At 29.2% G+C, this 144,179-nt stretch overlaps 5 protein-coding genes across 5 annotated transcripts; 3 read left to right on the top strand and 2 right to left on the bottom strand.

The window, feature by feature from the left end:
* Window positions 1-36,922: 36,922 nt before the first annotated feature.
* Window positions 36,923-37,237, top strand: LOC129619391 (uncharacterized). The gene has a single exon (XM_055534644.1). It carries the CDS (start codon window positions 36,923-36,925, stop codon window positions 37,235-37,237), a length of 315 nt encoding a protein of 104 aa, XP_055390619.1.
* A 4,602-nt stretch (window positions 37,238-41,839) lies between these two features.
* On the top strand, window positions 41,840-42,429 carry LOC129619388 (inverted formin-2-like). Its single transcript, XM_055534641.1, has 2 exons — window positions 41,840-41,900; window positions 41,966-42,429. The coding sequence occupies exons 1-2, from the start codon at window positions 41,840-41,842 to the stop codon at window positions 42,427-42,429; spliced, it is 525 nt and encodes a 174-aa protein (XP_055390616.1).
* An 81-nt stretch (window positions 42,430-42,510) lies between these two features.
* On the top strand, window positions 42,511-54,205 carry LOC129619387 (uncharacterized). Its single transcript, XM_055534640.1, has 4 exons — window positions 42,511-42,554; window positions 42,628-42,791; window positions 45,880-46,211; window positions 53,132-54,205. The coding sequence occupies exons 1-4, from the start codon at window positions 42,511-42,513 to the stop codon at window positions 54,203-54,205; spliced, it is 1,614 nt and encodes a 537-aa protein (XP_055390615.1).
* An 8,484-nt stretch (window positions 54,206-62,689) lies between these two features.
* On the bottom strand, window positions 62,690-78,077 carry LOC129619386 (uncharacterized). Its single transcript, XM_055534638.1, has 3 exons — window positions 78,059-78,077; window positions 69,535-69,840; window positions 62,690-63,417 (listed from the first exon to the last, which is right to left on the bottom strand). The coding sequence occupies exons 1-3, from the start codon at window positions 78,075-78,077 to the stop codon at window positions 62,690-62,692; spliced, it is 1,053 nt and encodes a 350-aa protein (XP_055390613.1).
* Window positions 78,078-116,924: 38,847 nt separating this feature from the next.
* Window positions 116,925-117,629, bottom strand: LOC129619384 (uncharacterized). The gene has a single exon (XM_055534635.1). The coding sequence runs from the start codon at window positions 117,627-117,629 to the stop codon at window positions 116,925-116,927; it is 705 nt and encodes a 234-aa protein (XP_055390610.1).
* Window positions 117,630-144,179: the final 26,550 nt, after the last annotated feature.

Raw genomic sequence — 144,179 nt, 5'->3', positions numbered from 1 at the left:
TTTTTTTTTTTTTTTGATTTGGATTTAATGATGAGCGAATAAAACCGTTGAACCATTATACTAATTATCTATTTCGAATGATACATCCGTTGTATCTATAATAACACAGTTGTTCTATATCTTTCTCTTTCATTCCTACAATATACTTTTATTCCTAATATTTTTTAGATATAAATCTTAACAGATATGATTATTATAATTTTATATAAAAATAGATAATATAACTATTTTAAGAAAAAATATAGTAAAGTTAGAAAGAAGAAGAAAAGTGAGAGACTAAGGAAAATTAAATGTGTTGCTTTTCGAGAATAAAAACCAATGTTGAATACTCCGTGGCGATCAGTTAATATAAAGTTTTGATTATCAGAGGAACTAAAGAGGAGCCGGCTACGAATTGTTTAATTTTAAGGAATTTATAGGGAAAAAAACGGAAAATTTTGAAAAGCCAAAATTTACTTACTATTATTTTAAAAATAATTAAAAAAAAAAAAATAAAATAACAATTAAAAAATCGCTATTCAAAGATTCTAAAAAGAAATTTAAAATTGAATTTTTTTTATTTGAAAAAAAAAAGGAAAATTTCAATTCAAAAAATTTCCACTTTATTCTAAGAATAATAAGAAATTATTTTCGTTCTGAAGAAATGCAATTTTAAATTAAATATAAATAACAGTAGTTACGGGAAAACTAAAATCAAAATGATTAAAAATAGGTTATTTTTAGCGTTAACAATATTAGTAGTGTGTGAATTAGCTAGTGCAAATGAGAATAATAATAATAACAATAAAGGTAAATAAAATATTAAGTAATTTTAAAATTAAATGAAATTGTTAATATTTATGCAACTAAGTTTATACCAAATGGAGATTCAAAAAGGATAAAACATAAGAATGATCGAGTTCATAAAAGTTATTTTGCATAGTATTCAAAAGTTAATTTTCATAGCATGTTTGAAACATACATGAACCTTATCGTTTTCGTTACAGTATAAACTCAGTTATTACTAATCGAATTGAAAGTGAGATAAATATGTAATTACCGATTTCGAAGAAATCCTCCCACAGGATTGAAACTTAAAATTCAAATAAATTCAAACCAGTCAATTTCATATATTAAACCAAAAATATTTTTGATTTATAAGAGATTACCTTAGAAATTAAGGATTAAATTTTGTTTCCGTTTTCAAAAATATCACATTCAGGTTTTGGAGAAATTCGCCTAAAACGTGAGCTTTGATAAAAGGAACAAGTCGCGGAGTTTTCGTTCCTTTTCTTATTCTTAAATTCTGCATTGAATGTAATTGTTGGGAGAGAATAGAACTTCAACTTTTAAAAAATTTTTAGTTTACATATAAATAAAAAAAAAAAAATTTAGCTTTGTTTTCACACTATCCTTTTTTTTTTTTAAATTTCAGCTGCACCAGAGAAAAAGAATCCAATAATAAATTTATTTGAAGCTCCATTGAAAGCATTTCAAACGAAACCTGGTGAAGCAATCGCAGTATTTCAACCAGAAATTGTTCGACAAACCGAAGGAAATGAAAATCAAACAAGTTCATGGTTTCAAGCAGGCCAGTCATTAGGTTCACAAGTAAGTTCATTAACTGGATGGTTAACAAATCGATTAACTAACAACCAACAAAGCTCAACAACGCCAAAACCAGATTCTGAAGATCCTGATATTTTAGTTCAAGTTCAACAGATTAAACCAAATCAGAACAATGATATTAGAGAAAATAACAGACAACCTCCTAAAATAAAAGTTATACGAATGGGACAAAACAAAAATATGGTAAGACTTAATAGAGCACCAGTAAAGAATGCTCCTCCACCCCTTTCACATCAAGAATTTGTTGAAGCTTTAGAAGATATAGCAGAACAACAGAGACTTGAGAATGAGCAATTTGATGATGCCGAAGACGATTATGATGATGAATTAGAACATATTGAAACTGAAGAAGAAAATATTCCAATTGTTATTAATAGTATTTTGGCAAATAATAAACCCCGGCCAAATACAAATCGTTTACGACAAAGCATGCGTGTTAATAGCAATGTCGACCGTCGGCCAAGTAGTGGAATGCGTCAACAAAATGAAAAAAGAAGAAGAACAGTGCAGATCAGACGCAAAAGTAACCCGAATCGTAGACTAATTTTCCACACACAATCTGTTCAACCTGTCAGTAAAAAACAGAATTTCAAACGAATAAATATGGTTTCCAGTTCGAAACGTGGCTTTAATGATAATAATAGTTTTAGTGATGAAGATGATTATAATGATAACGAAACTGATGAGGAAGATTATAATGATGAAGATGATAATAATGATAGCGATAATAATGAGAACGAAAATAGTGATGACTCAGAACATGAGGAAGAATCAGAAGATTATAACGAAGAAGATGGGGATGAAAATGATCAATCCGATTCCAGTGACTCAAAAAACAAAAAAGGACAAGAATATTACGAAGATGACGACAGTTTCATAGATCTTCAAGATTTCGAGCCATTAGAAATCCGACCACAGTCTGGGCTCCATCCAGTTGTAGGCTTCAGACCAATTGAACACGTAACGATCACCGGAAATGGCCATATAGATCGTATCACTCAAATGAATCAACAATTTCCAACTAATGCTATAAAACGTAGACAACAATTAATTCAATTGCAGCAAAAAAGAAAACGTGAGCGGGAACGTGAACAACAAAAACTACAACAAGCTCTTCTGAGTAATCAACACATTGTAATTCCTATACATTTTATTCCGGATTCCATTCCATATTCAGAAATTGTTCCTCAAGTTCAACCACAAGCTCAAATTCAGGTTGTTGCTCAACACCACCATACTGTTGAAAATACAGGTCCCATAACAAGTATTTTAGACGATGACGACGATGTACCTAATCGTAATCCCAACAGGAACAGAAACAAAAATAACAGAAGACCAGTAAATAATCGTAATAGAGTTACAATATTGAATCAAAGCAGTAATCAACAGAGACGAAAAAATCAAAACCAAAGAATTTCCAGAACAACAACTCAAAAACCCAATCGAAATGATGACGTTTTTTATAGCGTGAACTTAATTGCTCCAGGCCCAGCTACTTCAGGTCGTGGAAGTACAACAACAACCAGGGCCACACGTCGGCCAGCCACAAGAAGAAGCACTCCACGTTCCAGTACCACTCCTAAAAGACAATCCGCTATGGACGGCTTCCGTGGTGAAAGTACAATAGCAGGAGCAAAATTAGATAAAAATCGACCAGACGCAACTCCACAATCTTCTGACAGCGACGAAGTTCAGGAAACTCCAGCACAATATGTTGCACCGGCCCCATCACTATCAGAAGATGAGGATGATGATGACGATGTTAAACCTCAAGCAAGAACCCAATTTTACTTGCCTCAAAATTTTTATCAAATTTTGGGATCTGATAAATATTTGTCCGTAGGAAATAATGGCCGCTTTTTATTAAAATCAGCCCGTAGTTTAGATTTACAAAACCCAGTTTCAGAAATTGAACATGTTGCTAAAGTAGTTGAAACATCTGATAACAAATCAGAAGAAAAATCAGGTGCTTCGATAGCTAAGGAGATTGAAGACATTAATCTAAAGCAATCAGACCCCATAGTAGCTTCCAAAGAGGCAGTAGAAATTCCAACAGAAAAAGTTGAAAAATCAGAAAGTTTAGAAAATTTAAAATCGGTTGAAAGTGAATTAGTGGAAAACCCTAAAATAACGGCACCATCTGAAAAAGAAATTGATGATGGAAGTGTTTCTACAACCACAGAACGTCCCTTTGTTGTACATGAACAAAATGAAGAACAAAAAAGTTCAACAGTAGCCCCACCAGTAAATAAAGTTGCGAAAGTACTTTTAAGATCAGAGATAGTTCAGGAAAAACAAAATGGTGGTCGATTTCTAGTTAAATCAGAGGAAGTGAAAATTTAATTACCATTTTATTCTGAAATGCAATTCAAACAATAGAAATCAGACTATATATGACTGTGTAAAATTATTTATATAAAATTTAAACTAAGTATTAAAATGATGAACAAACAATTTAAAAATTTGTTAGTTGCGTTTTAATATAGATTTTAGAATTATTTCAATTTAGTAAAGCTAGAGAATCACCCACAGCCACAAATCCTTAAATCTTCTTCTTTTGATTTGGTCTCACTTATCTTTAATTTATATAAATTTATTAACATATTCTTTTCATAGTCATTCACACATTGGAACTCTGTACATATTGAATTTATTTAGTTCCATTCTTACGTAACGTTTCAGAAAGTTTAAACAAAAAAATTTAGAGCACCCCTTGATTTTCACTATGCGGCAATACAATTTTTACGTTCAATTCAAAAATTTATACATAAGTTTATTTCAGTAATTCTTGTCAATAATACGTTGGATTTAAAAACATTATTGTGGACCTGTACTGTCAATCTTATATTAAAATTATAATTATGATGCACTTGTAACTACATCAAAGAATGATGGTTTTTTAAAAAATTAAAAATTTAATTAGAAATTTTTTGTCAGTGTACCAACATCGACGTAAACTTTTAATTAACAACGAATACAGGCAAAAACGAATATTTCTGTCCTTATTTTAATGCAATGTACTTGTTCTTTAACATAACTTCTTCATAAGATTCATCAAATTTTATATACTCTTAGATATACCAAATTAATTTTGATGGCTAATGTAATAAAATATCAATAGTCCTATAAGTCAAGCTGAAATTGAGCTCATAAGAATTATTAATAAATTGAGCTCATAAGAATTACGATAGAAAGAAAATGCCTACTTTAAACTAAAATATTCATTTTTTTTAAAAGAACAACCATAAATATTTGTAATAACAATTAAACTTCCTTTTAAAGGATTAAAAGGATTTCTTGCAATTTTACTGTAAGTTAAATTCAAATTATTTTCCAAAACAGAATATGTTTTTTATCTAGCGTCTTATAATTACTACATATCTCATTCTGGTGTACATACCAATTTTCTAAAAGTCAAGTACTCCTAATGAAATTAATAAGGTGCTGATATACTCTTCGGGGAAAGGAATTTCTACAAAATATAAGGAGATGTTAGACAATTTCTAAGAAATTCGTAGATAAGGAATTGTAATATAGGTTTACTAATGTTCCAATTAATTAGATCTAGTAAAAGAGACCAAAATTAAAACCGGCTATTCCGGATAAAACTGCATAGGAATTTGGTAAAATTATATTGGATTCTAAAAATTTTAAATAACAGTTACATTATTTTCGAAATAATGTCATTTTTTGTATTAAATTTGATTTCTAAATTCAACTAAATCACCATGATAACTTAAACTAAAATTTGAAGGAAATTTTCTTGCAAAAAATTATAGGAGTTCTTAAAACGGTCAATCATACGGTCAACCATATGCTTTCAATGGTATTTCAAATGTTTTCTCTTCAACTCTGAATTTATTAATGTGGAATAAAAACAAGCATAATCTATGGTTCAGTCAACTTTCCAGGATGATTAAAAATTCTTATGAATGGCATATTTTTTTTGTTCATTTTATGATTTTTTTTTTTTGCCTATTTTAACAATGATTTTATGCAGAAATACACACAGAGAAATCGAAATATTATTAATTAATTTAAATTAAAAAAAAAAGACAAATTTTTTTTTTTCTTATGGCTTAATAACGGTTTCCAGTAGTAGATTAGATGTAAGATTTTAGGCATTTTTAGGTACCACTTAATGTTGAAATGAGTCTTTTCACCCTTCCATTAGATTGTTTTCATTTTTTTTTTGTTAGCATTTAGGAAAGTTTCTTGGTTTTCAAAACTATTTTTACATCGATTTGCAATTTGTAAAAATTAAATTAGCAAAAAAATGTTAACAACCTTTTAATTAAATCTGAAAAAAAAAAAACAAAAAAAAAAAAAAGTCGAATATCATCTTCTGGAATTAATTTCTTTAATTTATAAGATTGACATGAATATTTAAGTTCGAATTATGAAAAATATTTTTGTCATTCGAGAAATTCTTTTATTCAAAATCGAAATGATCTTAACTAGTAGAATAAGTTTTCAGATTACGTTACGATTATGGAAATTTTTTAGCGGTTATTTTGCGTAAAATTTCAATTTTAGATTTAACTTAAAATTAATAAAGTTTGCGAATTAAAAATAGGAGTTAAGTGATTATTATAAATAGTTGAAACCACCGCCACATGAGAAAGTAATAGTCTTGTGCCATTGAACAATTCAAACTTTTGCAAATGGTTTCATTAATGGAAACAATATTGAAAAAAACAGAGTTCATAACTTTATCTGGAATTACTACAAGGAATACTGACCAAAGCACTTAAAATTTAATCCTCCTATCGTGAAGCGGATTCAATAGCGTAGGCCATAAGGCATCTAATATCGTTAATTTGAAGAAACACACGCGATTTCGTTTTGTAGAAAAAAGTAAGTAACATTGAATTTTTAAAAATTTTTATTAAACTCTAGTTACAAAAATCTTACTAGACTTTTCCAGTGATGCCAATATTTTTAAAAAAAATTGTACGAATTGTCTTATCACAATCTTGAGACTCCTCCAATTACTGGTGATGTAACCATATCACTAAATACTATGTTGGCCTCAATAAATAATTTCGATATTTCAATTGAATTGGCTAATAAAAAAATATTTGATAAAAAATTTTTTAATAAAATTTTTAGTGTTTTTCATACTTCAGTTTTCTAATAAAAAAATTTTATGAATGATAATCTCTTTATATAGAAAACAAAGAGTTAAAACAAGATTTTATATTCCAATTATGCAAAATAATATGGGAGAATTTTATTGTTATGACAGTTACTGACGTCAATTTATTAAAATTTTTTTGCATATTATCTTGGTATTGACTAAAATTTAAATTCTCACATTATAATAAAATTTCATCGTAAAGAATTGAAAAAATACACGGATTAATAAATTTACACAGTTAACTAAGACTGTACACATGATGAATAATTGGAATTGGAGAGTTGCGGTTGATAGCATTTCATTAAATTATTATACTTTCCATGATGTAGATTAGTGAGACTTTCACATACTTTATCACAGTTATTGATATCTAGTTGTTTTATAATTATATTGAAGTTTCTACAGTATTGAGCCTTAAATCAATATTAAATATATCTTAAATTAAATATATTTTCAGCATCTCCAAACCATTACACCCTCCGTTCTTATTAAATCGCCGGGTTTTCTTCGATTCATTAAAACGTCCTTCGTCGACGTAAAGCTTGAATTTCGATTCGTCTGAGAAGATTATTTTACCCCATATTTCATAAGACCTACAGCTCGTTCTGAACTGCAAGCACTTCCATATTTTTTTTAATAAATGGGCAATAATATTCTTGTATATTTTTTAATGACTTTCTCAATTGCGCGTATTGACAGTCCTGCTTTATGCAATGCAAGAATAACTGATATTTCTTTCGATTTTAAATTTTGAAATTTTTCTATTTTGGCTTTTATTTTATGAAAATTAAAGAATTTAATCCATTTTATTTTCTTCAGTCATAGTTTAGCTAAAACTGCATTATTTGATTAATTGAAATTTTTTCAATACTATTGTGACTCTCAAATGTTGCGTTAGAACAAATTAGAAAACTTTATTTTCTAAATCAATTTTTTTTTGATAATCTTGAATAAAATTCTATATTCAATGAACACAATTAAATCAGTTTATGCTTTTATTACAATTTTTCATAATTTATGTGCTAAAGAAGAAAATAAAAAGGCCTAATAAAATAAATGCTACCGCAGATACGCTTACCATAATCTAAAAATATTTGTTTTTTAAATTGAAGTAAAAATGTCTCCTAAAATTCAATTCACAATAGTTTTAATTGATTGACAAAAATTCAAAATATCTAAATTAGGTTATTTAATTTATTTACTAGTTTTAACCAAATTAGATCAAATTGATTTACAAAATTTATGAATGAACATTTTTTTTTTCAAAATACTCAACTTGTTTTCGTTCAAATGATAACGAGACAACAACAATCAAACAAATACAACAAAATGCAGACAATAAGAAAATTTAAAAAATTTCCTAATGTTTCGGTGAAAGGTATTTGATGTTTTCCTATACCTGTATTAAAGCTTTTACCTGAATCATCTACACTACCTAGAAAAAATATTATTAATAATAATTTTTTTTTCTTTTCCAAAAATACTGGCGTGCGTTTCTATGAATATGAATGAATCGGCAGTATTTTACCTGCAACATAGTAACAATAAAACTGGTGATATTCAAATGGCCTATCAATTTATAAAAAGATGCATAGTAATCTTTGGAAATTGATAAAAGGTTTTTTATGCACGCAACAATATTGTGTACTCTAGTTGAAAAGGTTATAACATTTTTTGTTTTCCATTAATAATGTTATTCAAAATTTATTAATAAAATTTCTATTAATAAAAATTATTTTTAAAATGTTCAAGTTTTTCATAAGCTCACGAAAAAATTTCTTACTGGATTTTTCCTAATTTTCTGCCGCAACTCTTTTTCTACTTCAGTGATCATCAACTCTCTGAAAACCCCCGTTGACCATTCTAATTTTCCACAATGATGATCGTTTAGGTGTTACATGCATCATTTCTTGATTTTAAGGAGCTGTATTCACATTTTGCTGACGAAACTAAACACGGTTAACCCATTGTGATTCTAATTTACCAAAATTGCCACAATTTTTAGCATCGTAAAATGTAACCAATAATGTTTTTGCCTTAAATGAAAATTTTTACAATCTTTACCCTAAAGTTGGAACAACTTCATTTTTTCCCAAATTTTTATACAAGATAGTGAAAAAAAAACACATTCCGTTTTAAATTGTTTTCTGTTACGAAATCACAATCCTATAATAAAATGCATTTTGAAGATACTATCCATCAGTTTCGTTGAAGTTCAAGTTCAAGTTTATTTAAAAAATTGATAATGACATTGAAAGGTTTATAAAAAAAATTCTTAAAAATTTATTAATGCACTGTAAACTACTGACCTTTTATTTTGAAAAGTATAGTATTTTTTTTTTCTTAGATAGAACGTTGAAAAGCTTGACTACTCTTATGCTTCTACGAATCATCAAAACAACACTTTGAATAAGGTTCAAAACTGCCCAAAACTTAAAAAAAACACGTAGCTTAAAACATAATTTCACTGACAGGTAACACATCAACGAATTACGGTCAAAACTGTACATATATTATCTATAAGGCAGATTATATTCTAGTGGCGTCATTTCATCTTGTAGATTTTGTAGATTTGTACAACGGGGGCAACAGTGCGCCACGACCACGCTTAAGGATCTATTGTGCGCCCCCATCCGAGTGCGGGGCATGCCCTACAACACATCATTTCATCTTACTCAGTTTTTTAATCATTAGGATGGCGTTACGTACCATCGAATCCTCTGAATCAAATTTCGGTGACAAATTGATTTCGAGAATTCGTTAAACAAAGTTCATACGATATGACCCCTCCAAAATAATTTTACTTGTAAACAAAGAACAATATAGTCACGTTGGACATTGTTCATAACATGGTGATAACAAAGGTCCCAACTCGAAAAAATGTTAAAAATGGCCTTATTTGACGCTTATGTTTATGTGTTCTTTTCTCCACTATGACGAACAACGATTCTATTTTTGAAAAGCATAAAATTTTATGAGCATTTTCTGACGCAATTATAGCCTAATATGGTACAAGTTAATTTTACATTGATCCGATAATTTAGTGTAAATACCAGCTAATAAAAATTGAAAAAGCTAGAAACTTAATAATTTGTTTTTGTTTTTTTTTTTGCAAGCAACGTTTATAAAATATGTCAGTAATTTGTTTAATCATAAATTAACAAAAGAAAGAAAACTATTAAGTGATTAGTTGCTCTAAGTAACCGTAAGGTTATTGTGAAAAACTTAAATGGTTTCGTCAAAATGTTCTCAACCATCTATTTGGCTAACGAGAGCTTTAATTAAATTACTTTTTTCGAAGCTATCTCAAAAAAATTAATTGAGCGCCAATGTCATAAAAAACAGCTTAAAAATGTTATGTTTCATTTCTGTACTAATTAAGGCTGCTGAACATAGGTTGATAACAAACAGGTAAAAAAAGGTGCAATAGGCAAAAAATATTTTATTATAAGCAAACTCCAGGAGAAAATGATGGGAAGGAAATCATTTATTTTTTTAGAAAACATAAAATTTAAAAAAAAATATTGAAAACTTAAACTCTCAGTCAACAAGCTGTTGAAGAAGAAAACTAACTAAATCAAAGGTGATTCATCAAAATAAGAAAATTTATTCTTTCTGCTGTTATGGCAGGAAAACCAAATTCTGCATAGCATATCGAGTAACAATTTTATAGGCGGGTATAAAAAGAAGTTGAAATCGCTAAAAATTAAATCATTGATTAATGATTTGAAATAAAATAACAAAAGTTTGATGAATAGCCTAGTCAACTTATATATAAGGAGTAGAAATATTCTTTTAGATTTTATTGGTTAAGAATCTTCAACAATAATAGTTGTATAAAACATAACAATAAAGAGAGACTAAGAGTAAAGAAAATATGCAACAATAATAAAAAGAGAGATAGTAAATAGAGCGACAAGACGGAAATTAGATCTTTAAAGCAAATATTTGCTTTCCGTATAAAAAGCACAAGTATGTAAATTTAAATGAACCTTATTCAACATGAATCTCATTTTGGTATATCTTGTTTCTCTTTAATGTAACGTAGAAAAACTAGGCTCTCCAAGTATAAAAAACTTCTTCTCTCCTGAACATTTTATAAAATGTATAATTTTCCCAGACTATTAACGAACGGTCAATAAACTTTGCATATGTGTTCAGTCCAAAAATTCTATTCTAAAATTTTTAAATTCTTTACTAATTTTGTTTTCGTTTTTCTTCTGTTTTGTTTTTTCTTGAGAAAAACTATCTGCCTTCTTCTTCTTTAATTCAATTTTACCATTTAAAATGTAAGCACTAAGAACAAATCTTTACAAATTTTTTTTCAATTTCGTAAATAAAAGCGATTGTCGGTAACAAAATCTTAACTAGTTACTATTAAGATTTTGAATAAGAAAGAACCAAATGAATTCTAATATAGAAATCATTTGGTGATGGTTTTTAAAGTATTATTTCTTTTAGCCACACTAGTGGCTATCTCTCTAGCCGGTAAGAATAAAAATGTTCAAGAAATTCAAATTTTAAATTTCTTAAAAAAACTTAAAACACAAATCTTCAACAGTACTCACAATTTAATATTTCAGAGAGACGATCAGATACAAATATTCATTTTGTTAATGGTAACAAAATCGATGGATCAAAAATAATTAATATACTTGGCAATTCTGATGATGGTGAAAATAATAAAATTAGAATACAAATAAAGAGGGATAATACAAAATTAGATTCTGATAAATTAGTTGGTTTTGTACCAGTTAAAAATTCAAAGGGCGATACATACTTAATACCAAAAGAAGCAATACAAGCAATACAAAAACAATATGATGCAGCTGGTAATAATGATGGTGCAATATTAGTACCAGAGAGTATTATTGAATTAGATGGTGGTGCATTAAGTAGTGTAAGAGAGGATGAAAGAGATAATGATTCAAATGTTATCGAAAAAGTACAAGAAATTAGTAAAATAAAAGATGATGATATTATTGCTGTAATTCAAGATCCTGAATTATTAGGAAGACAATATAGAAGGCGCCGGCGACCATATAGAAGACGTAATGGTGGCCAACGTAGACGACGTCGACGAGGTGGTAATAGACAAAGAGTACGTCGACGACGTCGTCGTGGTAATGTTAGACGACGCAATGGTCAAAGACGTGTTGTAAGACGTGGAAACAATAATGTTAATGTTATAAGACGTATAAATACTGCTAATGTAAGACGTGGTAATAGAAGACGTATAAATGGTAATAATGTAAGACGAAGAAATAACAATGTAAGGCGCGTTGTTGCTCGTCCAAATGGTGCTGCAGCTTCAGCTACATCTGGTAATAGTGGAATTCGTGTCTATAGACTTCAAAATGGTAATCAGATTCCAGTAAATTTTAGACAAGGTTAATAATTTTATTATGTAAATTATGATTAGTTGAAAAGAAAATATTTTTTAAGAATGAAAATGTAGCGAAAATATGGAAAAAAAAAAAGAAGATATAAGATAAAACAAAAAATAAATTTTAAAATATTTGAAAGTTTAATTTAATTTATTTATGATAATTGAGCTAGGTTTGTCCATCTTTTTCCTATATTTCTGTTTTTCTTTTTTCTTTTTGTGTCACACTTTTCTTATTTAATTTAATATGATAATTGAGTCAAAGATGACCGAGGATTTTTTTTTTCACTTTCGAAAAGTTGGTCAAATTTTTCAAATAAAAGCTATTCGCTATTGTAGAATTTAGCAGTTCTAATAAAGATTTTGTTGAAGAAAGGTCTAATTAATCATTTGTTTCTGGTTGCAGTTTTATTTTATCAAAGGATAACGCACTGTTTAGTGGGCTATTACAGCAACATTTTCATTGTCATGGTAAAAATTATAAATATATTGTATTATTACTAAACCAAGTTCATATTCATAATCACATTAAAATTTAATATGAAGTGCAATACTTTTTAATCAAACATATGATAGCAGTTTGTCGCTTATGAGTGCACTACTTTTGATACTTCTAATACTGTTTTCAATTTCATTATTCAACGTTCATTTGTTAAAATGTTGAGAGTTAAAAAAAACTATTCTGCTAAAATGCTTAATATTTTTCTCTAAATGTACTTTATTTGCTGGAATATACTGTACCGGGACAAGCATAGATTGCAAACTTACTATTAAATAGAATGCCTGTTAGCTCGTAGCTGTCAATCGTTTCATATCTAATCTTCTATAAAAATTCATCATTCATATTCATAATTTTTGTAATTGACGTGATGCTAATGGGAGTCTACTTTCACAATTTCAATTACGAAGGAGCTCTAATAAAATATGATAACCGTACTTATTATGTCCAAACAGAATACTTCTTATTCAAATGCTCAAATTTTGTTAACTTCGTACTAAAATCTAAACTGAAACTGAATTCAAATTTCTACTTATTTTTCAAACAATTTCTAAATTTCTTCAACTATTTACAGAGAATTAATTATTACCGCGTCTTATTTAATTAGAAAAAGAAAACTAAAAGGTTTTAGAACAAAAATTTTTTGAAATAGTCTTAGTAAACATGAAAATCCAACGTTTACTAATTTGTTGTGTAATTTTGTTATTAGCAGTTGCTGTTTTTGCAGGTAAATATTAAAATATCCTTTATTCATCAAAGTAAATTTATTTATATTAATATGTAGAACTTTTCTTTTTTGAATATTGTTCATTTTATGAAATTTAGACGAACAACACCATAAATTTGTAAATCCAATCAGTTTTGTTAATGAAAAAGATGAAATTCCTCTTGAAAATATTAAAATTAGAAGCCTTATAAATGAAGCAAATCATTTGAATTCTCAAGAAGCAATTGATGTAAGTTCGTCGCAAAATGAAGAATCTGGCGAAAAAAATAATCCAGTTGTTCCGAAAGGAAAAAGTCTTTTTATTTTATCACCTAATCAAAATAATTTTAAGCAAGGAAAAAAATTAATACCAGTTAATTTTCCCAATACAATTACAAAAGATGATACAGAAGAAATAGATAAAATTGCCCTTGGAAGACAGGCAGTTTTTAATGTACCAGGAGCTAGTATAAGAATAAGAAATGTATCTTCACAAGATAAATTACGGAGTGATACGGGCGGGCGACGTCGTCGTGTTGTTAGACGTAAAAGTAGTAAACGAGTTAGTAATAAAAGAAATAGGCAACGTAGCACGAAACGAAGAAATAATAAAAGAACTGGTAGCAGACGAAGATCAACTAAAGTTAAACGTAGACGTATAACTACTAAGCGCGGCGCTAAGAGACGAACAAGGCGCAAAAATGAAAAACGAAAAGTAATCAGACGTAAAAATAGAAGACGTTCTAGTAGTAAACGAAAAACTAGCAAGGATGAAAATGGAAATGTTATAAAAGAATCACATATCATTATACGACAAATAAGAATTTAACAACAAGGACAAGGAAATTTTAAATCAAATAGAGGGAATTGAACTTCTATCTTCAATCAGTTTGATGTCTCACGTGTATTTTATTATCTAATAAATTTTTTTTAATGATTTTGATACTATTCAAAAAAAACAAATTTTTAATTTAATTTAGTAATATTACAATTTTACTCCCAGTACTCTAAGAACGTTGATGATAATACATCTATGTACAAAATTTTTCACGTTGAAGCAAATAATTTAGAAGACCATTCAAATTTTTACTTTTAAATTCAAATTATAGAGTGACAAAATTAATTTGGTCTTCTTGGTTTGAATGAACAAAAGATCAATTTCACTTTTGTTTTGATTTTCTTAAAATCAGAGAGGAAAGCTGAAAAATACTACTTTCTAATGACTTTCTTTTCATATATTGGTCTAAAAAAAACCAATACAACACTTCTAAATTGTAACAAATTAGTGCGCATAAATTATCAAAACAGCTCATTAATAAAAATGGTAATACGTAAATTCACGTTCCGCGTGAAATATGTGAAAAGTCTAGAAATTATTATGCTTATCATTGTCTACAAATTAAAAAAGACACAAAGACAATTAATATACTTCATTGTAACTTTTAACTGAATGTGATAAATGAAGCACTCGCTTTATAAGGAGCTTTTTAACCATATTTTTCCATTATGCTCTGTTTTTACGCTTTATGACGTAAGAGTTATAGACTTGATCTAAGCAATTTGTTCGATACGTTCCATTTGAAAAAATTGACATTATTATTTTACAACTTTTACTACGTTTCTCTATTGTTTAGATCAGATCAGATTCATCAGATAGTACGTACCTTAGCAAAAACCAACCATCAGAGATTTTTTTTTAATTCAATTTCTCATTTTTGCTCCAATCATATTTACTCTCATTTAAAGAAAAAGTGTGATACTTAATTCGAAAATTTTCTTCTCACTCATTCTTCGTGACAAATTATAAGGCGGGAATTCCTAAATTGTGTTTTGAAACCGCTATTAATTTTATATATAAAAAAAAAGTGAAACCCTGATGATAGATGGATTAACTTTATTTTCAGAAATTTCAATAAAATGACAAAAAAGAAATTTCTACCACCAAAAAATTGTCCAGAATCATTTCTTTGCAAACTAATATAAACTGTAGATTACTAAATAAATTTTATCATTAGCGTTAGTTAAGTGAAAACGTTGGCAGCACAATATCAAAAAATATTAAAATGAATAAACTGCACATTGCAGTTTTATTGCTACAATTTTTCGCTATCTGCTTATCTCTAATTGGCAAGTATTTAATTATTTTCAATTTATTTAATTATTCTTGAATTAATTCTACTTTTAAAAAATTTTCATTTTAGAGGGAAAAAAATTTTTTGCGGACAATCTTTCACCAATAAAATTTGTCAAAGTAAATAATATAAAAGAATTGTTAAATGGTGGACCATTAAATTTGAACAAAGCGAAACTTATTAAGGATTATGTCAGTGAAGAACCAAAAACAATACAAGTTAATAAAACCGATGTAAACGAATTATCAAACAATAAAACAAAAAATATTCCTAATGATGAAGAGAACAATAAGCTTATATTTGCAGTAGGTTCACAATTATCTAATTTAGCTGTATTGGTACCCGCTAATCTCTCTGTTTTACAGCAATCTAATATACATCCACAGCATATTATCGGTTATATTCCATTACATTCACCAAATGGACAACCTTTAGTTTTACCAGCTGGAGCTGTAAGAGTTTTTGATCTTAATAGTAATAAACCGTTAAATTTGCAAGTTGGTGCTAAAAATTCAAAAGAATTTCAAAAAATTAGAAGTAAATTTAATGAAAATTTGAAATATTTACGAAATAGAAATTATTTATCGAAATTAAATTATGAAAATTCAGTTAAACGTAAAAGTAATCTTAAAAGACGTAATTCAGTAAATAATCGTTTAAAATCCCGCCGTCATAAAAGACGTAAACGTTATAATAATATATTGCAAGAAATAAATAAAAATTTTCAAATTTTACAAAAAAGAAGGAATACAAAACGTGATATTGGAAAAATTTTAGATGTCCCCATTTTAAATGAACAAAAATCAGATTTCAAGAAAAATAAGTCTACGTTATAAGAATATAGGCGTAGCATTACAAATATTTTCATTCAATATTTATTTATAAATAATTTATTATTTTCATTTACTCATTTATTATAAATAAAGAATATATTTAATGTATAATTTAAAATTTTGTATAAATTTGTATAAACTGTAGTTGGATGCAAAGTTTTATGGTAAGTTCACAAGGGGTATTCAATTGTCTTCGTTTGCTCTTAACTCAGTTTAATCACTTAGTTTGCTCACTTTTTCTTACGGTTACTATATTTCAGCTATTTCAATAGATTTCAAATGCAACAATTTGATTCCACTAACACACCACACACTACAATCACACTCAAAATAAACCACATGTACACCAAAACCTGGATTTGCGTCATTTAAATTTGCGTCGTTTTCGAAATTGAGTCGTTCTAAAATTTTAGTCACTTCGAAGTTGTGTTGCTGAATATTCCGATTTGCGTTGCTAACTTTTATACAAAAAATGGGATTTTCTCCTTATTTTAGAAGGCAACTTAAAAAACCAAGCTAGTTGCCAAATTTTATATAAAGGCAATTTACCTTTTTCTTTACCATACTTCACCATAGCTAACAATTTTTAATATAAACAAGTTAGTTTTGTGTAGTTAATCATAACTGCAGTGTGGTTGAAAAATTTTTTTATTATTTTAAATTTGAGAAATAAAAAAAAAAATTATTTTGATTTCAATTCTTTTTCTTGCAAAAAGTAAAATGAGTCTAAAACGAAAACGGAACATTAGTTTAGAACTAAAATTAGAAGTTTTAAAACGTTTTGATTCTGGGGAAAAAGCGGTTCAAATCGCAAAAAAACTTGGTGTAGCTACTACCACAATGAGAACAATTTGCAAAAGAGATGCTGATCAAATAAAAGAGTTGCAAAAACTGCTACCCCAATACAAGCAATATCATTTTGAAATAAAGTTTTTGTTATTTATATAATTTTAGTTAATTTTATTATAAACATTTACCATTCTGGAACCAATTAACAAAAATATGGTATAAATATATGGGAAAAATAATTTCGATCTGCGTCGTTTCGACGTGCGTTGTCTTTTTTAAGTCCCAATTACCGACGCAAATCGAGGTTTTGGTGTATTTTATTTGACTAAGAATTTTCTTATGAGGCAGAAGAAGCACAAGTTTAAAATATGTTCACTACATAAAAGGAAGCCAATATTTAATGGAATCACAGTTTTTAAAGGCACTACTCTTATACTCGTATGTACATAATAAAGGCGCTATTTGGTTTATCAATTAATTATTGAATTAAATTAACCGACAGTCCAATCGATGTTATTTTCTGGAACGGATCTTAACTCTTAAGTTAAAAATAGATTTCCACTTTTATGCAAGTTTTTAAAAATTATTTTGGGTTAAAGACTTTTAATTTTAATTTAACCTACTTTCTTATTACCTGCCCTATATTATATACGTTATGCTCCCACCAGATGTCAATGAATTATATAAACTTAAAATTATTAGACAATTTTTTTTTTTTTATAACAGTATTGTCAGTAAATCTGACAAATATCAAAAAGAACAAAACTAATACAAACACAAACCTTCTGTCATTTATCATTATGACATCACAAAATAAGAGAAAAAAATGTTTTCACGTTATTATTTATAACGGGATAAAACTATTAAAATATGAAATCAAAAAAATGGCTAATTTTCGCCTAATATTTCATTAAAACAATACTGAAAAATGCGAAAAACACAATAAAAATTCAAATTAGTTGATTTCGAATATGTTTTGTTTTTTATTTCTCTTTCTCTCTTTTTCTCTTTTTGCAGACAGCATTGCATACAATAAGGGGGGTTATGTGATGGCACCAAATTTTGGATGTCGGATTTTCGGTGGGAACGCATTTCTCAATAGTAGGGAAGCGTAAATAACCTATTTTTTAGAGAGACGTCGATCTGTTTGTCAGTCTGCGTGTGGAAGCGTTTATCTCAAGTTCGGCTGAATGATGAAATTTTATATGTGAGTTCGTTTTAGCTTGTAAGGATTGATCAACTTTTGGGATATATCAGACCTCGGGAACTAAGCTTTTTTGTGGGGTAATTTCAAAATTTGGGTTATAAAAGCAATGAACCTACAAATTTTTTTGATATATCAAGGCACGAAAACCAAACTAGGAACCGATTGCCTATATTTTTCCATATTTGCGAAACTAATTGCTGGAATTTTTTGTAATTGAATATTTGAGTCTGGTAATATTTGAGTTCGCACAAAGCGAAACTCGACTAAGAGCCAAATTTGCACTTTTCTTGGTATATTCTCTAAAAGTTTAATAATGTCCTTAAAATTGTAAAGAAGTGCTTAAAACGAATTTTTATAATCTTCTTTAACACTTTCACTTAACTAAATAATATATATTGGGGCCGGTTATGTGCTGTTCACATCATTTTTTTCCTTCTTATTTTTGTCTCTTGTTAAATCCATATAAAATTTTAATATTTTAACATACTAACATAATATAATGATGTTTTCTTCTATTGTAATGTGCAAATTTTTAATATCACTGGGTTATTTAAAGAAAAAAAATGCCAAACTAAAAAAAAAATAAATAAAAACATAATCAAGTCAAAATAAAAGTTCAAAAATCTTTTAAATTTTTTTTGTCGTCTATACAGTTTACAATTTATTTTTTATTCACTGTTTATTTATGTATAGGTTAAATGAACCCCCCAGATTTCATATTTATAGAAAATCAATAGACTAAAATATAAAATTTTTAATAAATATATAAAAGGTATTTGAACCCTAGCGGGATTTTTTTTAATTAATTAATTATTCACTATACTAAAAACACTGAATTTTTAATAATCACATAAAAACCTTAATATTGTTATAAATTGTACCCATTTTCATAAATGAAATTTTAACATTTTTATGTTAAAATGAAATATTTTAAATCTAATATTAGCAAACTGGTTTTTGTTACAGACGTAAACATGAATTGCGCATTTTTTTTATAGTTGAAATATTTGTGCTTAATCGTTTTAAGTTTTATAGATCTATTTGTATTATAATTTTATAAATTTGTAATAGAAAACTTGAAAATATTGTAATAATTTTATATTACTGATGAGCATAGAGGACCATAATTAATGTTAGACATGTGAGAGCGCAATTAGAATCCTCGTTCCAACGCGACGCACCTTCACGTTATTTGTAAAAAAAGCCGCAGACGCTTTGAAATGGTAGGAAAGCAAATATTTTAGTTCTAACCTCTTACAAAAGAAATTACTTTCTAACATCATAAAATAACACCAATTTAATATAACAAGGTGAAGTGATTACGATTGGGCTAAACATGTGGTTTTTCGAAATAAGTTCAAATTAACAGCATCTGAAGAAAATTTCGAACCTAACGAAATATGAGCCTTCACTGAATAAAGATCCTGAAAAATATTATTAATAATAAATTTTTTAAAAAGATATTAGTCTCTATGCAAGCAGATTATATTGGATAAATTTTTTTGCATGTCCTTCAGAATCTTTCCTGTGGCCCAGGAATCCAAAAATGTTAGATCTCATCAGTATCTCGAAATCGATTGAAATATTTGTGTATGATGTCCTTTTCACCTTTATCCCATATAAATGTATTTATTCGAGTATGACCAAAAATAGTTTGAGTTCCCAATCAGGATCCAGATCCAAGAACTTTCCTTGACTATGTTCGTTTGAGCTCTCTTTGCCAAATTCTACTGGATGCCCTTTCTTCCACATCTCTAATTCGATTGCAATTGCTTCAAATTTATATACGAGAGATAAATTTTGTTCATAATCCGAGAGAAACGGAGGAAACAGAAAGTAAGACGATCGTGCTTCGTCGTAAAATAAGCGATAGATTCGTTGAATAGCTTTAAATAGGATTTAAAAACAAAAGGATCTTTTGCCCCGTCTTTTAATTTACTGGCTACTGGTCCAGTTTTACAGGAGGTTAATTTTTTATAAGATATTACATGTGCAATAATTTCAACTTAATAAAATATAAGATTGATTTTGGCCTGATATCAGCTTAGGTTATAAACTATGATATTAAATGAAAAAACCAGGAGATTAGGCAAGAAAAGCACAAGATAAAAGGGAAAAAATCTTAGAAAAATTAATTAATGTAGGAATTTTAGTTTTTAAATTTTGCTGATATTCAAATTAATTCTTAATAAAGTTTATAAAAACTATTCATGCTACGAAGACTTAGATTTATGCTAAATATAACAACTATTAATTTTGCAGACGTCATTCTTCAATCATAAATGATCATTTAATGCGAAATGCAAAAAAAAACGAGAGAAAATAGAGTTGACCTTGTCAACTCTGTGATACCCGTACGAACTTGTTATCCTATGTGCGAATAAATATGCCATAACTGACTATGGGACAGACTATGACTTTGAGTTGCCGTATTACCATATTAGCAAAATTTCAGTACTGTTTTTTTCAAAATACTGTGTGTGCCAAAATACTATTGAAGTTGTCTGGCAGCTAACAGAAAGATTCAAGCAATTTTAAGGAATTTGATCAAACACATCGGCCATACTAATATATTCGCTTGTGTCAAATATCCATATTACAGCTTTTATAGTTTCTGAGATATAGCCAAATAACTTTTAAAGTTGTATGGCAGGTACCAGAAGCAGTCAAGCTATTGCAACGACTTTTATCAGGCACATTGGCCCTACTAATGTATTTGCTTGTGTGAAATTTAAATACCATAGCTTTTATAGTTTCTCAGATATAGCTAAATAAATTTTGAAGTTGTAGGACAGCTACCCGAACCAGTACCCTGATCATGTCCAAATAAAATATGGCACTTACTACAATAAATCATTTGTGAAAATTTGACGAACTTTGCTTAATTAGTTTTTGAGCTACCGCTGGGACGAACGGACGGGCGGACAAACAAAGCTAATTAAACTCCGAATTCGACGCTGATCAAAAACATACACTTAAGTCTATATCTCAGAGCATTATTTCTTAGTGTTACAAACGGTAAGGCAAATTTAGTATATAGTTCGAACATACGTTCGTACGGGTATAAAAATGTCAACAATCATTCAATAGAATGTTTTAGAAAGAAGCACCTTTCCTACATACTTTATTTTTTTTTATTGTAAGAATATTTTAATAAAGTTGAAAGTGCGAAATCTCGTGTTAAACTATGAAAAACTAACATTGAACAAAATTTGATTGACCAACCCAGTTTTTTTGTTGTTTTCCCAATTTTTATTTTTATCTATATTGTGTATTATTATAAACGGCTGTCTTGCATTAAAATAATAAGAGAAGTATTGTTATGGTACGAAATTTTATACCTCAAGCTTTTAGGGAAGGTTAATTTTTTCATGATACAGAATAAACTTAACTACTACTAAACTATTTTTAAAAGTCATCGACCTAGCCGTACATTTGTGTATCCCAATTTCGATTAACTGATTTTAATTAAAATTTGTATGTGCGTTTTACATTGATCAAATAACGAATGATCAAGTGTTGAAGTTGCATTAGGTTTTAGAAAATGGCATTGACTTTCCCGATAAGTTCGAAATTTGACAAATATTTTCAAGGATTAAAGGTAATTGACATGAAACACAAATTTGGCAAGACTGTCAGTTTTCCATCTAAAGTTCTTTCGAATTACGAGATTATTCGAATGCTTTAAATTAGGTTTGATGATCAATTGTTGCGAAGCCTTAATTTTTATTATGCTAAAATAATAAAATTTCGTTTAGGCACGGAACAGGAACTTAGATTGCTAGGTGCTGACCAGTACCACTAAAATCCACTTTTGTAAAGTTCTTAAAACATTTTGCTCATACTTCACTTATCTGAAACGATGAATTCACAATTTTATTGCATAATTTATTGCTACAAAAACGACAAACAATTATTTTTGCTATTTTTTCAAATTCTTTATTTGTTGCGTTTTTTCTATAAATCGAAAACTTAAACTTTATATTTATTAGATTATAGAACTTTACGCAAATTTTCTATCTTTGTGTGTTACAAAATTATAACGGCTTATTAGCTTTTTATTTTAGAATTTATGATTTTTTTAATACTCACACACTATTCAAATATTAAATATGTATAGGAATTTTTAGAACTTAGAACACAAACTATTAAGTAGATTAGAATGTAAATTTATAAGCAGTCGTTAGCTTTTCATTGATTAATTTTTTTTGCTCCTTGATTCATGTAAATTTTGAATTCCGTAAAAATTTTCGAATACTTGTAAGAGAGGAAAAAAAATGTTAATGTGACTTTTGTTTTTGCTTCCTATTTCTCGTAAATGTATTATCAATGTTAGAATTTCGAACACTCGATGTTAATCAGCATCTATATGAAAAAAATGGAAAACAAGAATAAAAATTAAGAAAATTTTTGGATATAAAAGACGCTTTGAGATAAAACTTAATCAGTATAAACAACATATCATTCATAGTAATCATCACAAATTTCATTTCAGAAGAAGCCATGAAATAAATTGGATTCTTAAGTATGAGAATTCAATATATTTGTCTTCTACTACTGCTGGTTACAACAGCTGCAGTACATGGACTAGAAGAGGGTGAATCGGGGCGACAAATATTTAATATATTATCTGGTCCATCAAGTGATGAACCAATAATAACTGTAACAAATAATGACGATGACGTTGATGAATTCAATGATGTCGATCGAGATGGTAGACACAAAGGAAATAGATTTGGAGATTTAGACATTAATGAGGATGATCTTGAATTTCAAATAGATCTTGATGATGAAGAGGATAGAAAACAGAGGAGAAATCGAAATGATTTGGAAAACAATTTAGATTTTGTTACTGCCATAACACCTGAAAATATAGATTTCGAGAATGATGCGATATCCAACAATAGGAACTCCGCGCGCCAGCTTAGTAGAAGCGATAGACGCCAGTTGCTGAAAGCGCAAAGAGAAGCAAATTTATTACGCCGACAAATATTATTAGAAAGGCGTCGCCAAAATAAGATTATCCGTGAAGAGCAAGAAAAACAAAAAGAAAATGTTCGAAAGCAACAGCTACAAAGACGTAGAACTTTCCAAAGGAATCGTTATAATTTAAGAAGAACAAACCAGAGACGCAGACTTTCCCAACGAAATACGAGACGATTTAAAAGACTTCAATCTCGTCACCGACAATATATACGGAATCAACTAAGACGAAGACAGAGATTATCCAAGACAAGACGTAACCGTCAACAAGCTGCAAGGAGACGACGTCGTTATCATCGTCAAGTTCGTAGGAGGAATCGAAGCAAAATCAGAAGACTTTTAAAAGCTCGCAGACGTGGTATAGCTAAACGCCGTAGACAAATGCAAAGAAGAAATAGCAAATTACGTGCTAGAATTGAAAGAAGAAGGCGTAGGGTATTAAGGAGAGCTGCAAGACGTAGAAGAAGAAATCGCCGACGTGCTGCACGTTTACGTAGAAGATTGAGACGTAGAGCAGCAGCTCGTCGTCGTATACAAAGACGTCGTCGTCGTCGTCGTCGTCGCTGGCGTCGCCGAAACTATCCAAGAAGACGAAGATCAAGACGTCGTCGCCGTCGTCGTCGTCGTCGCTTCCGTGGTTGAACTGATCATGACCCTTAACGAAAAGGTAAACGAACAATTAATATGATAAAAAATATACATTTTAAATGGAAAATAAATTAAATTCGACAAATAATTTGAAAAAACAAAAGAAATGCTTTATTTATTTGTACAAAATTTTGTAAGTAACATCTTGAAAGTTAAGAATATAATGTAAAAAAGCTTTCTATGGTATCATATTTAATACCCATTCTTGGCCAACAACAGTAACTTATACAGACTGGAAAACCAGATTACTTATGAGACCGTATAATAGCCATTCATACAACTCTCTCAAATTCTTTCGAGAATTGAATGAAAGATAAAATATTCGAACGGGAAAGTTACGATAATTTGTAGTTTCATTTTCAATCATTTTTTCCAATTACATCTCGCTTAGCTAATTACTGTTCATCAATTCACACTCTTTGCGTTTAATTTAGAATTTTGGACGTACATACATAATAAATTATTATTTGTTTTCATCTAATAATTGTAATGAAGCTTATCCTCTTTGCCAATATTTCGCATTCTATCAAAAATTTTATTTTATTGTCAATCATAATTCAGTTTTACACTTAGAACAGGGTTACCAACAGAAAAGTTTTATTACTAAAAAAAAAAGTGTTTTTTAAAATTGGAAATGATTAACTCTGGTTGTAAAATTGGAAATAGTTTTTTTATAGTTGATGATTATTATAAGAAGTTTTAGGCTCAATCATACTTTGTCTTTCAGCTAATCAGTTAATACAAAATAAATTTATGGTTTTGATTTATAAATTAAGTGTAAATTACAAATGAAATGGAATATTTTTGAAATATTTCTCGTTACAGAAGAATTACCGAATGATAGTGGATTATGAAGAATATTAGTGGGACAAGGATGTTCAATTGAACTTGTATTTAAGGAGTTCCAAAAGATCCAGATTGCCCTCTTTATATGTATTTCTCACGCATTCCAGTTTTAACATCAACTGCGGTTTTAACATCAACTGTATTTCAAATGATTTCACATGATCAAAATTCCATAATTTTTAAAATTAAATTTTGGAAGATTAAATTGGAACACTTCGAAAGATTAATTTTGTAATATCTGTATAGTACTAAAATATTGTTTCCTATTTAAGCTTGAATTACGCTTTGTCTTATAAATTCGATCATTCTTTTATATTTTAAAACAACAACCCTCCCTACAATGTCTTACAATCCAATATAATTTTGATAATTTTTTTCTTTATTCCACTGTAGTTATCATACCAGATGGTAATCCTTGTACCATAAAAGTGAAAATTTTTCATGATTCTAAGAAATGATTTCTCTCAAATTTGTTTTGTCTTTCTGAAAACTTACAAGAAACTGCTTTAAAATCAATAGAGTGTGTTAAAGTCTTTTATAAAAACATAATTTATCGATTGCATTTATCGCTTAATAAAAAATTACCATTGTACTTATAATCTTATTTTAAAGAAAACAAAAAAAAACTTCACTTATCAATATAATTGAATTTCAAATTCACGAATGTGCTATATTTTCATTTTCTTTTACTATATAGGAAACTTTTAATAAAAAAAAAATCACTTATTGTTGAATATCACGACAATACACTATGACGAATCCAAGCCCAACTTCAAACAATCAATGTTTCTTTTAACAATAAATTGATAATATCTAAGGTGTAAAAAAGTAAACATTTTATTATGACTTACCATACAAAATAATTGTTTTAATAAATTTTTATATAAAGGCAAAATTTTTTCAATTTTTCATCAGTTACAATAAAATATTCTACCGAAATATTACAATTAAATACGAGGATACAAGCTTACCATTTTTATAAATATGAAAAAAATAGACCTAATAATTTTCGTAATATTTTTTATAAGTTCAACTTATTCTCTATCAGGTATTCATAATAAATTTCTTAATTATTAAATTACTTCTAATCAAAAATTAAAAATTTTTAGTTAAAAATTATAAGACGAACGGCCAATACAACACGTTCCGTAATAAAATGCATAAAAATAAAATAGAAGGACGTTTTTTTTCATCACATTTCAATAATAAATTTACAACAGCTGCACCAGTAGTACCGCCAACAATAATTGTTCCAACAACACCAACATTTGTACCAACAACACCGGCAACATTATTTCCACCATCAACTCCTGGTTCTTTTCAAAATACACCAATTAGAACAAGGACACAATTAAATCTTCGTCAACAAGTTCAAAATAAACCGATTATATATCGGCAAAGTCGACAACCTTTATATTATAGACAACAACCAAGACGTCGTGCTTTTAATCGACAACCATTAAAAAATATACGACGACGACATATTATACAAAATGTTCAAAAGAATTTCAATGGTGTTCTTTATGTTCCAGTTGTATATACACCTGAAATAATTTACAATGGTTAAAATAATGGTTTCAAGAATGAAAGATGCACAAGCTAAAAGTGCCATATGCAGTGAAATCTCTATTATAACGAACACTCAAAACTCTATCAATCGAATGCTATAACTTTCTTTTGTTTAAGAGAGTCTTTAAACGAAAAACGGAATGCCATGGCCAAGAGTATTTGTCGTATAGAAATTCTTAAACCTTACTCAGTTCCTAATTTAGACTGAATTGCACCAAATTATTCGCACTACATACTATATTATATAAATTATTAAATTATTATAAAAAGAATAAATGAAAATTTTAAACAGCTGAATTTGGATACGAGGAATTCGAGCACATCGAGATAATATTTTCAACTTTTAGAATTGCCTAGTACACCTAAATATGTTACTTAGTATTCAATTCAAGTTAAATAGTTGAATTTAATTTTAGTTTTGGCGGTTTCACTCATTTAATTTTCAATAAATTCAGCTTACCCATATATTCAGAATTACTATAAAAGTTGAACGCATTCAAAATATTGGTCTAATTTATTAAGGACGAAACTAAGATTCCGTCAATTAAATAAAAATCAAATGATTTCGAAAATGATATTATTAATTAGGATCTTCCTCTCATCCGGATGCTGGTTATCTAGATTTAATTGTGATTTAAAAGACAACATAATGTATTAAATTAAGAGACCACTTAATAATTATTAATTATTTAAAAAACGATTATGCACTTTAAATTATTATCAACTGTAATTATATCAACTAGAATCATATTAATGAGATATTGAATATTGGTATTGAAGACATTATTGGCTGTTCTTTAAAATATTTTAATAAAGACACACACGTATATTTCGAAAGGAACATGGAGAATTGAATTGTTTCAATTATTTTAGTACCCTTAACTTTGGTTACATAGACTTATAAGCAAATAATTTATTATCTACATCTACTATAACTATTTTTGTTTTCACGAGATTTCGCCTAACAGTATGCAAAAAGTTTTTTATGCGATCAATTCATCTGAATTTTTTAATTATCTGAAAAAAACAAAAGAATAAAAAGAAATGAATCTAAACTTCAGAATCATTAAAATCTTAAATTTCACATAGTTATAGGCAAAAATGCCTACAAAAAGCACATTTCGCAAAAAAAAACTATAGATTAATTTGTTTTAAATGTGTGTTAATCGGAAATAGCGATTCATTTATTATGTGTATGCTTTTTATTTGCGATCCTCAATAAAAATCAATACTTTGCAATAATGTGTCCTGCATTCTACATTTTAGAATTTTAAGGTCAATCACAAAGGTGAGAATTTTTACTAGAAAGTAAGTGTTTTTTTTTCAGTAACGAAATGTAAAGCCATACCACGCTTTTGTGAATGAAAATTTTTACATAATGTTAAGAGCAGTAGAATAATAACATTAATTTGTTGACATCAAGTACTTCTATAATAAAATTCTTTAATTTAATGCTGTTAATCTAAGTTTATTCAGCCTTATGATTCTTTATTTTATACGAACATTAAGGAATTTTTCTGTTTTAATTTCACTGTCCACAGATTTTTTTTCGTGACAGAATAATAATAATTCTTCATTTGCTTAAAAAAGCTCTCTACCTCTCTTATTCTTAAAAAATTGAAAATGCCATTCTTATTCTAAGTAAGTATGTTGAGATCAGTTCTACTCTAATATTGCTAAAGAACTCCAAAAAGGAGCCTTTTATTCGAATCATCCGGATAATTAAATTTCGTCCGGACCTTGGAACTGTCAGTGTAAATACTAATTGGCGATTACAAGAACCTACATTTTTGAGCATTTGAATGGAATAATTAATTTAAAATAGATAAAACTCATTCTAATGCTCTACTGTGTGTATTCTTGTCTAGAAACATGTGTGCACTACTCTAGGTTACGAGGTAAGGTTATAAGACCTTATGTTGTGTTTATTTTAATATTTCATTTTCATATTCTGAATTTCTTCTTAAATTTCGGGATTATACTGATACCGTATTGCCAATTTACTGATAAAGCTTATAAAAGAAAAGCTGATAAAGAATGACGGTATTGGCTTTTAACCAGATAACATTGTGATAACAGTAATTCATGCTGATAAAATACTTGACCTGAGCAATCCTTAAATAAAAACAGGTTTTTATTTATTTATTCACTGAATTTAACACAGTATTGCCGAACTGACCTATTTAGAAGATATTACGAAGTGTATTCGCATCTTAAACAAAAAAAAAAAATTTTATCCCACCAAACAACATTTCATCTTAAAGTAGTTACTAACAAATTGATCTGTAAAAATATTTTGTTTATGATATTCAAGATTTTTATACTGTTAGATTAACCTTTTTTACATAAAATAAATAAATTAATTTTTTTTTCATAATATTTTTATATTAATTCTATGGAATTACAATAACATTAAAGTTTTGCCAACGTTTACCACAAAAAATATTCTACTGAAATACAATAAAATTCTAGATAAATGAATAAGTTTGAATATATTTTAGGAATTGAATGAACTCTTTATGATTTTACCGTTTAAAAATATGTTTTAAATTAAATTATTCTCAAAGGTTCTAATAACAGAACTTTTATATTTGTATGTTATACATATGCTTTTTTTTTGTTATTAAAGATTCAAAATTTAAGGTTTCTGTAAGCTATTTATGCCGATGACTTCTCAAAAGCTTTACACATCAAAATTATATTACGATAAAAAAAAAAATTTATTACCCATATCACTAGTAAATTTAAAAGGAATCAATTCAAAAATAAAACAATTCTCAAAATTTTATACTTACATACTAAATTTGTGTTAGCGTTTTAAATACATTGAAATATAAATGCGGTTGTATAATACAACTCAGCTGCCATTATTTTTATACAAGATATTTGTTCAATAATTTTTGGTTATATGAAAAATTCAAGAATTATAATGGAATTCTTCATAAATTTGCTTTGAGAATTAAGAAAACGGCGCTTTCGATAGTAAACATTGAAAAAAAAATTTTTATAAACGAACATGTTCGATCCATGTTTGAAATTATAATAATATTTTTCTAATTGATAAATTTTAAAAAATCGAACAATTAAATAAAACAGCTTAGAAATAGCTGTTTGAAATAAACCAACTTCACGATTGAAAATTCCAAATTAATTTCAAATTATGATTATCATTCAAAAGTCTTCAACAAACGAACATGTTTGATTCAAAAAGAAACTGTAAATTCAGACCACATCGAATAAAATGAGGTTGATGCTTTGATATTTGTTTAATATTTTTAAATAGTCAAGATATGGAAGCAAAATTATTGACATATTTCCTGTTTGAAATCGAATTTTCACACATTTTTTTTAATAAAATAGGCTACGAATTATCCAAATGAATATTGGTGACCTACTATACATAATAATATTATTTAATTGTCAAGTAAAATTTCGAAAAAAATGTACTTTCTCTGTCGTATACCTTAAGACTTCTATCCTTTATTTCTTCGCATTAGTAATCATCTTCGTTATTTAATGATCTAACACACATTTATTTACAAATATTATTTAATAGCTAATTTGAATAAGAATGTTCGGAATAATAAAAATATTTAATTTAGAAAAATCAATAATTTCATTTTGTTTTCTTTCGTTAAAAAAAAATTTTTATGTTTTTAGGACCTCTGGTTTTTAGTGATTGGCAAATATTTTTTACTTTTTTAAACTAAATCAGTTTTTGTATAAACTTTTAGCAAAGCAGACGCTTTTTTTTTTATTAAAATTGTTAAGTCAAAACAAAGTCTATTAGAAAAAAATATTTTTCAAATAAAAGGCAAAAGCCTTAATTTAACAATAATGAAAAAAATAAATTTTATAATCTGTTTACTAATTTTTATTAAAACTGTGAATTGCATTTCTGGTAAAAACAAAATAATTATCAGTTTATAATAAGTGCTTCATTTGGAAATGTTTTTATTTTTTAGTTAAAAATCATAAAAATGATGGACGCTATAGCAAATTTCGTAAAATCGTGCATTTAATAGATGATGATGATGATAATTTTCAGGGGCGTTTCATACCAATGATAATGGATAAATTTACAACAACAACAGGTGCACCACAAACAATTACTGTTCCAATTCCAACAACACCAACAACAATTACTTTACCACCGATAACGCCAACTACAACTCCTGTTAAACCACCACTATTTCCACCACCACCAACTACACCACCAGTTGAACCTCCACCACCTCCTCCACCACCGCCACCACCACCACCAAACCCACCACCACCACCACCACCAATTCCAACTTTTCCACCAACGACTCCAGGAACTGCAGGATAAATAATTATAAATTTTTCCATTTTTATAAAACATGAATGATTAAAAAAAAAGCAATAAATTTGTTGTAAAAAATTTAATTTAAGACCCAGTTGTATTTCAAATTTTAAAATGATGTCTCAAGCATGATTATAAGCATCTTGAAAATTTATATGTATGACTCAAATAAAATTATATGTCAATTTAAAATCTTACTATGACTCCTTCCAAGTGCAGAATTTTAAAATTCTACATATAAATTTTAATGCTCAACTCCCTTTGAGAATATTTTTCTCCTCTTGATCATGTATAGCTTGAATAGCAAAGCTATAAAAGATGGTTCCTAATATACTTTCCAATACTAATTTCGAAATGGAACATAAATCATTGATTTGGCAAAAAAAATTCTAAATTTTAAAAAAATAATCTAGTTTTTTGTCTCTGAATTAATTTTACATTTTTAATTTCCTTACGATTTTTCTTTAAAGACAGTAGTTTTGCAATAAACTAGAAAGAAAGAGGACGTTCTCTAGTTAAACCCTATATAGCTTAAAAAATATTCTGTAATTAAGACCGAAAATTTATTAATCTAAATTTCCAAAAAAATGAATAAAGTAAATTTTATTATTTTCATATTAATTTTTATAAAAACTGTGAATTGCATTTCTGGTAAAAACAAAATAATTTTCAGTTTATAATAAGTGCTTCATTTGGAAATGTTTTTATTTTTTAGTTAAAAATCATAGAAATGATGGACGTTACAACAAATTTCGTAAAATAATCCATTTATTGGACAATGATGACGATTTTCAGGGGCGTTTTATACCAATGATTATTGATAAATTCTCAGGAACGACAGGTGCACCACAAACAATTACTATTCCGATTCCAACGGTTCCGACAACAATAACTGTGCCACCTATTGAACCTCCACCACCACCTCCTCCAATACCTATACCACCTCCAATACCACCACCACCACCACCGCCAATAATTCCAACTTTTCCGCCATCAACACCCGGAGGTTGAATAAATAATTTTTTTACATTGATATTACTAAAAAAAGTAAATAAAATTAATTTGAACTCAATATAAAATAAAATTTTTTTATCACAAAATATTTTGTATGTCCGATGTTGCTATACACATCGTTCAAGATATTTTCCTTGCATGTATGAAATATATTTTGAGACACACTAAGCCGTCCTATAAAACACTTATTTTATATTAGATTTTGCAGCTTTAAATAATAGCTGCTGCTGTAGCTAACTGATTTCTTCGAATGAAATCTGAAAAACATTATAATGAAAAATAATCAAGTCGTGGTTAAACCATCAATGAAATAAGGCAAATTCATTAATCACCGATCATCACCGATAAAAATTTTCATTTCAGTAGTATGCTGAACACGTAATCTTTGTTTGTTATGTTTAGATTAAAAAATCTGTAGACATTAAAGGAAGCCAAACTTTCATCCCAAATTCTACCATTCGTCATTCTTCAACAAACATCGTGAAATAACATTTTCAATTCGTAGGATACTTTTGATTAAAGAACGTCAAATATAAATTAAATTTAGTGTGCCTTTGTAATAAAAAATTTATGAACGGAATTCAAGATATCGGCATAGAACTAATGGGATTCATATTGTTTTTTTTGAATAATTAAATGCTTTTCTCTTTTTCTCATCAATTTTATTTCAGAAAAAGAGATTACTTTAATTTCAATAATAAGAATAAGGATTTTAACCTGTTAAAGAGTTATGCCTTTCTTACCTTTGAACTTATTTCTACTCTTCGAAAACTGTTTCTTGTGTTATACCTTTCTTTTATTTCATTTTAATTCTTCTTAATGGACGTTAACATTTTGTTTGTAAAAAAAATGTTCTAAAAATTTTTAAATTAATTATGATGGTAGCAATCAATCAAAAACGATTCAAAAATTTATGACGACAATCTTCTTAAATCAGTAATTCTGTGTTAATTTTTAGAAAACTGAAATGAAATATTCATCTGCAAAATTATTTAATTTCGATTAAAGCAAATAAATAAATTATAGTCCAGCTCAATAATAAAATTTTTGAGCTTCATTAACAAAATAAACACGACACAAGCCACACATTGACTGATTCGATTTTGCACTAAAACATGTCCTAATTATTTTCGGTTTTGATAATATACTGTATTCATATAGACAATAATAAACACTGACGAAAAAATATTATGATAGATAACTGAGCTGCCATAACAGCGCTGATTAAGCCACAGTATAGAGCTGTCTTAAGAAACTCAATGAATTAGGTAGTCGAAACAATGTCATTCTGTGTTAGATGCCAAGTCGTGTGGGCGTAAAAGGAAATGAGATGAACGCGAAGAGAGGTTTTCAAATACTTCTCCTCACAGCCGTTTTGAAGAATCGAACGACATACTGTCCGTTGGGAACTAAAAATGGAATCAGAGAGGCGGCGGTCGATTCGCAGAAGGGACTTCTGAGGCTGCGATAGGCCAAGGAGCTTCTGGGAGATTATGACTAGGTTTAGGAAGGTTGTAGGTTTGAGCGAGAAACAGGTGAAAATCCTCACCGGAGTCTTATCGGGGCATTGCAGCTTTGAAATCTTAATAAATTGGGCCTAGATTCTGTGAAACTTCAGTACACCTTCTGGGAGAGTTTGATGTTCTCACTCGTAGGAGAAGGAAAATATTATGTTACCTGACAAGGTGAACTGGCCTATTACGAGGGTTGGTTTAGAGCGAGTGCAATCGGATGTGTGAAACAGAGGACAGGCACATTAGATTGTTTCACGTGCTCTGGGTGCACTTTTGTATCGGTTGTACAAATCTGCAATCTAGAAAAATATATTCATTATTCTTTTTGGATCTTATTGGCTTCTCCTTATTTCATTTATTCAAAATGAAATCCAGTGATTACTTGCATGTACACCATCTTGAAAGAAAAATTTTGGTAACAAGCTCCTCTATTCCCCCAAGCTACCTTTCACTACCTCCATCTTGTTGTATATTGGTTATTGGTGCAATTCTACAGGTTCGGGATTATTCATATCAATTGCGTTAATTTTGTGTATAATTTCTTCTGTAACCTCGTGCTGCTTGAAGAAAGCTCTTGTTCTACTTTAAAAACTGGCATCCTAAAGTTTATAAACTGGGAATTTCTCAGTTTATTTCTTTAACGACAAACATGCAATAAAAATGGTTTAGCACATTTTATACACCCTACATTTATTTCATTTGTGCACAGATGAAAAAAATGTGGGTCACTAAGGACACACAAAAAAAAAAAAAAAAACAAATCAATTAACTTTCATCAAACTTTCCCCCCTTAAAATTCTTGACTGATAAAAAAAAATTAGTTACAAATACCTTCCTAAAGAATTCCCTACCAAACAAAAAAACCAAACCACTCGTAACTATGCGATTTAAAAACAAAGAAAAATTTGACACAATTTTAAAACAAACAGCACAGTTATTAAAAAAACAATAATAACAAAAAAATAAAACATGTTATTTATCAATTAGGATCTTATGTTATCTTTGTCTGTACAATGTGATCAGCCCTATGCGATAATATTGATTACTGAATAGCGAAAATATTATTCAAAAATATTTTAATTCTTGACACAAATTTCATACAAATATTTTTAAATATAAATTAGCAAAAAAAAAAAAAAAAATTTTTTTTTGTCTCTGCTATTTTTAATATCGAATTTCTCATACTTTCATTTCTGTTGTAAATGACATGACCCAAAGAATATGAAACCCTAAAAGTTATCAGTTTTAAAAATAACTTTCTATAAAACGGACGTTTTTCTCTCGTAACTTAAACAGTTTTAAAACCTTATTTTATTTCAAAGCAAAAATTTATTTTTTATTAAATTATTAAAAATTAAAACTTAAATTTTAAAGAAAAAATTTTTTTAAATATGAAAAAATTTAATTTCATAATTTATGTATTGATTTTAGTGAATATTATTGATTGTATTTCTGGTAAATATTAAAAAAAAATTTTGTACATGAAAATTTACTCTTCATTTTCTATATTGTAGTTAAAAATTATAAAAGTAATGGCCGCTATATAACATTTCGTAAAAAGTTGCATTTAAATGATGAAGAAAATTATCAGGAACGTTTTATACCATTAATAATGGATTTATTTACAACAACAACTGGTGCACCGATGACAATAACAATTCCACTTCCAACAACACCAACAACAATTACATTACCACCAATGTCACCACCTTCAAGTGGTAAACCAGGAAGTGGTCCGACACCAGCCCCACAAACTATAACAATACCAACTAATACACCTACAACAGTTACAGTACCAAATAGTGGATAAAAAAATTATTTTATTATTTGATTTTCTATTTATGAATATTTAAGGCGAAAATATTAATAATGATTGACAAATAAATTAAAAAAAAAAGTGGAAATTAAATTTAGAAAAAAAAAAAACAAATTGTAATTTCGTTTTTCCTTTTGCACTTTTTTACCCAAGGCAGTTATTAATTTTATAAAAGAGAAATATGTACTATTAAAGAACAAAGAGTTCTCTCTCTCTTTTCTTCTTCTTACTTAAAGGGTTCTTACAAATTCAGCTTAAACAAATAAGAATATTAGTTAGCATGACTTCAAGGGATCCTAGTCTCTTGGCTTAAATATAGATTGTAGGAATGCATTCTAAAGAATAAAGTTTAGTACAAAGAAACATAAAATTATGACTATCGAAAATGGAAAAGAAATTGAAGTTTTTAAAATTGCAGAAACCCCGGAACAGTTTTTCATTTTCAACATAAGTTAAAACTTTAATTCTAAAATGTTCCATTAGAATATTAAAAAATTTATTTTCTGAAGAGTTTTTTAAATAATCTATTTTATAGGCATTTTCCTTTCTAAGATATGGCAAATTCCTTACACTCTCAGTTTCTAGACTCTTCCCACGTCTATTCGTTTTTGATTCCTCGGTTGTCCTGATCATTTTTCATTCCTGTTCCCAATCAGGCAAATTAAAAGGCTAATTGCCTGGTAAATCTACTTCCAAAATGTTGCAGCATAAACTAAATTATTATTTCTTACTCATTTATTAGATACTTTCTCATTTCACTACACTCCAGACAATAATTGACAGATTTCTGTCCTTCTTTCCATCATGTTTCGCATTCTCTTAAAATGGACTCCAAATAGTATCTTTATTTTTAATTAGTTTTCAGGTTTTTTTTTCCATTATTAAAACTTCAAAATTTTGTCTTGGCTATAAATGTCCTTTAGTTTTCAAATAATTTGAGCCTTGTATGAAAGATCGTCGTACTTAAATCAGAGTATTTTCACTGTTCTTATAATAGTTGAAGACGGTTACTTGGGTTCTTAGTTGTTCCCGTTTTTTTTACTAGATTACGTTTACTGCTAGATTTAATAGAATATTAGAAACTCTGATTTACAATTGACTTTTTTACTTTCTTTAAAGTTATTTAAAGTGCTTTCCAAAGGTGAAGTAGCTATAGTTTTATCTATCTTGATTCTACACTATAAATCACAACATCTTTATACAATTTATTCACAATTAATCACGAGTTAGTTCAACACTCCTTAGATTTTTCCAATTTCCGCATTGTTTTATTCCGAAAAAATCGCAGAAATAACCAGAAATTTTATTCCGAGAAAAAAAAAGAATTATTTACTATTCAAATGCGCATCGAACTAAAAACATAGACGAATTATAAGCAGCACAATAATTTTGTCCTACATTGTAGTGTTCTGCAAGAAAAATTATCTCCAAAGTGATTAATAACCCTCTTGTTTGAAGAATTTTGTTTTCTAACAACAAAGAACAACAAGCAAAAAGACAGAAAACATGATTTTGTTATTGTACATATTTTTCCTTAACTTTCATTCCACTTGTGCATAAAAATTAAGAATTTCCCCTAAATTGTGTTAGTTTTAAAACTAATTTTTAACCATCGAGTCATTTGCATAAAAACTATTGATAAACTAAGACGTTTTATTATAAGCTATAAAAATTCTAATTAAAATTTTAAACACTTTAAAGAAAAATTCAGAAATCTTTTAAAATGAAAAATATAAAAGTGATAATATGCATTCTATTTATGGTGAAAGTAATCGATTGTATTTCCGGTAATAAAATATCATTTAATTATCAATTAATAGTTCAATAAATTTTAAAATTTTAAAATAAAATTATTTTATAGTTAAAAATAAGAAAAATAATGGTCGTTATAAAATATTTCGTGAGAAAATGCATTTAAATGAAGATGATGGTATACAAGGACGTTTCATTCCGATGATAATGGATAAATTTACAACAACAACCGGAGCACCTATGACAATTACTGTTCCGATACCAACAGTCCCTACAACTATAACTGTGCCACCTATACCAACATTTCCGCCGACTTTTCCGCCAACATTCCCACCGACTTCACCTACTGTAAGTCCCACAACATCACCACCAACAACAACATCTCCTCCACCACCACCAGTAACTCCACCACCACCAGTAACTCCACCACCACCAATTCCAACTTTCCCCCCAACAACTCCAGGAGGATAAAATTGCGGCCGGATAATTTTTGATTGTTTAATAATGCTTATGATTTCGAGTTTTTTATATTGAAATAAAAAAAAAATATTTTGAAATCGTGTTTTTCTTTTTGATAGCTGATTCCAATTGTTAGAGATGGCAATTTAAAAGAAAATCAAATGCGGCTCTTAAAGTGTTTGAAAATATTTTATCGGTTCTCATTAGCAATAAATATGTCAATTATTTTTCTAAATTTTCTGTTTAAACTCAGAAATAAACTACCTAAAAATATTTATACCGAGCAAAAAATGTTATTCTGTTTTATATTGAAAAAGTGTTGCCAACTTTAATAATAACGAGTTCAAGTTTAAAGTGTAATTAAGAATAACAAAAAAAATATTGAAAGAACACACTTACTTTATAGTGTTAATAGTTTTGCGTCACTATCCCTTGGTGTTTGTTAAGAGTAATTACTTGTAATTACTCATACTTAATATGAGTAGTTCCTGTTGCTGTGATAAGGAGGTCATTTATTTATTAATTATTATATTTTATTGCTAAAATAAGAAATTATGCAATTTAAAAATTAATCTAGAGTGATTTACAATAATTATTTATATTATACATGAAGTAAAACTTCTAGCAAGCTGCATTATTACGCTGATAGTGTGAAATTTTTTGAAAATAGTGTGTAATTTCTTTCAGTGAGAAAATCATCTTTCGCATTTTTATGGTGAATTTCAAGTAAAGTGGCGTAAAAAAGTATTATACAGGGTGCTTCGCGTAGGGTGGCAAATAATTTCAGGGATGATTCTTTGATCAATTTCTAGCAAAAATTTTTATAAACGGGAGGAGGAACTTGTTTTCAAGCTACAGCCTGTTAAAAAATGGTAGCAGATTTTCCATGCATATATTTATTTAAACGCTTATTACTTCGGAACCATGCAACATAGAGGAATCATTTGAAGCTTATTTTAAAGGGGATTGATTGATCTTTATTTTTGATGTTACAATTAATTTTATTTGAGCCATAATTTTTGGAATACAGCGCGTCAAAATCAGAATTTTTGGTTTTTTTTTTTAAATTTTGTTTTAAAAAACTCGAAAATTTTTGTTATTAATTTTTTTTTGATGCGCTACGACGAAAGCTAAAAGTTAACTCATAATATAGCATTTTCCTCTATGTCTCACACTTTAAAAAAATGCATACCTCTTCTCACATGCTTCTTCATACCTCTGTAACTCTATTGGCCTAGAGCGTCCGTTTAGAAAGCGGTATTTCACTGGTGCGAGTTCAGTTCGAGGAAAATTTTTTTTTAAACTTTTCTACTTTGACTCGTTCCTTGACTTGGTCCTTTGATTACGTTATTCATCTGTTCTGCAATTGTAAAAAGGAATTATCATTAGTCAACATTTTTAAATTTAAAATATACTTTGTGACTCTATTTAAAAACAAAACATGATCTCAATCACAAGATTATAGTTTCACTTTCTTCAATAATTTTGTACAGTGTATTTCAAAATATTTTTTGTTTTATTAATGTTTATATATTTTTATAATAAATTTAATAGCTTATTCAAAAATTTTCAATTTTAATAGTTAAGGGTAATAAAGAAGAAGAAAATATTTTCATTATTTTGAAGACTACGTCCTAACTTTCATTTCTTTTGTAAATAAAAGCTAAAAATTTTATATAAAAAATTTTAGTTTTGAAAAATAATTTAAACAATTTAGTTAGTTAATTTGTACGAATTGTCAAAAAGTTTTGTGAGGATTGAAAAAAATTTGTACTGCATCACAATCCGAATCTTTCTGCAAAAAGTAAAGATTCCATGAGAATCACGTTAAAATCATTAAAAATATTTCCAAAATGAAAAGCATAAAAGTAACAATATACCTTCTTTTATTGGTCAATGTAATAAGTTGCATTTCCGGTAACAAACACTTACTGAAAATGTAAGGAAAAATTTTTTTTTAATTTTTCATTTAAAATGATTTTAGTTAAGAATAACAAAAACAATGGTCACTATAAGATATTTCGTGAAAAAATACATACAAATAAAGATAATGGTATTCAAGGACGTTTCATCCCAATGATAATGGATAAATTTACAACAACAACAGGGGCACCGCTAACAATTACCGTGCCAATCCCAATAAGTCCAACTGCAACAACTATTCCACCAACTTTTACACCTTCAACTCCAAATGCAAGTCCTCCTACAAGTCCCATTGTAAAACCCCCATTAATACCAACAATGTCATCATAAACAACTCCTAATACAAGTCCCACAGTAATTCCTACAACAACCACCTCAACACTAACACATCCATCAAGTTATATTTAAATATTTTTGAAACTATATCATTCTCCAAAAAAAAAAACAAGAAAACAAATGAAATTTAGAATGTTTGAATTAAAGTTTAAAGAATTGAGCCGTAGGCTGTAAGTTGATTGATTTTAATAAAAACTTAAAAATTTTAATTTTCAAATATTTTGTATTTCTTTTGCTAATTGCAGACGTCTTACAATCACAAAATGATTTACAATAGAAATGAAAAAATCACATTAAACAGAAGGTGACAGAGTTTTATTAGTTTTTTCTTTCGCTTCCACCATTCTCATAAATTATTTACATATTGTTTTTTTGCGCTTTTCGCAAATCTCCAATTTTCAAAAGTTTAAAAATCAATCCCATTAATAAAAATAAAAATTATTTTAAGCAAACGTTCTTCGAAAATCATTATTCGTTTTAAATATTAGAGAAGATTTTACAAAATATGAAAAATATTCCTTTGGTAATTGGTTTCTAATGCGGCCTGAGCAAAATTTCCAAAATTTTTTTTCCTATGTGAAGAGAGTGTTATTCCTATATACACACTGCAGGCAACAGGTGCTTCAACAATAATTATTCTGCTATTCCAATTGGGTTGCTGTACTTAGACGCATGTAAAAAGATCAAAATACACTAAAAGGAATGTGTTAAATAAGAAATCGTATGAGGAGAGTTTTGGAATTCTAAAATATTAGACGAAATCAGAAGGTAAACCAAATGCAAGAAACAAAAGACTTAAGTTAGAAACTTCAAATGATTTCATTAAAAGAGTTTTCAAAAAATTTTCTTTAAAAGTATTAAAAAATTTATTGAAAACTGGTAAATATTTTTATCCAATACAAGAAAAAGAACTAAATCCCACCCTATAATGTTCAAGATCAACTCTATAACTAAGTATTTTTTTTTTTATAAGCAATTCTAAAGAATCACTAATTCTTTAACAAACATAAAATTTTTGTGCATATCGTAAAAAATTATTCTATTGTGTTACGATATCACGGGATTGAAATAAAACGTAAGACGATTGAAATAAAAGTTTCCTAAAATTTATTAGCATCAAAATAGTTACAAATTTTGCATATAATTACGAATAGTAAAAAATATTAACTTTCGTATAAAAATAACTGCCATGTGTATGATAAAGTAGATCACACCATGTGATAGTATGTTATCTAGGGCTGTAATTTGGTATACTTATAAATTATTCAAAATTTGATACATTTTTTACGATTATGTTAAAAGAAAAATTTTCTTTGTTCTTATAAATCCGACCAAAATAAGTAAATTCGGATCATACGAATAGATGCTAAAGTAGCACTCTTCCATTGATTTACTAAAATATTGCATATATTTAGGCTAACATAAAAAAGACTGAAAGAATCTTCAATATAATGGCCGAATTCGACGGTTTAGTAAGTAAGTGAGTTAAATAAGATAAATAACTATATTACCGACTGCATTCCGTTCAATAAGGGAGGTTATGTGATGGCACCCGATTTCACATGTCGAGCTTTCGACAGAAATGTGTTTCTTTGGGGAAGCATAAATTAACTATTTTTACAGATCTCTGTATGTCTGTCCGTTTTGTCTGCGCAGTATCCCAAGTTCGGGTAAATCGATTTTCACGAAAATTTATATATGAGCTTTTATCGACGATGAGATGGTTTTATCAATTTTTGGGATTAGCCAATTGAAATGAATTTGAATTTGAGTTTTTGGGAATATGTTGAAAATTAGAGATTTTTTTAATAGAGCTTGGTTTTCTTCAAAAAAGCGCAATCCCATAAGTAGATTGCACGAAGAATCCCTAAGTCTTATTTCTCGCATAGGTATGAAGAGGGCTGAACGTGGAAAGAATTCTTATTCTAAAATTGAAATGAGACAAATTTCGTTCTTTTGGCTTCAGGATTTCGGATTTTAAATCATTTAGCTTTAACACAGCACCAACTTCTCCCATATGATATTAGCGAAAACTCTATTCAAAATATTAGGTTAAAGAAACTTCCCTCCTCTATTCTACAATGTGAATAGTCTTTTTTTTTTTGCGAAAAATAAAAGTTTCAGACAATCATAAAAAAAAAAAAAACAAATCGAAATAATCACCGTTCTTTCTAGCATAAGACGAAAAATAAATTTCTCAGTTATCTTTCAGTCTATAAATATTTTTACCAGCAGAACGACGTATTCCTAATAAAAAAAAATTACTACTGAATTGAATATTGACTTCGACAATTTCGTGATATAATATGAAATTAATTAAAATATTTTCGAATTATTACAAATAAGAGAGGAACAATGAGGATTACATCAATTTTTATCGTATTAATTTTAATGAAAACGGCGCATAGCCTTTCAGGTAATTGAATTGTTAAAAAAAAGGATAACAAATAAGAGAATTTAAATTTTGTATTTTTATTTTAGTGAAAAATATTCGATATAATCGCAAATACAATGCATTCCGAAGAAAAAATTATTTAAATGAAATTGATTCTATTGAAGGACGTTTTTTACCATTTATAATGAATAAATTTTCAACTACTACTGGAGCACCATCAACAATCACTATACCAATTCCATCGCCATTACCTACAACAATAACAATTCCACCAATTACACCAACAACCCCAACAACTCCTATTATTCCACCTATTTTTCCACCACCTGTTCCACCGCCCGTTCCACCACCAGTACCACCACCTGTTCCACCACCTGTTCCGCCACCAGTTCCACCACCTGTTCCACCACCAGTTCCACCACCTGCCCCACCCCCTGCTCCACCTCCTGTTCCTCCACCAGCTCCACCACCTCCTCCACCCCCTGTTCCACCACCTCCTCCACCACCTCCTCCAATTCCAACATTTCCACCTACAACACCTAATGGTTAATCAAATTTTATTATATAATGGAAAATAGCATTTCATATTAATTTTAAGGTTGTAAAAAATGTTACCAAATTAAAATCAATAATGTGGAATGCAATTTTATCCGACAATTTTAGATTAATAACACTGTTTGTATTTGGAAACCTAATAAACAATAATAATAAAAATATTTGTATTATTTTTATAATATTTATGTTTTAGCAAACCAACATACCTGACAGAATATTGCGGCAAAAACCAATCAGTAACTATCCTTGTAACTTGGAAACCTCAATTAGCAGCAGGGTCACCAGAAGCATTTTTGGGAATATGTGCAAAATATACATTTTTATTTAGTGCACATAAAAATTTTGATCTTAGATCTTGTTAGATCTTGAACGAGCTAATAGCTCTTTGCCACAATTTTTATTGAACACTTGTATAATTTAACAGAATCCATTATTTATCGAAAGCAATTAGGGGTCATAAACAAATGCAAAATTATGGTTAACTTTGTTCTTTTGGGAAAACTAATTAGGAATTTTGCAATAAGAATAACTAAACTCGCTTTTCGATTTTCGTCTAATTCATGCATTTTCCATGTCTAGCATTTTGCATTTGAAAATCAGGTCTAAGTTTTAAAAGGTATTGCACGTTTTGTGTAAAAAATGTAACACACGTGCGTTTGAGAAACTTTTTTTTGTTGTCGATTTGATTTATTATACGCGAATTCATTATTAAAACAGATTTTTTTTCTTAGTCTACCAATAAAATTTTAAGATTTTGCTAATTTTTTCTGTTTTTTTTTTCGTCTTTTCTATGACAAGATTAATTTTTGGGATCCATTATTTTAATGTTTATTAAATTAATCTATCAAAGACATTGACGTCATTGGATATTTTGCTTTTCTTTTTTGCTGTTTTTGTGTTTCTTTTGTAATTAAAATTGGGTTTGTGTTTGCAAACCGTTATAAATACAAGATATTCTTTTGTTTTTTTTTTTTCCCAAAATATAACATGTAAAAAATCTTTTCCGAATTTTATGTTGATCCCAATCTCCCAATCAAAATAGCAATAAAATTAATTGCGAATATGTGTACTAAATTTTTTTTTGTTTGACTTAAATGACATGGTGAATTGCTCAATTACCAGTTCTCGTATACGTTCTATTAACTCACAAACATTAACCTTATGCAAATATTCAATGTCAAATGTTCTGAATGTGAGCACAACAGCCCTGAATATGAGCACAAACTACAATGCAGACATTAAGATGGAAGGAATAAAAATTATTTAAAAATTTTATGTTATCCTTAATTTACAGCACGATTCACAATATGAATTTGTTTGATTCACCATAATTCTAGCGTATTTTTATTATTGGCGTCCCAAATAAAGGTATAGTGTTCATAAAGATCACTATAATACTCTTTCAGAATTGAAACGGAAATTAAATTTGTAAAGCTATTTTTAATTTTATTAGTTCATTCCACTTTTCTTTATTTTGCAGTATTTTAAGAATAGTTTTCAATTCTTATCAAATAGAAAGAATGAAGTGAATTCAACTTGGAAAAAGTTTTTGTGACGCCTAAGCATATGCAAAAAATATTTGGTATTATCTTGAAAACTATAATAAAATTTATTGCTTTATAAATTAATATGTAGGCATGTTCAAATTATTTTAGAGTAATTGAAAATTATTGCTATTGGTTTATTGCTATTTACGACATTAAAATAAAATTTGGCCTCCTTAGATTTATGACTAAAATATTTCATAAAAAAAATTTTATATTTTTTGTTTCGTGAAATAAATTTGTAGCAATAAAGATTAAAATGACTACTCCTAAGCATGTACAAAACCAAGACATAGTGCTTCGCAAAAGTCACGCCTAAATGTTGACTTATATATTATAAATATTATGCCATACGAAAGTCAAAGCTGCCATACGAAAATCCAAATTTTCAGTAACTTACTAATAAACTATCACATGGATTTTAGTTACTTTGTTCCGCATTTTAGTATTTCAGCTCTAAAATCATTAGGTTGCTTTCGCTGGCGTTTCTTTTAAAAACTAAAGCCAATCTAATAAAAGAGCAGCAATTGTTATATTTTCTATAGCACTATTAACGTAAGATTTATATAAGAAATGTAATTTTCTTCATATTTAGAAATAAACAACGAAGATTTCTTCATAGAATTGCATATAGACGAATATTGCTATTGAAAAAATCACAATGTCTTAAATTCATGAACAATATCCATAAATGTATGATGTAAAAATATTTAATAGCTGCTATTTGAAACGAAGCAAGCTGATTGCGGTGTTCTTTTAATAATATCTCACAAATGGTGCTTTCAAGTCATGCAAAATTTGCTATTTTTTTATATATATTCAACTATAACACTTTTTCAAAAGACCAACACCTCTTTGTGCAAAATTCTCTATATAAAAGTTTTTAATAAAATATGTTTTTATTTGGGCTCACTCACAACTAGCTCTTACATACTATTGAAATAAATTTTCGCGATAAATTAATTATAATTGTAAATTTTTCTCATTGGTTTTATAACATTCTTTTTCCCAATGTAAAATCGTTTGTTTTATTTTAATGGGCACCTTAATGTTGGTGATAATTTCTTTTGCTCTTTAATATTCATTAACAAAAAAAAAAACAAAAAAAAAATACAAAATAAATTTTTTTTTTTCATCTTTCTAAAATTCTAAATTTTCTATATTATATTGCAAAATTAATTCCAACTTGGATTTAGTCAACAAAAATATTTTATAGAAAATAGACGTAACTTATTCCTAAAACGTTTACTAAAATTTTTTTAATTCTGTGCAAGATGAAAGGAACAAAATTAATTATTTGTATTGTTCTAATTTCAATAATAACCATAAACAGTTCTCGTGGTAAGTCTTATTCTATAATATCCAAAAATAGACTATGTTAAATAAGTTGAATAAGTCTGCTCCACAGCCAACTTAACGTATTTTTAAAAGTTAACGTTCTTGGATTACCAAAGATTAAAGTCATCAAAGCTAGTCAAGTAAGGTTGAGAACTAATTCCACATGCAGTATAACTATTACGCAGTAATGATTTCCAACAAAACTTAAAATTGAAACCTTACTTAAATGATTAATTTAATTGAAATCAAATTATTTTGTCCAAAACCGTTTATTCATGTTAAAATATTTTAAAAATTTTTACGATATATCTTTATCAAAATGTCGCGATAAGCTGGATTAGTTCCATAAGTTTATTTATTCACCCCGATATCGGAGATGAAATACCACATTGGAACCTCACTTAACAATTAACATTCATAAGCTGAATTGAATTAGTATTACAAGCGATTACGATATTAAAAAACGAAGAGTATTATAGAATGAATATTTTTTCCATTTTCAGGAATCATTATATAGTCTATAATATTAAATAATTCAATATTTTCTTTTTTCTTTTTTTCAGATAGAGATTTTCAATCCAATCGACGATATAATTCATTTAGAAGAAGAATGAATGAAGCTAATAATAATCGTAATAACAACAACAACAACAACAACAATATTGATAATGATCGTAAACGATTTATAAATAAATTTAAAACGACTACACCAGCTCCAATGACTATGACAATTCCAACTATGACTCCAACAAGTCCACCAACAACTAGCCCACCAACAACTAGCCCACCAACTACTAGTCCACCAGCAACTTCACCACCAACAATGACATCACCACCACCGCCAACTAGTCCAAGTCCGCCGGGAACTGCAACAACTGTTCCAACTACAGTTCCAGTATAAATCCAGTATAAATTATGAATTTTTTTTTATGAAAATGGAATGACAACCTTGAAATTGGCGAATAACTGTAATTATCTTAAATCTGAAATAAATATGGAAAATCTTTTTAAAAAATATGAAAACAATGTTTCTATCATCTAAAAAATATGAACTCTACAATATATTTTTTAGTAAACCGTCGCAGTACTTTAACCATGATATTAATTGAAGGACAAATTTGACCGGATGGATGATCAAGAACACATCATGTAGAAAATACGTCATTTCCGTTAAAATAAAAATTTTACATTTATTTAGTATTGTAGAAAATCTTATAACAGATCAATTTTTCGGCGTAACAAAAATTACTGAAAACAAGAATAAATTAACGCTTAAATCAAGTAAATTCAAAAGTTTTGACCAATTCCTAAGTCTTAGACTGTTATAGGAAAAATTCTAAAATAAATTTGTTCAAATTTCCTTTATTTCTTGTAACAGCTTTAATTTATTTTGTTACAATTGGAATTATGAAGATTGCATCTACAGACATAATGCAATTATTTTTTAAATAGCTCATAAGCTCTGGGCTCATATTTCACTTACATGATTTTTGGTATGATAGTAACCAATCTTTTGTTTCGAGACTCTAAATAGAGTAAGATTTTTTTCTTCCACGCATAATTTTCAATTCAACAGTCCCTTATAAATCGAAACCAACAATTTCTTTCTACAGTAAATGATTGATGGATTCTATTCCGAAGTAGCTAATCGTATATGTGTGTATATGAATAAAAACTTATAAAATAATTATTTAATTTATTATTGCCTTTTTCTTTTCTAAGGTCAAAGACTTCTGCCAAAAACAAAATATCGAAATATTTTTGAAATAATTAAAAACTAATTTATGAACACACGCTTTACTGACGCATTCTTAACCTATAATTAATGCCTGATTGATTATAAACAGAAATAACTACGTCACAAACAAAGAATAGAAGAAAAATTAAAATAAAAATGTTAAGATTTATCAAAGAACTCAATTTATTAAAGAATTTTATTTGTTGAAACATGGTTATAACTTTAATCATTGCATCTGCTTCAATTATTAGTCTTGAATTGCATATTATGTGATAATTTAGTTGACTAGGCCGTAGGCCAGAGGCAAAAATTATATAACCCTGTTAGAAATTTTTAATTAAAAATAAAAGCCAGTGATTTTTGGTAGGTCCATAAACAAATTTTTTTAATTTTTGTTTTTGTTATCACTGTTATTTTTATTCTAAAACCGGTTTCCATATCTGATTCTCATTTAATTTTAAACACAAATTTAAACGATGAATAAACAAAACGGGTTCATTGTATTACAAAATAACGGTGCTTGTTAGAAATATAAAATATTAATGATTATCGAAAAATTCTCATATGTACCTAATTAGTAAAATTATATTGGCTGAATCGATATGCTCTCAATTTCTTTTAATGTGTAACCTATATACTGCTTGGACTTTCGTATACCACCTACACTTGGGATTTAGGAATAAAGAACCAATACAAAGTAGCATATGGAAAAGAGTTTTGAATATAGAAGGGTCACGGAGATTTTGTGTTAACCACAATATGGTTGATGCAAAATAAAATTCAAGATAATCTTGCTAATTATACGTCATCTGAAAAGCATTGCAACATAGAAAAATCGTAATCCACACAATTAATTTTTATTTTACACAAAAATTTTTTCAATAATATGTTGGAGACCTGGAATACTTCCACTATAACTGATATGTTCAGCACATCACTATTAACAAATTTATAGGTGGTTTCCCACCAAAATCCCAAATCTTGATAGAAAAGCACCTGTACATAAAATTTCCTTATTTGTATGCAATACGGATGGTAAAAACTATTTCAGGCAATTTTTACTATTTTAGCATAGTTTTTGAAAGTGAACAGAATTTTTTTTCATAAACCATATTTGAATAAATTCAAGGCATTCCCGAAGCTTTATAAGGATTTCCTAATAGTTTTATTAACAGAGTTTACAAACATACACTTTAATTTTCATATATAAGATTTTTGTTATAAAAAAACCATATTATTTGTTTTGTTATTATGTTGTTTCCAACAAAAACACGTATACCCCAGAAAATAACCATGCATTCATACTAATTTAAAATCTAACTAAAATTAACTGAATTTTTATATTCTTCTATATATAAAGGCTTCTATTTAGCATTCTAAATTAATAACCAAAAATATATATTAAGAATTTTTGTGAAGTTTTTGTTTCTCCATACTCCTTAAAGTATGCAAAATAACTATAATGAATAATATAATAAACTTGTTTCTGAATTCTGTTCTTATGAGAATGTAGATATCGGAGAAACTTAACAGATTTTCATGTTATTTAAAACAGCTTTTTGAAAAAATAAGTTATAAGATATTATTCTCATACAAACATTTTATGATTTTTACCTGGGTTCACCATTTTCTAAAGAGAGAAAAATTTATAGCAATATTTTTATCGTAATTATTATATCCGAATATTATTGTTAAAAAATTTTGAGTAGCTTTTCTTTTAGTAGCTTTAGTAATAATGGGCACACATACGGTTGTATGTATTTGGCATTGAAATATAGACTAAGATTCAGAATAAACTTTTAAACAATGGTTTGTGAAAAAATTGTTCAATGAAAATCTTGAGAATTATAAGTTTACATGAAATAGGAAAGAGATCAAATTTTTAAGAGTAAAGTTTTATAAATATGAATATCACCTTGATTGGGCTAGGGCGTACAAATTAAGGCAATACAGAAATGGAAGGAACGTTAGAAAAATACTACCTCTGTGATTATTGTTCAACGATATAATAGACGACGATATTCACACTTTACCAGGACAATTTTGTTCGGATCATGAATATTATCGTGCCAACACAAACAAGATCTTAAAAATGAAGACTTTTGAATATATTCCATTTCCATAAAACAGAGGACATTTTTAAATAAACAAACTTCAGAGAAACTACGGAAGAAATACAGTAGAATTTCATTGAATTTTGTCTATTGCATTCACCACAGAAGGGCGACTATTTTAACACGAATATGCCTATACAAAAAAAAGAGGGTTGATTATAGGAGATTTCTTCATGCAAATTATTTCAAGTGTTTATTACACTTACATAAACACTTTTATACAATAAACATTTATAACAATAATTGAGTATAAAATTTAAATTAATTAAAACATGTATTCAAGTAATCACGCTTCTATTTTTCATTTTGTAACTGATTTATTCTACATGTAACACTTTTATGATCATTATTTAAGAGCAGCCGTACTTAAAAGCACTATTCAAGAGCACCTGTACTTAAAATATCAAAAACAAATAAACCAACAATAAACAAACTATTTGAAGAATTTTGAAAGCTACCATAAAGCAAACTATTGCCTGAATGAATACAAAATAAAAAAAAAAATAATAACTAGAATTTTAACTGTAATATTCTTGAATTGACATTATTGTCAATAGCCATCTATATCAATTATAATTTGTTTTTATCGTTTTAGAATTGAATCATAATTTAATTAGGGAGTGGAAATTTCAATTTCTTTAGTAAGAAAAAAAAATTTTCAAAACCAAATAGAAAGAACTTTCATGTTTAAAATCTTAAAAAAATAATACATACATTTGAGTCGATTCTTTAGTCGGATCCATCTACACTGAACACAAATATTAAAGTTTGGATTTTCCAATTATTCCATTTTGGACATAATCAATAAATTTACATTCACAGCCGCTTTAGTAGATTGTTGTTGTATGTTGGAAAACATTGTTTTTCAGTAATAAGGTTTTATAGATTTTAAGGTACAATTTCTGTAAATCGTAAATGTATGGTAATTAACAGGAATATAATTATTCAAATTCATTTTTTTTTCCTTCAAAGTTCCCAGAGGGAACATAGGGCCTCCACATAACCTCGCCACTAATCCGAGGCTGTGAGTTGGTTTTATGAATCTATTATTTTTGTTGAGAAAGTTATTTGCCTACTGCAACTTTTCGAACTAAACAATTAATTTGCATAAAAGAATATTTAAGTAGCTACATAGATACTGTGAAAATTATAGTTCAAAAAAAAAATTTTGTATAACTTCAAATGCAACATGAATAATAGTAACTTAGCAGTAATCGACGAAAGCACATAAAACAACAGATTAACGCAAAATTTCTCATATAATGATAGGCACCCAAGTTATTACAGCACGTCCCAAAATTTGAAATGGAAAATGAAAAATTTGTACATACTACAAGTTTTTATTCAAGCGACGGGACATATTGATTACACTATCGCTTGTTAATCATAAGCATTTTTAATGAAATTTAAAAGAAAAGGTTGACATCTACAATAACCTCTTGGATCAATCATTCTTGTATTATAAATATATATGTATATATTATATTTTATACATAATCGTAAGTATTTTTATAAAAATTATATGAAAATTATACGACGAATAATAGATTTAGAATTCAGTAACCTCCATCTTTTATTTAGAAAACGAAAAAGTATTATTGTATAACTCATGTCTAGAATCCCCCAATATAACTGTTATATTTATGGCTCTACATTGTTCTAAATCACATTTATAAAATAATAAAAACGTGAATTTAAAAATTTTTTAAATGTAAATATAAGTTAAATATTTATAGGTTGTTTTTTTGAGTATATACGATACAGCTTAGAAATATTTAAAAAATTTTTAAAATGGTGGAATACATGAGTTTAGCTAATGGAAATGTCGCATTTTGCAGAATATTGTTAACCGCGTGTCACCAGTAACATTAAGAGCTTAGATTCCAAAAGAATCAAGTGAGTGGTCTATTTGAAGTAATTTGATAAATTTATTTTTTTAAAATAATGTTATTTTTTTAATAACAATAAAGTTTAAATCTATAAAGCAAATAGTTGATGTATAAAAGTAAATTGAGGGGTTTGGTAATGTTATTCAAATTTATATTTAAAGGCTTATGGTAGCGAGTCTATTCCAAAAGATTTACCACAGCAAATCATGTATGCCAAAAAGTGAGCAAAATATAAGAAAAATCAAAATTCACATATAAAAAAAAAAAACACACCCTATATTTATAAAAGCGAAAACAAGCAGACATAAAACCAGGCAACATTTGATGTTATAAAATTTTTGTAAACACGAGCTACGTACAGTATTTTATTATATAGAGCAACAATCCATAAAATAATTCTGGAATAAACGAAGCATATTCTTCCAAATTGCTCTATAAATTATTAAAAATATAACTGAAAAGTCATGAGTGTCATGTTGATTAACCAACTAGCAAGAAGCAAAAAGCTTCTTACGCTTTTCTACTCGTTTATAAGCATAATGAGTGACTTAAAGTAATGATCATAACACAGAACATAAATGATATCAGTTTTTTGGAATTTGCTAAAATTTTTGAAATTTTGGCTTCCTGGGTTTTATATGATTAAAATTTTTATTTCAAAATTTCCAACATAAAAATTTTTGGAATTAGGTACTATTAAAATTTTCGAACCTAATAGAATTGAATTTTTTTCTCGGTTAAGAAAAGTTATATCTAAGGCTATGTTATATGTTATTTTTTGGGTTTTTTTCTGTAGGCATTTATGTAAGTTTGTAAAATAATATCGAAGAAAAAATAAAAAAGATTTAGTGTTTTTACTAAAATTCTAAGTCATAAATGTCACATTATTATACAAGATATTATTCTGCTCTTCATTTTTTACCAAATTTTGAAAAATTAAATGGATCAATATACTCAAATTTTTTTAAGATAAGTAATAGAAATCCTAATTTTTTATTTTATATTAAAGCTCACATTATTCGAAAAATTTCAGTTCTATATTTAATTTTGTATCAAAAAGACGTATCTTCTTTAAGTAATATAGTTTAGTTTATTCAATTAAAACTGAGTACCTTTTTAAAATAAATAATTTAACAATGAACAAAATCAATATATTCATTATATTAGTCGTTATTCTCCAAATAAACAGTGAAATACCGGGTAATTAAAATGTTGATTTGTATTCGTCTGAGGTGTGCTCGAGAAATTTTTTCATAATAAAATCTATTATTTAAATTTTTTAATAAATTACGAATATCAAAGTAGTATTTTATATAATTCAAAATGTTTAAATTCAAAAGTAAAAGCATACACCACCTTAAACTCAATTACAAGGATATGTACGACGCAGCTTTTACCTATGAGCATCTAAACGTGAACCTTACCGAAAATCGGACTGTATAATATTATCCCCTAATGAGTAGAAAAATAAAAAATATCATAATTTATTATAATCTTTGAAGATCGATCGAAAGTTCTATGGTCTACTCAAAGATTTTCAGTAAATCGTGCTAAAAAGTGACAGATAAATTTCTTAAACCAATTCGATAATTTCTTGAACCAATTAGTTTGGTAGTTAAAGATCGTATTAAAAACTTACCGTGTTTTTTTTTTTAAATTATTTTCTGGTATCTCACATTTGAACGACATAAAAATTACGTTCAGAAAATATAACAATTAAATTTATAACCAACGAAAATTCGAGCAATTTAATACTAACTGTACTTCGATACATCCATAATTTAATTGATCCATTATCGAAGAGTATAATATACGGGCTAATAGTAATTCTTGTATTAAAATATTTTATTATTGACCATCTCATCTTTATTATTGATAATGTATTTATTTTTATACTAAGTGTTAATATGACGATATTGTTTTATCTATCATAATAATATGTGACCGTGTTAAAATCGTTTTACCAGCACACCTCTGAATAAAATCATATTAAAAGAAACAAAAAAAAAATACAATTAATTACTTGCTTTTAGGTAAAACAAAAGGCAGGACAAAATTTTTCCCATTTAAAAAGAGAACGTATAATGATATTAAAAACTTGGATAATAAAGGCGAAGGACGGTTTTTACCAATATTTTTTGAAAAATTTAACACAACTTCAAAACCAGCAACAATTAGAATTTTACCGCCTTCCCCATTAAACTTTCCTACAATAGAATCTGTTTTACCAACTGCTGGTACACTATCTTCAACACCAACAACTCCATTACCTATAACGCCAAGTACAGCACAACCAACGACTATTCCGAGCACACCCATACCACCAACAATACCTCCTGTACCGCCAATACCAACAGTTCCAATAATACCACCAGTACCACCACCACCACCTCCACCGCCACCACTACCACCACCATTACCACCACCACCACCACCTCCACTACCACCACCGCCTCCCCCTCCATTACCACCACCACCGCCACCACCTGGGCCAACTACACCACCTGGACCCACTACTCCACCGGGACCAACTACACCACCGGGACCTACTACTCCACCTGGACCAACCACACCCCCGGGACCAACTACACCACCTGGACCAACTACTCCCCCAGGACCAACTACACCACCAGGACCAACTACACCACCAGGGCCAACTACACCACCAGGCCCTACTACTCCACCAGGACCAACTACACCACCAGGGCCAACTACTCCACCTGGACCAACTACACCACCTGGACCTACTACACCACCTGGACCTACTACTCCACCTGGACCAACTACACCACCTGGACCTACTACACCACCTGGACCTACTACTCCACCAGGGCCAACCACACCACCAGGGCCAACTACTCCACCTGGGCCAGCTACACCACCTGGACCAACTACACCGCCAGGACCAACTTCACCACCTGTGCCCACTACACCACCTGGACCAACTTCACCACCTGGACCTACCACACCACCTGCACCAAATCCACCAACAACACCACCTGCACCAAATCCATCAACAACACCACCGGCACCAAATCCACTAACAACACCACCTGCACCAAATCCACCAACAACACAACCTGGACCAGTTCCACCAGTAACTCAACCAGCTGTTGCATCAACAGTACCAACAATAGCAGTTCTCTAAATTCCACTTTATCGACTATTCCTATTGAATAAGGCAAATGATAAAAATTCAGTTTAAAAAATTATAAACTTACAAAATCTTATCATTTTATTAAAATAAAAATTATTTTAAATAAAATAGAACTTTTGAGATTTGTGTTTTAGTTATTGTTGATCTGCACCAGTATTGGAACAGTGATACTAAAATCATTTGTACGAATTTGGTTAAAAAGGAGAGCTGATCTTCTATGATGATTTTGCAATATTATAATGTGCTCAATAATTTTATTCATCAGTAAATCATTCCACGTGAATTTTATAAGTGAATCCAGTTCCATCGACATAACATTCTGTACCTGCACTAACGCCAAATTTAACCATCCAGGATCAAGAGTTAAATCGATCTCTTCATTTATTATAATTTTTAACATTTTAAAACTACGTCTCATCGAAAGAATTTGCCTACCCTATCGCGTTACCCTATATCGCGTTCAATTATTACCGACCGTATTGTGTATAAAATAGGTAGGTTATGTGATGGCAACAAATTTTGCATATCGAGTTTTCGGTGGGAATGCACTTCTCCATAGTAGGGAAGTGTAAATAAACTATTTTTAGCAACCTGTCGGTCTGTCGGTCTGTCGGTCTGTCCGTCTGTCGGTCTGTGTGTGCACGCGTGTATCTCAAGTTCTACTGAACCGATTTTTATGAAATTTTATATGTAAGTTTATTTCCACCATGGCACGGATCGATCAACTTTTAGGATATATCAGGCCTCGGGAACTGCACTTTTTAGCGGGCCTGTTTTACATTTTTGATCATTTTAAAGAAACTATTCAACCGATTTGCTTGAAATTTCATATATAAGCTTCGCTCAACCGGCCGCAAAACCTCCTAACTTTTGGAAGAAATCAGGTGTCAGCAACTGGACGTTTACTACGGGCCAAATATACATTTTTGCGTATATAAAGAGAAATAATCGACCGATTTCATTGAAATTTAATATTGAGGTTCTTCGTATTAAAGCAATGAACATATAACTATTATATTATATAGCGGGCCGATTTTACATTTTTCACTATATCTACGGAACTAATTGATAGAATTTCTTGACATTTGATATTTGAGTTCTGGTTGTTACCGAAACTAACTGGCGAGCATTTCAGGGAATTCGGGTAGCACAAAGCGAAACTCTACTAAGAGCCAAATTTACATTTTTCTAAGTATGTTAACTATAAGCTTACTAATGTCCTAAAAATTGGAAAGAAGTATTTAACCGACATTTTTATAATATTCTGTAACACTTTCATTTAACTAGACAATACACAATGCGGTCGGTTATGTGCTGACCACATCAGATTTTTTTATATTGTTATAGGGAAATTATAATATCACATAATTTAATTAAAATTGTAAGTACAACAATATTGATTTACTACGTTATCTTCCAAACTAATTTTCATTAAATCAAGAGTACATCAAATACCTATTCTTACTAGAATATTTGATGTACAGCATACGTTGAATTTCAATTCATACGAAAAGTAATTTTCCTTCTTAAAATAGTCGTATTCTAAGTATACCATGGATGAGATTAATTTTGCATAAAATCGTATTCTATCCTCTATAACAGACAATAAAGTAGATGTTAATAAAAGATTGGATAAAAAGAAAGGTGTGAAATGTTTTTTTGCCATAATTGTAAGGCTAACAATATTAGAATCTTATTTTTCTTACTATTTCTTTATGGAAATAATACAAAGCAGCTATAAAAATAATATGAGCGAAATAGATGCTTAAATAATAAAAATATAATAGAGTTTTGATATTTTTATTTCAAATTAAAAGTTGTATATTTTTCGAAAAAAATCAGTCTTAAGTTAAGTTTTATACAAAAAAGACGTGTTTATTACGGCAAATATTTAAATAACAAATTTTGGTGAAAAATTAAATTGAAGAAAAAATCAGTGAACTCATTCTAATTGAAAAAAAAATGAACAAAATTAGCATATTAATTTTTTTACTTGCATTATTTATAAATTTTAATAATGAAACATCGGGTAATTGAAATTCAATTTGTAAATACATCCTCAAAAAGCACAGAAAAAAATTTCCATTTCTTCTAGCTAAAAAATATAAATTTAATACTGGATACTACCAATATAAGAAAAAAATACACAATGTAATTAAGGATTCAGATAATAAAATTGAAGGACGTTTCCTACCAATATTTTTTAATAAATTTAATGCAACGACAATGCCACCAATAATTATTATTATACCAGTGAGTCCAACAACAAGTATTGCACCAACTACTACAACTATTGTTCCGACACCTACAACATCTGTACCACCAATTTCACCACCTGGACCACAACCGGCTCCACCACCGCCGCCAGTACCTTTACCACCACCACCACCACCACCACCACCGCCACCACCACCAACACCACCTCCTTCACCGCCTCCTCCTCCAATTCCATCACCACCGCCACCACCACCTCCTCCACCACCACCTCCACCGCCGCCACCACCTCCGCCGCCACCACCACCTCCCCCGCCAATTCCAACATTTCCACCAACGACTCCTGGCGGAGGTGGTTAAATTTAACGGTGATAATAATAATAATAATAATGCTATAATAAATTTTAATATAAAATATCAATAAAGTATATGAAGAAACTATACATCAAAATGTTTTCAATAGTCGCAATAGAATAATTGATTTGCAATTGTGAGTTTAATAGAATGAAATAATGTGAATAACTTTGTCAAAATATTCATGTATGTATGTAAATGATTATAAAGTTAATGAGTGCAATAAGGAAATAATTTACATGAACGAAATTTAGCAAAACAAAATCAAGCCAAATATTAATTAAATTAAATTAAATTGTACGATTATAAAAATGCAATATAAAATTTTGAAGCTTACAAAAATCTAATTATAAAATTTATTTGAATTTCAAATAGCAGTGAAGTTATTAAACTAGTTAACAAGATACCCATAATACTAAGTAATTTTGATTAATAATCTGCGATCACTTTTAAAATGTTCCCTTAAGTGTGAAAAAAGCTTGAAGTAATTTTAAAATTAATTAAAAAATATAAAATTTCAATTGAAACACATACAAATACTTACATGAATTTATACATACAAAGTTGACATAGAATTAATTCTCACCCTAAAGGTATGCAATCTTTTGCAATATTTGATATATGAATGGAAGTGTTTAATAAATTTCCATTTCACAAACTATTTTAATGCTATTTTAAACAAATCATTAGTTTGAACCAATTTTATTGAATAGTATTCAATGCAGTGTGACTAACGCGAAACTGAAATAAGAATTTTTATTATAAAATTCTCTTAATATTAAATAGAAACAGTTTCAGTCATAGAATCGGATTTTAGTACTTTATTGCTGAAATCAAATTCAAGACACGCAACTATATTATATTTAAACTTCCAGATTAAAAAAAAATATTTGGCTAAAAGTAAGATCAAATGTAATTTTATAGAATTTCTTTGAGGTTTTATCTTAAAACGAGTGCAAGTAAAAGAGAAGCTAAATTTCCAATCCCTAATTAAGGCTACATTATGGTTTTTGTTTTGTAATTTCTTTAAAGAAACATTTTTTAGACTTATTACTCATGTTGTCTGTTAAAAGTATTCAAGAACAATTAAAATACAATTCTAATAAAAAATATTAAGTTCAAAAATAATTTTTAAAATAATTGTAAACTTCTAGGTCTACATTGTGACTAAATCGACTATTTCATTTGACTTTAAGAAGATATAATTTTATTTATAATTTCCAAAATCTAAAATTTCTTAGATTAATCTTCTAACTATAAATTTACCTCACTCTATTTGCTATAAATGGGAAAACATTCAACATAGCTATATTTTTCGAATTTAAATAGTATTTAAATTTTTTTATTTGTTTTTTCCATCGCTGCTGTTAAGTCATCCTACATTGTTTCCTTATTCTTTCCATTCCAATGTTTTAAAAGCAGAAATATAGAACATGTTTTACTAAAAGTTTAGTCACCGGCCGGTAATTAATTTATAGGCTGCCCTGAATTTTATAATATGTGTGTTAAAAAAAGCTTTCAATATTATGAAATCGCGATCAGAATAAACTCGTTTCGCATTAATTAAATTTTAAAATATTCATGTGATCATTAAGTTTTGAAATATTAATAATGATTTGATTTAAGCGATTAAAATGGAGATGATTTTTTCATTTTTTGTTTTTGGTTTTTGTACAAGTGATACAGAATTTTTGAGGAAATTGCTTAAAAATAAAAAAAATACAAAAAAATACGAAAAAAACAAATGTTTGGATAAAATAGCGAAAATTGGTCAATATTAAAAATGTACGTACAGAATGTCAAGTGACAGAGAAAATGAATATTGGTAGATAAAAAATACAGAACAAAATTTCGATTCCAGAAAATAGAAAATTGAAAAATTATTTATCCAGCCACTTGCCGGGAAGTTCTAAGCCGTTCTTCAACTATTTTTTGTTATTATTCTATTTAAATACCTTATATTTCAAAATTTAATTGCAATTTTCGCGGATTATACTCGCAATATATTCAATAATAAGTTTCCAATAGATTTTCTCTATCTCTAGATTTCCGAATTCCGCCACGCGAACAATTTTTTTTCATAAACTACTAGAAGGAATCGTCGCACAAAATCTTTAACACTAGTTCCGTACCCCCTAGCTCCGTACCTTCAGGTGTGATATCTCATTCATATATCGATATCTACCTTACACTATAGTTATACATAAAAATATTAAAATAACGAATGATATGGAATTTCTTGGAGACATCTCTTCTTTTTTCTATCTGTCTATCCGTTTGCAACATTTAGGCTAAGAATATTAAATTCAGGTTGTCAAATTATTTGACAAAGTACTACTAATATTCAAAACAGGAACTATTAGTAATTACCCTGTTATCGAATTGACCCTTTATATATGAACCATTATTTCCTACCAGTTCATTTTTAGACCGAAAGCTGGATTACGAAATAGTACTAAACGACTTATTACTAAATAATTAAATTATTTCTAAATCCTCATTTAGTTAAGTAGATATGTACATATTTCCACAATATGGAGAATGAAAACAATATGCTTTATACAAATATGTAAAGATAAGTAGCAGTTGTCCTCAATTTACTGGTAACTAATTTTACCGACGGTAAATCTGCCAACGATCAATTTGTTACAACCGCTAATAATGAGTATTCTCAAATATAGAATTGTACTCAAATGTTCAAGATCTAGTGACATGCAATCCATTTAGAGGAATGTTGAATTTTGAAAACTTTTCCCTAAATAAATAGGTTTGTGTTATACCAATACAGAGACAACAGCGTTATGCCATATTATTTCTTTCAATTATAATTTTTACAAACGTACAGCAGGAAGAGAAAATTTTTTAATATCTTAAGCAAATAAGACACGTGTTCTAAGTTCATTTACAAAATGTATATGTATATGCATTTAACTAAATCGAACACAAAAAAAAGTAGGAATTTCCAAGTATCCCATTTTGAAAATGTTCAAGTTCAATAAATTTTCAATAAATTTTTCTATAAATGAATTTTGTAATAAAAAAAAAATTTATTTTTGCAAAAATATCAGCATAAAAGCGGCATGTGGATAGTTTACAGTATTATCGCCATAAAAATTAAAAACACATATACATACATATACGGATATGTATACAAGTATTACAAATATATTTTTCTAGGTGTTTGACCGTTTCACACTACATTCGTATATGTGGACATCTACATGCCGGTACCCCAAAGCAAAAGTTAAAATATCATGAAGCATTTGCACTTAAAACAATGGCAAACCACTAAAAACGAAATTAATGTTCTAGTGTAAATCCAATTGATTGACATGATTCCAGTTTTATAAAATGGGGTGCTTTAAGTAAATTTTGGAAATTACGAGTAGTTTATTTGTTAGAACATTTTTCTCATTTTAATGCCGACCATCTTAGAATTATGAGAATAGAACCATAGTTTAGCCAATATTGTAATATGCAACTCTTACACATGTATAACAATTAAAGATATATTATTTCTTTCTGAAATTCGTATCTCTTAAAACTTAAATATAATAATATGTCTTATTACCGTGGAAATGAAAAAGTATTTTCCTTTTCTTTCTACCTTTGATATATTAACCATATTAAAAAAGACTCTGAATTATAGATTAGAGTTTGTGTCATTAGAGTTTGTCACAGAATGCTTCCGCAAGGCATTATCCGGTAAAGTGTCTCGAAATGGTAGACTGTTGTGTCGACCACCCAGACTTTCATCAGTCTTTTCGCTTAGTTGTTACCTAGTATTTTTTACAAGATACGTTAATGGCTATAATCGGCAAGGAGATCTATAGAATGCAACAGTTTTGAAAAGCATTTCTATAACTCCCAACTTGTCCATTAAATTTCTTACCTAAGTTTCTACCGGATCCCTGGTCCTTACTGACGAGTGCTAGGTTTTATAGTGGGTGTGCATTCTTAACTTCAAGCACAAAAAAAATAACATCTCTTGGCCCGAACTTTCTCGAAACCCCAACACTTTAAAGAGGCTAAATATTTTTTTTAAAGGTTACTCAAAATTCTATACTTCAAAATATTCAACTATTGCTTAGAGATGCCAATACATTAATGATACCTTCACGTTAATGTATTGTGCAACTTTTGAGGTCAATCATTTTTATACTATATGCCATAATTGTGTGTATTTAGGGTGGTTCGGAACTAGGTTAAAACTCTTATTATTGCAGGCCATTCTTAGTACTTTTAAAGGAAAAAAATTGTTCATATGGAAGTGAAAGAACTTCTCAAAATTTTTTTTTTTTTTTGTACTTAAAAAATTGGAAGGAATCACTCCCATCAGTACTAGTTTCGGACCACCCTGCCAATTTTCATATTATACAGAAGTACACAATATTATTATATTCACATAAATTTTTATCTAATACATTTTGAAAACTATACGATCAATAACACATTTAAAATTCAGTAACCTCTATCTTTGTTCATAAAAGTAAAATGCGTGTAGTTAATTTCGCGAATCACACCATGTTATTGGCCTATATTTTATTGTTTTAAATTACATTTTTATATAAAAGTGTTAATAATAAATTTCTATACAAATCTTTGTAGAAATTTACTATAAAATTTTAAAAAGTTTTAAATGTACATTTTATAAGATACAAGAGCCAAAACGAAAAATCTAAAACCAGCAAACATTTTAATGTACTACAGTATATTACACCAAAATAATATTAACCATATGGTTCCGCTGAAAGATACGCTGTATTGTATGTAAAAAGTTATAAGTTGTACGTTAATCAAACAAAGTGTAAGGTTCCTCACGTCCTTCGACGTCAAATTTGTCAAATTTGTAAATTTTGTTAATGGCGATCGAGTATATGCAAGGTGTAGCACAAAACCGCAATTAAATATACTAGTAGTATAAAATTTTAGGATTTTTACTTCAATTTCTGAAATTTTATGCTTCCTGGGGAATTTATATTTTTAAATTTTTTTTTTATTTTCACATTTCAAACTCAAAATTTTTTGGAATTGCTATTAAATTTATCAAATTTAATAGAATTAAAATTTTGTCTTTGTTAAGATAAGTTATGGCCAAAGTTAAAGTTATTTTATATTGCGGGTTTTTTTGTTGTAGATAGATTATATGTAGGTAAGTATATAAAATAATATAAAGTAAAAGAGTGACTTAGAAGGAAGGTGACAAAAATTTTATGTTCTTATAGAATTCTAAGTCATAAATGTCACATTATTATATTTTACTTATAAACTTTTATATTTACCAAAATTTGCAAAACTTTAGTGTACAGTTAATACAGTTACACTTAATTTTATATTTTTACATTTGTGTATTTGGATTTGTTAAGATAAGTAATAGAAACCTTTCAATTTTCTATTTTATATTAAAGCGTAAACTTAATTTGATAAGTGTCAGTTCTAAATTTAATTTTCTACCTAAAAGACGTATTTTTTTATAATATAGTGGACGTAATATACTAAAGTTCTATTAAATATAAAAAATTTCTTTAAAATAAGTGAACTTAATGATGAAAATGTGCTTTTAATTATTCAACATCATGATTAAAATAAAAATATTAGTTATATTACTTGTATTTTTAAAAGTAAATAATGAAATATCAGGTAATTAAATGGTAGATTAGCAGAGGTGTGTCGGCCCCGAGTCGATAAAGTTTTCGCCCGAACTGTTCATTCAATATAACAATATTTGAACAAAAAATAAAAAAACTTTTATAAATTCGTGATATTTTGGATAGTTTTCCATTTATTTTAAAGCGTATATTTCTATAGATTAACTGGCACACCTCTTTATTAAACAGCATTAGAAGAAATAAAAAAATACCAGATTATTTACTTACTTTTAGCCAAAAAGAGGATTAGTGCGAATTATTATTCATTCAAAAAGCGACCATATAATGTCATCAAAAGTTTGGATAATAACATAGAAGGACGTTTTTTACCAATATTTTTTGATAAGTTTAATACAACGGCCAAACCGACAATAGTTAGAATTTTGCCACCATCACCTTCGAGACCACCTATATTTGAAACTATTTTACCAACTGCAGGTACACTAACTTTAGCACCAACTACTCCATTACCTGCAACACCAACTACATCACCATCACAACCGTCGTTTCCACCGACCATACCCTCAACACCTTTACCGCCAGTACCACCAGTACAGCCTCCATTACCACAACCACCACCTCCACCACTTCCACCACCACCTCCACTTCCGCTTCCACCACCACCTCCTCCTCCGCTACCACCGCCACCACCTGGACCCGTTCCTCCACCGGGACCACTACCTCCACCACCACCAGGGCCTGCACCACCACCACCACCAGGGCCTGCACCACCACCACCACCAGGGCCTGCACCACCACCACCACCAGGTCCTACACCGCCCCCACCACCTCCACCACCACCACCACCAGGGCCTGCACCGCCCCCACCACCTCCACCACCACCATCACCATGGCCTGCACCGCCCCCACCACCTCCACCACCACCACCACCAATACCACCACCTGGACCACCACCACCACCAACTGTTACACCCACAATACCAACAACACCAGTTCCAACGATTCCAACTTTTCCTCCCACTACCCCTGGAGGGTAATGATTTACAAGAAACTAAAGCAGATTTCAGACTTTTTAGGGTAAGTATAGAAACTTTTATTTTATTTATAAATATATATAAGGTGCATAAATTTATTACAAAAATATTCAAAGAATAAAAACAATTCCACACTCAAATAAGTAAAGTTTCACATGAATCAACTGCTAAAACAAGTGTATTAAAATTTTTAAAATTAAGCATGAACGAGAAAAAAATAGAGTTGACCTTGTCAACTCTGTGATACCCGTACGAATTTGTTATCCTATGTGCGAATAACTAATGTGCCATAACTAACTATGGGGCAGACTATGACTTTAAGTTGCCGTATTACCATATTAATTTATGCAAAATTTCAGTAATATGTGTTATTCAAAATACTGGTTGTGCCAAACTACTATTGATGTTGTATGGCAGCTACCAGAAAGAGCCAAGAAATTTTAGCGAATTTTATCAAGCACATCGGCCCTACTAATATATTCACTTGTGTGAAATCTCAATATCACAGCTTTTATAGTTTTTGAGATATAGTCAAATAACTTTTGAAGTTGTATGGCAGGTACCAGAAGGAGCCAAGTAATTTCAACGACTTTTATGAGACACATTGGCATTACTAATATATTCGTTTGTGTGAAATTTCAATACCACAGCTTTAATAGTTTCTAAAATATAGTCAAATAACTTTTGAAGTTGTATGGCAGGTACCAGAAGGAGCCAAGTAATTTCAACTACTTTTATGTGATACATTGGCCCTATTAATATATTCGTTTGTATGAAATTTCAATACCATAGCTTTTATAGTTTCTGAGATATAGCCAAATAATTTTTAAAGTTGTATGGCAGGTACCAGAAGGAGCCAAGTAATTTCAACGACTTTTATATGGCATATTGGCCCTACTAATATATTCGTTTGTGTGAAATTTCAATACCATAGCTTTAATAGTTTCTGAAATATAGCCAAATAACTTTTGAAGTTGTATGGCAGGTAGCAGAAGGAGCCAAGTAATTTCAACTACTTTTATGTGATACATTGGCCCTATTAATATATTTGTTTGTATGAAATTTCAATACCATAGCTTTAATAGTTTCTGAAATATAGCCAAATAATTTTTGAAGTTGTATGGCAGGTACCAGAAGGAGCCAAGTAATTTCAACGACTTTTATATGGCATATTGGCCCTACTAATATATTCGTTTGTGTGAAATTTCAATACCATAACTTTAATAGTTTCTGAGATATAGCCAAATAAATTTTGAAGTTGTATGGCAGCTACCCGAACCGGTACCCCGATCATGTCCAATTTAAATAGGGTTCTGGTACTTACTACAGTAAATCATTTGTGAAAATTTGGTGAACTTAGCTCAATTAGTTTTTGAGTTATCGTTCGGACGGACGGACGGACGGACGGACGGACGGACGGACGGACGGACGGACGGACAGACAAAGCTAAATCAACTCAGAATTTGACGCTGATCAAAAACATACACTTGAGTCTATATGTAACACCGTTATTTCTTAGCGTTACAAACGGTAAGGCAAATTTAGTATACCCTTCGAACATACGTTCGTACGGGTATAATTAACTGTAATATATAGGGTCTTCAACGAGTGGTTAATAAAATTTTTAAAATGTTATTAAATTCAAAATGTACATCTAATCATATGATGCTATGATCATATGTAGCAAATGAACATCTTGTAATATTATGATATTTATGCACAAATAGTAATTAAAGGATGTATAATATTATATTCTTGATAAAATAACTGAATTTACGAACTGCCACACAATACTTCTGATTATAAAATGCAGTTTTCTTAAAGAACAAATTCTTTCATGACTTTCAATACCACAGTATGCTTTCGTATTTTAAAAGAATATTTGACAATATTAGAAAGGAAGAATAAATTTTACTGAACTAATTTAAAATATTCACTGCGAATGTTTCTTGATCAATTCCATATTAGAGGCGACCTAATTAATTCGAAAACAGAAGATCATTTCAAAAAATCAAAATTTAGAAAATTTTCTATTAAGATTTTTACTGTCCTGTTTGGTATTCAATTTTAGATTTCGCAAAATTTTATAAGATGGTTAGCTAAAGAATGCTTTCAATATTGTAAAATCGCGATTTCGTTAAACTCGTTTTTGATAAACTTCCAGTTTTAAACCTTAAGTGTGATGATTAACTTTTGAAATTTTGAATTAGTTCGATTTCTTTTTGATTTACGAATTTTTTCATTTTTTCAATTGGCTCCTTGTATTGCAAAAAATTTAATTTGAATCCCTTCTATCTATACATTTCTTAAGTTTATTTAAGCCAAAGTAAAATTAAATTGAAAACAATCCATTCTATAACTATTGGAAATTCCTTCATACAACTGCAGAGCACAATTAATGACGCAATCAATGACACGAGTCCAGTAAAATCAATTGTTTCTTTTTTCATTCTATCGAGAATCGATTCTATATATTTATCTTTAATTGATTCTCTAATTTTATGTATTTAGAAGTTAATTAGAGAGCACAGTTTTTAAACCATTTAAGGATTAATTTTTCTCAAAAATTAAAAATGACCTAAATTGTATCTTTGACGCTAGTATCGGCATAATTGTTAATCTATTTATTTGAATAAAATTTTTATTTGATTTTTAAAAGTTCATTGACGTAATTTTTTCCTTAATTGCATCAAAAATAATCAATAAAATTTATCTAATCTTCCAAAATTTTTTTTATTCTTTCATTGTCTCATGTAAATCAAGCTTTACACAGAATTTTTTTCTTTCTAAATCAATTAAGGCACGTGATTCTTTAGCGTAATTAACACTTTTCAACCCAATTTTGTATTTGACATTGAAATATTTTCTTTATTGAAAAAATTTGGCAACGAAGAAAATTTTTGAATAACAATTAAAATTAAAAATATTTTGTTAAATGATCGGCTGTAAAATTTATGTATAAGAACTGTAACAGACCGATATGAGTAAATTAATTTTAAATGTTTAAGAGCCGTCATTAATTTCCGATCATAGATCTATTTAAGGCTCTTATTCTTTTGACTTCTTTTTTTTTGAAAAGTCATATAGTGTCCGATTTCTTTACACGGCCCTATGCGAGCATTCCGATTAATTTGCAATAGGGAACTCTTTCCAATTGTAAAAGAATTTAATTAAAATTCAAAGATTTAAAAGACCATACGAAATCTTGGACTCGCTATTCTTGCCGCTTTAAAATTAAAATTTCATCAAGCAAATTTTTAAAATCTGATGTCCACTGATATTAATTATGCATTTAAGGGTTAACAATTTTGTTGTCGATCTAAAACTTCGATATTAAATTTCTCAAATATTTGATAGTTGTTGTTTTCTTTTTTAATTTGATATTTTTATTTTGCTTTTGTTTAATTTTTTTTTATAAAATTTGGTAATAAAGATTCAGCAGATCAAAAATTTGATGTTTAACCAAGAGCAATAAATTAATAAATCAAAATAAAAACAATGTCAGTTACCATTATTTTTTACGATCTTAGTTTTTTTTTATTTTTCGGAAATCAAAACAAAAAAAAAACAAGAATAGTTTTGCAAAATATCTTAGAAAAAGCAAAAACTAAAAGAAAATGTGAAATTTCGGCAACTTCATTTCTTCTTTTATAGTTTTTTTCCTTGTGTCTTGCTTAATAGACTAACAAGCTAACCACCTTATTTTAAAGCGAATTTTTGAATTCCTTATTATTATTATTTTTTTTTTTGGTTTAAGTCTGTAATTTGTAATGCGATTTTTATGTTTATTTTTATTTGTTTTTAATTTTCAACTTTCCTTATTCAATTTTTAATGAAAAATTTTCTATTATTTTAAGTTCAGTAATAAAATTATCATTAATGGGTTACCAATTTCTAAAGAATTTGTAATTCTTTTATAGAAGCTTTATTTATATACGTAGTTAATTACCGTAGTTAACAATTTATGGAAATTTTGCAATGTTTCAAAAATATTTAGTTTTAATGAAATACTATTGAAAAAAATGCCGAAGAAATCCCAAAAATGAGCAAATAATCACAAATTCTTAATAAAATTGGAAGGATATTTTTTAACGCAATATACAATGTGTTGGTTTACATTATCGTTCTTGGTTAAATGGCGAGCTCACTCAAAAAATTAACTCAGCTGCTAGTCTTATGTAAATTTGCCAGGATCTTTTATGTAAATTTATAATTATTATCACTCGGCACTTTAAAAATGCATCGCCCTCTGAAAATCACTAACACACAAAATTTGAGTGAAATTAATAAGAACCTATGTATGTCGTATATGTCGTGTGTTTCTTCCAAACATTAAACATGTTTAAAAAAAATATTAACCAAAAAGAATGTTTATTTTTTTTTGTTTTATAAGCCGCGAGTGCTACTGATTTGTTTTGTAATTTATTCTGACTTCTTTTATTTTTTTCTATGACGTAAATAGATATTTCATTTTTTTTTTCATTTGGAAACCTTTAGAACATTCTAACACTAGAATCATTAAGAAAAGTTTAAACAAAATTTATGTAGGTAAAAATTTGCCATCATAAATCAAAATTTATGCTATAATTTAAGATGAATCTCGTTTATGATAGCTTCATTTATGACATAAAATGTCTTTTCGAGTTAATGGGTGATAAGTGATTAAAGCCGACTGCAGATGGCAGATAGATTTAGTGTTGTATGAAATTCAAATGACTTTTGTTACAATATTGTTTACGAAAATCTTCTAGGTTACGCAAAAAAACATTATATTGCTAATATTTCAATAAGAATTATTGCTTCCAAGTTTTTTTTTTTCTAAGTCACATTATTGCACAATCTACCTACAGTAATAATAGATTTAAAATCGCAATTGCCGAATACAATTGAATCGCTTAATGGAGAATACATGCTAATTTGTATTCACTCTTCTCAATTTTTTTTGCAAAAAATCTGCTAAATTCTCACTTGCAATGAAATATCACTTGCATAAACAGGAGAAATCGCACCTTTTATATAGATTCCGCAGAGACGATGAGCTGACGGTCATAGTCTTTATTACTCCTTTTCCTACCGTCAGGAGGCGCAGATTATTTCCGCGAGTTTTTCTCAGTATTGGAAAGTTCAGTACCAACTCCCTTAGAGTTACCGTCGGGTATTTTCTTGGAAACGTGGTAGTGTAAGTTAGATATGGGAAGCATGCAGTAAGCCATAGCTGCCTGCAAGAATTCTTTTGCCAATAGCAAAAACAAATCTTGTTTAATTCTGCAACTTTTTTTTTTAAAAGCAATATCCTATAGATATGTACCCAAACTACTACTATTTACAATAGTCTGTAATTTCATAATTTTTTAATTTTTTTAATTTTTTTGTAGAAAAGATCGATTATTCTTTTTTATTTTGTTGGCAACTGAATTGTTCTTTTTATTTATAAATTCGCTCTTAGCCGTCGATAGCAAACTAATTTTACATAGAAAGCAAATTCAACTAATTCAAATGCTATTTTCAGTACATGGCATAGCATTTCTTCAAAAATCCTATACAATAAAACAATATTAGAAAAATTAATTCAGTTTATTCTTGCTTCAGTATTCAAGGTAGAACCATCGGGGCGCATCAGTAACTTAAAAAAAAATTAAGAAATGAACCGCACTTAATTCAATTAACTTAAAATAATTTCAACTTTAATAATTCGGCAAAGTGTCAAAAGTGATTTTCCAATATGTTGAAATGGAATTATATAAGTTATATTTGCTTATTTTTAATTACGCTGCTTCCTGAAATACATTGTGAGTTAAAAATAAAATATAGTGACTTCGGCACTTTAATCTATGTAAATTTTTAACACGTGCAAACAAGATTAGATTTAAATCAAATAAAAAAAAATGAAAATATTCATTGGTTTTTTTTTAGTTTCTAATACAAGTGAATAATCGAAAAAACTTAAATTCTAACTAAAATAATAAATTAGAAGCGCACTAAATTTAGGAAAATTGTGGATTTGAATAAAAACTAAAATAATAATATTTTTTAGCTGAACGTATACAAGGAAGATTCTTTATGTACAAGGCTACTCCAGCACCAGAAGTCATCAATATTATTCTAGTACCTTCACCATCTCCAGCGCCAAGTCCGCCAGCTACAACATCACCAACGGGAACTCCACCGTCACCAACAACGCCAGCTACGACATCACCTACATCACCACCACCACCCCCAGTATCACCACCAGTTCCACCTCCGGTTCCACCACCAGTTCCGCCTCCAGTTCCACCACCCGCACCACCTCCAGCTCCACCGCCAGCTCCTCCTCCATCTCCACCACCACCTCCGCCTCCTCCTCCACCACCACCGCCACCCCCACCACCACCACCTCCTCCAGTACCGCCACCACCACCGGTAATACCAACATTCCCTCCAACAATGCCCGTTGGTTAAATTGTTAAACCAATATTACACAAAATATTTATGTATATTGGAATTTTATATTGTGACCATGAATAAAGTATTAAAAATTTAAATTGTTATATTTTTAAAAATTTAAAGGAATTTTGACATACTTAGATTTACTTAGTAGGACTTCAACAGTTGATCATTAAATTTAAAGCTTCAAAGTGTTATATGTATTATAATGAACCGTAATATTGAATTTGAATATTTCTTTCGAAATTTGGAAATAATCAATAACAGTTAGAAATAATGATTAAGTGCTATTGAATAAAACAAATAAAAGTGAGAAAACTTATAAAAAGTAAGAAACATTAAGTGAATATAAAAAATAAATTATGGTATATAACAATTACACTTATACCTTATCAATTTATAATTTAAAACGTGGGAACATGGGCAACTAATTTTGGTGTCACTTCGAAATATTTAAAAAAAAATTGCATATATACGAGAGCAGCTTTACTTTTAATTTGTAAACTTTGTGTAAATTTATTAAAAAAACGCTATGTACTCGTATGTGTTTCTCAATATTCAAAGAATTTTTAAATAGCAATTATAATTGAATTAGAAATAACAATTTTACGTGAGTGATTCAAAGAAAAGAATTTGAACAAAGGAATTTTAAATTAAACACTAAAGATAGAGTTATACAACTCAAAAAGTAAAAATTGTAAATTATTTAAAATATTGAACAAAATTATTATTGTGAGTCGGACAACAAACTTTTCCGGTACATGAAACTGTCGTAAATGTAAACAAGGTGGTAATGTATAAAATTATTACTGTTTTTATTTTTTTAAAATTCCGAAAAATATGTAAATACATTGGTTAATGTCTCAGCGTCCTGTGAAAGTTCGGTTTCAAAATCCTTATATCAACGATACATGATGTATAAAATTTCAATGCACAAAGACACCGAAATCTTGTTTACAAGGGAGGTAGTGTGGTAACAATACCTGCCTTAAAATAATTTGTTATGTGTATTAGCTAAGAAAGATGCTTGGCACACTTTTACTCTCAAATGGTCACTTTTCATTTAAAAGGGATTGTTTGTTTAAAAAAGAGTAGAAGAAAAAAAAGAATCTAAAACTTTTAATAAAATTCATTTTTAATCGTTGGCACAGATTTTTCCCTCTTAATTACTAACAAAATATTAATCAAATTATTGTTTTTTCTATCTGAGCTTTCTTTCAAAATTAATTTTAAGCTTCCTACATTGATTAGATTAAGGTTTTGTTTAGAATCTACCATTGCCCCATTATTTTTTTCTGAATACTACAATATACGTTTCACTAAATGTGTTTATATTACTATACCTAAAGTATTTTTAAATATCTAGTTTGTACAACACTAACTTATTTAAAATTGGGTATATACTAGTAGGTTGCTTAATTATCAAGAAAAATGTAGTTATACTTTTTTGTAAGAGGTTCTTCTTATTACTTATACTTCCTAGAAAATTTTTTAGTTTCAAATTAATTAAGATAGAAAAGATTAGGGAATAAAATCAAAACAGCAACTTGATACATGTTACACAATATATTTTCGATAGTTTGATAGTATGATGATTCTATGAAAGAAAACAGTGCAGAGATGATTTGTCCCTGACGATCAGTAGTCGTGTTAAAAATTTGCCTGTATTGTTGATAACTTATACATTATTTCACAGCATTTATTTATACAGCGCAAGTTTGCCTACAAAATTGTACTGATATAATGCTTAAGAAAACCTATAGCTAAAATATTAATTAAATTGATTAGGTTGGTTAAATAGGCAAAAATACAAATGTTTGCTAACCTATGCGTAAAAGAACTCTCACATTTAAAATCGTGCATGCTTCGTTCACGAGACAAACCCTTATTAAGTAATTTGAATAAATTATCAGCTAGTGTTCTTATAAATAGTAATTTGAATATTAAAGCTAGTGTTCACCAGGCAAAGCTTCATATTTAAATTAACCAAAGTGAGTCGACAAATATCTACTTATTATTTTTTATACCGGGTAATATTAAATAATATATTCCAGGGAATCTGATTGAATGTATACGCATGGTATTTTCAATAAAAATCTGCAACAACAAACAAAAATTTGAATCATTTTAGTTTTGGTTTTCAAAGTAGAAAGAATCACCAAGAATTTCTACTATAAGAATTAATTTAAAAATTTTAAATGTTGTTTTATTTCTTTATTTGTTTAAAAAACAAATAAAGAAATAGAGTTGACCGATTATTGTGGAAGGTTGTTTAAAAAACCAAATCTTATAACAACAATGGAGTTAATTTTAAACATCCCCCGCGGTAGTATGACGATGTCTTGAGAAAATCAATGCACTGGATTGGTGCAATCGAATCATCTTGTACTAGGTGCCAGGCTATGTGGGCGTAAAAGGAAATGAGACAAGGAGGATATGTACTGCATGATCGAATCACATACTATTTTTGGGAACTAAGCAAGAAATCAGACAGGGCGCGACTGCTCTGTTGGAGAAATTTTCCGGAGCTGTGGCAGTCTAAATAGCTTCTGGGAAACTATGGCCAGAAGTGATTTAAGAAAATTATAGGGATGGGAAAGAATCAGGTGAGAATTCTCACTGAGGTCGTGTCGGGTTAACGGAGACTTACGAGGCGCCATAGTGGGCTGGGATGGTAAATTTTTTGTAGAAGATGAAAGGACCTTAGTACATCTTCTTCCCGCTCGCTGGAGAAGGGAAATACTGCGGGATATTGCTCTCACGGTAGCGGAGTTATGCTCCTCTGCGCCTTACAAGTTGCTGAACTAGATCACGGCAGCAATTTTTTTTGCTTGGTGAAAAATCAGTTAGTCTAGCTATAGGAGTTTTCAAGTTATTGCCGGGAAAAATGGATGACTCTGTTGTTGGTTCTTATCGTTACAAATGGAGTGGTAAATATTTAATGGATACCCTTCGATTATTTGTTCAAATGAGTATATACTCGAATATAGAGATTCAAGTGTTATGTGCTATTGAATTTATAATATAAAAAAAAAATAAATTTTAAGATTAATAAATATTATATAAAGCGTAAACTAAATCATAAATTTATCCATACTGCGTGTTTCCCTATTTTTACGGAAAAATTATTAATATGAAAACAATTTTTAAGCGATATTCGCATAAATTTGGAATTGATCTCACTATAAGATCTTACACAATAGTCACTCAATAATACCCTCAATAAAATTAAAATGATTTGGTAAAAGCTAGTATATTCCCCCTACATGCTTTACACTTTTAAAAACACGTGATTCGTCATCACTGTCACCCCGATTTTTTTTTTTTTGTAAGTTCGAAGAGGTCAACATATTTAACATGTTAACTTTTTGGACTTACAATAAATAGTTGTTTATTAAAAGTAGAACAATGCTCCCGGAGTCTTTATATTTGCGATGAAAGTCCAAATAAATACAAAGCTCAAAGAATATTTTCAATCAAGCTTGCCAAATATTGTTCGAAATTTTGTAATCATATATCAGATGAGCCTTCATTTAATTCATTGAGTTACTGTTTTTCACTTAATATCCTTACTTTCTAATAGTCACAAATTATAAATGTTTAGTTAAAATCCCAATTTTTAGTTAAAGCAAGAACACTCTGTTTATTTGACAGAAAAGTTTAATATCTTGTTTTACCAAGTCCTTTCAAACATTTCGGATTATTTCGAAATTTAAAAATTGCTGTAAAAGAGTTTTTCAGGCATAATTATTTTTCGAATTCTCAAAACTCCACGAGTTAAGTAAAATCAATTGTCTCTTTTTCCATTTAATCAAGAATCGATTTTTACCGACCGTATTGTGTAAACAATAGGTAGGTTATGTGATGGCAACAAATTTTGCATATCTAGTTTTCGGTGGGAACGTACTTCTCCATAGTAGGGAAGTGTAAATAAACTATTTTTAGCAACCTATCGGTCTGTCGGTCTGTCGGTCTGTCCGTCTGTCGGTCTGTGTGTGCACGCGTGTATCTCAAGTTCGGCTGAACAGATTTTGATGAAATTTTATATGTAAGTTTGTTTCCACCATGGCACTGATCGATCAACTTTTGGTATATATCAGGCCTCGGGAACTGCACTTTTTAGCGGGCCTGTTTTACATTTTTGAACATTTTGAAGAAAATATTCAACCGATTTACTTGAAATTTTATATATAAGCTCAGCTCGACCGTCCGCGAAAATTCCTATGTTTTGGAAGAAATCAGGAATCGGCAACTAGACGTTTACTACGGGCCAAATATACATTTTTGTGTATATAAAGAGAAATAATCAACCGATTTCATTGAAATTTAATATATGAACTCCTCGTATTAAAACAATGAACATATAAATTTTTTGGAAAGACCAGGGCTCGAAAACTGATTTGCGGGCCGATTTTACATTTTTCACCATATCCACAGAACAAATTGATGGAATTTCTTGAAATTTGATATTTGAGCTCTGGTTGTTACCGAAACTAACTGGCGAGCATTTCAGGGAATTCGGGTAGCACAAAGCGAAACTCTACTAAGAGCCAAATATACATTTTTCTAAGTATGTTAACTATAAGCTTACTAATGTCCTAAAAATTGGAAAGAAGTATTTAACAGACATTTTTATAATATTCTGTAACACTTTCATTTAACTAGACAATACACAATGCGGTCGGTTATGTGCTGACCACATCAGATTTTTTATACTTATTTTCAGTCGATTCTTTAATTGTATGTACTTACAAATAAATTAGAGAACAACATTCTAAAACCATTTAAGGATTAATTTTTCCCAAACAAAACTTGAAGTGACCTAAATTGTATCTTTGATGTGCTAATAAAATTAGGTTTAAATTTGTAGAGTATATTTTATTAAAGTTCAGTATTATGGTTAATCTATTTATTTGAATAAAATTTTTATTTGATTTTTAAAAGTTCATTGACGTAATTTTTTCCTTAATTGCATCAAAAATAATCAATAAAATTTATCTAATCTTCCAAAATTTTTTTTATTCTTTCATTGTCTGAAAAATCAAGTTTTACACGGAATTTTTTTCTTTCTAAATAAATTAAGGCACATGGTTCTTTAGCGTAATTAACACTTTTCAATCCAATTTTGTATTTGACATTGAAATATTTTCTTTATTGAAAAATTTTTCCAACGAAGAAAATTTTTGAATAAAAATTAAAATTAAAAATATTTTGTTAAATGATCGGCTGTAAAATTTATGCATAAGAACTGTAACAGACCGATACGAGTAAATTAATTTTAAATGTTTAAGAGCCGTCGTTAATTTCCGATCATAGATCTATTTAAGGCTCTTATTCTTTTGACTTCTTTTTTTTTGAAAAGTCATATAGTGTCCGATTTCTTTACACGGCCCTATGTGAGCATTTCGATTAATTTGCAATAGGGAATTCTTCCCAATTGTAAAAAAATTTTATTAAAATTCAAAGATTTAAAAGACCATACGAAATCTTGGACTCGCTATTCTTGCCGCTTTAAAATTAAAATTTCATCAAGCAAATTTTTAATATCTGCTGTCCACTGATATTAATTATGCATTTAAGGGTTAACAATTTTGTTGTCGATCTAAAACTTCGATATTAAATTTCTCAAATGTTTGATAGTTCCAAAATTTTTTGAAAAAAAGTGCTTATTAGTTTCACTCTGCCCGTCCGTGGACACTTTTTTTGTTTACTTCTACACCCTTGAAGATAGAAAGCTGAAATTTCATACGTACATAGAACTTCACTAGAAACTTTTTTTCATGGAACAAAATTTTTACCTATCTCTTCCCCTCTAGAAGTTATACCCCTCCAAAACCATAAAAATGGCCTTTTTAACTATTTGTTGCAATGAAACCATAAGCATTTTTGAAATTTTGCAAACGCAGAAAGGCAGTGCCTTGCTTCCCCTAGCGCGGTATATTATAGCTAAACCTTAGGAAAACAAAATGGCCGTTCATATTTACCGTTATCTAAAGTCCTTTTTTTCGAAATTTTTGATGTCGTCTTTCTTCTACACCCCAGCCTGTAGAAGCTTGAAATTTTAAGGGCTTTTAGACATTATCAAATAGTTCATTTCGTTAGAAGAAAATTTTTTTACATCTCCACCCCCTCTCAAGTTATCGCCTCTTGAATTTTGTAAAATTTGAATTTTTGACACCTCATATTTCCGAAACCGCAAGCTTTTTCAAATTTCTATAAACGCAAAAAGCTAACGGTAAATTCCATGACATTAAAAACTATAATTATTTTTCTTAACTCGCACAATTAAACCTTAAAATCGAGCATTATGTTAACCCCACTTTATATTAATTTTTGCTTTATTTCAAAGACTGCATAAATCATTCATCCTAAATATATGCAACCCTAGAAATAGTTTTGTATATGAATGAAAATAATTTTAATAGTGTGATAGGTACATAGACTACATAGACTGTATTTAAAAGCAAAATTTTCATTTGTTGAAGGGAAAAGTGCTAAAATACAAACCATTGGTTTGACCCAACTTTATTAATTTGATATTTTTATTTGGTTTCGTTTAATTTTTTTTTTATAAAATTTGGTAATAAAGATTCAGCAGATCAAAAATTTGATGTTTAACCAAGAGCAATAAATTAATAAATCAAAATAAAAACAATGTCAGTTACCATTATTTTTTACGATCTTAGTTTTTTTTTATTTTTCGGAAATCAAAACAAAAAAAAAACAAGAATAGTTTTGCAAAATATCTTAGAAAAAACAAAAACTAAAAGAAAATGTGAAATTTCGGCAACTTCATTTCTCCTTTTATAGCTTTTTTCCTTGTGTCTTGCTTAATAGACTAACAAGCTAACCACCTTATTTTAAAGCGAATTTTTGAATTCCTTATTATTATTATTTTTTTTTTTGGTTTAAGTCTGTAATTTGTAATGCGATTTTTATGTTTATTTTTATTTGTTTTTAATTTTCAACTTTCCTTATTCAATTTTTAATGAAAAATTTTCTATTATTTTAAGTTCAGTAATAAAATTATCATTAATGGGTTACCAATTTCTAAAGAATTTGTAATTCTTTTATAGAAGCTTTATTTATATACGTAGTTAATTACCGTAGTTAACAATTTATGGAAATTTTGCAATGTTTCAAAAATATTTAGTTTTAATGAAATACTATTGAAAAAAATGCCGAAGAAATCCCAAAAATGAGCAAATAATCACAAATTCTTAATAAAATTGGAAGGATATTTTTTAACGCAATATACAATGTGTTGGTTTACATTATCGTTCTTGGTTAAATGGCGAGCTCACTCAAAAAATTAACTCAGCTGCCAGTCTTATGTAAATTTGCCAGGATCTTTTATGTAAATTTATAATTATTATCACTCGGCACTTTAAAAATGCATCACCCTCTGAAAATCACTAACACACAAAATTTGAATACAATTACATAAGAACCTATGTATGTCGTATATGTCGTGTGTTTCTTCCAAACATTAAACATGTTTAAAAAAAATATTAACCAAAAAGAATGTTTATTTTTTTTTGTTTTATAAGCCGCGAGTGCTACTGATTTGTTTTGTAATTTATTCTGACTTCTTTTATTTTTTTCTATGACGTAAATAGTTATTTATTTTTTTTTCATTTAGAAACTTTTAGAATATTATAACACTAGAATCATTAAGAAAAGTTTAAACAAAATTTATGTAGGTAAAAATTTTCCATCATAAATCAAAATTTATGCTATAATTTAAGATGAATCTCGTTTATGATAGCTTCATTTATGTCATAAAATGTCTTTTCGAGTTAATGGGTGATAAGTGATTAAAGCCGACTGCAGATGGCAGATGGACTTAATGTTTGATAAAATTCAAAGAACTTTTGTTATAATATTTTTTAGAAAAATCGTTTACATTCTGCCAAAAAAATTTACGTTGTCAGTAACATTAATATTGTTTTCAAGTTACATTGTTGAACAATCTTTCGGTTAAAGCAAAACACATTTTAAGCTGTATTCACTTGCGTTTGCTATTTTCGCAAAATACTGCTCATTTCATTTTGTAATTATCCGGTTTCGACTGTTATAACTGTAAATTGATTGTGGGCTAGGAAGCTTTTGAGTAATGCCAAAATCCGAAACTTTTCCTTTCCATCTTGCACAAAGAAGCTCTCCTCAAAGTCATTTGGGGTTCGTCGGAATCGGGTTCGTTCTATTACTGGCTTCTTCACTGGACATGTTCTGTGAAATGCCCCTTGCATAAACTGACAGCCATAGATATTCTGTATGACTGCTCCTCTGGCCGCCAGGAGACGTAGATTGTTTGCGCGGGCTTCTCTCAATGTTGGAAAGTTGAGTTACATCTACATTAGGATTATGTCCGGATATTTACTCGGGAACATGGTAGTGTAAGCTGGGTATCGAACGATACAGTAAGCTATGGTGGCCTGCAAAAATTCCCTTGGCAATACCGACAACATTTGATTTGATTTTAATTATCATATGTACGGTAGGCTCGTCAACTATGTAGTAAAGTTAATGGCTTCAGAAACTGATTCTTGAGTATCTACAATATTGTGCATCGACCTTATGCTCCTTCCCAGGAGCGAAGTAGTAATAAAAAAAAATTATCATATCCTATAGGTATGTAGTCAAACTATTGCTATTTACAATAGTCTATAATTTCATAATATTTTTAATTTTTTAAATTTTTTTTTAGTCTTTTGTATTTTATTGGCAATTAAATTGTTCTTCTTATTTATAAATTCGCTCTAAGCCGTCGTTAGCCAACTAATTTTATATAGAAAGCAAATTCAACTAATTCAAATGTTATTTTCAGTACATGGCATAGCATTCCTTTAAAAATCCTATACAATAAAACGATTTTGGAAAAATTAATTAAGTTTATTCTTGCTTCAGTATTCAAGGTAGAACCATCGGGGCGCATCAGTAACTTAAAAAAAAATTAAGAAATGAACCGCACTAAATTCAATTAACTTAAAATAATTTCAACTTTAATAATTCGGCAAAGTGTCAAAAGTGATTTTCCAATATGTTGAAATGGAATTATATAAGTTATATTTGCTTATTTTTAATTACGCTGCTTCCTGAAATACATTGTGAGTTAAAAATAAAATATAGTGACTTCGGCACTTTAATCTATGTAAATTTTTAACACGTGCAAACAAGATTAGATTTAAATCAAATAAAAAAAAATGAAAATATTCATTGGTTTTTTTTTAGTTTCTAATACAAGTGAATAATCGAAAAAACTTAAATTCTAACTAAAATAATAAATTAAAAGCGCACTAAATTTAGGAAAACTGTGGATTTGAATAAAAACTAAAATAATAATATTTTTTAGCTGAACGTATACAAGGAAGATTCTTTATGTACAAGGCTACTCCAGCACCAGAAGTCATCAATATTATTCTAGTACCTTCACCATCTCCAGCGCCAAGTCCGCCAGCTACTACATCACCAACTGGAACTCCACCGTCACCAACAACGCCAGCTACGACATCACCTACATCACCACCACCACCCCCAGTATCACCACCAGTTCCACCTCCGGTACCACCACCAGTCCCGCCTCCAGTTCCACCACCCGCACCACCTCCAGTTCCACCGCCAGCTCCTCCTCCATCTCCACCACCACCTCCGCCTCCTCCTCCACCACCACCGCCACCCCCACCACCACCACCTCCTCCAGTACCACCACCACCCCCGGTAATACCAACATTCCCTCCAACAACACCCGGTGGTTAAATTGTCAAACCCATATTACACAAAATATTTATATTGGAATTTAATATTGTGACCATGAATAAAGTATTAAAAATTTAAATTGTTATATTTTTAAAAATATAGAGGAATTTTGACATACTTAGATTTACTTAAGTAGGACTTCAACAGTTGATCGTTAAATTTAAAGCTTCAAAGTGTTATATGTATTATAATGAACCGTAATATTGAATTCGAATATTTCTTTCCAAATTTGGAAATAATCAATAACAGTTAGAAATAATGATTAAGTGATATTGAATAAAACAAATAAAAGTGAGAAAACTTATAAAAAGTAAGAAACATTAAGTGAATATAAAAAATAAATTATGGTATATAACAATTACACTTATACCTTATCAATTTATAATTTAAAACGTGGGAACATGGGCAACTAATTTTGGTGTCACTTCGAAATATTTAAAAAAAAATTGCATATATACGAGAGCAGCTTTACTTTTAATTTGTAAACTTTGTGTAAATTTAGTAAAAAAACGCTATCAATATTCAAAGAATTTTTAAATAGCAATTATAATTAAATTAGAAATAACAAGTTTATGTGAGTGATTCAAAGAAAGGAATTTGAACAAAGGAATTAAACACTAAAGATAGAGTTATACAACTCAAAAAGTAAAAAATTGTAAATTATTTAAAATATTGAACAAAATTATTATTGTGAGTCGGACAACAAACTTTTCCGGTACATGAAACTGTCGTAAATGTAAACAAGGTGGTAATGTATAAAATTATTACTGTTTTTATTTTTTAAAAATTCCGAAAAATATGTAAATACATTGGCCAATGTCGGCACTCAATCTGTACTCAGCGTCCTGTGAAAGTTCGGTTCAAAATCTTTATATCAACGATATATGATGTATAAAATTTCAATACACAAGGAAACCGAAATCTTGGGTGTGGCAACAATACCTGCCTTAAAATAATTTGTTATGTGTATTAGCTAAGAAAGATGTTTGACACAATTTTACTCTCAAATGGTCACTTTTCATTTAAAATTGATTGTTTGTTTAAAAAAGAGTAGAAGAAAAAAAATAATCTAAAACTTTTAATAAAATTCATTTTTAATCGTTGGCACAGATCTTTCCCTCTTAATTACTAACAAAATATTAATCAAATTATTGTTTTTTCTATCTGAGCTTTCTTTCAAAATTAATTTTAAGCTTCCTAAATTGATTAGATTAAGGTTTTGTTTAGAATCTACCATTGCCCCATTATTGTTTTCTGAATACTACAATATAAGTTTCACTGAATGTGTTTATATTACTATACCTAAAGTATTTTTAAATATCTAGTTTGTACAACACTAACTTATTTAAAATTGGGTATATACTAGTAGGTTGCTTAATTATCAAGAAAAATGTAGTTATACTTTTTTGTAAGAGGTTCTTCTTATTACTTATACTTCCTAGAAAATTTTTTAGTTTCAAATTAATTAAGATAGAAAAGATTAGGGAATAAAATCAAAACAGCAACTTGATACATGTTACACAATATATTTTCGATAGTTTGATAGTATGATGATTCTATGAAAGAAAACAGTGCAGAGATGATTTGTCCCTGACGATCAGTAGTCGTGTTAAAAATTTGCCTGTATTGTTGATAACTTATACATTATTTCACAGCATTTATTTATACAGCGCAAGTTTGCCTACAAAATTGTACTGATATAATGCTTAAGAAAACCTATAGCTAAAATATTAATTAAATTGATTAGGTTGGTTAAATAGGCAAAAATACAAATGTTTGCTAACCTATGCGTAAAAGAACTCTCACATTTAAAATCGTGCATGCTTCGTTCACGAGACAAACCCTTATTAAGTAATTTGAATAAATTATCAGCTAGTGTTCTTATAAATAGTAATTTGAATATTAAAGCTAGTGTTCACCAGGCAAAGCTTCATATTTAAATTAACCAAAGTGAGTCGACAAATATCTACTTATTATTTTTTATACCGGGTAATATTAAATAATATATTCCAGAGAATCTGATTGAATGTGTACGCATGGTATTTTCAATAAAAATCTGCAACAACAAACAAAAATTTGAATCATTTTAGTTTTGGTTTTCAAAGTAGAAAGAATCACCAAGAATTTCTACTATAAGAATTAATTTAAAAATTTTAAATGTTGTTTTATTTCTTTATTTGTTTAAAAAACAAATAAAGAAATAGAGTTGACCGATTATTGTGGAAGGTTGTTTAAAAAACCAAATCTTATAACAACAATGGAGTTAATTTTAAACATCCCCCGCGGTAGTATGACGATGTCTTGAGAAAATCAATGCACTGGATTGGTGCAATCGAATCATCTTGTACTAGGTGCCAGGCTATGTGGGCGTAAAAGGAAATGAGACAAGGAGGATACGTACTGCATGATCGAATCACATACTATTTTTGGAAACTAAGCAAGAAATCAGACAGGGCGCGACTGCTCTGTTGGAGAAATTTTCCGGAGCTGTGGCAGTTTAAATAGCTTCTGGGAAACTATGGCCAGAAGTGATTTAAGAAAATTATAGGGATGGGAAAGAATCAGGCGAGAATTCTCACTGAGGTCGTGTCGGGTTAACGGAGACTTACGAGGCGCCATAGTGGGCTGGGATGGTAAATTTTTTGTAGAAGATGAAAGGACCTTAGTACATCTTCTTCCCGCTCGCTGGAGAAGGGAAATACTGCGGGATATTGCTCTCACGGTAGCGGAGTTATGCTCCTCTGCGCCTTACAAGTTGCTGAACTAGATCACGGCAGCAATTTTTTTTGCTTGGTGAAAAATCAGTTAGTCTAGCTATAGGAGTTTTCAAGTTATTGCCGGGAAAAATGGATGACTCTGTTGTTGGTTCTTATCGTTACAAATGGAGTGGTAAATATTTAATGGATACCCTTCGATTATTTGTTCAAATGAGTATATACTCGAATATAGAGATTCAAGTGTTATGTGCTATTGAATTTATAATATAAAAAAAAAATAAATTTTAAGATTAATAAATATTATATAAAGCGTAAACTAAATCATAAATTTATCCATACTGCGTGTTTCCCTATTTTTACGGAAAAATTATTAATATGAAAACAATTTTTAAGCGATATTCGCATAAATTTGGAATTGATCTCACTATAAGATCTTACACAATAGTCACTCAATAATACCCTCAATAAAATTAAAATGATTTGGTAAAAGCTAGTATATTCCCCCTACATGCTTTACACTTTTAAAAACACGTGATTCGTCATCACTGTCACCCCGATTTTTTTTTTTTTGTAAGTTCGAAGAGGTCAACATATTTAACATGTTAACTTTTTGGACTTACAATAAATAGTTGTTTATTAAAAGTAGAACAATGCTCCCGGAGTCTTTATATTTGCGATGAAAGTCCAAATAAATACAAAGCTCAAAGAATATTTTCAATCAAGCTTGCCAAATATTGTTCGAAATTTTGTAATCATATATCAGATGAGCCTTCATTTAATTCATTGAGTTACTGTTTTTCACTTAATATCCTTACTTTCTAATAGTCACAAATTATAAATGTTTAGTTAAAATCCCAATTTTTAGTTAAAGCAAGAACACTCTGTTTATTTGACAGAAAAGTTTAATATCTTGTTCTATTAATTTCTTTCAAACATTTCTGATTATTTCGAAATTTAAAAATTGCTGTAAAAGAGTTCTTAAGGCATGATTATTTTTTGAATTCTCAAAATTTTTAATATCAATGGCAAATAACCATATAAAAAGCTATTTGACAATTTTCTAATAAACGAAAACGTAAAATTAGAATTTTTTTAGAATCTCTTTTCTTCTCCTTTGGAAACCCTATAAGCTTCTAATAATAAAATAAATTTAAATCAAAGTTTCCATAATTAATTAATTTAAATCGTTTGATTTTGTTTTGTCCAAAAAGCTTATTTAGTTTAATGCGTTTGTAACAATATTTTCATAGTACGTTTACAATATAGTACAACTAGTGTCACTTATAAAAGTTTACAATATTATTAATACAATATTTAAATTTATTTAAGTGTTCTGTGAATATCTAGTAATATTCTATATTAAATTGTTTGAGTTTTGATTTGATGATTGGACTACATTAGAAATATATATGTATATAAGAATATTATTGAAAGAAATTATGTTATTGCAAATTCGATTGGTATTTGAAAAAAATAGTAAAAACACTCTACATGCATCAAACGAACTCAGCCGCACAATTTAATAAACAAGTCATAGTTCTTCTTATACCTAAAAATTTATAAACTATCATTGGATGGCCTACAAATTATAGCAAACCATATACATTTTGTCAATGAGGAGCTGTAAGTTTAAATGAAATGAAAGTACTAGTGAAATGGAAAGCATTCAAATTTTTTTACTTTTTCATTGAAAGCGTCACAGTCATGTATAAAAATTTTACCTTATGTGTGTATACCACACGATATTATTTTTATAGTTCTACTAAGATTAATTTTGTAAAATTTTTTTTGTCTAGAATTTATTTAGAACAACAAACTATTTTCAAATTCAAGCAATGTGTCTTGTATACTGATTTTAAACCACCTTCAAATAAAATCGAATTAACAAAATGAAATTCAGATATTTTGATTTTACCTTTCAAAGTAAAAGGAACCTTTCATCGCATGTATTCATTTGGACATTTTAAGAATTAATTTAGAAAAGGATCACCTATTCAGTATTATTGTTTGGATTTATTACATTTGGAAGATAGCAAAGAAAGAGATTTTTAACATGCTTAAATGCTACCACATTCTCTGCGTGTTCTATTTCTTGGTTATACTGTGTGCAGTAACTTTTTGTGAGTAAAATAAAGTTTATTAATATTAATTTTAACAATGTCATTAGTTTTAGTTCCAATTCTAAACTAATATTTATTTCGTGTGATCAGATACAAATTTAGAACCCTAAAAAATGTAAACTATAAATATGAAATGTTTGTGTATTTCAACAAATTTATGTTTAATTTGTATTAGCGAAATTTCGAAGAATTGGAACTAAAATATTAGACGAACAATTAGGCAAAAAAAATACAAAATTAAAATATTAATATTCTTGTAGCTCAAAATATATCAGGCAAATTTTTCTCATCTAAACCAACACCATCACCACAAGTCATAAATGTTGTAGTAAAACCGGGAGCAACACCCACAGTAGCACCAACAGCAACACCAACTTCTCCACCAACAACGTCACCGACCGCCACAAGCCCTTCACCAACAACAGCTTCACCCCCTCCACCACCAACTTCACCAGCGCCACCACCTCCAGTTTCACCACCACCTCCACCACCACAAACAAGTCCTCCTCCACCTGACGCTTCACCACCAATAACAGCTCCGCCACCGCTTCCGCCACCACCGCCACCACCCCCAGGGTTACCTCCGCCACCCTCCGACGCATTACCACCGCAATCGGTAGAACCACCGCCACCAGGACCGCCTCCACCAGTACCACCAACTGGAGGTTAAAACGATTTACCGAAAGGGTCAATGCCGTTTCAAAGCATTGGGATTACAGAGTGATCATTATTTTAAAATAGGTTGAAGTTCAAAATCACAATGTATACTTAAAACATAGTGTAGTTTTAATTAGAATTATAATTATTAAAAAAATTTATTAAAGTTAATAGTAAAAGTAAAGGAAAAATTTCAGAGTTCTATTTATTCGAAATTTATTTCAATAGTACTATTTTCAGATTCAATACAAAGATTCTTGTTCAAAATAAAAAATAATAACATTAAACTTTTGTTATTTTAAACGTTGTCAAACCTACTTGTTTTAATTAATATATACTTGTACTAAATTGTATAACCCTAAAATACTAAAAAAATTCCATTTGTATCTGGGGTTTAAGACGAAATTAAATGCCTAATGTAGTTCCTCATTATTCCTAAGAGAATATGACTGTAGAACTACCGCATGTGAAATGTAGTTATGCAAAATATTTTATTTAAATAAAAATAAGTACAAATAGTCAGGCTGACGGAATACCGGAGTATATTTTGAGGCGTCATGTTGGTGTTAAAATACTATACTCGTGCAAATTCATATAACAATCGACGCTTAACTTAAAATTAAACACTTTATTTTTTTTCGTTTTAGACAACTTTACCAATTCAATAATATTTTGTATTAATTTGGAGGCAATAAATTAAAATATCAAAACAAAAGAACTTCCAGTTATTTTTAAATTTTTTATGGCTTTTGGAACAAACATGAAGAATTTTAGCGTTACTTTTCTATTTGTAGTATTTTTTTTTGCTCTTTGACCGCCATTATTTTGGCAATAGATTTTTAATCCATTTTCATTCAACAACTTAATGATAAGTTCACCTTTTGATTACCATTTCCATATTATTTTACTCAAATTTACATTTAAAAAATCAAAAAGAAAAAAATAACTTTCTTTTTTTCCTACATTAAAATTTGTTTTTTGTGTCACTCGCTTATGAAATTTTTTAAAATTTTATCGAAATTTCAATATTTCGGGACATTTTTGTAGAAATAGTAATATAATCAAAGGAAAAGAATTCAAAGCCCAGATGTTAGAACTATTCAGTAGCAGCAAAAAATTCTGAAGCATAATTATATCTGATAATATCTGTGGTTGACAGTACACCGTAACAAATAAAATAGTATACTGTCCTCAACCGAAAGTAATGACAACATGCAATAACATTGCACATGGCGCATAATGTCCTGGTAATTTCTGCCGCTTATTGCAAATTCTTACTTTGTATATATGCCAGATCCGCAGCTGTATATGCCCCTCGATTCCGTTCACAATATATAAGATTCAAGATCTATAACATACAAAATTATATAAAAAAGCAGCTAATTATGTACTGCAACTGATTTCTTCAGGTTCGTTATGGAATAAGCATACCGTGAAAAAAGTATACAAAAAGTAGAGTAAAAATAATTGCATTATTTTCTGAGTAATAGAAAAAACAGTTTTGATGTGATCATCTTTTACCACCGTATAGCAAAAAAGGGCTTACTTTCGATTTCTTTAGAAGTAGCTCATAATATTATATTATTTATACTTTTTAAAAGAAACAGTCGGGAAAGTTACCATGTGTGGTAAATATTTAGAATTAGGCCTGGTATTTTTCCATTTTTATAAATGCAGTATTAATTTATTGATTTGGGCTACCATTTTAAAAGTTTTCAATTAACTTAGAAATATTATTAAGAAATTTCAGCAATAATTTTTCATGGTTTTTATAAAACACTATTAATTCGTGTTTCCAATATTTCAGAAATCCAATAAGAACATGTTAAAACATGTTCTTATTGGATTTCTGATATATTTAAGCTCATTTGTATACATAATACAATCTGCAACTAAGCATAGGGTTATTTTTTTTATCCTTAGTATTATATACATTATATTTTTTTCCCTTTTCTACTCCTTTTGGGAGCATGTGGTATCTGCAAAACATTTCGGACCATATTTTCGGGTGCCCCTTATTTCTTTTACCCTGCCACTCAAAGGCTTTCCGTGGGATGTTACTTATTGGCCTTCGCAGAGTGTGGCCTGTCCAGCTCCATTTTTTTCTTCTGATCTAAGTGTATACTGGTTACTGTTAATTCCCAGAGATCTTTTTTACTCATTATTGTTGACCAGAATATTTCATATATTATTTGTAGGCACCTATTGATAAAGATCTGCACCCTATCTATGTAGCTTTCTTTTTTTCAGTCTTGTCTCACTGCCATATTAGAGTACGAGTTTGAATCACTCGTCGAATATTTTTATTTTCATACCCTTTGTTAAGTAATAATCCTTTCAGACTGCCCATAGTCTTCCGAATGGTATTCTAGCAAATCTGAGTCTGTTCTTTATGTCTCTCTCTGCACGCATCAAATTTTTATTCTTTCTAATTGTAATGGCATCTGACCGATCGTTTATGTACGGAAACCTTCTTGTACATACATATATACTTATTTAACGAACCACAGTTTAAGCCTACATTGAATTTAATTTTTATTATTTTCAAGCAATTGTGTTAAGTATTTTACTCCATACAAAATAAAACAAAAACTTTATCGATCTTCATCTGGAAACCCTTAAATTTTTCATTAATAAAACATGAATAAGAAAAGATAAATAAAATATTTGGCTATTAAATTATTTATTTTTCCAAAATTAATAAATTAATATTAATCATTTATTAAAATTTTGTTTTAAAAGCTTCTTCAACATTATCAATATTAATATAATTTTCAATATGATAGGTTTATGATATGTTTTTGGTTCATTTCAAAAGGGCAGAATTTGCTTAAATAACTGTTGTTTACATAATTTTGCAACACGGGACATGTAAATGCACTTCTGGCAATAAGAGTATTAATATATCTGCAGACAGTTCTCTTTGATTGAGTATAATATGATAAAGATTCCTTTCACATAATGGAAAGGATTCCTTTCACTTCACACAATTCATTTGAAGAAATCATTAATAATTAACAGTCGTGCTTATTGAAAATAATAAGAAACCAAAATAGTTAACCGTTAACCATTAAAAAAATAAGCATTTCTAATCAAAAATAATATTGTTTCTCTAGGCTAATCAACGCATTAATCAATACCCCATAGTAGGTTTAAAGTCAATACGAAATTTTTAATCACCTACTATCTTAGTTTCTGAATATTTCAATACTAGTCTATTTTCTGTATTGAGAATTCAGTTTTTTTTTCGGTGTGTTAGATTTTCGAATAAATATTAAGATTTTTATATGGAGTAAGCAACTTTTTCGAACTCAATTTACATTTCTTATATGTAACTGTAGAAAAACACATTCTGATAAAATAGATTTAGAAGACAACAACTCAGATTATTTCATTTTCAGTTTCCAAAGTAGAAAGAATCGTTACCGGATGAACTTGTACAATTTAAATATTAAAGTGATAAAAGATATCGCACTTACCATTCCGCGAGATTCGGGTATTTTATTTGGTAGTGAGATAAATAATTTTCTAATATGGTAAAGCATTACCTAATTTTTTACTTATTCTGTTCTATGCTGTTTGCGGTAACTTTCTGTGAGTAAAAAAAGTGTATTTTCATTAATTAATTCACATGGTCCAAATCATATTATGAATAGAAAAATATCCAGTTTTTTGTATTTTAGTGGAAATATCTTAAAAGAACTTAAAAATTTAAAACGATAAAAACTGTTTTCGAAATAAATTTGCACCATGTGAGTCTTCACACTTAGAAATAAGAAGAAGAACTGGAAATAAGACCAAACAATTTAAAAAAAAAATAAATTTGATTTTTAGCGCAACATATTGAAGGGAGATTTTTTATATCTAAAGCAACACCTTCATCACCGGAAGTCATAAACATTATTCTGGTTCCAGCACCAAATCCGCCACCGCCACCGCCGCCTCCACCACCACCTCCAGTACCACCACCGCTGCCGCCACCAGCGCCACCTCCAGCACCACCACCAGTACCGCCACCACCTCCAACGACGCCACCTCCACCACCGCCACCACCACCGCCACCACCACCGCCACCACCACCACCTCCACCACCACCAGGACCATCACCACCTCCACCGCCACCGCCACCTCCACCCCCACCACCTCCACCTCCACCACCTCCACCACCTCCTCCTCCACCTCCACCACCACCGCCTCCAATTACAACATTTCCTCCGACAACTCCTAATGGTTGATATTTTAAATGAACTAAAAAATTTTTATCAGAATCTCAGAAAATTTCGATAACTTTTTAATTTTGATGTTTCGCCAATGTAAAATAAAATGTGCACATTGTTATGGAATTAATGTAAATTCATTGAATATCATCTTAAATTAATTAATTAATATTTATTTATATATAAAAATATATTCGACAATTAATTATATCAGTATTAAATGAAAATACTGTGTATTATTTTATAACTAATTAAATGAGTTCCTATTTTAAGAACATTGCAGAAACTAAACTTTATGAACATTTGAACAGAGCAGTTGAAACATTCTAAACTAAAATAATAATTTATAAAATTTGATTAAGTGTTAATCTACTTAATATAAATTATATAGAGTTGCCATTATTATTAAAAGTTCACTTCAATAACCAAGACGTACAAAAAGGCTATAAAATGGATTAAACCAATCAAATTACAAATTGCTGCAAATTGCTAATATTTTACATTTTAATACAAAAATTTACACACATATTAAACATGCCGCTGTATGCATGTGTCATTATGACAAAAATTTAAGCAGTTGATTTAGTAAGTTGTTAGATGATGTTGCAGAGTGTTGCATTCAAGTTATTACAGATAATATATGCAATTCGTGCTCCATTAATATTTTAAATATAATTTTTAATTTATGCCAGTATTTCATGATTTTAGAAAATTTCACTTGTTTACGTTCAAGTAGGTATAGAAACATAATTCATTAAACAGATGTTTTGGAAAACTCAGTTGTAATGAAGATCGCATGATACTCGAAAAGTCAATAATGCGTGATTTATAATTGCTGCGCTTTTGAAAATTCAAGGAATCAAAGAAATTTAATCTAGAAAACAAGGTAAGTACATAAATAAAGTGTCAATTTTGTGTCCAAATTTTTAAAAGTTTCTTTTAAATCACAAAGCATGTCTGCCTACATGTAAATTTTCTTTACCGTCCGATAAAATATTGAATTTAATCTATTTCACTTTAATTCCAATTCGAAAAGGGAAAAATATATCACCATTTTGTAGAATTTTTTTTTACCGCTAAATTATTTTAATTCGCCAAAAAGACAATGAGACGATGTACGTCATCGATGACCTATAAAATTTCATTGCAACTTCTGTTTTAAAACTTTTAACAATCAAGATATTAAGAAAAAACAAAAGAAGAAATTCATTTTTGAACCTTTAAATAAAATTTTAATGGCTACCATATTTTATGTTATAGCTATTTGTTAATCCTATTCATGAATTAAAACAAGAAAAAAAACGAAACAGAAAATTTTAAAATTTACATATTCAAACAAAATTGATAATTATTCAACAAAAAATTCTAGTTTGTGTTTTGGGCGAAAAAAGTCTGGCTGTATTATTTTATAATTTATGTAATATTTACACGTGTTTGTTTTTTTGCGAGTGGCTTCTAAGTGACGCAAGCTATTCCAAAAGAATAATTTTTAATTTTTCTGTCACTATTTTCCATACTTTTACCGTCTGCCTTTCTGGCTGTCAATGAAAAAAGTGAATGTGTAGAATATTGTAGGACAGTTTTTTTTTTTTGTAGCTCATCGAGATCATCAGTTTACTTTTGATTTGAATAATTTTTATGGCTGTTTTCAATTGTAAAGGAAGTAAAGCCACTCTTTTTGTAAAATATATGTACATAGTTCAGATTATTTGAGTCCTAATAATTAACTGTGTCTTTTTTTAATATAATTGCCATATAATTTTAGAACCGTTTTTATCATATCTCAGAACGTAGCGGAGATACAATAGTAAAATTTGCAAAACTTAATTTAACAAAATGCCCACAATTTTTACGAGGTCATAATTCTCATTTTATTCCCCTATTTTATTCTAAGGCAATTGATAAATGGTTTCCTTGCATTTTGAGTGTTAGGGAGGGACAATGATTCAGTTTTAATTCTTTTTTAAATTTTTTTTAAATCTTATGTAATGCAATAAATAAAGTAAATTATATACTTAAAAAGCTAGAGTACATTCTTTAAATATTAATTAATAAATTTGAGTTATTCTAAGCTCACTAATAATTAAAATTGTCTATGTCTTTTTAATTTTCTACGTTTTAACGCTTTTCTTTTTCCCAAGTATGTTGACAAACGATTTTGAATTTTAGGTTTATGCTTCGGTTTAGATTTTTTATATTTGGGAATTTCGGCTTGTCTTCCTAAATTAATTTCATTGCTATCACGCTGTCTCCTTATGAATACACAACTTACAGTATTTGGATCAGTACCAACAAAAGTTTGTCTTTCGAATGGTGCTGTTTCTCCTGTAATAATATGTTGTTTGACATCTTCTTTAATCGCTAATCGATTCGGAGCACTATGACGATTTTTTAATAGATTTTGTGTTCGTCTTATTCTATTTCGATCTGAACGAATTTGTTTAATTGCACTTCTAAGTAATATTATTTCTGGTTTATTAGCTTCTTTTTGTCTAAGCGTAAGTCCTCGTGAATTACGTTCATTTCTTGTTACAATACAAATTGGATTTTGGGTATTTGAGTTGCTATTACCAAAAGACCAATCAGTAAATAATGAACTTAAGTTAACTGATGGTATTGCAATAGATGAGGATAATGCTGTCCAATTTACATTAGCTGGATTTAGCATACTTGACATATTAAAATGTTCGAAAGCCAAAACACCAAGACCAGCAGAACCGGCTCCAAAACCAACGCCAGCCAACGAACCTTTTGTTAGACCTAATAAAAATCCTTTTAAACCAGCTAAACCAGCAGCTCCAGCTGTAACTATAAAACGAGGTGTGTCATCATTGTAAGCAGTTTCATTATGTAATGACTTGAGTCGACTTTGAATCCTTCTAAATGGAATTGGGTTAATATAAACTGTTTTAGCTAAAAAAAAAAGTAAAAATATTAAGAATTAAATAAGAAGTACATATTAAATTTGATAATCTTAGATATTATGAGCAATTAAAGCTATGAGCATAAAAAATATGAAATGAAACAAAGGTTTTAGGAACATATTTTTTTATCTTTTGAGATCTACGTTTATTGCTATCCAGTACAAAAACAATTGAGTTATCTGAAAAACGCTATGCTAATGACTTATTTCAATTGACACTACGAAGCAATATACAATTTATAGTTCCTTTATCACTGTTTTCCTGAGTTGATCTTGTAGAAATATCATCATATTCATTAATGTTATTTTCTTCGGCGGCAATTATTGAACCAATAAGAGCTTGATCATCAACAATATCGTCATAATCATTATAATAATTTTCTTCTCTTCTATTTTTTAATTTTCTACGGTTACCATTTCTTTTTCTCAAATCTTGATAATTATTATGTTGCCGTGCTATTCTACGTAAGTTTGTTCGGCGTCCACTTCTTTTGTCATTTCTCACTGAATTTGTTTGATAATGTTTTCTATATGATCTTGTTGATGTGTTACCTAAATATTTATTTTCTCTAGTTACAAAACATATTGGTTCTCCTACTGATTTACTAGACGTTCGAGTTGAAGATGTAAGGCCATTTACAAAGGAAGATAAGGCATTTAAATTGAACATAGCATTTAAATCTACAGTTGTATTTGTTACAATCTCGTATACATCGATTGCTAAAGCACCTAGTGTAACAGTTGTTGTGCCAACAATATTTCCAACAAATGCACCTTTTGTCACACCTAATAGAAAACCTTTAAGTCCAGCTATACCAGCTGCCCCAGCAGGTATAATAAATTTTGGTTGCGGTTCCGTTTCTCTAATTTTAATCCATCTGGGTATTGTGATTGGAAATGAATTCAATCGTCGTGTTTTTGCTATTAATTGAATTGGAGGATTACTTAATTTGTTTTCTATTTAAATTTTGAAATATAAAATGGAATAAATAAACGAAAACACAACGAAATGTTAATTAAATTTTTAATGTTAACTTTACAGCACTACTTTTGTTTTTAGTTTTTGAACTATGTATACGTAAACACAAATTAACGATAACAGTTAATATTTTTAATTAGTAACACACAAATTATCTACTCAATGAATTTGAAAAATTCTTGCAATTTTAAACAATCATTACGTGAATCAATTAGTATTTTTAGGATCTGATACTTACCCCCATTTGTTTCAATTATTAAATCACAATTAAATTACTTGCATCCATAGGTAAGTGTGCAATATTTTTATACAAAAGTCTTATAATAAACCACATATCTTAAAAAATTAATTATGTTTGTTATTCTATCTCTTTCTACGTAATTTATTTTTATACATATTCTATAAAATAATTAAATTAATATTATTTCAAAATATTTAATTACGGTAGGCTCGTCACCTACCTACTAAAACTCGATGACGCCAGAAACTGGTTCATGGTCATCTACGATATTCTATACCAGTTCTATGCTCCTCACATGAGGGAATTTGAATAAAAATAAAATATTTTATAAAATATTGAAATTGAATCATCTCTTCTTTGTAGGCAAAACTCTCTCATAAATTGCTTTAAAATTCAAATTTATGTAAATTTCTGAAAAGAACAAAATGTGTTCGTTTACTGAGATAATTTGAGTTTTATTGGAAAAAAAAAGAGGAAAGAAATGAAGAACTAATAGGCTATTTACTCTCTTTTTAAAATATTTTATTTTTGAAAATTTACAAAAATTTTTTGACATTTACTTTTCCCTCTTAAAGAGGGAAATGACAAATAATTTTTATAAAATTTTTGTAAAAAGCACCCGGGTACTCTTCTTTTGTACGTGAGAGTAATATCTCAAAATTACGCGTTTTTTCACTCTTGTTCTCTCGAATTCTTCATTCAGTTGATTGTCATGATTTAAACCTTGAATTAAAACTTTGTCGTTGTAAAAATTTATCTCGAAATATTTACGTTACTATTTTTTAGCACTTTTCCAAAAAAATTTTGAAAAAAAGTGCTTATTAGTTTCACTCTGTCCGTCCGTCCGTCCGTCCGTCTGTCCGTGTGTCTGTTTACAAAACTTCTACACCCTTGAAGATAGAAAGCTGAAATTTTGTATGTACATAGATCTTTACTAGAAACTTATTTCCGTAGAACAAAATTTTTACCTATCTCCCCCCCTCTAGAAGTTATACCCCTCCAAAACCTTAAAAATGGCCATTTTTAACTATTTGTTGCAATGAAACCATAAGCATTTTTGAAATTTTGCAAACCCATAAAGGCAGCGGCTTGCTTCCCCTAGCGCGATATACTATAGCTAAACTTTAGAAAAACAAAATGGCCGTTCAAATTTACCGTTATCTAAAGTCTTTTTTTTCCAAATTTTTGATTTGGTTTTTCTTCTAGACCCCAGCCTGTAGAAGCTTGAAATTTTAGAGGCTTATACACATTAATAAATAGTTCATTTCGTTAGAAGAAAATTTTTTTCCATCTCCACCCCCTCTTAAGTTATCGCCTCTTGAAATTTGTAAAATTTGAATTTTTGGCGCTTTATATTTCCAAAACCGCAAACGTTTTCAAATTTCTATAAACAAAAAAAAGTAGCGGTAAATTCCGTGACATAAAAAAATATAATTATTTTTCTTAACTCACACAATTAACCCTTAAAATCGAGCATTATGTTAACCCCTCTTTATATTAATTTTTGCTCTATTTCAAAGATTGCATGAATGCATCATCCTAAATATATGCAATCCTAGAAATAGTTAAATATGAATGAAAATAATTTTAATAGTGTGATAGGTATGCATAGACTGTATTTAAAAGCAGAATTTTCACTTGTTGAAGGGAAAAGTGCTACAATACAAACCATTGGTTTGACCCAACTTTATTATTTCAATATTTTTTGCGCTTACTTGCGTACAAAGCTTACCGACATGTTCGCAAGGAAAAAAAATTTTTAAATTAATTTCATCTGTCAAAAAGTGAAAGCTTTTAATTTAAAATGACTAACTAATATTGTCTAATAAAAATATTTTAACGCAGACAGCAATTTTTTTTTTTGATTCTCAGTTTAATGAACTAGATAATTTTTTATACCTTACAGTATTAATAAAATGTATGACGATTTTGACTGCCTCAACACGAGTATCTTACAAAAATTTTTTTATACATGTGTAAACTCAATTTCAAATTAATATGTATTCAAAAAGAAAAAAAATCAAATTCTTATAATTAATGACTTTTATAGAATACAAATCGTGTAACAAATTCTCTAAGACTGTAACTAAAAAATAATGGTATACAAAAAATCTTATTTACTACCGGTGCACATGTACTGATATTGTATTATATACATTTACATAAAAATAAAGGTCAAATAACAATATTCTTACACGTGACTGTTTTGAGTGAAAGAATAGCACGTCAAGAGTTCAAATGTACCCGTATTAAGTAATTTTAATTGTGACTGAGAAGAAAAATTAAATTTCAACTTTATTAGAATTAGTCGGAAGATTCTGTTGCTTCCTAAAATTAATTTAACAATATTAAAATTGTAAGTAAGTGTTAATAATTATGCATACAACGTGAATAAAAAGTTCTAATCGTAGCAGTATTACAATTAATTGAAGGAGACCGATAGAAAATAGAAAATAATTTATTACACAGGAAACATATTGTAATTTGTAAGAGCAACCATAAATTTTCCGTTTGATCTTGAATGGGTCCAATAATTCAAGAGATGAAAACTTCTAAAAATTTAACAACTTTAAAACTTTAAAATCCCTTTTGTTCTTTTAAAATACAAATTATTGCAATTTTTATATGACAACTTCTTGTTATATTCGTCTTAATATAGAGTCATACCTCTTGTGTTAATTTAGACTATAATAGTCTATATCCCCACTTACACACTCTTTCATATGCTGCATAAAAGCCCCACTTTTAACTTGTTCTATAAGAGATATTAGAAAGTTTCATTTATTTTAAAAATAAATCATAGCTTTGCGTATGTTCAGTAGAAAATTAATTAAAAACAAGTAAAAACGTTTCAGTCGGTATGAACCGATTGAATTATACCCTGCACCTTTCATTGTTGTATAGCAATTACTCAAACCTGTGAAACCATTCTATAGAAACTTCACGGATATGTCTGATCTATAACTGAACACACAAGTTTCGTGAATCTGACTTTATTATTTTTCCAAATATTTAAAACTAGTTTTTGGAGTTGTATGGCAGGTACCCGAACCTGCCAAGCAACTCCACTAAAACTTCGCTAATATATCTGATCTATAATTGGACACACAACTGCCAAGTTTCATGAATCTAACTTTATTACTTTTCCAAATATTTAAAATAAGCTTTTGGACTTGTATGGGAGCCACTCGAATCTGTCAAGCAATTCCACCAAAACTTCAGAAATATATCTGATCTATAATTGGACACACAACTGCCAAGTTTCATGAATCTGACTTTATTATTTTTCCAAATATTTAAATTAAGCTTTAGGACTTGTATGGGAGCTGCTCGAACCTGTCAAGCAATTCCACCAAAACTTCAGAAATATCTTTGACCTATAATTGGACACACGACTGCCAAGTTTCATGAATCTGACTTTATTATTTTGCCGAATATAAAAAATTTACTTTTGGAGTTGTATGGGAGCCACTCGAATCTGTCAAGCAATTCCACCAAAACTTCAGAAATATCTTTGACCTATAATTGGACACACAACTGCCAAGTTTCATGAATCTAACTTTATTACTTTTCCAAATATTTAAAATAAGCTTTTGGACTTGTATGGGAGCCACTCGAATCTGTCAAGCAATTCCACCAAAACTTCAGAAATATATCTGATCTATAATTGGACACACAACTGCCAAGTTTCATGAATCTGACTTTATTATTTTTCCAAATATTTAAATTAAGCTTTAGGACTTGTATGGGAGCTGCTCGAACCTGTCAAGCAATTCCACCAAAACTTCAGAAATATCTTTGACCTATAATTGGACACACGACTGCCAAGTTTCATGAATCTGACTTTATTATTTTGCCGAATATAAAAAATTTACTTTTGGAGTTGTATGGCAGCCACCTGAACCGGAGCAGCTATCTCATTAAAATTTTTAGAGCATATGTAGAATATAATTGGACACATGTATACAAAATTCTATATTTGTACCTTTAATAGTTTTTGAAATAATTAAAATAAACTCTTTGAGTTGTATGGCAGCTACCCGAACCCGTTGTCCGAATTGGTCCAATAACAATAGGGTCCGTCCTTGGCACAAAAGAAGCAACTTGTGAAAGTTTGGTGTCGATTGCATTATTCGTTTTTGAGTTATCGTGCGATCGGACGGACGGACGGACGGACGGACGGACGGACATGTCTAAATCAACGCAGAATTTTACGCTGAGCAAGAATATATATATATGTCCATACCGCAGATGACTCCTTCAAGTAGTTACAAACTCCATACCAAAGTTAATATACCCTTCACGAAGTGCAGGGTATAATAAATAATGGAAACGAGTATGCTTTAATTAAAGAACGATTTAAGAAAATTTGGAGCAAAATTAAAAATTATTTTCAGTTTGATTAAGAATTTATTTACTATTTCACACAACTAATAATTTTGTAGACATTAATTATATGGTTGTAATCTAACCTTTCCCCTTAACAAAAAATATATATAATATTTTCTAAAGAAAATATCTTCCAAATGTTGTAAAATTAAGGCCAATTTTCCAAATTCAGCAGAAAATAATGATCACTTTTTGATTTATAAAAAATACGCTATTATTTTAAGAGTAAGATAACAATATTATATCTGAAAAAAATATTTTTAAAAAGTATAGAAAAGAAAAATTTATCCAAAGAAATACCCAAAATAACTTCCGTCTACATTTTATGAATCAAACAAGATGCCTTAGAGCTAAAAACATTGTATCCAAAATTGACTACTATAATTTCACATATAAGTTATGCAAAGGTGAATTCGTGTTTTTGTTTAAAACAAGGGTTCAACCGAATAAGCACAACAACTTACTAATAAAAAAGAAAAAATCAATAAATCATGCAAAAATCTTCAAAAGAAAATTACGGTTAACTAAAAATCACAGAGAATGTTTTTAATTCAAAAAGACACGCTTATAATTTTAATTCATAAAAATATTCTAATGTTGTTATTGTTATAGAAATATTTTATAGAAAGCTTTTAGGCAGCACGTGTATCCAAATTAAGGTAAAGAACTTAACTTTTGTGATCTTTGTTACACAAAATGTTTAAATTATAAAGTTTTCAAACTTTAAATAAAAATTATTAGAATAAAGAAGGTATTCTTAATGTTAAACATCAAATCGACCTCGTAAACTTAACTACAATGCCCTAGTACTCAGTCTAACACAACAATATAAATTGAATCAGTATTAAAATATTGTTGATAACAGACAAGTTTATAGCAAAATCCTTGTAAATGCTGACTTTTCCAGAATCCTATTTCATATCCTTTGTTAATATAATAATTAAAAAATAATAGTAATGACATCTTTTGGAAAATTGTTATACTAAATTATAACAGTGAATTTCAACTTTTCTAAAATTTCCGTCCGTAGTAATTTTTCAAAAGTTGTAAAAAAAATAAGCGTTTTTTAAAATATTAAAAATAAAAAATTGAAATAAAGTATAATATTAAACACGCGCTCTAACAATTAGAGGCGCACCTCACTCGAGTTTAAAATTACTGAAATTAGTCATTTCATATATTACGTATTACAATTTAAAATTTCGTTCCATAACAAAATCGTATCTGATGAATCAAATTGAAATACAAAATATTTGTTTAGTTGAGTACCCTCCTAATAAATCCCTAAGCAATATAACTAAAAGAATCAAAAACGAAAAGAAATATAACAGTTTTCAAATTAATTAATTTATTAATATTTTCTGCAATACCAAAAGTTCTAATTAAATATTTTTATGCAATCGCCAATACGGATTTCAATTTGTTTAAAATACTGATACCTTAATATAGTTCGGCTATTGAAAAATAATTCTTTTCTGTTATACTGTTAAATTCTAATCACTTCTATTTTAAAAATTAATAGAAAATTAATTATTTGCATTTCAATTATGTTTTAATACAAAACTACTTAAAAACAAAATTTTATTTAAATTAAATACAAATTAATTACATTAAAAGGTTAAAAAATTTACTACAAAATATAATTATATTTTGATTATATAAAATATAAAATAGCTACTTATATTTTTGATCAACAAGAAACAAAGTTAGTTAAAATTATTAAACAAATAAGTATTTCTACAAGAAACCAATAATAAAATAAAAATTATTTTAAATAAATTCAAAATCACAAATAAATAAACAGTCTGTCATAAACTTACATTCAATTTGAAGATAAAATCCAAATAAAAATATTAAAGTGAATAGCGATGATGCGTATAACGCTTTCATTGCGTAGGCTTTGTTTTTTTGTTCAAATTAATGAATTAATTATCGGCTATAATCGCTTGTTGTCTCTTTTCAATTTTCTTAATCAAAAGAAGGACATTACCAGTAAATATTTTTTTTTTGTATTTTTTTTTTTTAAATATGTTAATTTTTAAGTATAACAGAAATAATATTATGATTAAATATAAATTTCACTTTCGTTTGTGAAGAAAAAATTTTAACTAAAAGAAATTTTAAAATTTTAGTTCTATTTAACATTTTTGAATTTTGGCAATATTTTTTTTTGCAAAATTAAGTGGGGACCTACGTTCATAATATTCATGTTATAAAAATAATTTTTATTAGTTCGAAAAAATTCACACATAATGCGAAAAAAGAAAAGTGTTTATTATTATTATTTTTTTTTTTTAATTTTACGATAAAAGCCTAACTAACAATCTGTCACTTTTTATTTGAAAACTCATTTTGCAAAAAAAAAAATATAAAGTATTTTTTTTTTTTGCTTTTTTTATTGGAATCTTTGAAATTTCATTTAATTCATTCAATATAAAATATAAATTTTTTTCCAATATATTTGAAAGATCATACAATAAATTAATTTGTTGTTTTTTCTTCTCATTTTCTTCTCAACAGAAGTTAATATTAAAGTTTCACTCGCGTTAAATTTAGAGTGATTATTAAGCTGTCAAAAATTTCGTCTCAAATCACATCATTATAATCGACATATTTTTTTCTTATACGATAAGAATTTCACCGGTCATACGTTTTGTCAATTTTGCTTTTCATTATTATTGTTTGTAGCATATTTCCAAGAAAAAGGAGAGAAAAAAATTGTCTATTAAATTCAATCAAGCCATCCATTTGTCTGTTAACAAAACTTTTACACTCTTTAAAGTACGAGGTGAAATTTTTAACGAACACCTCTCACCCAACTTTTTCGTTAAGGATTTTGGCCCAATAAAAAATATTAACACTCATTAAGAGAGCATAAAACAGTACGAAGGTACAGAGAATATTAAAGTTTAAGAGAGAGATATGTAAGGAAGTAATTACAAAAAAAAAAAAAACGGAAGGAAATGATTTACTACCACCTAATTGGCTAAAAGTTTAGATAGTAATCAATTTTTTTTCGAAACCTCAAGCATTTATTGAATTCTGAAAACATTGAATGATACAATAGCATAGCATCGTAAAATAGCTCTAAATTTCTTGGTAAATGTTGTTTGATATTAACAGCCTAATGTTTTATCTTCCTTTTTAATCCCTTTCAAAACTTTTTTCTTACTATTTGCAAAAACATCAACTCAACGTATTACCATCAACAACAAAGAGAGTTAAATTTTGTATAAATACATTTTAGAAAAAACGAGATTCACCTGCCGAATAAAATAAAGAATTGCACGATCACGTTCTAAAATTAACAGTTAGCTTGGAACATTTTTTACATCGTTTTTGTTTTAGGTAATAAGTCGTGCAAAACTAAAATTTTCTTAATAAATAATAATAATAATGGCTTAACTTGCTCGAAAAAAACTTTTTTTGACCTCTTTGCCTTCCCTAATTATCGAATCGTTAAAATAAAAGAAAATATTGTAACTGTGTGTAATGCCAAAACATTAACGATAAATTTTGTCCTTATCAAAAAAATATTTATAATTATCAAACATAACTTGTCCCCGAATTCGGTCATCTTAATGTTTCCTTTAATTTTTGTTGATAGCCTAAAAGTATGCAATTATTATAACATAATTTGATATTAATATTAATAAAAAAAAATCAAAAATTCTTTAAAAAAAAACAATTTTCAATATGTTCCACTGAAATGTGCTACTTTACATAACCATTGATTAGAACCGAACACATTTTCTTTGCGTTTTGTTAGCGCTTGTCGAATAACTTGAAAAGTTAAATCAATAAAGTTGGGTCAAACCAATGGTTTGTATTGTAGCACTTTTCCCTTCAACAAGTGAAAATTCTACTTTTAAATACAGTCTATGTATAGCTATCACACTATTAAAATTATTTTCATTCATATACAAAACTATTTCTGGGATTGCATATATTTAGGATGACGCATATATGCAGTCTCTGAATTAAAGCAAAAATTAATATAAAAAGGGGTTAACATAGTGCTGGATTTTAAGGGTTAATTGTGTGAGTTAAGAAAAATAATTATATTTTTTAATTTCATGGGATTTACCGTTAGCTTTCTGCGTTTATAAAAATTTGGAAAAGCTTGCGGTTTCGGAAATATAAGGTGTCAAAAATTCGAATTTTACGAATTTCAAGAGGTGATAACTTGAGAGGGGGTGGAGATGGAAAAAAATTTTTTTCTAACGAAATGAACTATTTATTAATATCTAAAAGCTCCTAAAATTTCAAGCTTCTACAGTCTGGGGTCTAGAAGAAAAACGACATCAAAAATTTGGAGAAAAAGGACTTTAAATAACGGTAAATTTGAACGGCCATTTTGTTTTTATTAAGTTGAACTATAGTATACCGCGCAAGGGGAAGCAAGCCACTGCCTTTCTGCGTTTGCAAAATTTCAAAAATGCTTATGGTTTCATTGCAACAAATATTAAAAAAAGCCCATTTTTAGGGTTTTGGGGGGGTATAACTTCTAGAGGGGGGGAGATAGGTAAAAATTTTGTTCTACGGAAATAAGTTTCTAGTGAAGATCTATGTACGTATTAAATTTCAGCTTTCTATCTTCAAAGGTGTAGAAGTTTTGTAAACAGACACACGGACAGACGGACGGACGGACGGACGGACGGACGGACGGACGGACGGACGGACGGACGGACGGACAGAGTGAAACTAATAAGCACCTTTTTTCAAAAAATTTTTTGGAAAAGTGCTAAAAAGAGCATACAAAAGCATTCACAAGAAATTCAGAAAGGCAGCAATAAATAATTTGTTTAAGAAAATAAAAAAGATTAAGATTTTCGTTTTTTTTGGATATCTAGGTTTTTTGTATTTTGTAAACTTAGAAACATATTACAGTTTTTTTTTATTCGAATAACAGAAATTTAAAAAAAAATATGTGTATATCGAATGAATAATGCCAATTGGAGTAGATAATTTAATATCTAGAGAAAAAATATAAAATGAATGGTTGATTTGAGAAAATTATGAGAATTTTATTTGAAAACCATTTGTTAAGTTAATCCATTTGTTAAATACTATTATACATATAATAAATAAAAGAAATCTTCTCTTTAATTTAAACACTACGATATTGTTTTTTATAATATGATAATAAACAATAGTACGGGTTTACGGATCTCAACTATTGCTAAAGTTCATATAAAAATTAAAAGGCGAAAATATTAAACGAAATTCTCATGAGAAAAATCATACGCTCTTCAATTATATTTATGTGTAGATGTTTATTTAAGAGTTTCGAATATCAATTAATATCAAGAGTTTCGAATATCAAAAGCATTGCAATTAACCATTACCCCTTTTAATTTTATATTAACTATTCAAAATTAAATCAAAAACTGAAAAAAATAATTAAAATTGAAACTAAAAACACCGAATTTGTTCTTAATCTTGAAGAGGATAAGCTGAACGCGTTTAATTGAATAGCAAACAGGATCTTCCAACGAAACTCCCAACTAAAAAAACTAAAAAAAAAAATCTGATGTGATCAGCACATAATCGATCACAATGTACGTATATTGCCTAGTTTAGTGAAAATGTTAGAAAATATTATAAAAATTGCATTTTAAATACTTATTTAAAATTTTAAGAACTCTAGTAAGCTTTTAGTTAACATTCCTTAAAAAATGTAAATTTGGCTCTTAGTAGTTTCGATTTGTCATTTCGAATTTTGTGAAAAGTATGACAGTACAGTTTGGTTAGGCCAGAAAGTCCAGTTCTTTAGGTCTGATATACGAGTATCACAAAAGTTGATCATTTCGTGACATTTCCGAAATAAACTCACATATAAAATTTCGCCAAAATCGATTTAGCCGAACTTGAGATACATGCGTACACACACAAACAGACAAACCGACTGACAGACAAACAGAGAGACAGATGCACAGACCGACATATCTCTTAAAATATTTTATTTCCACCGAAAATCCGACATCCGAAATTTAGTATCATCACATAACCTCCCGTATTCTATGCATTGCGGTCGATAATTATAGATTTCAACAAATTATAGATATTGTGTCCTTCTTGAAACCGTTATCTGAAAACATTTTCAGCATTATTCTCTCAGTAATCTCAATAATTTTGCGAGACCTGAGATTCTTTAGGATTGTGTTCGCAAAAATTGATTCAACATTTTTGATACAAATAAATAATGTTCTTGTGCTGCGATTTAATTTGGTAAGATACTATTAGATAAGCAATAATAACTAAATCTCTTTATATAGTACCTTTGCATATACAACATTATGCTTCATAAAATTTAAGCCAAATTTAAACTTCATTTTAAAATCTAATACAAATCTTTTTTTTTATGAAACTGCAATCAAAAATAAAAAAAAAAATTTAAGAAAACTTTCAGATATTTTATGACAAAGGTGGCTTTCTTTCCGCATTAATATTTATTATAAACATTAATCCGAATAATAAAGTGATAATGATCACCTTTTGAAATCCGATGTCCATTTATCATTTTTCGTAAACATTTTTATTGTCTTGTCGAATTAATTACACACACATACACGTAATATATAAAAAATTATTAATAAGGTATAAGGCACTGTGCCGCATTGCATCACAAAGAAAGACAGGAAACATAAGAGAAAGAAAATGAGGTATAAATTAAGACCTATTAAATTTCCAACTGAATTTCTATTGTGTTTATATTATTATGTAGTTCAATTGAGAACAGGTAGATGGCTGTTAAATTATCTTCATAATTTGCATAATAGAAGCTAATTTGACATTGAATTTTTATGACAGAATTAGTGCAAGTTACAACTGTATAACTTTTATATTAGGGAACCTATATAATGCAAAAATTTCTACTAATGACCCAAACACTGAAAATTAAACTGCTTGTTATAACCAATATCTTTTTACTTCTTTCAAACCTATGTCGTAATTTTCATAGAATGAAAGTTGACTTAAATTAAGGCGGATCCATTATTACCACACCTTTTCTTAGAATTTTTCCATTAAGTATAAATGTTCGAAATTAGTACAAACCTTTTAGGAAACGGTTTCGGTTATTCAACTTAAAATATACGAGATTTAATATCGTATTTGAATTAATTAACAAGAGCTTAAATTGGCAATAAAAAAGAAAACGATCGTAAAGCTTTTCGCAAAAATTAAATAGAAATTTTAAGAATTTTCATTCAAATTCATTTGGGTTATTCTTACTTTAATAAAAGAATCTAAAATAGCGCGTTTTTTTTTTGTACGAAAAGACATTAAAAATTTTAAACATTGTTATCACAAATTTTCTATTGTTATTTTATTGTATTGATTTTGAAGTGGCTATTTTACTGCGAATTATATATGTAAGTGTGCAAATGGGCGATTAAAATTCTCAACTAAAAATAAAAATATTTATGGAATAAATTAAAATATAATGTAGATATATTTGCTAACATTCTATTCGAATTTCACATGATGACTAAGTCATTTACACAAATGACCGTCGTTTTGCAAAAAAAAAAAAATCTGCCATTCAACATTGCAAATTGGTGACAGGCAAACCACAACATGTGCATAAGTACAACATGGTTCGTATAGAAAATTGAAGAATAAAGAGAAAGTCTAAAAAATAATACAAATTGTGAGAATTTCAATTGGTAAAAACTTAATTTCAGCCTAGTCAAAGCTAAGCTAGCACATATAGTGCCCTTTCTGATAAGTCGATTTTGCTTATTAAGACGTATTTTGAGCAGTAAAAATGACTGTCTATGCCAAATTTCAAGTTAATAGCTCTTTCCTTTCACAAATGAACGTTTTAGCCGCAGGAATGTGAATGGGCATGGCTAAGCCGACGTGAAGCTCCACTCTGTGCAAAAATACAATATTATACGTACAAAAATTATGTACATGCAATTATTTAGTCGCAAATATTTTCTTTTCTGTGTTACCTAAAAATATGCCCCAAAATATAAGATGCAGGCGGGGTATTAAGACATGACATTTCAATTAGCACTGGATTGACGTTTAGCAAAAATTTACAAAAGGCGCAGTAAGCTTTAAATTTTCACCATTTTAATTAAAATGGTAGGTAAAACTTTGTGAAAATTGAATGATATTCATAATAACAACGAGGCCTGGACAAATAAAGCACGAAATATTATCGAAATTGGCACGAAATTTTCATAGAGTTGACACACTATGACCTAGTATTTTCACAATTCAAATACTAGCCATACAAAATCGATAAAATTTTAAGATTATTACTTCTTAATAATTTATGAGATTATTCGTGTAACAAAATTGTTTGATAACACTCTTAATATTAGAAAATTATAATCAAAAGTTATTAAAAATTAATATCCATTAATTCCATAAATTTTATAACTGATAAAAATAAATTCTATTAGGTATGCAAAATAGGAACACAACCATTTTTAACACTTTTTTTATTTAACATAATTTTTAATATGCGTTAATTGCCAATTTACATTAATTTATCTTTATTTTTTTTTTATCTATACTTGTATAAATATTTTCGAAATAAAAATTAATATTTGATTTATACCACATACACACATACACATTTATGTAAATAAATATATGAAAAATTTTTATGATTATAAAATCTAAAAAGATTTTACATAGAAAAATTTCAGAATGTTGACAAATAAAAGAAAATATGCAGCAAAACACAAAATTGGAAGATGTCGTTCGTTTTAGTTTTTCTATCGTGTGTATTGAGGCTCCTCTATAAGTTCAGGAACATCATTATTCAAATTCTGTGCCACGAAACATAGAATTTCAACAAACATTATTGAAATTCTATGTTTCATGGCACAGTTTCACTATTATTTCTTCACTTACTTCGGGAACACCCGAATGAATGTCACCATTGCGTTCATACCAAGAGGAGTATCCACCACAGTACGAACCACATTGTTCTGGAAAATTTGTGTTGCTTGATATGTTTTTGTTTAGCACAACCCAATAGCTGTATACCATAATATTTTCGTATAGGCTTTATTATATGGTTATTTTTATCAACACTTTGTTATATGCAGCCAATTCAAACCCACGTATCGTCGTAGCCTAAGTTAGTTTCCCAGTTTTGGGAACACCCGCTCCAATTTCTCCAAACGCTGAGTAATTCTAAAAACTCTTTCAGTCATAATAAGATTCAAATAACTCCACTAATTGTAAAGTTATCAATCTCTTAAGTTTTAAATAAATTTATTTAATAGAAGCCACGTAAAAAATATTGAAACGATTGATCATATTGACCATTTGGTAGTTTTACTGCTGACAAAAACCATTTACAAATATCTACTAAAATTTACATAAAATTATGAATTTTATTATTTCCATTTTTGTAATTAATATTGCATTCAAATTTTATATCAATTTTAAATCGACAATGATATAATTTGAAAACCTTATAATAAAATTATAATATTTTTAGTAAAGCATAATAATAAAATTTCCAAATTTACTGTGTAGTTCAAATGCCTCACTTTGTTATTACAAAATTTTTAACATCATTAACAAAAATCTGATTTGGAACAAAGCAAAAAATTTTTCACCCACTACAATTATTATCATCGAATTCGGACCTACCGCATACACTTGTATATTTCCTGTTCAGAAGAAAAATTATTCAACATTTTTATGAATATTTTTCCTGCATCTTTTGTTTTATTAAAAATTTGGTTACCAAAAATTTGGTTAAATATCTTGTAAATTTTGAAAATATTTGCATTTTTTCTGTTGAATAAGGCAATCGAAAATTCACTCAAGTGAATAAGAAACCGTTTGAGTGAAAATATTTTAAAAATAAACGAATGTGGAACCAAAAATGAAATTTGAATCAAAATGAAACAAAATGAAATCTGAAATGAATTTCTGTAAATCTCATATCCAATTCATAAACCAGTTTTAAACTATTCAAAATCAAGTTTGTTGTTAAAATATTGTTGTTATAAAACAATTTTGAGCTCTAAATTGAATTGTAAAGTTATTTATTTTATTCTCTTTGAATTTTAAGGTGAGTGGATAGGTATCTAATACAAATATTAGATTTTAAAAATTCATTATAATAATATACAAAATATCCGAGCGAAGCGTTGAATTCTTCAAAATTTATGAATGAAAATTGAATGTGGAAATAAGTTTGGGGGAAAAACTATAAAATTCTTCATTTACTCTCTCAAAATTTCTAGATTTTGAATTGTTTATTCGAAAAATATTCGTGATTTGTACATTATATTAGAGAATATTTTACATTTGTTCTAAGCTCCCTCCCTACTATTATACTGATTATATTATCTTGTTATACATAATAAAATCCTTACTTCCAATAAACTCAACTTTTTAAGATGCCTACCTTACAAAATTGCTAACTAAACTGAAACCTATTTTTCGGCATATTAACTGGGGTACTTCCATATTAGTGCACACATACAATAAACAAAGGTATAATAATTCTTTCTACCTACAATAATAGGAATAATACATAATTGTATAGCTAAAATGGTTAAAAAAAATTTTAACACAAAATAAATATGAAATATTTATGCATGTATATGTAGAGTATAACAATATAGTAATTTATTTGGAACACTTAAATTGTAATAAACGATCATTATTGAGCTTTTAATAAATCAAATTCATTAACTACATTTTTCTTTAAATTTGATCTATTCCATATAAGTAAGTCGATAAGTATGTCAATTCCATTGAATTGTTATATTAAAAATTTACGGGATTTCTGTTCTAAATTTTTATTACAAAGTTTCACTAAAGTCATTTTAATTTTTTTCACAGAAATAATTTGGTAATTTTAACTAATAAAAATTGATTTAATCATTCCACTTTCCTTAAATATAAAAAGAATGCCTAAAATATAAAATCTTAAATTTTACTATTTATGTAATTTTCTCCGACCAAAATTTTTTTTCATTTTACAATAATCATAATATAATTTTATTTTAATTCCAATTAAGATCTTTTATAGCAAAACTTATGCGTGATATTATAAGTATAGAAGAGACTATTGTGATATTATGGAATTCATATTTGCAAAAATTCTTAATTAGAATAAGAAAAATAATTACGTACTTCATGGAGTGAAAGTTAAAGTTTCTTTAGTTATTTTTGTAAACTTCACGAAATTTAGTTCCCCAATTACAAAAATGATTAAAAACACAGTTTAAATGAGATAGGATGAGATAAAAAGTAATGTTTACACTGCAAGCTAAGAAAATTTTAATCGATTTGACAGCAGTTTTTGCAGTTTACTCGATTAGAGACTAACATCAAAGAGAATTACCGTCCAAAACATTATTTTACCAGCAAATAACAGGCAAACAACTGATTCCTGCAACAATAACGGGCAAACAACTGATGCCTGTATTAATAACGGGAAACAACTGAATACCAACTACTCGTTACTTGGAAGATTTCACGTACCTGGTTCCTGGTAGATCAAGAATACCCGCTACTCAATTTTTGCACTTAATCTTTCATATTGTCACATTACATACTTATTATTGACTAGAATTATTTTTTTTATTTAGGTAATGGAATAATTAGGATGTGACAGATTCGTATTAGAATTTTTTCATGTGTTACCGTTGTTGTATAGTTGTGATTATTACATATTTTGATGTTAATTACATTAAAATGTTGTACTTATGTATAAGGGGAAGAGAATTTACATTTAAAAACTGTCAATTATTGATGAATGTAAATGCAAGTGTAAAATTAAAATTCAGTTAAAATATCGTTAACGTTAAATTGACATTACAATTATAATTGAAAACACATATTACTGGATTTTGACAAAGAACTCACAACACTCTCTTGTTAAAGAAGTTGTGATATCTTAGGAACTATAGTTCCTAACGACTTAATTCATTAAACGTTCCTGTAGAATAGAAATGCCTCAAAAGCGACGTAATTTTTTTGGACTCTATTTTCTGCGCAATGTGGAGCAGCTTTAATTTTCAATGTTTTTTTCCGTAAATTGTTGTTCCCAGGAAAACATTTGTCGTAAATTGTTGTCAAAACCCAGGAAAACATTTTTTAAATCATGTCTGTCAGACTTCTGGTTCCCAAGATACACAGCTTCATTACATAGTCATAAAAAAATTTTTTAGTAGTGCCCAGTAACGAGTAAAAAGTAACGGGTATTGATTAATAGCGTAATAAGTGTTCATGAATACCACAAAGTAACTGGATTGCACATCCCTAACTGATTCAAAGTTATCACCATCATATAAGATTAGCTCTAATATCGGAGGCCATACTTAATTTTTGGTGAATAATTTTTAATATTTTCTTAAAATTTCCTAAATTCAATGCATTACACGAAAACTAAACGTGAAATGTGAACTATCGCTGATTTTACCATATTCAAACGGTCATCAACCATTAGAAGAAATTTTTATCATATTATTATTATTGTTATTATTATAGTTTTCCTAAAAACAGTTAAGCATAGTTAATACAATAATATAGAAAGATAGTAAAATAAAAAAAACAACAATAATAAACAAATCAATAGTAGTCATCGCTGCCTAATCTTTTAGCTGTAAATTTTATTTTGGTAAAATTTTATACATTTTTTCTTCTAAAAAAAAAAATTAAGAAAACAAAAAAAAAAATAAAATATTATTTTTAGAATTTCAGACGATTGAACTTTGATAAAAGTTTTTAGTTTTTTTTTTTGACTCAACTTGATCTCTTACCAGTTATTCTAACATTAAACGTTGCGGAAACTGGTCGCTTTTTTACACAAAAAATAGAATTTAAATTTTACAATTTACAAATTTTGTACTTGCAATATTAAATTTTTTTATTTTACTATTTAAATTATAAAATTTTAAATAAAAATAATGAAGAAAACCATTTTATTTCTCAGCATTTTTTTAACATTATCAAAAGCAGATCCAAGTAAGTACTTGATGTCTAATCAAAACAAATTTCAATTTTAACAAAATTTAAAAAAATTTTTTAATTTTAGTTGAAAACCCGTTACAACCATCACAACCACCACCACTACGTGATTTTACAATTGAAGATGAAGAAGCTCTAAAATCACTCTCCGGTCTCAAGAGTAATGAAGTGATTGTATTAAAACCAGTATTTTTCTTCCTTAAAGACACAATTGATAATATACAAAAATATTTTCCAAATGCATCTGAAGTTGAAAAAATCTTAAAAAATGAAAATGAATTAACAAAACCAGAAAAATTAGAAAATGAAAATCTTCCAACAAAATGTGAATTACAACATAAAAATTATAAAATTTCAAATAATCAATTGCAAGATCATGAAAATATTAAAGAGCAGGAAATACCATTAAATCAAACAAATAATAATAATTATTCACCAATATTAAATGCACTTACAACATCATCTATTAATTTGACAACAAATGAAGATACCACAAATCAAGAACAAATTCAACTTACTTTAATACCAATTTATGCATTACCAAATGATATGGAATTAAATTTGGAAAATAAACCGAAACCACAATCGAAACCGAAACCAACACGACATAATAATAAAAAATGGAAAGATCGTAGACAACAAATTCAATATAGAAGAAATCAATTAAGAAGAAATTTTAATAGGGTAAACGTTATTAAAAGGCCATCAGTAGAAGTAGTACCAGCTGTGATAAAAAATCGAAATAGACAAGAAATTGAACTTAGAGATCAATTACATCGTTTTCTCTTAAATAAAGAAGATGATTATTGAGTATTGAACAAATCTATATTACTAGTCCATCAGATGGTTAAGAGAAATTGAGAAATTGTAATAAAAGTATTATTTCTAGAAATAGTGCAGTTTTTTGTTTTTTAATTTTCTAGTTGCAAATTAGAAAGTTATTATGAGTGTGCATACATGTGTGACTATATGAATTCTAAAATATGTTGCGTCAAACTTTTTCCTTTAATAATGACTTGAAGTGTTGCTTTTAAAAACAATTCGTATACTAAAAAATTTCAAATTATTGCATACATTTAGGATAAGACAAAAAAAAATTAAAAAAAGGTGTTGACAGAACGATCGAATTTAAAGGCTTGAGTTAAGTTGTGTAATGATATTTTTTGATAACATCACATTTGCCGTGATATGAGAAAATGAAAGAAGTTAACCGCTATACTTTTCTATGTCTGCAGAATCTAAAAAAAGTTTGTGGTTTACTCCTAATTAATAGTCAACAATTTTCAAGATTTTGATGAAATATTAATTGTAGAGGAGGGGAGGGGGCTGAAGATTTTCTTAACTATAGGGTGCAGAAATTTTGCAAACATGCAAAGTGTGAAGTATGGACGGACGGTAGGAAAAGTATGGACGACGAACAGATTTGGTATTAGTCTAATCTTGCAATACTCTTTTACAATCAATATAAATATTTAAAATCTTAATTTCAACACTTTGCAAATCTTATATAATTTAGAATGAGCTGTACCCTTATAATCTGAAGAATCTCAAGAATTTAAGGCAAAAGTCTCCGAAAATTATTAATTGTTCAGTTAGTTTTAGTTCTACAATCGAAAAATTATTATAATTACATTGGTCTTATTTTATTTTACATACGAATAATTTTCACGTATCCTCACAAATAACGTACTATGCGACAAATTACAAAATTATATTTTTCTTTCAGCTCTTCTAAAAAGATACGAAACAAGTTATTTTTTGAGTGTAAACGGATACTGTAAAGGAAATATTAAGATTCAACAAGTTTTTAGGTTATAAAATATGAACAAAATTTATGAAAGAGCAATTTACAAATCTTACAATAGCAAAGAGAAACTTTTTTTGTAGAAAATTCCATTCAATCAAACGAGACACCAATCATTTTAACTTTGATAAAGTTTCCAAATAAAAAATAAAAACAAAATATCAAAACTTATACACAACTTCTACTAGATTTAGGACGTGTGAGATGACAAGACTTTATTTTGTTCAACATCCTTATTAAGAAATCATAGAAATCATTCTAATTGGAATAAATGAAAAGTTTTTCTGATTTTTTTGCTTTTTTTTATTTGAAAAATTCAATCTCATTGCTTGTTATTTGATTTATTATATGGACTTAAATAAAATTTATAACTCTTCTAATGAATTCTTAAAAAAAGATATTGTATATAATAACTGTATTAAAGTCCAATAAAAAGTGAAAAGAAGTTGAAATATTAAGGGCAAACTTAAATCCAAGTTGGCTACATATTAGTTTTTCGTATTGAAGATGTGCCTGATATTTTGTTATCTTTGACTTAACTTACCATTAAGAGCTCAATATTTCAAAGGTCAATCTGGAACTAAGTGATACTGTGTAAAGTTCGCACTAACACTCCCAGTTTAGGAAGGAAAATCACAGAAATTCGACGAAGTGTAACTGCTGCGGGGTACTAGCATTATATAAAAATCAAGAAAAATTACATTTTATAAAGTAATAGCTAGTTTTTTGTTATTTACTGCCTTGTAACACCATGCCACTATCATGCTAGTATGTTTTATCTTCTATTTATACAATATCCCTTTAATGCTCATAAATGGTCGCACAATATTAAAATTCCTTAAATTTCAGGTAGTTGGGCATGTATTCTTCTGAAATAAGCCTTCAATTATCAAATTTGTCCGATTCCTCCACAGTCCTCACAAAACGTTATCATGTAATATTGAGAACAATCCCTTTCTAACATAACCTTTACCATTATTATTTCACGAGTAAATTTTTATGTAACTGCTATGTAAAAAATCAAGTTCCTTGGCATAATATTTACAATATGACATAAGCTTATACGAACTGTCCTTAAATTAAAATAAGTCCACAAGGTTGCAAAAACAGAATCGTCAATAAGAAAAAAATTCACAAATTTCATAGTTGCAACAACTTGAAAACATCATCTTCTCTTTTCAAATTTTGTTTCTTCATTTTTTTAGATTGTTAACTTTCTACGAACAACAAAATATACGAACTCAACAGTTTGACGATAAAGTAATAACGATGGTTATGATAGATATAGATATCAAGAGAAAACTATATATACTTTTCCAACAAGTAAAATATACCAGCAATCAGACATTTATTGTAGACAAGTTCTTGAAAGAAACAAAAAGCAAAATAGTACAAAAGAAGCAAAATTTTTAAGGATACTAACTATAGGTCCTCTTGAAATGAAAAGTGTTCAGTTAGCAAAATTTAACTTGAAAGACAGGGCAGAAATGAACAGAAGTAAAATTAATATACAGATACTACTTTATTAATGTCATCAAATAAAAATAAAGCAGTTAAAAGGCAAATAAACTATTTTACAAATTCTCAGCTTATCATTTTGTTTTTTCTCCCTTTTTTTTATGTCTACAACTACCTAACTCAGTCTCTTTTCGTTGGTAACAGTAAAGAAAAATATTTTAGATGAAAATTACCTTCATTATTCTTTAGTAATGCTTCTGTTTAAATAGGCTATAATAGAAAAGAAGTGGATGAGTGTTGAATATAACCGGGTATATAATTATAACGAGTATATGTACGAGTATATAGAATATAATATGTACATAATTATCGTCATTTAGGCTAGACACTGTAGAATTTTGTTTCTCTAAACAAAACTCTGACTTTGTTAGTTACTAAATATAAGCATTTACTCGTATACATTATGTAAACACAACGAGGTACTTCAAATTTTAAAAATGTTATGGAAGCAGGCAGAGGTCAATGAATAGAAATTAGATCTAATTATATGTATGATTTTTGCCGAGTTATACTAGACAATCCGATTTCTTAATATCGCCTTGTAGATTTGTAGATTTGTGCAACGGGGGCAACAATGCACCGCGATCGCGCCCCCACTCGAGTGTGGGGCATACCCTACAACACACGCTCGAGACCAACCCCCCTGATGAACTCAAGCAACTTGTGAAGACAAGAAGACCGTAACTCCGCCACCGTTAGAGCAAAGCTTCCCAGCACCTACCCTTTCCTACGAGCAAGAGCATCACAATCCCCCAGGAGGTGGGCATAGAAGAGGTGTGCCTGCCCCCTTCCTCGCAAGCGCATCAGCGGCCCCATTTCCTTCCACGCCCACATGGCCCGGCACCCAACACAGTGTGACCCGGTTGCATCTGCCTAACTCATTGAGCTTCTCAAGACAGCCCCATATTGCCGCGGAGGATACTGAAAACGAGTTCAGCGCTCCGATCGCAGCCCGCCTATCCGACATAATCATTATTTCCTTTCCCCGATACCCCCTTTCTAGGCTGAACCGTACGCACATTTCAATGGCGTGCAACTCAGCCCGAAACACACTCGGAAAAGTTCCCATAGGTTCGGAGAATTTGGTCCTTGGCCCAAATACCCCCGTACCCGTCCCAGTACTGGTCTTTGACCCTCCTGCATACCACCTAATAACGTGTGTTCCACCTGGGAGGCCCGAAAAGTCACGCTTCCAGTCCCTTCTGTTACTCAGCAACGAGGCAAAATTTTTCTCGAAGCTGTATCTCCTTACCATGTCGTCTCTAGGCATCGATGGGAGCGGAGCCTCCCCCACAAGACGACCCCGATCTCTCACACCGATTATTCCGGCTCCATTTTTCCCCAACCTGAAAATGGCAACCTTCGCTGCCATCTCCACAACAAGGTGCAAGGGGTTTAGTCCCAAAATCGCCTCCATTGCCGCCGTTGGACAAGTTCTCATAGCCCCTGTGATGCAGACGCATGCGAGTCTCTGCAATCGTTCCAGGTTCCTTCTAGCCGTACCAAGAGCCACCCTTCTTGCCCATGCCACTGCTCCATAAGTTAGGAGCGGCACGACCATCATGGTATACATCCACCACATGACAGACGGGGAGCAGCCCCACGACCTGCCCGAGATGGCCCTGCAGACCATAAGTGCCCGGGTTGCCCGTGTACACACAGCTTCCTCGTGACTTCGCCAAAGAAGCTTGGAATCAAACACCACTCCTAAGTATTTGACCTCCGGTTTTCTCTCTACAGGCGCTCCGCACACGTATATTGTGCGCAGATGCTCCAGCTTCCTTCTCCTAGTGAAAGGCACCAGGGTCATCTTGTCAGGGTTAAGCCTGAGGCCCACTGTATCGCACCAGGTCCGGGCCACCCGTAATCCCCTTTGGACTATATCACAAAGAGTTCCCTCAAACTTACCTCTAGCGATGATGACTATATCATCGGCATAACCCTGGACATCGATTCCTTGACGAAACAGCTCATCAAGGAGTTCATCCACTACCAAACTCCACATTAGCGGTGACAGAACCCCACCATGTGGACATACCCTACCCACACGGATTCTTCTGTGCTCTGTCCCCAGCAGTCTCTGCTACCCTCGTAGCCAACATATTGGACATTCATAGAGAGGTGCCATCATCCACGTCTCTACGCCTCAGGGCGCCCGCAATCGCTTCATGAGAAGTGTTGTCGAAGGCCCCCTCGATGTCCAGAAACGCGCATAGCGCCACCTCTACCTGTTCTATTGTGCTTTTTAGGTACTGGCAAGGCGAAACAGAGCAGTCTCTGTTGACCTCCTCGCCCGATACGCATGCTGGCAATCGCTCAGCGGCCTCCTCTCCAGCACCCCCACTCGGACATGGTTATCGATTATTTTCTCCATCGTCTTCAATAAGAACGAAGTGAGGCTAATTGGTCTGAATGACTTTGGCACCATGTCCCTTCTTCCCACTTTGGGAATAAAGACAACCCTAGCCACCCGCCAGGACTCGTGAATGTATCCGAGAGCCAAGCTACTTCTAAATATTCTTATTAAGAAATTCATAATTGGCTCCAGCCCGCGTTGCAGAAGTGCTGGTGAAATCCCATCCACTCCCGACGCCTTGAAGGGCTGGCAAGTGCCAAGAGCCCACCTTATCCTTTTCTCCGTAATTATGCGCGCAGTTCTCCGCCAATCCTCAGGACCTGGTGTTCTGCATACGGAGTACTGCCAGGGAAATGCGCCTCCAGGAGGAGAAGAGCCCTTTGCTCCTCGTTCTCCGTGTAGCCACCATCCGGCCTCCTTAAAGAAACAGTCACTGGCACCCTGTCTCTAGCCAGGGCTCTGTGCAGCCTCGCAGCCGCCGGCGTCTCCGCAATGCTCCCGCAGAATGATCTAAAGCTTCTGCGCTTGGCCCTGCGGATTTCCTTGCTGTCAGGTTCATCTTATACTCTTCCCAAGTACCCTCTCGCTTAGCTTTATTGAAAAGCCTGCTAACCCCAACTCTCAGGTTTTCTAATCGCGTGGCCCACCAAGGTGTATCTGTGAAATCCCTTGGCACACTAATGGGGCAGTTCGACTCAAAAGCTTCGACCATAATTCCCCCGCGCTCCTCCACAGCCCTTTCCAACACCAGGGGATGCCTGGCCACAGTTCTAACCGAGGCACCCGACAGTTTTGCCTTCAGGTCCCTTCTGTATCCCTCCCAGTTTGTCCGCCTCGGATTTCTGAAGGAAGACTTCTTCTCCATCAACCCACCCAGACAAAACCGGATGATTTTATGATCTGACATAGAAACCTCCCCCGATACCTTCCAGTCGCGTACAAGAAACCCCACATTCGGACTGCCGAATGTGATATCCAGTACCGCCTCTCTAACCCTAGTCACAAATGTTGGGGCATTCCCTACATTAAATATTTCTAGGTTTTCTTTAACTACAAATTCTAATAAGGACTCACCCCTAGTATTGTTGTCGCTGCTCCCCCATGCAACGTGATGCGCATTTGCATCACAGCCCATGATGAGTGGCCACCTCTTCCTATTGCACTGCTCCGCAAGCCCCCGTACCTCCGGTTGCGGAGGGGATGCTCCATCCCCCGGAAAGTAAGCTGATGCGAGCACTATCTCCAAGTCCTTGCCCCCAACATTAATGCGGAACCTGACAGGTGTGAGGTCCCTTGTCATGTACTCTGAAAGTAAAATAAAGTTAATATGTTTTCTAATTAGAATGCAAGTCCTGAGCCGGTCCTGCCCATAATCCCATACTACCTGCGCATCCCTAATTGACAATCCTTTCATGTGCCCCCTGTATACCCAGGGCTTCTGTACCATGGCTATGCCCAGATATTCCTTGGTGAACATCCTTGCCAGAACAGCCGAAGCTGCTCTGGCGTGGTGGACATTCACCTGAGCGACCCTGGAGCCTTCGTCCCTCATTTGTTGAGTTGACTGGTAGGGTGATCTTCCCCTGCCATCGGGACGTCATTCTCTGGGAAGGACTCCCTGAGACTTAGAAGAGTTAGCTCCAGGTTATCCATCAGCTGCTCCGTCGTTAATGAAGGGGGACACCCCTCTTCCGGGGTTTCATATCCCTCGGAAAGACCCCCTCGTCCGCCGATTCCTTTTTGGGATCATATGACTCCCGTGGCGATTCTACCCGGCCCGCCGAGGATTCCATCAACCCTGATCTTTCGGGCTGCCCCATTCTGAGCCCGTGTACAGGGATTTTCCCGAATCGGTACCGTAGAATGTGACCGCCCCGTCTAATGGCTTCTGCGGAAGAGTCATCGATCCCTATTCGGAGAACCTTTCCGCCACCGTCCTCTCGCTGCCCCATCAGCTTCCAGACCCGGGTGTGTATTCCCCCGTTTTGCGCCTGGAAGATGGCCAGTGTTTTTTCCCAGGCTTGGCCCACGCCACGACTGGTCCTTGCCATCAATTCTGGTCCGCTCCATGTACCCAGAACTGGCGCTCGTGCTCGTTCGATTCAGCTGTCTCCTTATCTGCACAATCGACGAGTACCATCTCGGGCCTGAAGTGTATTCCTTCAAATATCGCCTTAGAACAGACACAAAATATGTTTCCTAATTTTTGTATACTTAGACAGGGTGGAGCCTGGCTTCTTTTTTAAAATATATCTGTTAAGAATAAGAATTAAAAATTATTTTTTGAGGGACTCAGTCCGATGTATGTACACGATACTTGCATTCGCCTCAATTGTAAAAGATCACGTCAATTAATTTTCATCTATATCGCCACGGAATTCAATACAAAAAATTCATTTCTACATAAACCGTCCAATAACATTGCTAACGTAACTAATTTTTTTAAAACGAAATTTACTTAAATAACAGTTACATATTTTACAGTGAATACTCGTAACAGTTAAAAACTTTTCATTTCACTTAAATTTTTTGTTTCCATCCTTAAGTCATCCATCTGTTGTAAATTAAATACACGATTTCCATTTACCGGAAAAAAATAACGTAACTGAACCGATCATCTAGGTATTACTTCGAGGTAGTATGGTTGTGGCTCAGTTTTGGCTATTTATGAGTTGTTTGAACAGGCAAGTATAGAACGAAAATATTATTTTATATATTGTCGGGATCAAATGACTTAAATCCACATTCATTTATGTAACATATTAAAAAAATCTTATACTTGGCATATTTTATAAACTAATTTTTAATTATTTGCATGAAACAGGAACAAAAAAAGCGAACTTTACCGGTATAACACTAAAATATGGCAATAATGACAACAGATGGGAAATTTTCATAAATTACTGAGAATATTTATTTGCATATTTGCACGTTTTAATTAAAATTATAATAATGATGAATATAAATTATCCATTATAAGGATAAGAAAAAAGTTTCTAATTTTTGTATTTTAATTTTTCCACATATTTTATTTGTTATACAGACACACACACACAAGCAAAATACATTCATACCATCCATAGGCAGATAAAACAATAATTGTTTAGAAGAGTAGCACAAAAAAAAGTGTAATAATTGTGTAATAAAACAGTAAAAATGGCGAAATATAAAAGCAAAAAGAGTAACGGTAAGCTTAAACAAAAAAACTCGTTCAATGGTCGTTATTGTTTTATTTATGTAAATACGCAAGTATATACATACATATATACTTTATACTTATAACACTAAAATTAAACTAATAATAAAAATTTTCACGCTCCAAAAAAAAACATTTTTTTTAGCTCTTATAAATAGGTCCTTAAAGAATCTTAGTTATATTAAAAAAAAAAAAAATTTAAAGGTAAGAAGTAACGAAATTAATGGGTTCACCGTTAACACAAAAATATGCCAAAACAGTGTTTGAATCTTAGGGGGAAAATAACAATAATTTACCTTTTAAAATTTACAGTAAACTACAGGGACGACAAAATAGTGTAAATATCGTCAAGTGTGGAATTCGGATTTTAAATCTCATTACAATTCTTTATTTTTAATTAACTACAAACTATTAGCTGTGTTTACAGAACGATTTTTGCGTCAATGGTTGACATACGTTTCATTACCCTTGCATTTTTGCCATCAAAGCTTGTGTACAAAAGGAATGAAACGTATGTTTGACTATTGATACAAAAGTCACTTTTTAAACACAAGTAACATAATTTGCTGGGTATAATGCTCATAATATATTTAGTGCCAAATGCTAATAGAAAGGGAGCGTTTCAAATGCTATTAGAAAGGGAGGCAAATGCTAATAGAAAGGGAGCGTTTCAATTTTTGCATGTAAATTAATGAATGGTGTTTACACGCATAATTTTGTGGCCAAAAATCTTGTGATAGATTTCTTTTATTAAATAAAACTAAATTCTCTCAGTTCGTGCTTATCAGGCAAAAATAATATTGTTATGACTTTTCTTCTCTTTTGCTATTTTTTCTTATTGCTCTCTACACATTTTCTCTTTTGTTTTCTTCTGTTTTTAATTAAAATTATTTCAGGTAGTTGTACACATTACATAAATATATTTATAAATATATTTTACTTAAAAAAGATATTGTTTTGTAATTTATTGTCAACAATAACAGTAATACAGCAGATTTTATTGAATTGCTACATATTTACGCGCTTTGTGATCTTTTACTCTCGTAGTACTTATGGTTCTCGGCCGAATTCGTATCCTCTTAATCTTATACAATTTTGAATTTACACTTGTTTATCAATTATTTTACAATGTTTATAATTTGTCGATGAAAAGTCTATGAAAGCTGCTAAATTTAATTTAAAATTTAATTGTTTACTAATACAGAGAAAATAATGTGAGTGCGGGTTTGTGAGTATTAGTTAATTTTTTTGTTTACTTTTTGTATACCTAGAATTAGATTGAGATAAATGTACACATTTTATATACTTTGAAAAATATTTACGAGGGAGAAAAAATTGTTAAAAAATTCTGAATTTATTTAAAATAAAAAATTTTGGAAGGTGCCAAGTATGAGTATTTAATAGGCATTTTGACTGAATGAAGTGGCTAAGAAAACTTTCAATATTAATATTACAATTAGAGGAATATTGCTGGCAAAATTTAATATATAAATTAAGGATTGTACGAAATATTCAAATATACTGATCACATTAATATTAACGGTATTAATTTTTTAATCTCTTTACAACATTTAAAGAGATTAATCTCTTTAATACATCTCTTTACAACACTATACTCTCATATAAAATATTGCAGTACGCGCCTCTCTTTTCATAATACGAAAAAATCCTCTGCATAAGTTCTACAAGAATTGGCAAAAATTTCTTATACCGTAATTTTTAAATGAAGTGTTGAAATCTACAATTTCAATTTTTATTAAAAAGATCAATACTTAAGAATTCCTTCTTTTTGGAGTTTTTTTTTTTACTATCACAAACTTTACTTCCACTATTTTCTATTTACAATATAGGGTATAACATTTTTACTTGTATTACAGTTCATTTAGTCGAAATTAAATTAACAGATCAACTCTAATTTTTGGGATATAAAGTCAACCCCAAAGAGGAGCAACCTGAATATTATATACATAATTAACAGTTTAGGTTAGGTTTGGTAACGCGGCCAAAGAGTACATTTAGCCTATCTAGGTCCGTTATGGATCTTTCCCTTCTCCTTCATTAGAACCAGCCTGAGTTCCTAAGAAACCAACCAAAGTTCCTGGCACTTACATTCGCTAAGTCCGTAGCCCGCTGAAAAAAAGTAAGAACCATGAAATCTCTGCCTTAATTTACAATTTAAATGCTTATAAAATTAATTTACAATTTCTATTCAGTTGTTGATAATTTTGTATGCTTGGTTCTATCTTAAAAATTTTTAATAGTTTAACAGGTTTTAATTTATATGACTTTGACTGAATTAATGCTATAGTTTCTAATCTTTGAGTAAGCATTTGTGATATCCAACGATTCATAAGCAAAATTCTAGACAATTAATACTTACTTTTTTTGTAAAAAAGTCAGAAGTCATAAAAAGATCAGGAGTTGTAATCTAGTTTCCCGTTATTTATAGTCATGCTTATAACATATACATAAAACATTTTCAAGCGGTGCATGTGGTTTCAAATATGTGATGAAAACAGATCAAAATGGTGAAAAATAATACATTTTTGTGACACGCAGTATATTTTTCATAAAAAATGCTTGTTTTTTTCATTCATCTCCATTTCTTTTTTCTGGAGGAATTGAAACTGGACTGGCATTTGCTGCAGCTGACGGTTTCCTCTATAAAAGTAATAAAAACAGAATATAAGTATAAAATCAAAATGTGAACAGTAAAGGTGATTTACATTTTATTATTATTTTAATTTTGACCAAAATATCACCCTCGGATTAGATGTTTATTTTCCTTCTCTTTTGTTTTTAATCAAAATTACTTTATTTTTTACGAATATATTATTTTGTACTGCTTCTCTTCCTATACGATTCACATAAATTAAGTGGAAATGTTATGGATTTTTCTGATTATTTTAATCCTTATAATATGGAACTGTTGAAAACTTTCACAATTTTTCAGGACTTTTTTATTAAGATTTTATTTTTTTCCCAAATTTTTAAACTTTTTTAATTTAAATATTAATTAACAAAATAAATAAAATTAGAATTATTCTAAATAATAGAATTGAATTCATAAATTTTAACAATTTGTTTGTTCTATACAACCAAGTGTAGCACAAAATGATAATTACTAGAAAATTATTTTTATTAAAAAATCAATTTGACAATATTTTGCAAGGCATACCTAGATAAATTTTATTAATTTTATTGCAGTATAACGTAAGTATTTGGGTTTTAAATGAATATCTATGTATGTATTTGAATTTTAATAAATAAATGAAATAGTAGGCCTTTCCTGACTTCTATAATATTATGTACATGAAACTTCTCAATATTATGGAAAATAATTTTTGTTTTTTGTTTCTTGTGTTTTGAAATTTTTTAATTTAATGACGAATATTAAAATTTCATAATGAACAGAATTGGATTAAAAATTTCTGAAACTAAAACACTGATAAGAATATGGAAGATAATCCTGTATGGATGAATTAATAGGTATAACTAAAGAAGGACTTTTTATAAGTTTAGTGGTAACACAATTTATGGTAAGAAATTTCAAACTAAATTTGAAACATGTTTAAGCTTTTATATTAAATTTAAGTAAGTAAATAGATATTGTAGGTAAGTGTAGTTTGTGGCAAGCTACTATCTACCTATTCAAGTGGATTCTACCCCTAATTTTCTTAGATTGCTTAGATTTTACCTTATAAACTTCAATTATCTTAAAGTCTTTATGCTATACTTTCCTTTTTGTTAATTCGAGCAACACTGCTAATGCTAGCTTTGAATAATATCACTTTATTTTATAAAAGCGCTTTATAGAAAAACGGCAAATAACACAGCAAAAGATTTAATAAAAGTTTATTCCAGCCAACTTCTACATATTCTAGCTTCATATCTCCAGTACTAGAAACTTCTAGTTTTGGCAAATAATAAATAGTATCTCTAAATTGAGGTTTAATTTTATATTTTAAGAGAACAAGGTTTTAATATTATACGATATATGCAATTATAATATGCAATTACGTAATTGTGTAGGTAGTATGGGTACTAAACAAAAATTAAAATTTAAATAAGTTGGAACTTGCTTTTTTCCCAAATTACCTAAAAATTTTTTTAATAATATTTCAATTATACGTTAACATAAATAAATTATTATAAATTGAATTAATATTGTTGAAATCATCGAGAATTATTAATACTAATCTAACTTATGTATATGATTTTAATGAATTATTAATTTCCGGAAGCAAAAAAAAAGCAAATCATCCATATGAAAAACCAACTAAATAGAATTTTTGTGGATTATAAAATAAATGTGATTTTAATTTTATCATATAATATAAAAATTTCAATAGAGAAAATTTATAACATCTGTTGATGGATTAAATTCCTTTTTTGCTCTCTTTTTTTGGTTTTTTAATAAACGATTCTAAATAATTAACGTAGAATTTGAAATTAAAAATTAATTTTTATTAAAATTTGCATTTTAATGAAATTTTGAAAGCAATTATAATAAATTCATTAATTGTATACAGATATTTGTTATATTATTTATGTAACTACATACATACATACAATATGAATTAACTGTTATATTATAGTGATTATAGAATTTAAAAAATTTTGATCAAGTCAATGTAAAGAAGCAATTTTCCCTTGAACAAGTGATGAACTACTTTTTAACAGCTACCACGTTATTTAAATTCCTTTTACTTGCATACCAAAATATATAAAATTATTGCATACTTTTAGGATAAGCAAAAGAAAAATTTTAAAAAAAGTGTTGACGGAATAAATGACTTGGACGGTTAAGTTGATGACAATGCATTTACATTCGCTGGCATACATTTTATAGAAATTTTTTGAAAAGCTTGTAGCTTTGGAAATTCAAATTTTACGAATTTCGAGAGGCGATAGCGAACACATGGTGATGGAAAAAAATTTTCTTCGAATGAAATGAGCTACTTATTATTGTCTGAAGGCTCCTAAAATTTTAGATTTCAAAAAGTTTCCATCAAAAACAAAAAAACGGTCGTCCAACTGATGAAAACGACAGAACTTTAAAAGCTTAAAACTTTTATATTGGGGGAGAGATCGTTATCAATTTTATTTGACAAAAATAAGTTTCTATATCTCAAAGGGTGTAGAAGTTTTGTAAAAAAATACACGGGCAGGCAAAATGACGGAGAGAGAAAAGTGTTGAAAACTCTTTTTTAACAATTCCCTCTTTCCGCCATTACAATTCTAATATATTTTTTTGTTTGCTTGCTTCAATCTTTTGTAAAACTGATAATAACGCACATATTCGTATATGCTAAGCCATTTTTTCTTATTAAAACTGTTTAAATAATATATTGTATTATTGAACAAGAGAGAAATAGTATACTAGATGTCAGCATAGTTTAAAATGAGTATGGCTGAAGGAAATGTGAATAACACTGAGTTTTTGTGAAAATATCAAATTAACTGACTTAATTTAATTGCAACAATATATTTGTTAAGCATTCCATTCATGAAAGCACGATTTGGTAAGGCATGTCATCCGCCAATAGCGGAAGTATCGGTCATCTACTACCTCAGTATGCATTAGTCCCGTAGCTCCCGTAGTGTTAATAATTAACCAATTTCATTATTCATATTTGCATACAAATATCGTATTGTACGTACCTTATTTTATAAAATTTAATATGTAGGTATTGTGCTTTATTTTCACCGATCATTTGGAATTGATGACTATAAAAAAATCCTTGTTATTCAAGTATGAAGTGAAGAACCGATTTACTTCTAGCAGATATTCCACTGAAGCTAATTTTAAATTTTTTTTTCTAATTTTATTTTGATTATATTTTTTCCATTTTAATTTATTAATTTTATTTGCATAATTTAAGTTGTTTTTATGTCTGACATTAACAATATCAAAACATTTTCTAACAAGAGCAACTTTCTTATTCAAAAGATTTATTGAAAGCTTTCTAACTCTGATCTACTTGTACACTTGTGTATGTGCCATTTAAATTATAAAAAGATCAAACAAACATTTTTATAAAATTTCTCTAATAAAAGCGATTGGTGTCTTCTTTTTGTTTTATTTTAATTAGAAATTTTGAAAAGTAAAAGTTTTCTCTTCCCCACCATTCAATCAGACTAAATTAGCATTAAATGTGCTTTAATATTATGCATTTATTGATCGTCAAAACGAAAACACCAAATTAAAACGTTTATTAAATTAGAGTAAAGCCACCAGTTCGGTAACTTCATTTTTTATAAAATATAAAAAAAAAATTGTTTTTTTGTTATTTAAATTTATTTCACCTGATCTAGGTGAAGATTTACTTTTATTTTTTAATCGTTTTATAAGAGTGTATCTTACAAAATCTGTTTTTCGGGGCTTTTGTGTTTTGTGTGAGACTTTAATATTATCCAAATATTAAATTGTGCCGGAATTGCATGGCACGAATTGTGTGAGAAAATTCTAGTTAATTTAAGGAAACAAATTATTCCAAAGTGAAAACATGAAGCCAGTCAAATTTAGAAGTTCTCTGAAAGGATATTTTCTGTTCCCTTTATTTCTGATGTCAATCTCTGGTAAGGCTTTATTCGTTTTATATTTAAGGTTATACTTTAAGATTCTTACTTATTTGAACGGTTTTGGATATTTTCTAATTTTATACTTGCAAATAATTCATATTTTGCATTATTTTTAAAAATTCGATTTGAAAACATTCAAAACTATTCAAATTTTTGCCTCATGTTCAAAATTTCAAAATATCTTCCGCATGAATTGCTTTAATTCTGACTGAAACACGTGCAAATAAATGGAAAATTAAAATTAAAGATTAATTTTCTTAATTTATTTTCTCACGGTATTTTTTTTAATTAAACTACGGTAAGCTCGTTAGATACCTAGTTTTCCGAAAGAAGAACATTAGGGACACATACCGTCAGAAACTGATTCATGGTTAACTACGATATTGTGCACCACTCCTATGCTCCTCCCAGGAGCGAAGTAGGATAAAAAAATATTATATTTTAATAATAGTATTAATTTTAAGGGTCTAATAATATTCACATAAATTACAAGTATTTTGCAAATTTTTCTACTTTCAGTAAACGCTCAGTTATACATAAAACTGTTGGATCGTGGCACTATAGAAAAATTACAATCAGAAACTGAAATTGAACAAATAGAGCCAATGGAAAAACATAATCAAGCTCTTTCTAGTACTTTACGATTAAGTACTCGAGATTTAATTGGTAATGATGATGATGATGATGATGATGAAAACAATGAAAAACTTCTTGATGATGATAATGAAATGGAAGAAGAAATTATTGCCGAAGATGATAATGGAAATATGTTTCTTTTAATACCAAAAGATTTATTAGATTCAAAAGAAAACGAAGATACCAAAATATTTAAAAATTTAAGAAGTCAGTTAAAAGTTAAAAATGAAAATGATGAAGATAATATTAAAATAGAAGAGAAAGATAATAATGATGATGGTGATGATAAAATTGAGAAATCCGATGATAAAATTACTCCAACAACTTTAATATTAAATAATGAAAATAATGATTATGATGACGGTGACGATAATGATGATAAACTAATTAATAATGATGATGTTGATGATGATGATGATGAAGAAGTTGAGGATTATGATGAAGATGATATTGGTCGCGGTCATAAAAAGAAAAAGAAATTGAAACGTAAAACAGTGCATTCAATTAAAAAACCATTTAGAAAATTTAAAAGAATTATAAGACGTGGCATTAAACATCCGAAGAGAACTTTCAAGAAAGTATTGAAAGCTATAATATTACCAAAATCAGCGATGGGTCTTTTAACAAGTTCAATGTTATCAAATGCTGTTGGTTTTGGTAGTGGTGGTTTAGCTGGTATGACAGCTGGTACTATTGCTGGTGGTATTGCAAGTGGAATATTTCGAAATTTTGGTGGTTCTGCTAAAAGTTCAGAATTAATTAGTAGTAAAGAGATTGAAGATAGAAGTGTAAATAATGAACGACAAGTTCATTATATTCCACTTGCATATTTATTGGCCAATAAAGATGAGAAAAAAATTTGAACATTTTAAAAAATAATCTGATTTGGTTTTAACTAGAATAAGTTCTAATTCATGTATGGTTTTCATTTATTTATTAAATTGTTAATATTTATTTTATTAAATTTCTCAAAAAAAAAAAAAAATTTGGAATTTTTATTTTATTAGTAATGAATGTAAGATACCACCACGGGATGCAAAAAAATTTTGGCATAGAGCGTTTGACTTCCAAATCCTTCATTTGCTCAATATTAGTTAAAAATTTCAAAAATTATTTGACCGGAGAAATTATTTTTTGGCCGAATACGTTCTAGCTGCTGCAATCTCTGCACACTTCATACAGCGAGCTCTATACAAAGTTCCCAAACTCGTGCTTTTGGTAACAAGATCTTAAAAGTTTACTAGTATACAATGAAATAAAAAATTTGGAATTGCAATTAAAATTTATTTCGAATAATTATCTAGACTAAATACAATTGTACTCTTTTCACCGGTAATCTATTTGATCTTGATATTTGATCAGCATCAACTAATCCAACAATATTTGGTATTGGCTTTTTAGCTTTTGTGCTACTACTACTTAAATTATTTTGTCTTCGACGTGGTGTTGATTTACCTTGAAAATTTCTAGTTGATTCATTTTCATTCTCCTTTTTCGATTTCAATCCGGAAAACATACCATTTACAAAGAGTTTTGGGCGAATTTCAATTAATTTTCTTAAGTTTGGTAGATATTGGCGATAATATTCTAAACCATTCTGCGATGGTGCTTCTTGTACAATTTTCGGTTTTTCTACAACTTTTTCTGTTTCCGATAAAACTTTAACCGGTTGTTTTGTATTTTTACGTTTTGGTACTTGAGATCCTTTATGATTAGTGTCTTGTTGCTTTATAGCTGTTGATACCATTGGAATTGAAATTTTATCAGGATTATGACGTTGTGTTTCATCACCGGTTATATCAATATAATCTCCATTAGTAACTATGATATTATGATTGTACGGCTCTGAATCTTCTTCAATAATCTCATAACGAATTGGTTGTCGTCTACTAAAAGAGAAAAATTGAGATGGTTTTTCTGGTTCAACAGCTGCAGCATTATTTTGAGCAATCTCGTCTGCAGAGGCAGCTGTCATTGTACCTTAAATATAAATTTTTTTTTTAGATTGTCTATTAAATTTTGTGTTGAACTTAAAAAGAAGAAAAAAAAACTAACCTGTTCCAGTTGCTGTACCAGTAGCTGTACCAAAATCATCTGAAGAGAAAAAGTATTACATTTCAATAAAGAGAGCGAGTTAGATTAATGAATTCTTAATATATTTATACAAGAATGGAATAACCATACCACTTTGTCCTGGTTGAACTGTTGGAGCTGTTACCATAGTCGGGGTAGTTGTTAATGTTATAACCGGCACAACCTCCTTTTCTTTTGCGGGTGTCCGACTTCTCCAAAAATTCCTAAATAAATCAAGACCATCTCTAAGAGTATAAATTCTAGGATTATCAGCACTAGATTTTTTAGTGTTTACGAATATATCCGAATTTTTTCGATTCGCACTTTTTCTTTTAATAACTGGTTCAATAGGTTCACTTCTACTTGCTTCTTTATAATCATAATTGTAATCATCATTTACCTCTGAAGCCATTGGTTCTTCATCAGCAATAACATAATCATCGATTTCGTAGTTATCACCAACTGGATTAGCATTTCGAGCTTCATAATTATTGGCGATTGTTACATACTTTATTCCTTTTGATTCTCTTGGCATTGGTTTTTCATTATTTTCATCACTTGTATTTTCGGTTTCTTTTAAATTTTTTTCAGAGTCAGGAAAATTTACGATATTTTCGGTTTTAACTTTTTCACCTTTAAATTAAATTACAAAAAAAAAGGATTTCATTCAATATTTGAAAAATGATTTTGTATTTATTTTAAATTACTTTCCACATTTTCACTGAAAACTCCGGCTAATACAACTAAGTTTATTAAGAAATATTTCACTAACATAATTTTAAAAGTTTTTTTGAAATATCCGCAATAGCAAATTGTTAACTTTTTTTTTTACGATATAGAATGAATAAAATAAATTTAAAATTTCACGATGTCGTTTAGGTTCTTGCCGGTAGCTGAATGAATTTTTTTATAAAATTGGAAAGGCTTTTTATGAATTTTTTTTTGCAACAAAACTGGGAATTATTGTTATTAATTTTGAAAAATTACCTGATTAGGTCAATGGTCTAAAAAGATTTTTTACTTAATTTTTAACAAACGTGGACAAATTATTGCCAAATTTTCTAGGTATTGTTGTTGTTTAAGAATGTTTTCTGCTGAACACGCAATTAACTGGAACATGCATTGTATTAAACAGGAATTTTCTTAATGCACATGTTTTAGATTGTATGTTATAGATTACTGAAGAACGATGTAGACAAAGTAACTTCTTCCATTCTACTAACGCAGCCAGCCATGGCTCATTCTAGGTCTCAAATATCCTTTCTCATACTAACCCGGTCTCATGCAAATGCCCGGAGATATTGCCCAAGAAATTGGATGTGAGTTCTTTAACACTGAGAATCCCCCGGCATCCTGGCCTAGGTTGGGATCGTCACACAGAATGTGTATACTATACATTATACTGTCGTTTATCAGAATCACCCAGCAGACCGTACGCTAAAGGGTGTCCGATTTGCCCAGTTTGTGTACTTGATATTTCACCGCAAGGCTGTAATTCCTCGGATCCGATCTCAATCCATCTCCAGCAGCTACGAAGAGAACTTTTTCGCGAAAGATGGAGTTAACAGCTTCGCGTGATGACATTCCTTAGTAGTCTTCTACTGAAGATTTGGATTTCTGGAAAGTTGATAAAATATAAGGCAGGAACTATTTTCTGCCGGCCTTTCGAAACTGAAAACATCGCTATAATTGTCAGTTTATTTAAATTGCGGCTTGTTAAAAATCAAAGTTTTTGATTCACGTAGCTCTTACAAATTACGAAATACTTCTGAATTCAAAAGTTTTTTAACTCAATCAACAATTCAATTTGTTTTCACATAAATTTTCCACGACTGTGAACAAAATTTGTAAAAATGAACTTTGGATAAAATTTTCAATAAAATTTTCTTCTTTATACCTAGGTACTTTTCAACTTTCTAACCAAAGCACACTTAACATTGTTTTTTTTTTTCTTTTTTATTTTTTAGTTTTATTTTCCATCTTCTTGTAAAAAAATGAATTTAAAAAAGCTTGACGGTGAAAATAGGAAAAAAATAATATTCAAAATTAGAACCTCCTAAGAACAATTAGCTACAGAAGAGTAAAATCAAAACAAAAACAAAAAATGTGCTATTCAATTCAACAATAAAACAAATAACATTAAAAGACCCTGAGGGCTTATTCTCTCTCGTCCCCCCCCCACTGAGTACAACATAATCATTTTGTATAACCGCATAAATAAGAAGATGTAAACAGAATATTGAAGATGAGCATCCAAAAAAAGAAATAAAAAACAAAAGTAGAAAACATTTAAATTATCAACGAACCGGAGAAATAAGAAATCAAAACACACCAATGTAAAGTATAAACAAAAGATAAGATGGTCAACAGATTCATACTTAGAATTTAAGAACGAATATTACATGGGACGGTAGGTGCCTAAACACAATATTAAAACGAGAAAAAAAATAGAGTTGACCTTGTCAACTCTGTGATACCCGTACGAATTTATTATCCTATGTGCGAATAACTAATGTGCCATAACTAACTATGGGGCAGACTATGACTTTAAGTTGCCATATTACTATATTAATTTATGCAAAATTTCAGTACTATGTGTTATTCAAAATACTGGTTGTGCCAAACTACTAATGATGTTGTATGGCAGCTACCAGAAAGAGCCAAGAAATTTTAGCGAATTTTATCAAGCACATCGGCCCTACTAATATACTCACTTGTGTGAAATCTCAATATCACAGCTTTTATAGTTTCTGAGATATAGTCAAATAACTTTTGAAGTTGTATGGCAGGTACCAGAAGGAGCCAAGTAATTTCAACGACTTTTATGAGACACATTGGCCCTACTAATATATTCGTTTGTGTGAAATTTCAATACTATAGCTTTAATAGTTTCTGAAATATAGTCAAATAACTTTTGAAGTTGTATGGCAGGTACCAGAAGGAGCCAAGTAATTTCAACGACTTTTTTGTGGCATATTGGCCCTACTAATATATTCACATGTGTGAAATCTCAGTATCACAGCTTTTATAGTTTCTGAGATATAGCCAAATAACTTTTGAAGTTGTATGGCAGGTACCAGAAGGAGCCAAGTAATTTCAACCACTTTTATGGGGCATACTGGCCCTACTAATATATTCGTTTGTGTGAAATTTCAATACCATAACTTTTATAGTTTCTGAGATATAGCCAAATAAATTTTGAAGTTGTATGGCAGCTACCCGAACCGGTAACCCGATCATGTCCAATTTAAATAGGGTTCTGGCACTTACTACAATAAATCATTTGTGAAAATTTGGTGAGCTTAGCTCAATTAGTTTTTGAGTTATAGTTCGGACGGACGGACGGACGGACGGACAGACAAAGCTAAATCAACTCAGAATTTGACGCTGATCAAAAACATACACTTGAGTCTATATCTAACACCGTTATTTCTTAGCGTTACAAACGGTAAGGCAAATTTAGTATACCCTTCGAACATACGTTCGTACGGGTATAATGAAGGTGATTTAAAATACAAAATATTTTTGTTATTAAATTCGTTTACATTTATAATGCTAGTTAAAGTCTTGTAAACCTTGGGTTCAAAGAAACATATAGTAAGTTTCCTATATATACTTGACTCCTATAACTTGGGAATTTCTACACCTACATTACTGAAATTTTGCAAAAACAAATATGGTAACATGACAATTATTTTTGGTAGAAGCTATTAAGATGTCATGGACGCTTATAATAGCTGCCACACAAATTCTAAAGGCACTTAGTTGTATATTATGGGAACTATTGAAAATAAAGTGCTGAATTTTTGCACAAACCAGGATTACAAATTGAGCACTGTGGCAATTGACACACAGCATTTAAAATCATTTATTCGTACGGGTATCACGCGGTTGACACGGTCAACTCTACCTATTATTGTTCTTTTTAGGGTCACTAGGTATGTATTTAGTTTAAAAATCTAATAAAAATAATACTTCAGAGAGCATTAGAAGATTCCATTGAATAGGGAAGAAAAAGAGTAGATATTAATATGAACTCTACCAAAATAGAAAATAATAATCAAAAAAGTTAAAACACTGTTTTTAAAAGTCATTAGTTTCTACGGCACTTTGAATGTTATATAAAATTATTGCATACATTTAGGATGAAGTAAAATAAAATTGAAAAAATCATTAATATAATGCCTTGATCTGGACCTTTACGCAAGTGGATTAAAAAAAAGTTATTAAATTTATTGATGGCATGACATTTATCCTTAGTGTTCTGCTTTTATAGAAATTTGGAAATTCTTTCAGTTTCAGAAATATAGTATAAGTTCGTGGAAATTGAAATTTTTTTAAATTTTGAAAGGCGATAACTAGAAGTAGTTAAAATTTTTTTAGCAAGGTGAGCTGTTTATTGGTATTTAATAGCTGTGAAAATTTCAGACTCGAACTAAGAGCCACATCGTATTATTAAATTTCAACTAGGCTAAAACACGTTAAAAAAGCAAATGGATGGACGGACGGACAGAATGAAACTTATAAGGACTTCCTTCAAAATTTTTGTGGAAAACCCATACCAACCTTATTATTAAATAGTTAGACAATCATTATTAAATAAAGATTCAATGTGACTTTTATGATTTTATGAAATGATTGATAGCCTACGTAAACTTAAGAAATCTAATGATTGAATAAGTATTCAAGCGGCTCGATTATACAAAAAGTTTTCTTCAAACATTTTAGTTTTATTTTGAAGCTGAAGTTTTTTTTTTTTTTTTCTCTCATAATTTTTTATTGTTTTGTAGTTCCTTGTTGTTAAAGGGAGGGGAGGAGTGTAGTAAAGAAAGCAACAAAAATATAGGAAAAAAAATAAAGTTGAATTATAAATAAAAGTTTGAAGAGTGTTAAGAAAAAAAAATAAGCAGAAATAAAAGATTTTAGAACAATGATATTTTCAGAACGTGCTCATTATTAATTTTTTTTTTACATTATTCTTCTAAAAGTTAAAGAGGCTAATTAAAAAGTACTGAACATTTTTCACTTAATAATTTTTGTAATTATTGTAGAGAAATTTATTTTTGTTTTTTAATTTGGAATTGGGAAGTAAGTGATAAAACATGGATATGATATTCATTTTTATAGCTCTAATTTTTTTTCGTAAATTTATATGTCGAGGATTTTAAAAATAGATAATAAGTAAGTTATAGGTTAGTAGGTTATTGCTTTTAATTAAAAAGTAAAATTGAACCGAAATTTCTATAATATTATTTAATATTAAATTTTTAATTATATAGTTTGAGGATTTAATCCCCGAATTTAAAAAATATAGTCAATAAGTAACGGATCGTTACAGCGTAAAATGTTATATATAGGTTAAGTTAGGCTGACGCAGTCATTAGAATGATATCGCTGGATCTTCATATCCCCATTGTCAAGTGAAGCAGCCCGAGTCGTTTATAAAACGATTTAAACCCTAAGCAATCCAGAGAACCTCCACTTTTCCCATGCCAAGCTGGGCATGAGCACAGAAGGTGAGCCACAGCTTCTGCCTCCTCCTCACGGTAGCTTCTGAAGAGATCGTTAGCGATGCGTTCTACCCTCCTGGCGTGTTCGCCAATTAGGTAGTACCCAGTTATTACTCCTATCACAACTACGCTGTACCGCCAAGGGAGAGACTTTAGATTCGCCGTGATTCGACGCAGATCTAGCCTATAGGCTAAAATTGTCTGGTCACGGTGCATGTCATTCCATTTTCCATTCATATTGCGTAATAAGAGCTTGCACGTACCCGTTGACATTTCCCAGTCCTCCCTTTCAGGTATTTTGTACTAAATTTAATAAGCAAGCGTCAAACTAGAATTTTACATTAACTTATTAGTTATATAGATAAATATTTTGTAATTTTTCCTCAACCAATTTATTTAGTAATAAGCTCGTTCTGCTGGAAAGTGAAAGCGAACCTGTATTAGAATCAACTTACAAAATATTCACAGACATAATTATATGCATTGTATCATGGGATATAAATTACCATATAATAGAAATAGTAACAAAAAAAAAATAAAAGTTTTCCAAATATTTGAGTTCATACTAGTGGAAATTTGTTAAAAAACTTAAAAAATTTTATGTTTTTTTAATATCAAGACCCCTAAGTTCTATCAAATTAAAATAAGTTGTGCATAAATTCTTTAGAATTACAAAAAAAGCTACAATATGAACATCACTTTGGTTGCCTGTTTTTTAATGGAGCCTAGATCAACAAAACTTAATTGTTCCTTTATAATTTATAGAAATTATGCCCTTATAAATTCCCGAAGTTTTCTCACTATCTAATAACTAAGTGCTTAATTTTCGAATATTCAAGAATTTTTTCTATTTATGTTGTAAAAATGACAACAAATCGGTTATTTTACCATGTGTTACCTATTTAAGGTTAACATTTTTCTAATAAACTTTATTAATAAACTACTTTAAGAAAATATTTTGGTAACAAAATCGAAAACATATTATAAAAGCAATAATGGAAGTCTTAAGAAGACATTCATCTTTTAAAAACTAGTTCATATATTTTGACATTTTTAGAATTAAGATGTGAAAGAAGTTGAAGAAAACCAATTTAAAATTATCTAAAACGTATTGGTCTGCTTATGGTCAACACAAAAATTCGATAATGAAATGAAATTTTAGTGTTTTTTTTTTTTTTTTGGAATTCAAATAAAAAACTTGATTAATTGCCAAAAATATTATGATTTCCAGTATTAAAAGCCACATTGTATATAGCTTTCTTTCTTTTTTTTTGTGACTTAGATTTGTAATCAATTGCGATTTATAGTTCTTTGAAATCCATAAGAATTTTTATTGATTTTAGGCAGTTGTAGTAAAAAACGAGAAAAAATAGAGTTGACCTTGTCAACTCTGTGATACCCGTACGAATTTGTCATCCTATGTGCAAATAAATATGTCATAACTGACTATGGGACAGACTACGACTTTAAGTTGTCGTATTACCATATTAATTTATGCAAAATTTCAGTACTGTGTTTTTCAAAATACTGTGTGTGCCAAACTACTATTGAAGTTGTGTGGCAGCTACCAGAAAGAGCCACGAAATTTTAACGAATTTTATCGAGCACATCGACCCTACTGATAAATTGGCTTGTATGAAATATCAATATTATAGCTTTTATAGTTTTCTGAGATATAGCCAAATAACTTTTGAAGTTGTACGACAGCTACCAGAAGGAGCCAAGCAATTTCAACGACTTTTATGAAACACATTGGTCCTGCTTATATATTCGTTTGTGTGAAATTTTACTACCACAGTTTTTATAGTTTCTGAAATATACCCAAATAAATTTTGAAGTTGTATGGCAGCTACCAGAACCGGTACCCCGATCATGTTCAGTTTACAGTTACTTACTACAATAAATCATTTGTGAAAATTTTGTGAAGTTAGCTCAATTAGTTTTTGAGTTATCGTTGGGACAGACGGACGGACAGAGAAAGCTAAATCAACTCAGAATTCGACGCTGATCAAAAACATACAATCTAAGACCGTTATTTCTTAGCGTTACAAACGGTAAGGCAAATTTAGTATACCCTTCAAACATACGTTCGTACGGGTATAACAAGGTTTTCAATTCATTTAAAGTTGTTAAAATTTTTGTTTTTATATTTTAAGTATTCCTCTTGACTTAGTATATAAGGCAAAAAATTATGCCATATTAGAAAATTTTACTAAACATGAAGAATCTAAACTAATGGACGATTAGAGAAAAAATATGGAATTCACTTTTATAATAGCATTCCAAAGTTCATATTGTACATTAATCATTTAAATGTATGCTGCCTTAAATTTTGGTTGAACACGATTGAAATAGTTGATCATCATAATTAAAAATTAAGGGTATATGTAAAGGTTAGAAGATTATTTTTATTTAAAATGAAAACAATATTCAATTTTTTTGTAGAATTGTTGGCAAAATTATCAGTTAATTATCTTTTTGTCTCTAATTTACATAAGTACCGTAAAAAAATATTCCGGTAAGCCTAGATGGTTTAGATACTTAAAAAAAGAGCTAAATGCACTCAATGTGCCTCTTCAAGGTATGTGAAGGGAACTGAAGAAATTTAAACAAGTAAAAACGTTTCAGTCGGTATAAACCGATTGAATTATACCCTGCACCTTTCGTTATTGTGTAGCAAGTACTCGAACCTGTGAGATCATTCTATAGAAACTTCACGGACATGTCTGACCTAAAATTGGACATCCGACTGCCAAGTTTCATCAATCTGACTTTATAATTTTTCAAAATATTTAAAATTAGCTTTTGGAGTTGTATGGTAAGTACCTAAACCTGTCAAGCAATTCCATCAAAACTTCACAAATATATCTGATCTATAATCGTACACACAACTGCCAAGTTTCATGAATCTGACTTTATTATTTTTCCAAATATTTAAAATTAGCTTTTAGACTTGTATGGGAGCTACTCGAACCTGTCAAGCAATCGCACCAAAACTTTAGAAATATGTCTGACCCATAATTGGACACACGACTGCCAAGTCTCATGAATTTGACTTTATTATTTTTCCAAATATTTAAAATAAGCTTTTGGGGTTGTATAGGAAGTACCCGAACCTGTCAAGCAATTCCACTAAAACTTCACAAATATATCTGATCTATAATCGGACACACAACTGCCAAGTTTCATGAATCTGACTTTATTCTTTTTCCAAATATTTAAAATTAGCTTATGGAGTTGTATGGCAGGTACCCGAACCTGTCAAGAAATTCCTCCAAAACTTCGGAAATATGTCTGACCCATAATTGGACACATGACTGCCAAGTTTCATGAATCTGACTTTATTATTTTTCCAAATATTAAGAATAAGCTTTTAGACTTGTATGGGAGCTACTCGAACCTGTCAAGCAATCGCACCAAAACTTTAGAAATATGTCTGACCCATAATTGGACACACGACTGCCAAGTCTCATGAATTTGACTTTATTATTTTTCCAAATATTTAAAATAAGCTTTTGGGGTTGTATGGCAAGTACCCGAACCTGTCAAGCAATTCCACTAAAACTTCACAAATTTATCTGATCTATAATCGGACACACAACTGCCAAGTTTCATGAATCTGACTTTATTATTTTGCCGAATATAAAAAATTTGCTGTTGGAGTTGTATGGCAGCCACCCGAACCGGTGCAGCTATCCCATTATAATTTTTAGAGCATGTGTAGAATATAATTGGACACATGTATACAAAATTTTATATTTATAGCTTTATTAGTTTTTGAAATATTTAAAATAAACTCTTGGAGTTGTATGGCAGCTACCCGAACCCGTTGTCCGATTTAGTCCAATAACAATAGGGTTCGTCCTTGGCACAAAAGAAAAAACTTGTGAAAGTTTGGTGTCGATTGCATTATTGGTTTTTGAGTTATCGTGCGATCGGACGGACGGACGGACGGACGGACGGACGGACGGACGGACGGACGGACATGTCTAAATCGACGCAGAATTTTACGCTGAGCAAGAATATATATATATGTCCATACCGCAGATGACTCCTTCAAGTAGTTACAAACTCCATACCAAAGTTAATATACCCTTCACGAAGTGCAGGGTATAAAAATGAGGGCATTTTTTTGGATTCGGATTTTTAATTCGAAAATTGCAATCGAATGTAATGATATTGTTGATCTTGTAGTGTTTTCTTTGAATCATAAATAATTTTGGTGAATCTTTATATACCACAAAAGTTTCGATCCATCAAAGCAGTGTATTCCGTTTTTTTTTTCAATTGCCTTCGGGAATCGCAACTATTTTTTCGTCAAATAACTTATTATTGTCAAATCATGAACTACAACAAAACTTGAGCCCCTTCCTTTAACTTGAGTAATTTACCAAGCTTACTAACAATTTCCAACATACTTAATTTTTTGAAAAATCGATTACAAAAATTAATTCTCTTAAGAACTATACTCGTAGAAGCATGTGCAGTACAATAATTTATTTAAAAAAATAATTTTCAAAAGTAAATCTAATACTTGCAAAAAATCTAAAATTATTCAAACTTTTTATAATTTAAATATTTTATTAATTAAAAGTTGCCAACTAATAAAACTAAATGAGAATCTAGGAATTAATTAAATTTTAAATTTGATTCAATTATTTTTATATACTCTTTGAAAATTTAGTAAGTTTTTAAATATGAATAATTGAACAAGACTGTCTGTAGTACTTGCTACCAATGCTTTTAAGGGCAAATACTATACTACTATGCACACATGCAATCCACAAAATCTCATCAGTATCAAAGTCTATACATTACATTTCTACTTACATTATGTACAATATGTAACCAAAAATGTCATCAGAAATTTTAACGTTTAGCAATTAAAATATAATTAATGACCGAAAAATTAAAGTAAAAAAACCCAAAAAACAACAAAGTATCTGAAATTAAAAGAGAATTAAAGTTACAATAGCGTTGATAACAGCAGTGGAAAGGAAAAGTTTTCTTTTTGTCAAAAAAAAAAATTTCATGCTCTTAATTTTCTTTAAACCACAATTTACTTGCTTTGTAGAGCAGAGTGTGTATATATAGAGATCTAAAATCCCGTTTGCAATATATGTAAAAATTTTCATTTTCTCTCATCAGCAGCTATTGGGGAAACTTGAAAAAAATATTCCAAAAAGTAAAAATAAGAAAATACGGCAAAGTTTTTGTTTTTATAGATACAAAAGAGTAAAATTAGAACTCTTCTAACTGTACAACCCTTCATTTTTTTTATTTCTTTAGCAAAAATAAATTAATAATAATAATAAACGATTTCTTATCGATTTGACCGATCTGTGATCAATCTTAATTAAAATGTAAATTTACTATATGCGAAATTTTTATAGTGAAGCTATTCAAGATATCTTAGAGCTATTAGGATCGGGGCTTGCTTTTATACTTATAAATATTAGAGGCCTTCATAAACACAATACCACAAAACAATAACTGCGAACCGAATTGTTATAGAAATATTTCGTGATAAATAGAAATCAAAACAGTTCACATGATTTAACTGTGCTACTGCGAATAATTAAACACGTTTATAACAAATTAGATTTATTTGTGAACACAAATATAGCACAATTTTCGTTTTATATTGCAGTATAATGCATTTATGAATCAAGTACAATATTCAGAGAATAATTTACCCAACATTCATAGTATTGCTTACATGGCTTTCACTAAACTACTAAATTCACTAAACATTGTTTCACCAACTCTCTGATGGATATCTCGTGGTATTTACTTGAGATTTTGCGTGTGGTATGCGGACGGGTCCAAAATGGAGTCGGGTGTGGGTTCGGGCGTATACGGTGTCCGCCTGGACACGCGTGTATATGCAACCCTTGACCCGTATTGCACAGTGTTCCAGGCCGAAATACATGCAATAGAGATCTGTCTGAGAATCAATTTGGAAAGGGGGTATAGAAACCGCACCATCTATGTGTTCTCAGACAGCAGGGCTGCACTGCTGGCGCTTCGTTCAGCTCAGGTTACATCCATAGGTTTTACTCATTTGACATTGTTCTCGAATATTTAGTTGCGTTTTCTGTGCAATTTCTTTGATTCAAGAAAGTTTTATTGTACCGGTTTTGTATGGAATAATTGAGGAATCATGTTGTCTATTGAGATGTTCTATTTGAAATTTCGTTCTTTATTAAATCATTTCCTATTCCGAATAAAATTGCTAGAGTTTAAATGAATATTTTGAATTTCATTTCTTAATAATGAGCTAAAACCTACTCAAACTCAATACATTGTCATTGTAAAATGAGTAGACAAAATGCATTAAGAAAAATATTGAGAAAAAAAAAATACTTTAAACTTTCTTTTTTAAAAATTTTTTAATGTTGGACTTCTTAGTATTTTATTTTTCTTTTTTTTTTTTTTTGTTATATTATTTTCCAAGATTTTTCCAATACAATGCAAGAACTTTTTACATGAAAGTAAGCGCAGCTAAAGAAACTAAAAGTTAGTATACAAAATGTAATAAAAAAATATAACAAAATATAATGAAATATTAACGGTACTGCTGTTGCAGTATCGTTATCATTGTATAAAATAAAAAACAAAAAAAAAAAAAAACAAAAGAAGAGAGAAAACTTTTTTAAAAATAAAGTACGGTACTAACTTAATAACAGTATAATATTTAAGTATAACTATTATACTGCACTCTGTTAGCAATATAAAAACTATATAAACTGATATGAGCGCACCAAACAATAAATTTTCGAAACTTTTTTCATATTATTATAATTGTATGTATCTATGTAATATTAGTTTGTTATACTCTATGTTAGTTTTTGTTTTTACAAGCATATTTTGTTATACTGTTGTATATGTGTTATGTATTATTATTGTTATATTAATGGTATTTCATATTTACCTTATATTTGGATGGTATTCGCCTTCTTGGTTATGATGAAGTTAAAAATTTGATAATATAGTACGCATATCGTTTGAAAGTTTTCTATTTTTTTTTTTTGTTTTTATAAAGTGTTGAACTGTTGATAATATAAAGGTTATTTTATACCACTACAAATACATGAAATCTTTAAAAAAATTACAAAATATCAAATAATTTTTACTATAATATTTTTTTCTTTCGTTAAAGCAGTCTACAAATGTGTAATGCATATTAGGTACCGGGAGTTTCTAAATCAATAATGAAATTGTCAAAAAGTTGGATAGAATGGTCGCTCTATAATGAGCTTCGGCAGGATAGTCAATATCTTATTAGTATAGACTAATATGAATTGTTCATATGTATGAAATATTCTCCGATATGAAAGAGGGATCCTATACGAAATGCTCTTCATTAAAAAGGAAACAGTTGTAAACTGAAGACTAAAGCAAAGAAGTGATATTAATTTTATTAATATTTCACAGGAATCACTTAAAAAATCATAGTCATATTATCACAATTTTAGGAACTAATTCTATTTATTTACAATCATTGTTCGCATAACAATCATTACAATCTTGTCGCATAACTTATAACTTTTACTGGCAACTAGCAACTATTATCGCGAATTTTTCCCTATAACACCAAAATTATCAGAAATTACGAAAATCTTTTCATGAAAAACACCCTGTACTTTCAACAAAACGCATAGAATATATAAAATTATATTATGGAAAATTTTCACTTTTATAAAGCTTGTTAGAAAAGGTTAATACCGTCTCTGTTATATTAACAACAACAACAATAAAAAAAAGGAAATATGACAAATACTTGTAACAAATTTTTTTTTTTTGCTTTTCTAAGTAAAGTTTTTTTTATGGTTTTACAAAGTTATTGTTATAAATATTTTAACTTTATTATTGCAGAGTAGAAACAAAAATTTCATTTCAGACAATAATAATGTTGTGTACAAAGAATATTTTAAAATAGAAGATATGAGAGACGATATACGGTCTTTTATGCACTTATAGTTTAATTTTTTATAAAATTAATAAATTTATATTATTATACAGTGAAATGAATTTAGAAATTGAATGAAAACCTAAAATTCAAATAAATGTCGTAAATGTCGTATAGAGCAAAAATTACTCATAAATTAAGAAATGTAAGAATACTTTGATTGAATTAGGTAGAGGAACGAAATTTAATAATTATAATTAGGTAATTAACTCATTTACAAAATTCGGATATTACAAATTTCGGATATTCGTTTACCAAATTAAGAAAGACGAAAATTTCAAAGCAAAACGAGCCTTACTTAATAGAAACTCATTTCTTTATAACACTTATATTTATTCTGTCTTAAGTTTTACAAAAGAAAATCGTCAGTTTTTAGTAATATTTTGCTGAAATGTCCAAAAATTATTTTTGCTTTGCAGACGCAGAAAATTCGCCTCATACCCTTTTAGTCTGAAAGAAAGAAAACAAATAATTGTCAATGCCAAATTATATTTTCGGCCGTTGTTCTAAAATCTTTTTTTTTTTTGAATTTTCAAAATAATTTTTTCTGCTCAATGGCAAGTCTAAGATGTTTAATATATTTTTTTATTAAATAGCGGGTAACACTTGTGCTAATATAAAATTTTTATTTCCTTTCAGCTTCTGTTTCGGCTAGTTTCGGCTACCTATTTATTCCCAATCATTTTACATAAAGAATAATTCCAATAAAAAATTTCAAAAATTATTCTAATGAAGTAAGAGTTTATGAAACAGAAAATATCTTCTTATCGCAAATTGGGATTAATCTATTATTCTATCTTACATTTTGAATTACTTTTCTAAAACTTTTCCTAAATGTATGCAATAATTGGTTATAAATATGGAAATAATAAATATGCAAGATTCGTTAATTTTGACTAAGCCAGGTAACTATTTGAATTTGTTTCTTTTTTTTTCTAGAAATTTTTGCTTTCAACTCAAATTATTGAAATCCGCTGTCTTTTTTAAATTTTTCTAGCAGAACCTTTTATTTCATATTTCATTTTTGATAACCATCAATATTGCTATACCAAGCTATATATTGAAAAATTCACAAATTATAGGTATTAGATTTCCTACCATTCGTCTCTGAACCTGTTCCCCTTATAGGTATTAGATTTGCTACAAGTCGCCTCTGAACCTTTTTCCCATTTACCTGAAATACAAATCAATGCAATTAAATCGAATTTTGTTTTAGAATACAATCGTCTTCATCTTCATTTCAAGCATCTAGCTTTTATTCCTAACTTAGAATTTATTTTTATACAGGAATTTTATTATAAGGCATTATTTTTATATTCGCACAAAACCGTATAACAAATAATTTTTATATTAGAACAAAAAAAAATTATTATAAATTATAAATCCCATTCAACTTAAGTACTTCATTTTTAGAAAAATCACACATATACACAAAATATAATTGTGAGAATTATTAATAAATATACGAGAGTGCGCTATGTGTGTATGTACGCTATTTAAGGAAAAAAGAGTAAAAGAATGTTTTAGAAACTCATATGTGTTCTGCACTGTTAGGAAAATTACGTGCTTATATTTTCCACGTTTTCCTCTTTTTTTTTTTTTTCTATTTTCATATAATAATCTTCCGGTTCAAAGAATTATGCACACATTATCAAAGCATATTTTCATTATATCCTTTAAAAAAAAAAAAAAATTTTTTTTTGAATTCAATTG

This window comes from Condylostylus longicornis, unplaced genomic scaffold (assembly GCF_029603195.1).
Source record: "Condylostylus longicornis isolate FDR11 unplaced genomic scaffold, ASM2960319v2 ptg000013l, whole genome shotgun sequence".
NCBI classification, from domain to species: Eukaryota; Metazoa; Arthropoda; class Insecta; order Diptera; family Dolichopodidae; genus Condylostylus; species Condylostylus longicornis.
The sequence above is the reverse complement of the archived record's forward strand: the minus strand, read 5'-3'. Positions and strand labels throughout refer to the sequence as shown.

Coding starts and splice junctions, on each gene's coding strand:
- LOC129619384 (XM_055534635.1), bottom strand. CDS start 117,629: ATGGGCTGTGATGCAAATGCGCATCACGTTGCATGGGGGAGCAGCGAC.
- LOC129619388 (XM_055534641.1), top strand. CDS start 41,840: ATGAGGATTACATCAATTTTTATCGTATTAATTTTAATGAAAACGGCG. Junction 41,901..41,965: donor AACGGCGCATAGCCTTTCAG/GTAATTGAATTG, acceptor TTTTTATTTTAG/TGAAAAATATTCGATATAAT.
- LOC129619387 (XM_055534640.1), top strand. CDS start 42,511: ATGTGGAATGCAATTTTATCCGACAATTTTAGATTAATAACACT. Junction 42,792..45,879: donor AAATTTTGATCTTAGATCTT/GTTAGATCTTGA, acceptor TCTTTTTTTCAG/ATAGAGATTTTCAATCCAAT. Junction 46,212..53,131: donor CTGTTCCAACTACAGTTCCA/GTATAAATCCAG, acceptor CCATTTAAAAAG/AGAACGTATAATGATATTAA.
- LOC129619391 (XM_055534644.1), top strand. CDS start 36,923: ATGCATTTAAATGAAGATGATGGTATACAAGGACGTTTCATTCCGATG.
- LOC129619386 (XM_055534638.1), bottom strand. Junction 63,418..69,534: donor TGGCGCTGGAGATGGTGAAG/GTACTAGAATAA, acceptor ATTACCCTCCAG/GGGTAGTGGGAGGAAAAGTT.